This window comes from Primulina eburnea, chromosome 13 (genome assembly GCF_022965805.1).
Source record: "Primulina eburnea isolate SZY01 chromosome 13, ASM2296580v1, whole genome shotgun sequence".
In the NCBI taxonomy this organism is placed as follows: Eukaryota; Viridiplantae; Streptophyta; class Magnoliopsida; order Lamiales; family Gesneriaceae; genus Primulina; species Primulina eburnea.
In genome coordinates this window covers 8,179,142-8,285,907 of record NC_133113.1, presented here as the reverse complement: position 1 = coordinate 8,285,907, position 106,766 = coordinate 8,179,142, and the positions used below count along the sequence as shown (strand labels likewise).

At 37.4% G+C, this 106,766-nt stretch overlaps 5 protein-coding genes and 1 long non-coding RNA gene across 7 annotated transcripts; 4 read left to right on the top strand and 2 right to left on the bottom strand.

Moving 5' to 3' along the window:
• The first annotated feature begins 9,348 nt into the window (after positions 1-9,348).
• Positions 9,349-11,074, top strand: LOC140809571 (uncharacterized). Its single transcript, XR_012113131.1, has 3 exons — positions 9,349-10,333; positions 10,436-10,468; positions 10,950-11,074. It is a non-coding gene; the product is annotated as an uncharacterized lncRNA (long non-coding RNA).
• An 11,927-nt stretch (positions 11,075-23,001) lies between these two features.
• On the bottom strand, positions 23,002-25,376 carry LOC140810268 (uncharacterized). Its single transcript, XM_073168143.1, has 5 exons — positions 25,175-25,376; positions 24,535-24,606; positions 23,870-24,335; positions 23,473-23,698; positions 23,002-23,418 (listed from the first exon to the last, which is right to left on the bottom strand). The coding sequence occupies exons 1-5, from the start codon at positions 25,374-25,376 to the stop codon at positions 23,002-23,004; spliced, it is 1,383 nt and encodes a 460-aa protein (XP_073024244.1).
• Positions 25,377-42,131: 16,755 nt separating this feature from the next.
• On the top strand, positions 42,132-42,761 carry LOC140810267 (uncharacterized). The gene has a single exon (XM_073168141.1). The coding sequence runs from the start codon at positions 42,132-42,134 to the stop codon at positions 42,759-42,761; it is 630 nt and encodes a 209-aa protein (XP_073024242.1).
• A 26,248-nt stretch (positions 42,762-69,009) lies between these two features.
• Positions 69,010-71,740, top strand: LOC140810557 (uncharacterized). 2 transcript variants are annotated; one of them, XM_073168395.1, is made up of 2 exons: positions 69,010-69,257; positions 70,063-71,740. In XM_073168395.1, exons 1-2 carry the CDS (start codon positions 69,234-69,236, stop codon positions 71,497-71,499), a joined length of 1,461 nt encoding a protein of 486 aa, XP_073024496.1. In that variant the 5' UTR covers positions 69,010-69,233; the 3' UTR covers positions 71,500-71,740. The 2 variants fall into 2 exon arrangements, with proteins under 2 accessions (XP_073024496.1, XP_073024497.1); XM_073168396.1 differs by having other exon boundaries at positions 69,011-69,257; positions 70,066-71,740.
• Positions 71,741-72,921: 1,181 nt separating this feature from the next.
• LOC140810556 (transcription factor PIF3-like) lies at positions 72,922-78,228 on the bottom strand. The gene is made up of 9 exons (XM_073168393.1): positions 77,844-78,228; positions 77,224-77,343; positions 75,918-77,073; positions 75,739-75,840; positions 75,586-75,651; positions 75,138-75,203; positions 74,418-74,936; positions 73,406-73,526; positions 72,922-73,304 (listed from the first exon to the last, which is right to left on the bottom strand). Exons 2-9 carry the CDS (start codon positions 77,307-77,309, stop codon positions 73,294-73,296), a joined length of 2,127 nt encoding a protein of 708 aa, XP_073024494.1. The 5' UTR covers positions 77,310-77,343; positions 77,844-78,228; the 3' UTR covers positions 72,922-73,293.
• A 3,762-nt stretch (positions 78,229-81,990) lies between these two features.
• LOC140810266 (uncharacterized) lies at positions 81,991-82,551 on the top strand. The gene has a single exon (XM_073168140.1). The coding sequence runs from the start codon at positions 81,991-81,993 to the stop codon at positions 82,549-82,551; it is 561 nt and encodes a 186-aa protein (XP_073024241.1).
• The last annotated feature ends 24,215 nt before the right edge of the window (positions 82,552-106,766 follow it).

Below are 106,766 nucleotides of genomic sequence, written 5' to 3'. Positions count from 1 at the left end.
ACACTCACACTCAAATGTTTCCACTCGAATTTGATAGTACTCTCAAAAGTGTGCTCAAGCTTCGTATTTGGGATATCAAACAATCAAGGTTCAAACTTGTGAACAAATGCGACCAACTCACTTGGACTGTGTAGACAAGCAATTCGAATATAAATATATATATATATATATATATATTTTTTGACTGTGTGAGACAATTGAATATGACTCTATGAAGACAATAGAACAATATATCAAAAAGAAATAATGGTGAATTTTCGGAATTTTTGTACTCTTTTTTTTTTTTTTTTTTTTGCTCTTTGAATTCCGAAAATTCAACAGAAAAAAAGGACTCAAAATTTCGTGTATCACAGATTCACGAAAAAAATACGAAGAACGATAGAACAAACAGATCTGAAAGCGGAATTAAATAATAATTAGATCTGCATAAAGAACAATTGATAAACTCACTTGAATTCAATTAACCTAAAGCTCTGATACCAAATGATATGAATCTTGACACGAATAAATAGCAAACACGATTAAAAATAAATCGCACCCTCTATTCAATTACGATATTAAGATTCGTGTGTTTTTCCCGATCTTTTGAATCAAGTGTTGTGTGATATTCACCTCTAAACTAGCAAGAGTTTAGCAACAAATAAACACGAAGATAAACAATCGAAAACTATACGAACCTTCGAAGAACTTGGCCTACGACAATCCGCACAAGCAACGATCGACAAACTCCACAAAGTTTAAAACTTTGATAAGTTTTATTTGATTTGACAAAGCTTGGCTTTGAAAAGTTGAGGGAAAATTCTCAAAAGTTTTGATAACTCAAAATATTATGTGTATTGTGTTCCCAAAAATTCGTCCAAGATATGTCTTATATCAAAAGATAACAAAAATCTAGTTTCCTAGCAAAGTAAAACTCTAAAGAAGGAAACAAAATCGCGCAGAAAACACTGGACACGGACCCCGTGCAGACCTCCGTGTCTGGGTCCGTGTACATACTGTACTAATCTTCATCCGGAATCAAGGGACACGGACCCCGTGCTCACCTCCGTGTACGGGTCCGTGTAGGCACTGTATTCGCCAACTTCAAAGGGCACGGACCCCGTGCCTGGGTCCGTCTCCAGGTCCGTCGAGCCACTGTAAAACCTCTTCCCAGCTTGTGAAGGACACGGACCCCGTGTGCAGGTCCGTGTACACGTCCGTGTAGCCTCGGGTTTCTCCAACAATGCTTGAATGACATTCCGTTGGCCTCCAAACGTACTCCCATGCATCACGACCTCTTCCGACTTGCTCATGACTCCTTGTAGCGCCTCCTTGAATCTCTTTAGTCGACCCCTCGTGATTGGTCCCTCCGGCAGCTGCAAAGGATCCCATGCTTTCCTTGGGACGTCCACGTTCGCATCACGATCCCACGAGGAGTGTTTATAAAAACGTATATCCGTGCTTGTAATTAAAATAGTCTTGACTTTTTTTTAGAAAAATCCAAAAGAGAATTGGTTTACTTAAACGAATTCATTGAAAACTGTTGGAAACAAGATTCTGGAGTTTGACAAAACGTAAATCAATCAATTAACAAAATATGAATCAACTGATGTGCACAAGCATATTCGGCAACTGAAGACAGTTGACACAATGATACGAAGTAAAATGATCAGTTGAAAGTGATCAGTTAAAAACAGAATGTCTTAAAAGCTTCTCAACTGAAGACATCTCGGGAAATACCAAAGGAGACAAACGAATTACAAGAGTGTCGCACCTCGATCACTACAGCATAGAACAATGTGTTTCGGCTATTGCATTTAAGACGCCATATCACAATCAATGAAGAGAACATTGCCCAAGGAATGATGAAGAAGCAATCAACAGATACTAGAATTCAAATGCATATCAAAGTTACCGTTGAAAAAGAAGTATAAATATAACTGAAGAACAGCAGATGAACATGTCATAATCATTCAATCTTAAGCTTGCTGTTACTCTGTCAAAATCTCAGCTCACTCTCATTTGAATTACTCGTAGCAATCAAGGCTACAATCTGAGCTTATTAGCACTCTCTAAAAAGTTGTTAGACTCAATTGTGCAAATATCAGTTACGTACTGAAAACATTGTGTATAACTAAGAGTTTCAGTTTTGTATTTGATCAAAGTCTTTTAGTAAATATCCTATCCTTGTGATAAAAGGGGTGACGTAGGAGTAATTAAATTCTCCGAACATCCAGAAACAACTCTTGCATTTTTATTTCAGTTTTGTATTCTATCTTTCAGTCAGTTACTTTCCGCAACTACTCCAGTTTAACTGATTGTTATTGACCAACAAGATTCCGAGTTTCAGTTTGTCACTAAACTGAACTCAAATATTCTTAAAGAACAATTTTAAGTGTGAGTGTTTATTCAACCCCCTCTTCTAAACACTCTTAGGGTGATAACCGATCCTATCAAGTGGTATCAGAGCTGTTGAATCTTGTTTTTTGAATACTTCTGATCTATAAATCTGTTAGAATGACTTCTTTCAATAAAATTCCTATGTTCTCAAGAGAAGATTTTGATGACTGGAAAATAAAAATGCAGGCTCACTTAGCTGCACAAGACGATGATATGTGGTTTTTCATAACAGACAGACCCATGAAGATTCTGAAAGCAAACACATCAATAGCTATAACTGAAGGGGCACCACAGAGAATTCAGAAGCCCAGAGAAGAGTGGACAACTGAGGATAAGAGAAAAGCCAATCTTGACAACGTGGCCATAGATACTCTATACAAAACATTGGATAAAGCAACCTTCAACAAAATAAAGATGTGCAAAACAGCAAAAGAAATTTGGGAGAAGTTGATCCAGTTGTATGAAGGAAACGACCAAACAAAAGAAAATAAACTATCTGTTGCTGTCCAGAAATTCGACAATATCAAAATGAAGGTTGGAGAGTCAATGAATGAGTATGATGAAAGAGTGAGCAGTATTGTAAATGAATTAACTGCACTCGGAAAAGTGCATACTAACAAAGAAGTTGCATTGAAAGTAATGAGAGGTCTTCCAAAGGAATGGGACGTCAAAACAATGGCTATGAGAGAATCAAAAGACTTGAATCAGATCGAAATTAATGAACTGTTCGCTGACTTAAAAGCTTATGAATTTGAATTGCAGAACAGAGAAGGAGAACCATCTACTCCCACAACTACAACTGCCTTAGCAGCTGTCAGAACTGAATCAAACAGTTCAACTGAGAAATCTGCTGATCAATTAAGCAGTGATGCAATGTCATTATTCATCAAAAAGTTCGGGAGGTTCATGAGAAAGAACCATGGAAACTTTCAGAAGAAATACCAGAAAAACAATCCAAAAGAAGAAACAAATGCTTGCTACAATTGTGGCAAAACATGTCATTACATTGCAGACTGTCCTAAACCTAAAAAGGACAGTCAAGGATCAACTGACAGAAGAAAGAAACCATATGATCATAAAAGAAGGCCCAGAGAAGATAAGAAAACCTACAGAAAGAAACACGAAGTTCTACTAGCTGAAGAAAGCAAATCCAGATGGGCAGAAACTGATAGTGATGAATCAAAACCAGAAAGTTCATATAGCTCAAGTGATGAAGAGGAAGTCAAATACCTAATGGCAAATCATACTGAAGCAGAATCGACAAGTCACCAGGTATTTGATGTTAGTTCAATTGACTTTACAAGAGAAGAACTCATCTTGACATTGCATGATATGGTAAATGAGTACCAAAAACTTGCATCATCATTTGAGGAAATGAAATCAAAGCAAAATGATCCCATAGACAACAAAACCAAAACTGATGAGTCAGTTGATGTGTTGAGTCTAAGAAGGGAAATTGCTGAAATGAAAGAAGAAATAAAGAAAGATCAGTCATTGATCCAGAAATTGATCCTTGAAAATTCAAACCAGACTGAACTCATTCAATCCTGGAATAAGTCTTCTACTGCATTAAATGAAATGCATAACTCACAAAAATCAGTTTGTGACAAAACTGGTTTAGGATTCAGTAATCAAGGAGAAACGTTTTCAAATGATACACAACCATTGTTGACAGCAAACAAAGGAAAGTACATTCAATTTGTCAGATCAACAGTAGATCAAGAAAAATTTGAGCCTAGCAAAATGAATAAACAATCCATTGAGAATATGTATAAGGGCAAAAGACATGGAGTTGGTTACAGTCCAAAAATCTCTACTGACTCAGTAGGTCAGTCATTAAAAATGTTTGGAAGGAATCGTTCAAATAACTACTCGAATTATCACAACTGCAAACCAGTTCAGAAAAGATACAGACTAAACAATCAGTCGAACCAAATCAAAATGCATAATGTGTCATCTATACAACACACATCTAACACGCAGAAGCCAAGAAAAACAATGTGGAACACAGCTACTGGAAAGACAGTTAGACTAATCCAAGTATGGATTCCAAAGGGACTAATAAATCGTGGACCCAAATAGATATGGGTACCAAATCATATTATGTATGTGCTTGCAGGTAACAGGAGCAGATAGAAATTCAATATGGTATTTGGACAGCGGTTGCTCACGACATATGACAGGAGATGCAAATGTGCTATCTCAACTGACCAAATATAGTGGTCCAAACATCAGCTTCGGAGATAATTCCAAAGGTAAAACCGTGGGTAAGGGTAAGATTATCCATGGTAACTTTACTATTAAAGATGTTTTATTGGTAGAAAATCTAAAGTATAACTTGATTAGTATAAGTCAATTATGCGACAATGGATTTCTAGTACAGTTTGATAAAAACTCATGCTCAGTTAAAACATCAACTTATGAAATCATACTAACTGGCAAACGATGTGGAAACACATATAAAGTCAGTTGGAATGAACAGCCTCATGCACCAGTCTGCTTCATTGCTTCAAATTCATCTCAAAACTGGTTGTGGCATAAAAGGTTAAATCATTTGAACTTTAAATCCATTGCTTATCTGAGTAAACATGAACTTGTAACTGGTCTGCCCAAAATAAATTTTTCAAAAGAAAAACTTTGCTCTGCATGTCAATATGGAAAACAAGTACGATCTTCTTTAAAAAACAAGGGCTGTAGATCTTCATCCCGATGCTTAGAACTATTGCACATGGATCTCTTCGGTCCAATTCCAGTCATGAGCTTAGGGGGAATGAAATACACCCTGGTGGTCGTAGATGACTTTTCAAGATTTACTTGGGTTATCTTTCTCAAATCCAAAGACCATACGGCTGCACAACTGATTAAACTTTTCAAAAGACTTTTAAATGAAAAATCAGTTGGGATTGATCGAATCAGATCTGATCGAGGAACTGAATTCATCAATCAAACACTTTCAAATTTTCTAGAAAATGCTGGAATCAATCATGAGCTCTCAGCAGCAAGAACTCCTCAGCAAAACGGTGTAGCTGAGAGAAGAAATCGGACCCTAAAGGAAGCTGCTAGAACAATGCTTGCTGATTCTGGGATTTCTCAAAGATTTTGGGCAGAGGTAGTAAACACTGCGTGCTATACTCAGAACAGATCGATGATTAAAAAGAATCATATAAAAACATCATATGAGATCTGGCATGGAAGAAAAAGTATAATCACCTATTTTAAAATATTTGGCTGTAGATGCTTCATTCATGATAATGGTAAAAATTATTTAAAGACATTTGATGCAAAATCTGCAGAAGGAATTTTCCTTGGATATTCATCAGTTAGTATAGCTTATAGAGTCTTTAATAAGAAAACTTTAAATGTTGAAGAATCTACGCATGTTAATTTTGATGAACATGAACTAACTGACAAGCCAACTGATCAAGTTGAGCTAGCTGATCGATTGACATATATTAGCTTGGATGATGATGATAGAGATGAAAGTCATAACAATCAAGACATCTTCCAAACACCAGAACCAGAGATTTTAGACCAATTAAATGAGCATGAAGTCAATGACAACAATCAGTTATTAAAGGAAACTGATAGCATTCAAATACCAGTTGGTGAGACATCAACTGAAGCTGAAAATCACACTCAAATGCCAACTGAAGAAGTTGCAGATGCAACAAATACAGAATACAGATGGAGAAAATCACATCCACAGAAATATTTAAGTGCTTTCGCACCTCTTTCAGCTGGGCCATCCGCTTGAAAGTGGTAACCCTCCCAGAATTGTACAGAGGCTCCAGCTCCTGTAACTCTTCCCAATATGGAAGACTGGCATAAAAAACCTTGTCTTCTATGGCAACTTTTTCAGCTTCAAGCGAAAATGGAGAAACGTTTGAACTGCCTACTCCTTCCATTTTTTCCTTCTGATACTTGTAACTAACTCCTCTACTTTTATTTATAGGTCAAGACGAGGAAAATGAAAAGACACTTCCTTAAATGATGATTACACTACTAAGTCTCAAGATTGTCTTAATTAATCAGCATTATTTTATTTTAACGCATATGTTTAGGGGGAATGGTGGTTTAAGAGGTTAACTGAGAAGACAGTTGTTAGTGTATTCTCAACTGAAAAGACTCAGCTTCACTAACTGATCGATCAGTTGACAATTTCACTAATCTTCTCATATAAGTTATGTAGTGACCCGTTCCAGAATCACCTACTAATCAAGAGCTAAGCATGCAATTAACTTAATTAACAACAATCAGAGATAACAGCGGAAAAAGTCAACAACTACAAATATACAACCTAACTGAAGTCCAGAATAACTCAGAATAAAATATATTCAGTACAACCATATCGAATCTAAAATAGTACTGAAAAACTAAACCAACCAGTTCTCACTGTCCTCCTCCTGCTCCTCTCGAGCCGTCCACCCTGAAGCCTGCCCCGTGGGAATGGGGTGTCCAAGAATAAACAAAACCGAGGACGTGAGCGATAAGAACGCCCAGTACAAAAGTATGAGTATACAGACCTATATGAAATGCACATGCTATGATCATGATACCGGGGTAGTCAAGAAACAGGAGTCACAAAGGATCTCAATCAATGCTCAGTCTAGAGGCGCCAAGTGGATAGTGCCGCGCGGTCCAACCTCTGGGTCACTGCATCCACTAAAAGACAGACGTGGACCTAAAATGTCCTGGACCACCGAAGCCCTCCCGACCCGTCGGCCACTGTGTACTCTCGGTGTCCAATGCGTCCACAAGACAGGGCTGAGCGGCCCCAAGATATAGCTTATCTCGAAAGAGATACAGCTCAACAGTAAAGGCTATCTCGAAGGAGATATGGCTCAACGTGCAATGCAACATGCATCATAAAACGTGACATAATAACATGCATCATATGACATATAACAATGCAGCAAGTAATCATGCAACACATATATGAATGTATACTCAACCAGGATATCTCGGATAGTACTTCCGTACCTCTATCACTGCAATCCTAATCCACTGGAACAACCAGACAACAGGTCTAATCCAAGCCTATTCATCAAGTGAAAACCATCACTAAAACTTAACTACCAGACTTAACTAGAGAATCCTGAGATAAATACTGATATAATTCCAAACCTTCGTCCGTCGCTAGCCTGCTGATGTCGCTAGCTCCCAACTAGAGCACAGCTCCGCTACAAGACCAGCAGCTCCCCGCTAGTGCCCGAACCTCGGAAAAAGACTAGAACCTATCAGAAACGACTGAAATGCTAAGAAACTCTCTGAATTGGCGAGTCACAAATGAGAAATCCGAGCACTATTTATAGGCCATGTTCGGATCGTCCGAACCCTCTTCGGAACGTCCGAACTCTTACGTGTCCATCGGCTCTTGACAGCTCATGATCGGATCCTCCGATCATACACTTCGGACCGTCCGAACGTCTACGTGTCGATCAACTCTTGACACCTCATATTCGGATCCACCGAACTTACTTCGGATCGTCCGAACGCTTCGGTGCTTCCGAACCATCTTCGGTCCGTCCGATCAAGATTAATCACCATTAGTCCGTTAATTACCCAATTTGGAATTCGGGCTACTACATTCTCCCCCCCTTAAAAAGATTTCGTCCTCGAAATCAGGCTTAGAGAATGAACAAAACAAAATAACAACATACATACATCCATAGAATCAACTCAAAAGAGTTCTGGATACTCTGAACGCATACAATTCTCTAACTCCCAAGTGGCTTCTTCAGTGCCTCGACGCTGCCACTGCACTAAGACAAGAGAAATGATCTTATTTCTCAATACTTTGTCTTTCCGGCTTAAAATCCGAACCGGTCTTTCCACATAAGACAAGTTAGTATCAAGCTGAACTTCTGAAGGATGCAATACATGCGATCAAAACTATATTCCCGACTATACGGAATGAAATGTGCTGACTTAGTCAGTCGGTCCACAACAACCCAAATTGCATCACAATTCTTAGAAGACATCGGCAAGTGGGTGACAAAATCCATCGTTACATGCTCCCACTTCCACTCAGGGATAGGAAGATTCTGAAGTAATCCTCCTGGTCGTCGATGTTCAGCTTTCACTTGCTGACAAACTAAACACTTGGCTACAAACTGGTAAACACTTCGCTTCATACCTTTCCATCAAAACTTGGTTTTCAAATTCTTATACATTTTCATGCTTCCAGGGTGGATACTCAACTTACTCCTTGAGATAAAATCTCGTCTCTCAATTTAGAATCTTCTGGAACTACGATTCTTCCTGACAGACACAAGGTTCCATCTGTTGGGAATGCAAAACCAGATGTGTTGTCTCCGTTAGCTAACCTTGCTAACTGTTGTTTCAACTCTTTCATCTCTGTTGGTGCCAAACTTCATTAAATCCATAATGTTGACACGGTTCCTACGTCTCCTTTCATCATGATCTCGGTGACGTCTTCCGTCACTATCTCTACAACGATGTTCTCGGCCAGCCTCATCGTTGCCATAACGGCCACGTCCCACACTACCGTGACTGCTTCCATCTCCTGATATCTGAAAGGAAACTAAAATCAACTCCTAAATCCTCAAAACAGAATTACTAATGTCCCAAAAATCTTTGCATGCTCTGATACCATAAATGTAGTGACCCGTTCCAGAATCACCTACTAATCAAGAGCTAAGCATGCAATTAACTTAATTAACAACAATCAGAGATAACAGCGGAAAAAGTCAACAACTACAAATATACAACCTAACTGAAGTCCAGAATAACTCAGAATAAAATATATTCAGTACAACCATATCGAATCTAAAATAGTACTGAAAAACTAAACCAACCAGTTCTCACTGTCCTCCTCCTGCTCCTCTCGAGCCGTCCACCCTGAAGCCTGCCCCGTGGGAATGGGGTGTCCAAGAATAAACAAAACCGAGGACGTGAGCGATAAGAACGCCCAGTACAAAAGTATGAGTATACAGACCTATATGAATTAGTGCAGCAAGCGATTGATGTAGTGGAATTGATCAAGAAGAGGATTAAGACTGCACAAGATCGTCAATCGAGTTATGCGAATACCAAGCGTAGACCTCTACAGTTTCAGTCAGGGGAAAAAGTTTTCCTTAAAGTTTCACCGTTCCGCAGGGTGATGAGATTTGGACTCAAGGGAAAATTAGCCCCAAGATTCATCGGACCTTTTGAGATCTTGGAATGTGTTGGAAATTTGGCGTATCGATTGGCTTTTCCGCCGTATCTGTCCAGCATTCATAATGTTTTTCATGTATCGTTGCTACGACGGTATGTAGCAGATGAATCGCACGTTATTAGTCCGACAGATGTTCAACTTGAAGAAGACTTGACTTATGTTGAGCAGCCGCTTTTAATCCTGGGCAGGAAAGAGAAAAAGCTCAGAAACAAGACCATTCCACTTGTTCTAGTGCAATGGCAACGCCGAGGTACTGCAGAAGCGACTTGGGAGTTAGAGAGTCGTATGCGCTCAGAGTATCCTCATTTGTTTTGAGTTGTATTTATTCAGTTGTATTGTACTTCAGTTTCGATTTCGAGGACGAAATCTTTGTAAGGAGGGGAGGATGTAATGACCCGAATTCTTATTTTGAATGAAAGATTAATTAAGAGATAATTAATGAGTTGTTAATTAAGTTTTATTAAAGAATGGATAATCCGATCTACCTCAGATTTCATTATCTCGAGAAATCTAATTAGACCAATGAGATTCTGACACGTGGCGGATAAGATTGGTTCGGATTTCTGAAATAGTGCGGATGCAGCCTTTAAATAGAAGCCGATTCTTTTGTTTCCTTCACCGCATTTCTTCAGAGAGAGTTCTAGTTATCCTTTAGGTTTTCTAGCCAGTTTCTTGGGCACTTTGGTGTCGGGAAGTTTCGGAGCTAGTATCGACTCGAGGAGGGGTCGGTGAACTGAGATCGAGACATCATCAGCGGGCTGACGACGGACGCAGGTATAACCCTAAATCCTTAGATAGTGGTTTAAGGATCGTTAGGGAGCTTGTAGCATGTTTGATCTGGTTTGTTAGTGATTTTATCATGTTGGTTTTGTCTAGGTTCAGAGATTTCTGTCAGATTGTTTTAGTGAGGTACGTGATGTACTGACTGAGATATCCAAGCGTAGTATACACACTTATATGCTGCATATTTATCTGTTGCATGATACATGTTTTACTGCTTTGGCATATTATGCATGACATATCATGTTGAGCCTGATATCGTTTGAGATATACCTCGTTTGTTGGGGCCGCTCAGCCCTATTCTGTATTGTGGACGATGGGGCATCGAGAGCTACAGTGTCCGACGGGACCCGCGGGCTCTGATGACCTGGACATTGCAGGTCCACGTCTTGATGATGAGTGTGGGAGCCAAAACATGCCTAGGGCAGATCAGAGACTACACACTCAGGCGCCTCTAGACTGAGCATGAGATTCTTGACTTGATCCCTGATATCCGAGCATATTGCATTTTGCATGCATCATATCAGTTTGTATACTCGTACATTCTCGTATTGGGCGATTGTCGCTCACGTCCTTGTTTTCATCTTGGGCACCCCATTCCACGGGGCAGGTCTTAGGTTGGACGGTTCGGACGACCAGGGCAGTGGCTAGAGCAGTTGGGTTTCAGTGGTGATCCAGTGGAGGTTTCCTGTGGTTTACCGTATTTTCGTTCAGGGTTATTTTTTGTTATGGTTGTATTATGTTTAAGATTGCTGTTATCGTTTTGTTTTGGTTTGGGTTGTAAGATGATTAAGTATTTGGTTTCCGCTGTGTTTATTGTTGTTATTAAGTTTAATGTTGTATGTTATTAGTCTGTTTAGTAGTGGCTCGGGTAAGGGCGCTACATTTGGTAAATGTAGTGACCCGTTCCAGAATCACCTACTAATCAAGAGCTAAGCATGCAATTAACTTAATTAACAACAATCAGAGATAACAGCGGAAAAAGTCAACAACTACAAATATACAACCTAACTGAAGTCCAGAATAACTCAGAATAAAATATATTCAGTACAACCATATCGAATCTAAAATAGTACTGAAAAACTAAACCAACCAGTTCTCACTGTCCTCCTCCTGCTCCTCTCGAGCCGTCCACCCTGAAGCCTGCCCCGTGGGAATGGGGTGTCCAAGAATAAACAAAACCGAGGACGTGAGCGATAAGAACGCCCAGTACAAAAGTATGAGTATACAGACCTATATGAAATGCACATGCTATGATCATGATACCGGGGTAGTCAAGAAACAGGAGTCACAAAGGATCTCAATCAATGCTCAGTCTAGAGGCGCCAAGTGGATAGTGCCGCGCGGTCCAACCTCTGGGTCACTGCATCCACTAAAAGACAGACGTGGACCTAAAATGTCCTGGACCACCGAAGCCCTCCCGACCCGTCGGCCACTGTGTACTCTCGGTGTCCAATGCGTCCACAAGACAGGGCTGAGCGGCCCCAAGATATAGCTTATCTCGAAAGAGATACAGCTCAACAGTAAAGGCTATCTCGAAGGAGATATGGCTCAACGTGCAATGCAACATGCATCATAAAACGTGACATAATAACATGCATCATATGACATATAACAATGCAGCAAGTAATCATGCAACACATATATGAATGTATACTCAACCAGGATATCTCGGATAGTACTTCCGTACCTCTATCACTGCAATCCTAATCCACTGGAACAACCAGACAACAGGTCTAATCCAAGCCTATTCATCAAGTGAAAACCATCACTAAAACTTAACTACCAGACTTAACTAGAGAATCCTGAGATAAATACTGATATAATTCCAAACCTTCGTCCGTCGCTAGCCTGCTGATGTCGCTAGCTCCCAACTAGAGCACAGCTCCGCTACAAGACCAGCAGCTCCCCGCTAGTGCCCGAACCTCGGAAAAAGACTAGAACCTATCAGAAACGACTGAAATGCTAAGAAACTCTCTGAATTGGCGAGTCACAAATGAGAAATCCGAGCACTATTTATAGGCCATGTTCGGATCGTCCGAACCCTCTTCGGAACGTCCGAACTCTTACGTGTCCATCGGCTCTTGACAGCTCATGATCGGATCCTCCGATCATACACTTCGGACCGTCCGAACGTCTACGTGTCGATCAACTCTTGACACCTCATATTCGGATCCACCGAACTTACTTCGGATCGTCCGAACGCTTCGGTGCTTCCGAACCATCTTCGGTCCGTCCGATCAAGATTAATCACCATTAGTCCGTTAATTACCCAATTTGGAATTCGGGCTACTACAAGTTAATTAATTAAATCTATTATATTCCAAATCAAAAGACGTGACTGTCTGCCAAATAATGATGAATTTCAGATTATAACGTGGACACATTTTTAACCGTTCAAAATTGTACACACGCTTACAGCACACGTACACACATTTCTTATTCAAAATTTTTCCTGGACTGACACGTGTCTAATAATTCAAACAGTCACAAACAAAAGTATTTTACCCGCTTTGATTCAGTTCGTCTTCCTTACATTCACGATTATTCTCTATTCTCAAAGCAAATCTATAATTTTTATCTCTAACAGGAAATCACTCAGCTATCAATGGCAACTCAAATTCCTGCTCATATATTGAATGCACTGGTCATTGATTTTGACTCCGTTCTATCGATTCAAGAAATAGATATTAAGGATGTATTTCTAAAGCTTGAATCAGCAGGTCTCAGGAAGTTCTTAGGACAATCTTCCCAGAAGATATATCTCAAAGAAGTCAACGAATTCTACAGAAAAGGATTTATCACTAATAATGACACTATATCTGTAACTATCAACGATCAGTTGTTACGTCTTTCTGAGGAATCTTTCGGAGAAATCTTTTCTCTACCAACTGATGGTTATGTGAATTTTTCTGAAGTGAAAACTCAGGACATTGAATAAATGAAATCCCGACTATCTGCTGATGGACAAAAAATCAAGGTTTCCGATCCAAAGAAGGAACTGAAACCAGAAATTCAGTTGCTAGCTGATATCGTAGCAAAGGGAATATTAGCAAAAGCCGGTTCTTACGCTGCTCTTACACTCGAAAAATTCCAGGTACTCTCACCTGATGAACCAGTTACCAAAGCCGTGACAACAGCTAAAGTTAAAGCCCCATTAACCCTTGTGAATCACCCTACCATCTTGCCAAGGGCCAGATCTAAAGGCATAATATTAAGAGAACCAGTGCAATCAACACACTCAGGGATGGATCTTCCTCACATTCTTTCAACTGATAAAGGAAAAGGACAGCTAGTTGAAGAATCCCGGCCATCCAATGTGATTCAAACACACATTGACCTTGTTTGGGAACAAGTCAATGTCTTTGCCACATCACAATTAAAATCTTTTGACCGTTGGAAAAGCTTCAGAACAGAAATCTTTTCTAAAGAACTAAAGCATAGATCTCAACTGAAAAAGTTCATCAAATTAGAAGCAATTGTGATGAAAGTAGTCAAAGCTGCTACCATTTCACAGGCATTAGAAAGGCAGAAATACTTCTTTGATCAAATTCGCGCCAAAAAGTTAGCAAAAATGGTAGCACAGCTGAAGTCCAACTACCATCCAACAAGTCCAACCGCATACAATGATAGAGTTGTGTTCACTCAACTGGACGCAGATCTTAGTAGCCTCCAAAGGGAAATAAGATTTTGGGAAGAAGATCAGGAACTGGTTATTCATGAAAAACTTTTCAACTCAAATCCTGGAAAAGATTCATCATTCTCTACACAGAAAGAACTATTTCCACCACAGTCAACTGAAAACACAGTTCAGGAAATTCCTCAATCTTCTCAGCAAGAACAACAGTTATACTCTGAAGAAGAACTATATTTGGCAAACATCGATGAAATCATTCAAGCCGTTGCATTAGAAGCTCAGTATGACCCAGTTGCTCAGTCAGCTGAACAATTAGAGCAAGATATTAAAATATCATCTGAAGCTCCAACTGAGTCACTCATTGATGAAAAAGTTATATCTGCTCAAACTGAAGACCCAACTGAAGAACCAATCCAAAATTCAGAAAAAGAGATAACTGCATCAGAAAAAGCTCAAACTGAAGTACCTGTTCAGTCATAAATTTCTGCTGAACAAGATACTCAAACTGACGAACAAGAAAAACCATCAGACCCAGAAACTGCTGAACATAAAGAAAGTCAGTTGCTCACTCAATCAAAAGAGAAAGAACAAAGTCCAGTTAATCTTCCACAGGAAGCCTCTATGCATGAACCATCCATCTCCATCATTCAGGCAAACTGACCATTCTTTGATCAAATTCAAGAAAAAATTCCAACTCTATCTACGATTGGAACAATGGAAACTAATCAAGAATTAGTTCTTTTTGGCCAACCATCAAAGCATTCAGATACACCCAACCAGCAACCATCAATTCAATCTACAGAAATGGATAATGTTCTTGAAGAAATTCAGAATATACAGTACATCATGCAGCAGATGATAACTGACATCAAGAAAATTCAACACGAACAGCTGACGCATACTGTCAAATTAGATTCTTCGATTGAATTTGACTCAGCAAAATTAAAAAGTCTTCAAGCCAACATGGACTCTCTTAGCAAGACTGTTCAAGGAATGAAGCAAGGGCTAATTGGATCATTCTTTACAACTCAGAATATAATCAGTCAGAGAGTTGAGCGATTGGAAACCTCTGTTTCTAATCAAATCACATCGCTACAAACCTCCTTCACAACTGTCGCCTCAAGTATCTCAGCAGACGTAAAACTATTATCCATTGACGTTCGAAAGTTATCAGACCAAATGGAAATGTTTGACAAAAAGGGGGAAGGACAAAGCAACTGAAGAAGATCTAATCGAATTACTCTCAGATTTTATGTTATCTACAAGGAATCCAGACATTATATTTTCAGTTTCTATGTTATCTACAAGGAATCCAGATATTATATTTTCAGTTTTTATGTTATCTACAAGAAACCCAGTTATTTTATAATTCATCTGCATAGTCTACAAAGAGCTCAGCTATCCGATCTTAAATCACTTGGTTTTGTCAAACACCATAAAGGGGGAAATTGTTGGAAACAAGATTCTGGAGTTTGATAAAACGTAAATCAATCAATTAACAAAATATGAATCAACTGATGTGCACAAGCATATTCGGCAACTGAAGACAGTTGACACAATGATACGAAGTAAAATGATCAGTTGAAAGTGATCAGTTAAAAACAGAATGTCTTAAAAGCTTCTCAATTGAAGACATCTCGGGAAAGACCAAAGGAGACAAACGAATTACAAGAGTGTCGCACCTCGATCACTACAGCATAGAACAATGTGTTTCGGCTATTGCATTTAAGACGCCGTATCACAATCAATGAAGAGAACACTGCCCAAGGAATGATGAAGAAGCAATCAACGAATACTAGAATTCAAATGCATATCAAAGTTACCGTTGAAAAAGAAGTATAAATATAACTGAAGAACAGCAGATGAACATGTCATAATCATTCAATCATAAGCTTGTTGTTACTCTATCAAAATCTCAGCTCACTCTCATTTGAATTACTCGTAGCAATCAAGGCTACAATCTGAGCTTATTAGCACTCTCTAAAAAGTTGTTAGACTCAATTGTGCAAATATCAGTTACGTACTGAAAACATTGTGTATAACTAAGAGTTTCAGTTTTGGCAGTTGTAAGTCCAAACTGAAGTGGGTCTGTACAAGTGTTGTATTTGATCAAAGTCTTTTAGTGAATATCATATCCTTGTGATAGAAGGGGTGATGTAGGAGTAATTAAATTCTCCGAACATCCAGAAACAACTCTTGCATTTTTATTTCAGTTTTGTATTCTATCTTTCAGTCAGTTACTTTCTGCAACTACTCCAGTTTAACTGATTGTTATTGACCAACAAGATTCCGAGTTTCAGTTTGTCACTAAACTGAACTCAAATATTCTTAAAGAACAATTTTAAGTGTGAGTGTTTATTCAACCCCCCCTTCTAAACACACTTAGTGTGATAACCGATCCTATCAAAAACAAATAATTAATCTAATCACCGGATTAAGGAAAATATCAAGGAGAGAAAATATCTATAGAAATGATTTCACTAAGTTTCCATGATAATTATTCCCAGTTAAATTTATATTCATGAATTCCATTTATTTAATGGCCAAGAACACTTAATTGTTTTATTCTCCTTTTCCCAAGTGACGAATAAACTGTATCAATCAAACTTCGATTTTAATATTCCTAATTAAAATCTAAGTTTCATGGATAAATGCAAACAATGTTCTTACCTAAGCCTCGCTAAAGTTATACGCCTTTCGAACGCTATAAACATTCACTGATGTGTCCCTAATGATCTATAATCCTAGTCTCCCTCCCGAGTTATAGAATTAATCAAACAACAAACAATTTATAGCCAGTAAATTGCAGTGAAATAAACAAAGAGAACACAATTAAACAAGAGCGGAATTCAATCAAATAAACCAATGCGTCAAATCATCGTATCCACAAAGTTACGTCATTCTCTAGACTAGAAAATTAGTTCATGACGAAATCTAAATTAAAACAATGCAAGTTCAAAGTTTAAGACATCGAAATGCGAGAAAATGTAAACACGAAAGAACGGATAACAAATCCGAAATGTCGTCTCTGTCCCCAGATTTGTCGTTCTTTGTATTTGTAATCGATCTTCTCGCGCCTGGTCTTCGTCTCGTGTTATATCCGACTCTCCTCCTTCTCTTTTCTCCAAAAAACAGCCTTTTTTCTGAACCATTGTCTTTCTTTTATTCTCCCGTCCGGGCCGTAAGTCGAAGCCCATTTAGTCTTGTTTCGCCGCCATTAGCGCCGCGGCGCCTAGGCGCCCGTCGTTCGTGAGCATTAGTGCCGCGGCGCTTGTCCTTAGCGCCTAAGCGCTTATCTCTCGGAATTGAGGCGCCGCGGCGCTGCTTGGGCAGCGCCTAGGCGCTCTTCTCTCGGCATGCTAGCGTTGCGGCGCTCATCTTGTAGCGCTGCGGCGCTCATCTTTCGCACATTGTGGCGCTGCAGCGCATTTTGTGGCACTGCGGCTCTGAGTCTTTCCTTGTTTTACGTTTAAAAACGTCCCATAGTTGTATATCCCCTTCACTACACAAAAACAACAAAAACCAAGCATAAATCTGTTTAAAACCAGCATAGATCAGATGGATTAACATATAAATTAAGTGCAATTTTTTCACTTATCAAACCCCCCAAACTTGAACTTTTGCTAGTCCCGAGCAAAATAAAAACTTAAGCAAGAAAGTAATGCTGACAACTATAGTCATGGATATGCAAAAAGTGACGGTGGCCTCAGATTTATTTATTTTCATGTGATTCGTATTTACTCGAGAGTCACGTGCGTGTGTGATGTGTCAATGTTTATTTACCTTATCGAATGCACAAAGAGATTCACAATGCCAAATCGCCTTATAAACTTAAGAAGTCCTCAGTTCGGTGCAACTTACACTTCATTAAAATACACATCTACTTACACAGATCAAAAAAGACTTTATTGGTGATTGTTTGGCTCAAAAGATAATCATCACAAGTATACCAAAGCTGAAGTCACACAATGAGATGCTTGCATGCAAATGATTAAAGTCTATACTCGTTAACCATGTTTATCAAGAATCCATAAGCTTGACTTGAACAAATTTTCTCCACTAGTATATTGGATAAATGTGACAAGGTTAATAGGTCTTGTAAGCTTGTAACGTTAGGCTACGGCTCATGGGTACAATAAAGGTATGGAGATCAAAATTTGAGAGAAATATTTGACTTAATCAATTTCACTCATTTTCATTTTCTTTTCACTCACCATCTACTTATTGTTTTCCTCTCATTCATATCATTCATTTCCCATGTAGGTTCTTTTTTCATTCTTTTCATTGTTTGCCTCTTTTTTTTTTTTTTGAACTCCTTTCTGAACATTCAATTTTCTCTTTTTCTTTTCAAGGAGTATTTGAATCATTCCAACGTCGCCAATGAACTTATTTCTCTCAAAATTTAGGTAAGACAATAAGTGTATAAGTTTCATTAGGTAGTTATTGTGGGTGTAGAATAGATACAAGTGGGGGCTAATTGTGTGTCAATTACACACACCACTTGATTTTTAGTAGGCTAAAAATGGACACTAGGGATATTTTATTTTCGTTTGGTAGGCTTGAAGGCTCAAAACGGCTCGAAAGATCGCCTAAATCATTCATATGTCACATATTATTCGTATTTCGCCTTGAAAAGTGTTCAAAAAAGTTCTAGACTTCCGTCAATCCATTAGTCAACTCATATTAACCAGTCACATGTAATTTTCAATCAAAATGATATATGCGATAGGCACACAAAGAAAAGTCAAGCATCTCAATCTACTCGAGGCTCAATGGACAAACAATTGATAATGAAGAAAGAAGACAGGCCCAAAGATATTGGGAAAAATTGCCTAGATCATTGTTGTGTTCGCAAAAGTGTCCGTCAATGTCATGCGAGAATTACTAAAAATCAGATTTCTCTCGTTTAATTAGCATCACAGGCACGCAAGTTGTCTCTTAGCACCGATAATATCAACAAACATGACAGTGCATTAAAATGTGACTCCCAAGTAATCACGAATACATTCATGCTGCAGACTCACGATTTTATATTCATCATCGGCCTCACGATAGCTAATCCATGACTAGTCCTAACAATTCTAACATGCAATGAAATAGATAAACGAGTTTTTTTTAAATGAAAGACCAGACTCTACTGTGCAGGTGATATGCAATTCATAGAATAAAAGGTAAAACAGAGTGAACGATTGTGAACGACCCCCCCCCACCACCAAACTTAAGTATGTGCAGTAATAAGGCAAGAAAAATATGGGAAAACGTACTTCATACAACATGTTTCAGGAATCGCTGTCCTTTCCTGATAGCTTAGGCTCCTCCTCATCATCGTCAGGTCCATGTCCAAATGTAGGTGGTGGTGGGAATGACTCACCAGATGGAGTAGTAGCAGGGTAATGCTGCGCAAGCACTCGATGATAATCATACACGTACTCCTGGTGCTCGCGCGTCATCCTTAATAATCTATCCAGCTTACGATCTACTTCATCAAGACGAGGGCTGTCGGTCTGTGCACGTGAATGCTGTGGGGCGGGCTGTGTTGGTGCACCACTGCCTGAAGCTTCTCCTGAACCACGAATAACCATTTGTCTTCTCCTATCCCTCGGGAGAGGTCCAGTCTGTGATATATCGCCTTTTGTGTGCAGTAATGTCTCATTAGCATCCCAAATGGCCCCCGCTGCATGACAAAGGTCGGTGATAATCGATGCATGGGGCATGCTAACAGTGGATGTACCCCTAGCCGCCTGCAGAATAGATGTCATAATCACTCGGCCCGTGTCCATTGTCCTGTATGTGAGGATACAAAAGACCAATGATGCTTTCGTCTTCGTCACGTCAGACACATGCCCAGATGGCATCAACCGTGAGGCCACAAAGTGATACCAGTTGTAGGCCTCCCTTCTCATCGACGTCGCTGGGAATGTGATCGGGGCTCGTTGATTGTTTAGTTTCCAAACTGTACCAGGTTCACAAAGTATGTTTATGACCATCTCGTAGAGGTATGGTTCTCTCATGAACAGTGTGTACCCGTCTGTCTCATAATCTGGCATCGAATACAGCGAATTGATCGTTGTGCTGTCGAAGGCAACCATCCGCCCTCGAATCCTCAAGTGAAAATTCTTATGCTTAACTTTCAGATTCGCATAAAATTCCCTCACAGGGGACATCACAGCATTAGCCGGGGGCTTAAAAAATTTGCCTCAATTCATTGCTCGAGCACGAGTCAATGTAGCACAATTTGGGTGGCTCTGATCCATGTCACGCTCTCTCTGCATGTTTTTCTCTAATAGCTTCATATAATTCTCGGCGGAAACTGCATCCCAGAACCTTCGTCTATCAACACGGACAGTAGACGACTCACCCTCGCCAGATGGGCCCTGTTTACTCTTCTTTTTCTTCGGAGGCATGATTCAATTCAAATAATACCTATAATTTAGATCACTTGTCCCCAATAACAATCAATCCAGAAATGAAAGTTCCAAAAATATGGCGCCCACAATATTAGCACACTAATCAAACAATGCTCCTTTCTAACATGCAATATTCCCAATCCAACAACACATAACCAAAATCTCACTTAGAACATTTATCGAACACGTTGTTTGCACCAACTCTAGAATTCTATTACTTCAAATTTAAACACAATATTGAAGATTCACAATACCAAGAGCGATTACCTTGTGATATGGCGCCCAATATATGACTTCAATTCGTCCGGTGTCGACTCGGTGAAGAACTCCCTTTGAAATTTTCGAGCAAATTAAATTGCTAGGAGTGAGAAATTTTCGGTGGATTTAGTTTTGAGGATGATTTGGGTGGTGTATTGTGGTGTTTAGAAGGAGAATTTGGGGGGTTTGATGGTGGGAGGAGATTTTGGTAGAGGAGGAGAGGAGAGCCGCGGCGCTGCTTAGGTTTTGAAGAAATCTGAAGTGTGGGCTTCCCTCTTTTTTTTTTATAAAACATGAACTAGAGCCGCGACGCTTACCTCTCGGCCTCTTTAGTGCCGCGGCGCTACGTTTCTAGCGATGCGGCGCTAACTCTTCGCATAATATGGCGTTGCGGCGCTGCCTAGGCGCTATTCTTTCGCATAAGTGGCGCTGCAGTGCTAAGTGCTGGCTCTTAGGCGCTTGAACTTGCGAGATTAAGAATATTTTGAGCCCTTTTTGCACTCTTTGTTTCAACGTGTACCTACATAATAACACCTGAATCAGTGTCACATGCCAAATTAAATACAAAGAAAACGTAAAAAAACTAAAATACTACTGAAAAAGAATAACATAAAGAAAACGAAAGCGATAGCGAGATACTGGTTAGGTTGCCTCCCAACAAACGCTTGGTTTAACGTCGTCAGCCCGACTGTCATCAGTCTGTTTAGTTTGGTTCGCTTAACTTAACACTGTCGATATTCCTTACTTCGGTCCCATAATAAGGCTTAACCCGTTGTCCATTCACCTTGAAGGTTCTTCCATCACTGCACTTTAGTTCGATAGCCCCATAAGGATACACTGTTTCCACAACAAATGGCCCTGACCAACGCGACTTCAGCTTACCAGGAAACAACTTCAGACGAGAATTGAATAATAGTACTTGTTGTCCCGGTTTGAGCTCCCTTCGGACAATGATTTTGTCATGCCACTTCTTAGTCTGCTCTTTGTAGATTTTGGCATTTTCATAAGCGTCATTTTGGAATTCATCCATCTCACTTAACTGCAATTTTCTAACATCTCCCGAAGCTTGCAAATCAAAATTTAATTTCTTCACCGCCCAAAATGCTCGATGGTCCAACTCCAACGGCAAATGACATGCTTTACCAAAGACCAGCCTATAAGGAAACATCCCAATAAGTGTCTTGAACGCAGTCCGATAGGCCCACAATGCATCATCTAACTTAATGGCCCAATTCTTCCGGTTTGTGTTGACAGTCTTCTCCAGTTTTTGTTTAATCTCCCGGTTTGATGCTTCAGCTTGTCCATTTGACTGAGGATGATATGCTAATGCCACCGTGTGATTCACGCTGTATTTAGCCAAAAGTGAGTTGAAAATTCTATTGCAAAAATGCGTACCTTCGTCACTTATGATGGTTCTCGGTGTTCCAAACCTGGTGAAGATGTTCTTATGCACGAATTTAGCTACAATACGAGCGTCGTTAGTACTGGTGGCGATTGCTTCCACCCACTTCGAGACATAATCAGCAGCTAATAAAATATAGGAATTACCAAAAGAAGAGGGAAAAGGTCCCATGAAATCTATGCCCCAAACGTCAAAAAGAAAATATTTGTCAGTGGTAGTTCGTGACGCCTAGAGATGTTTCCTAACCTTTGGTATCTATCACATGATTTTACTAAGGTATAACTATCTTTAAACAAACTAGGCCAATAAAAACCAAATAGCAATACCTTCGCTGTTGTTCGTGACGTTCCAAAATGTCCACCATATGGTGAAGAATGACATTTCTCCAGAATTTGATGTGCTTCGACACCCTCTACACATCTCCTAATCACTTGGTCAGCACATCTCTTATACACAAATGGATCATCCCAATTAAAGAACTTTGTATCATGGACGAACTTCTTTTTCTGATGATAGCTCAGATCTGGAGGAAGGGTGCCACAAGACAAAAATTAGCAATGTCAGCAAACCAAGGAAGTACAGAGTTTACCTCGAAAAGCTGTTCATCAGGAAACGTTTCCTGGATAACTCCCTCTTCTTTCTTCTCTTCCATCTCCAGTCTTGACAAGTGGTCAGCCATTTGATTTTCAGTTCCTTTCTTATCCTTGACCTCGAAATCAAATTCTTGTAGTAGCAAAATCCACCTTATCAAGCGTGGTTTTGTATCCTTCTTGGCGAATAGGTTGCGAATAGCTGCATGGTCAGTAAAAACAACTACCTTTGTGCCCATCCAATAGGGCCAGAATTTGTCAAAAGAAAAAACTACTGCAAGCATCTCCTTCTCAGTCGTAGTGTAATTTTGCTGTGCTGCATCCATTGTGCGGCTTGCGTAGTAAATTGCCCTAAATATCTTTTCCCGTCATTGGCCTAAGACCGGGCCCACTGCATAGTCACTAGCATCACACATTAGCTCAAAGGGCTCCTTCCAGTCCGGTACTATCATAATTGGTGCAGTCACTAATGCCTTCTTGATTTTCTCAAACGCCTGCAAACAATCATCATCAAATATAAAATCTGAATCTTTTTCTAGCAAATTACAGAGGGGTTTAGTGATCTTAGAGAAATCCTTAATAAATCTACGATAAAACCTCGCATGTCCTAGAAAGCTCTTTATTTCCTTGATGTTCCTTGGTGGAGGAAGTTTTTCGATTGCAACAACTTTAGCTCGGTCCACCTCTAATCCCTTAGAAGACACTTTATGTCCAAGAACAATACCCTCTTGGACCATAAAGTGACACTTCTCCCAATTAAGAACTAAGTTCTTATCCTGGCATCTCTGCAAAACAAGGGATATGTTATGTAAACAATGATCAAACGAAGAACCAAATACCGAAAATTCATCCTTGAAGACTTCCATTATTTCATCCACCATATCTGAAAATATGGCCATCATGCACCTCTGAAAAGTGGCAGGTGAATTGCATAGCCCAAACGGCATTCTCCTAAAAACAAACGTGTCATAGGGACACGTGAAAGTAGTCTTCTCCTGATCTTCTGGTGCTATAACGATTTGGTTATAACCCAAATAGCCATTTAAAAAGCAATAACCAGCAAGTCTATCAAGCATTTGATTAATAAAAGGCAGTGGAAAATGATCTTTACGTGTGGCATTGTTTAATTATCTATAATAAATACATACTCGTCATCCAGTTACGGTACGAGTGGATATCAGTTCATTATTCTCATTTCTAACCACAGTTATTCCACCCTTTTTTGGTACTACTTACACAGGAGACACCCAACTACTGTCTGAAATAGCATAAATTACTCCAGCATTTAACAATTTCAATACCTCATTTTTCACAAGTTCCTTCATCTCTAGATTCAGCCTCCTCTGATGATCCACAGACAGAGTATATGAATCCTTCATCAAAATCCTATGCATGCATATGATAGGGCTAATTCCCCTAATATCAGAAATCGACCATCCTAACGCATTTTTATATTTCCTCAACACTCTCAATAGTTTCTCTTTTTGATCACACGTAAGAGAGGAGGAGATGATTACCGGATATGTCGACTTCTCACCTAAAAATGCATAGCAGAGGTGGCTTGGCAATTCCTTCAAGTCAAGGGAAGATGGTTTTACTTCAATTTTCTCATTTACATTCAACTCCTCATTCGGTGCATCTTTTCTCCTTTCTTTCTGCGGTGCTTCAAGAGCCACCAGTTGCTCTTTCACTTCCCAATTATCTTCATCAACAGTTCATGTAGCACCTATCAAACAGCTCTCCAAAGGATCCCTAGTTCATGCACATTCAAGAGACATACATGAGTTTATAACATCAATGCTTTTACAAGTTCTTACCTCATTTGATCCCTTCATGGCGTGATAGATATTAAAAATGACTGCTTCTACGCCAACTCTCAGGGTGAGTTCACCCTTATGCACATCTATCAATGTCCTTCCAGTCGCCAAGAATTCTCCCAAAGATTAATGGAGCATCATGTTCCTCTTCCATATCTAAAATCACAAAGTCAGCAGGAAAAATAAATTTATCCACTTTTACCAGTACATCCTCAACGATCCCACGTGGATACGCGAGACTTCTGTCTGCAAGCTGTAAGGTGATAGTGGTTGGTTTGACCTCTCCTAGCTCCAGTTCCCTGTAAATAGACAATGGCATCAAATTAATACTTGCTCCCAAATCACATAAAGCTTTACTACATTAAGAACCACCAATAAAGCAAAGAATAGTAAAAAAATTCCCTGGATTTTTTAATTTTTGTGGTAGCTTCTTCTGCAGTATGGCACTGCATTCTTCAGTCAATTTCACAGTGCAGCTTCCTTTTCTTAGACATCACATCTTTAATAAACTTTGCATAATTTGGCATTTGCTCCAAAGCATCAGCAAATTGTATGTTGATGTGTATCTTCTTAAAAATCTTTAACAATTTTGCAAACTGATTATCCAAATTATTTCTTTTGAATCTCTGAGGGTATGGAAGAGTCGGCTTAAATACTGGAGGTTGTTCAACTTCAACTTCAGCTTTGGATCTCTCAGTTTCACCTTTTTAAACTGTCTTCTCACTTTCCACTCCCTCTTTAGGACTTTGTGCCTCTAATTTCTTTCCACACCTTAAAGTGACTGCCTTGCACTGCTCTTTTGGATTAACTTCTGTGTTACTAGGAAATTGACCCCTGTTCTGATCTCTCAAAGCGTTGGCCAACTGCCCAATTTGCGTCTCCAAAGATTTCATTGTGGCACTCATATTTCTCATGTGAGTCTCCATATTATCAAGACAAGACTCAGTCCTTGACATTCTTTTTCCAGAATCCGTAACAAACGTTCCTACCAAATCCTCAAATGAAGGCTTTCCTTCCCCCTTTGATGTATTCAACCCCGGTCGAGGATTCAACACATTTTTATTATTTGCATAAGAAAAATTTTCATGATTTCTCAATCTTGGATGATAAGTATTAGGGAGAGGGTTACCTCGATATCCTCTGAATCCACCAAAATTTTGGTTGTTGATATACTGAGCTTCTTCAGGTAGAGATAGTTCTTCAACAATAGTCGATGGATCCTCAGTTTCTGAAGTGCTCACCTTATTCACGCTGCTATTTGTGTTGTTAATGCAGATACCTGTGCAGTGAGTGATGTAATATGGTCCATAGCATACACTCCTGCTGCCCTCTTTACTCCGGATCTCTCAGACGGCACTGGTAACTGATTATAGTCATCTAGTCAAGCAAGTCATAATCTTGCTCAGGAGATTTGGCAAAGATCGTGCAACTAGCTGCTGCATCCACTGTTCCTCTTGATTTCCCATTCAGACCGTTGAAGAATAATTCGATGTGCACCAAGTCTTCAAAACCATGGTTTGGGCACTTTCTCAACAGCTCCTTGTATCTTTCCCATGCCTCGTACAATTGCTCAAAATCAGTCTGCCTGAAAGTGCTAATTTCAATCTTCAACTGTGCCGACTTAGCAGGGGGAAATTATTTTGCTAGAAATTTCATCTCCAGCTCCTGCCATGTCGTGGCACTTCCCAATGGAAGCGATTGGAGCCATCCTCTTGCTTGATCCCTGAGAGAAAACGGAAACAAACGCAGTCTAATAATATCATCAGGAACATTATTAATTTTTACCGTGTCCGTGATCTCCAGGAATGTTCTCCGGTGAACGTGAGGATCTGATTAGCAGTTCCAGCGAACTAGTTTTGTTGAACCATATTTATCAGGGCAGGCTTTAGCTCGAAGTTATTGGCATTTATGGTCCCACGAGCAATGCCAGAATAATGTGCATTGATCACTGGTCTGAAGTGATCCCTGATCGGTATAGCTTCTGGCGGCATATGTCTGCCATTCTCTCTGTTCTCCGCCATGGCTAGGATTTCTTCCCTTCTAGCTTTTCTTATCCTCCGTGCAGTTCTTTCAAATTTTGGATCAAAGATAAGCAAGTCAGGGCTTTGAAATCTTCGCATGCAATGTCACACAGAGAAAAATGAATGAATCAGTAGATAAAAATAGAATAAAAAAAACTCTAAATTAAAATCTTCACTAATTGGTATCAATACTGATACGAATTCAAATTTGACACTCCCCGACAACGGCGCCAAAAACTTGTTGCGTGTTTTCTTGATTGCTCGCAAGCGCACGCCGTCAAGTTATAGTAAAATATATTTTTGAGTACGAGTGTCGATCCCACGAGGTGTGTTTATAAAAACGTATATCCGTGCTTGTAATTAAAATAGTCTTGACTTTATTAGAAAAACCGAAAAGTCAATTGGTTTACTTAAACGAATTAATTGAAAACAAATAATTAATCTAATCACCGGATTGAGGAAAATATCAAGGAGAAAAAATATCTAGAGAAATGATTTCACTAAGTTTCCACGACAATTATTCCCAGTTAAATTTATATTCATGAATTCCAATTATTTAATGGCTAAGAACACTTAATTGTTTTATTCTCCTTTTCCCAAGTGACGAATAATCTGTATCAATCAAACTTCGATTCTAATATTTCTAACTAAAATCTAAGTTTCATGGATAAATGCAAACAATGTTCTTAACTAAGCCTCGCTAAAGTTATACGCCTTCCGAACTCTATAAACATTCACCGATGTGTCCCTAATGATCTATATTCCTAGTCCTTCTCCCGAGTTATAGAATTAATCAAACAACAAATAATTTATGGCCATTAAATTGCAGTGAAATAAACACGGAGAACACAATTAAACAAGAGCGGAATTCAATCAAATAAACCAATGCGTCAAATCATCGTATCCACAAAGTTACGTCATTCTCTAGACTAGAAAATTAGTTCATGGCGAAATATAAATTAAAACAATGCATGTTCAAAGTTTTAGACATCGAAATGCGAGAAAATGTAAACACGAAAGAACAGATAACAAATCTGAATTGTCTTCTATGTCTCCAGATTCGTCGTTCTTTGTATTTGTAATCGATCTTTGCGCGCCTGGTCTTCGTCTCGTGTTAGATCCAACTCTCCTCCTTCTCTTTTCTCCAAAAAACGGCCTTTTTTTTGAACCCTTGTCTTTCTTTTATTCTCCCGTCCGGGCCGTAATTCAAAGCCCATTTAGTCTTGTTTCGCCGCCATTAGCGCTGTGGCGCTAAGTAAGTGGCGCCTAGGCGCCCGTCGTTTGTGAGCATTAGTGTCGCGGCGCTTGTCCCTTAGTGCCTAAGCGCTTATCTCTCGGCATTGAGGCGCTGCGGCGCTGCTTGGGCAGCGCCTAGGCGCTCTTCTCTCGGCATGCTGGCGCTGCGGCGCTCATCTTGTAGCGTTGCGGCGCTCATCTCTCGCACATTGTGGCGCTGCAGCGCTTGTTGTGGTGTTGCGGCTCTGAATCTTTCGCTGTTTTACGCTAAAAATCGTCTCTGATTGCGCTAAACCATCCCATAGTTGTACATCCCCTGCACTACACGAAAACAACAAAAACCAAGCATAAATCTGTTCGAAACCAGCATATATCAAATGGATTAACATATAAATTAAGTGCAATTTTTGCACTTATCAGGTTTCTCTTGTGAGATCCTACTGTCCACAAGCTTGTCATCAGCAGAGATGCTATCTTCGAGAAATATAAAGTAAAAGGAGACAAAGGTACACTGAATTCAAAAACATATTTCAAGTGGAAAATATGACATATGAATATTAAATTTCTTGTGAAGAAGCACCGGACTCGAGAAAGAATATCATCGGGTTGGATTTCAGACTAGGTCACTGAAAATAATATTGCATATTGTCTATTAACAGAGGATGGTCAGCCAAGTTTCCATGATGCTACTCAAAGATTGGATGTATCCATGTGGATGACAACAATGCAGGAAGAATTGGAGGCATTAAACAAGAGTAAAACTTGTGATCTTGTTACATTACCTCCAGGGAGAAAATTCATTAGTAAAAAATGGGTCTATAAGATCAAGCGTGGTGGCAATAACCAAGTGGAGCGGTATCATGCTAGATTGGTGATAAAAATATTTGCTCGGAAAGAAGCCATTTACTTCAATGAGATATTTTATTTTGTGGTTCAACTTCCAACACTCAGAGTAGTGTTGGAATTGTGTACGATGTTAATCTACATCTAGAAAAACTAGATATGAAAACGAAATTTCTTCTTGGAGATCTTGAACAAGAAATCTATATGTTCCAGCCAGAAGGTTTTGCGGAAGAAGGCAAAGAGAACTTAGTTTGTAGCTTGAAAAAATCTCTGTACGGTCTAAAACAGATGCGGAGTTGTTGGTACAAGAGATTTTATTCCTATATCATGATTGTAACATCCAAAAATTTGAAAGTCTACGTAAACCACACGCATGCAAGTTATCAATTTTTTTTGTATTTTAATTAAATTATTTTAATGCATTAATGCATGATTGAGACATAAATATGTGTTTTAAATTCATGGTTTATTAAAGTTTCATGCCTTAGGATTTTAAATTTCATTTCGCGCTCGTACGAGGAACGGAGACCGAGGATGCTCAGGAAAAATATTTTTATTGGATAATTATTTTTTAATTATTTAATATGCGATGTTTTTAAGCATGATTTTTGAAAATGGGCCTTGGTTGGGTATTTTTACTCGCCGTGTCATATTTTTATTCGGTACGCAAATTTTAACGATTCAGAGACATTTTCGAGGGTTCGGGCAATATTTTCAAAAACGTACGAAAAACAAAATATTTTTTGGGAGTGTGTTTGAGCTTAATGGGTTTATTTTAGTTCTTAATGGGCTCCAAAACCCTTTTAATCCAATTAATTCTAATTAGAGGCCTATTAATGTATTATATTTTGACTTAAACCTAATTAATTAAACCCTAAACCTAATACTTCCCCTTGTGTCTGCCCTCCCACTTTCTCCAGCAGCCTCCCCACGTTTTTTCTCTCCGCCTCTCGGATTCACGTCCCGCGCGTAGTTCTTCGAGTTTTCAAGTGTATAAACGTTAAGGCATGCCATGTATCTTCTTTTTCTCATCGTTCATGTTGTATATATGCTGATATGTTTGCCATGTATGAGTATTTCTTGGTCCTTGCATGTTAAAACATTTATGCATTTGGCTTGTCATGAAATCCTCATTTTTTTAATTACAACGCACATTTTCTTGTTTATGGTGTAATGGGATGCTGTACCTATGTCCTATGGGGCTGGATACATCAATTTTCAGGATGTATAAGGGTCGAGTGCATGTCTAGTCATGGCTAAGAAGAGAACCGGTAGAACCTTTCTTGTGGAGGGAAACTAGGGCTAGATCAGCTAAGGGGTTGAAGCGGCCATGCAAGGGGATATTCGGGACTGTGGTGCAGACCCTGGAGGATCCAAGTCATGGTTAATAATGGCTGGAGCATGGCTGTCGGATAGGATCGAAATGCGTGGAGGCTAGTAGGCGCGTAGGGAGAGCACCTCGGATCATGCACGTGAAGTCAAGTGTATGGGCCTGTAGGCTCGAGTGAGTGGTCCAGAGAAGGGGTCCTAGGCTTGGTCTGGGTCCTAGGGTATGCTGGTTTGAAGCTGATCTGGCTTCGTGTGGGCTAGGGTCGACGGTTTACGGTTTGATGCGCTAGGGTTTTGTAGTTGGCACGTGCAGTAAAATTCCAGCAACTTTCCAGGGCTGTTTGAGGGTCTTAGGTTGTCTTGTATAGGTGTTTTAGGGGCTGAGAGTGAACAGTTGGGTCATGGTTTAAGTTGGGAAATATTTGGTTAAGTTTCGGGTTGATTCGGGTTAAAACCGGGACCTCGGCTTAAGTTTTAAAATGAATCGTGTAAGTTTTGAAACGGGCTCGATTTTACATCTAAGAAATGTTTATAAATATGTTTTGGGGTGTTTTAAGGAGTTTGGTAAGCTTTGGGTCGAAATATTTTGAAGTCCAGGGGTAAAGTGGTAATTTAGGGTTTCCATGGGCAAAATGACCGGGCAAAATGGTCATTTTGCACATGGGTCGATTTTTAGTCCTGGCAGCACCCTGAGTGCAAATTTTTCATGTTTTTAATGTTTATGTATCATGTATATGATTTTTACATAATTATGAAAATACGATGCATGCTTGACTTAAGAAAAATTTACGTATATGCATGATGATATTAAGTGATGAATATGATATCATGTTTTGAAGGTTGGAATTTGGTTGTGACTAACACGATGACATGATGACACGATGACAGGAAAGGTCAGGGGTCAGTGGACGGGTAATGATGTCGCTGATGTCCTCGCTGACGGGTACCTCGGTTACACGTAGATGGATCAATCGACTGACATTATGATACGAAAGTCACAAATAATGAACTGAATTCAACTAAAGTAAATGTATAAGTATATGATGATATGATGAGCTGTTTTGACATGCTATGATTTTATACGACATGTTTACGTTATTCTTTTTAGTTCATGAAATGTATGTTGCTTACAGCATTTTTCACTGTTTCATGTTATGCATATGTATTCGTTATAACATTAAAGGTGTGTTGAGTGTTTAAACTCACTAGGTGTGAATGATGCATGTAAGCACATTGATGAGGAGACTGGAGGTGCCGAGGACTGAGTAGGCAGAGTTGGATGTACGCACGTGAACCTGAGGACCTTGTATTTTCCTCAAATATATGATTTTTATGGGAACACGTTTAAGAAACTTTTTAAAGGGTTGATAATTTTATTTTGTTGATGTTTTGACAGATTTTAATATGCCTGACGTCTTATATTTTTAAACGGTAATTGTTTAAGTTGGTTGCTCTTTTCATAATTTTAATTGTAGTTATTTTATTCAGCATTGGGTTGATTTTAAGAAATTCATGTTTCGAATTTTATGTATTTATGCAGGCATGGTTTCGGCCATTGCATTAGTTTTTTTTAAAAAAAATGTTCAGTAGAATTTTAAAATGAGCAGACGTTTCAGTGATCCTTACATATAATAGACTGAGTGCAGAATCTTGTACATATTTCAAGAGGTCCAGTAATGGTTATATCATTTTATTTTTGTATGAGGGCAACATGTGTGAGGCCCGGGGCCGAAGAGGGCGGGGGGTGATCGCCGGTGCCATGAGGTTGCACGGACAATGAGCGGATCCTGGCAGGCTTCTAGGTGGAAGGAACATGAATGAATTGATCTTACACCGGAAGGAGAGTGATTCTGAAACTGTTCAGGTATGAGACTGTACAGTTGAGGAGGGCTTAATAGATTTGATATGTACTACTCATATCAAGAAGGTGCATCTTCTTTTTGGCAGATCATCATATAAGAACTCCAAAGTTATGCGTGCTTTACTTGGGGCAATCTTGAGATGGGTGACCTCTTGGGAAGCTTCCTACGGTGCGTATGAGTGAGGACATAAGAACGCTGGAAAGACTCGTCTTGATACAGTGAGGACAATCGTCGAATCTGGGGCGTTACAAGTGGTATCAGAGCCGACCTCTCTGAGTACGGTGTGGTTCGGGGACAAACCAAGCGGAAGCTGGTGGGCATGTGAGGCTCGGGGCCGAAGAGGGCGGGGGTGATCACCAGTGCTATGAGGTTGCACGGACAATGAGCGGCTCCTGGCAGGCTTCTAGGTGGAGGGAACATGAATGAACTGATCTTACACCGGAAGGAGAGTGATTCTGAAACTGTTCAGGTATGGGACTGTGCAGTTGAGGAGGGCTTAATAGATTTGAAATGTACTACCCATATCAAGAAGGTGAATCTTCTTTTCGGTACCTCATCACATAAGAACTCCAAAGTTAAGCGTGCTTGACTTGGGGCAATCTTGGGATGGGTGACCTCCTGGAAGTTTCCCAAGGTGCGTGTGAGTGAGGACATAAGCACGCTGGAAAGACTCGTCTTGATACAGTAAGGACTGTCGTCGAATCTGGGGCACTACAAGATGTTGGTAGTAGGCCCCAACAAAGATCAGATCCAAAGACTGAAGGCAAATTTGGCTAGAGAATTTGATATGAAGAACTTGGGACCTGTAAACAAGATTTTAGGTATGCAAGTTAACTGAGACAGAAGCAACAAAAAGATTTGGGTTTTCTACAAAAATTATTTGAATAAAGCCTTGCAACGCTTCAACATACAAGATAGTAAGCTAATTTCGAACTTTCTTCCTGTTAACTGCAAGTTATTATTTGTTAAGTGTCCTAACAGTGAAGCAAAGAGGATAGAGATTCTAGAGTACCATATGCACCAGCAGTGAGAAGTTTGAGGTTCGTCATGATTTGTATAAGATCGAACATTGCACAAGCAGTGGGACCAGTTATTCGGTCTATGACAAATCCTGGACAAGAGCATTGAAGCACTGTTAAAATGATCCTTAGATACATTAAGGATACCTCAAATGCTGCATTATATTATGGAGGATCAGATTTTACACTCAGGGGATATGTTGATTCAGATTATGCAGGTGATCCTAATAAGATGAAATCTACTACTGGTTATGTGTTTACACTTGCAAGGGGATCAGTACGCTGAGTTTCAAAATTGCAAACAGTTGTGGCGTTATCTACAATGAAGGCAAAATACATGGCAGCTACTCAACCTTGCAAGAATGTAATATGAATTAAAAGGTTATTGAAGGATATCAGACACACACAAAAATGTTTATTTGTTTTGTGACCGTCAGAGTGGGTTGCACATCGCAAAGATTCTAATCTTTCATTCCAGGACTAAACACATTGGAGTTCAATTTCATTTTGTGCAAGAAGTAGTAGAAGAATGAAGTGTGCATATGCAGAAAATCGACACAAAGGATAAAATAGTTGATGTTCGGACCAAATCTGTGAACACTGATGATATGAATCCTCGTACGAACGAAAATCAAACATGAGTAATCGAACTACGCCCTCAATTCAATAACTTTAAAAAGATTCGTGTTGTGTTGTCTCGACCTTTTGAATCAAGCATTGCGTGATATTCACCTCTAAACTATGAAAATCTTAGCAACAAATAATCACAAGAAAACAATTGACACTTGAAGAAGCTTCAAAGAACTCGCCTCTGACAATCCTCATAAGAACGATCGACAAACGCCACAAAGCATGAACTTTGATAAGTTTGATTTTTTATACAAAGCGAAAAGCTTTTTTGTTGTTTGAGAGAAAACTCAAGAACAATCAAATTTTATTCAATCAATAATGTCAAATAAGAAAAGATTTGAATCTAGTTACCTAAATAAGTTGGACTATAAACTAGGAAACTAAGATCTTTTCCTGCAGGTCTTCGCGCTCGGGTGGTAAGATGTTACCGCTCGAGCGCCGAGTGTTCTGTAGCTTTGGCGCTCAGGCAGTAAGATTTGGCCGCTCGAGCGCGGGGTGCTCTGGAAATTTTTTTCTTTGATGGTAAGTGTGACGCTCGGGCGATAAGATATGCCCGCTAGAGCGTCGTGGCTTCTGGAATCCTCTTCATTTAGCACTTGAGTAACGTTTCAATGACTCACAAACTTAATACCATACATCACGAACCCTTCGGCACTTTTCACCTCACTTGTACGCCTTTATTGATTGCTCATGAATCCATGCAATGCATCCTTAAATTTTTTTAATCATCCTCTCGTGATGGGTCCCTCCGGCAACTCTAAAGGATCTCATGACCTCCTTGGAGTTTGGCCTAACCATGATCGCATTATCATCCCCTACTTGAAAAAGATTTGTCCTCAAATCTTGTTCATCGCCTATATCTAACAACGAAGATCACTAACATTAAAAGTAGAACTCACGTTATACTCACCTGGTAGATCGACGCAACATCTGAGATGTATGAGTTGCTTCTTTACTTTAAGTCATTGTTGTTTTGTTTTCAAGGGTTGGGAAAATTGATTGAACATGTGATATTAAGAGATATGACTTTGATTTAACCTTATTGCCTAAGTGTCATAGAATTGAGAATGGTGATATATTGCATGTATTAAATTAAAATGTTATTAATTTTGAGTGTTCAAAGATTGTGAAATTAATGAGACTTTGTCATGGCAATGACATGTGTGCATTAGAATTAAATTCATGTGATGGGTTGAATGATTTCATATGTCGTACATGTAGCATGTCCTACTTGCATGACATATATTTGATTGATGATGGTTCTTAAGATTACATGGTTAGTTATAATGATTTCTATGATCATGATCAATATTAGGTTAAAGAGAATAAATTATTTGGTCTATATTCATTCATGATCGACATGTTCTTGAGACACATATGGTGGCTTGATCATTGATAAAATGCATGATTATATGTGTTTGTTGCATATGAAACAACATATTGAGTGTGATTGTGATACATGCATTGAATATGGGATAATGACATGTCGACTGTATTCCTATTTCATGCATCAGTTATATCTTATTTCTAGTGAGCTATGGTCGTACACATGTATTCATTTGTGTGTTAACTAGGTCTAAGAAGGGGAGAAATCTGATTTTTGTGACACTTAGTGATATCTTGTTATTATTATTTGGTGTCATTTGTTATTTGGTATGTGGTGAAGTTGATGAGTTTATAGTAAAGGCAATGGTGATGTTGGGATTTCCAGTGCTGATGGAGCGAGCAAACGATAACACCTACAAACTTGAGTTCAAAGGTAAGCATGTTGATAATTTAATTCTTTTTATTACTGAAATGCTTCATTTTTGCGTAGGTAGACAAGATTTGAGGACAAATCTTTTTGAAGAAGGGGAGTAAGATATGAATCTGGCTGGGCATGGCGTTCAAAGGATTGGAAGGATCGTTGTGCGAGTGTTAAACGAAGTGGGAGACAGAAGCCTTCACGCCCGAGCGGTAAAATCCTACCGCCCGAGCGCCAACGTCACTGTCCAAGAGAAGAATTCCATAACACTTGGCGGCCAAGCGGTAACATCTTCCCGTCCGAGCTACCGCCCGAGCGCGACCTGTCCAGAAGACCTCGTGCTCGAGCGGTAGAATATCGTGTCCGATCACGCCACCGTGCAGATTTTATATATGGAAAACCTAGTTACGGATTTTGATGTATTTTTTTATATAAGAACATATTTCATACCTTGTAAAGGGAGATTATTGAGTTTTATGATATTTTTGAGTTTTCTCTCAAATTTTCAAAGCATGGCTTTGTATACACCTATGTATGTTTCTTAAATCAAACTTATCAAAGTTTAAAACTTTGTGGCGTTTGTCGATTTTTCTTCACCCGGATTGTCAAAGACCAGTTCTTTGAAGGTTCGTTTGAATTTCGATTGTTATCTAGTTAATATTTGTTGCTAAACTCTTCGTGATTTAGAGGTGGATATTACAACCTTACTTGTTCAAAAAGATCGGGACAACACAACTGTTTCTTTGTTTCATCGAATCAAGGGCGTGACTCCGTTTTGAGCGCGTTTGATTTTCGTGGTCGAAGAATCGCATCAACTGATAAGTTTGATTAATGTAGATTTTCAAGTGACATAGCGGAAACATAAGAAGTGATGAATGACAAGATTGAAAAGATGTGTGGAGATGTATTTGATTCTCAATCAAATCTCCAAGTAGGAGAAATGTAGGCAAATGATAGGTTGGTGGCAGACAACAAATAAATGGTGGTGGTTGAATGATAGGCTCACATGTTAAAGGTTTGTCAAAATGTAGAAAAAGTTGAAACGGAAATATGCATTCAGACGAGGAAAAAGCATGTGTTCAGACGAGGAATTGCATCTAAAAATATATGCATTCCTTTCAAGTATCCCTTCATCGAGTTCTTTATCTTATCTTATAGCATTTGAATGCTTAGTTCTATAATATTTGTGAGGTGTTTGTTCTACTATATTAAGAAAGTATATGTTCTATTTGAAAACATAGTGAGTGCTTGTATACCATAAAATATTATAGCGAAATTCTTTTCACCTTATCCGTGGTTTTTACCCTAAAATTTTTTAGGGGTTTTCCATTTAAATCTCGGTGTCCAATTTATTCTTTATTTTCATATTTATTATATAAAATTGTCGTACGTGAGACCAACAACATTGATTCTTAATCACTGCTTATACTTATTATTCATGGAATTTTTGGATTTGGACTAACTAATAGACTTAAATAATCTGTCACTTAGGCTTCATCTGTAAGGTTCAAAATGCGATAACGTAATCCAACTGCATTCAAAACTAGGAAAAAATGAAAAATACCTAATTAAATTATTTTAATTTCATTTATTAAATGTTGTAGGTATGTTTACATGTTTAAAGTATGATTTTCTACTGGAATTCATAAAACGGTGATTTAAAAGGTTATTCGAGATGTGATCGAGGAACGGAGACTGGAGACCGGAGACCGTAAAGAAAAAATATTTTTATTAAATGATTATTTTTAATTATTTAATATATGGTATATTATATATGGTATTTTCGAAAATGGTGCTTTTTGAGATATTTTACGCTCTGAGTCGTATTTTGAACCAATGATAGATTTTCGACGAAAATATGGACTTACTGGGAATTCGGATAATATTTTCCAAAACTTTCAAAACATAATATTGTACCTACACACTATTGGGCCTATTATATTATGATTATTGGGCCTAAACTTGTACATGTATTTTACATATCAAACAAGTCCCAAAACCCTATTCTACACACACTAAATCACACGCCACTCACCTAGAAAAAAAGAAAATATGACTCTCCATCAGCAACACACACACGTTTTTTTTTTGGGGCAAAATCACGTGAACCTTGAGGGAATTTCAGCAAGATTTCTCTCTCGTCTCTCCATCAACGTTCCTCGCATCGCAAATTATTTTCGTGTGTAAAATCTTCCTTCACTTATCTTTCATTCTATATTAAATGTGTTTATACATGTTTTCATGAAAAATATGATACACTAGCTTATAATTTCGTTTTTATGACAAAACTAGAGTTTGCATCTTTTAAAATTCATGTTTATGATGCACGAAGGGGCTGTCATGGTAGGGCTACGGGAAGGGACATTTTTCAACACGTTTAAGGGTCCACAGATGCCTATGTAAGGGCTAGACAATAAGGTAACAAAGTTGAGCGAAAATTGGGAAGCACGTGGAAGCTACGATTTCCTAGAGGGGCACGGTACTTAGCTGCTGTAGGGTCACGTCCAGGGTTCCCAAGAAGGATGAGTCAGGGTTATAGATAGGCTAAGAGTCAGCTGGTGCAAGGGCTAGGGCTCAAATCGAAAGGGGTGGTCGCGCAAGGCATGTAACGAACGAGTTTGGGTGCTATGGCTTCTAGGCTCGTTAAGTTTGGTCCAGCATGGTCTCTAGGGGTCAGTCATGGTCTTAGGATAGTTGGTTAGGATCTGGACATGATGGTTAGGGTCTAGACTTGAAAGAACCCATGGTAAGTAAGCTAGAGTTTTCGAATTATGTGCAAAATGATTCTAGTAGATTTTAAAGAAAAACGAGTAGTGGACGACATTTCATCATCAGTTATCCTTGAATCGGTTAATTATTAGTATCACTCTTATGCTTTATTATTTTGGGTCTGTAACCAATTAAGCTCCTTAGAAAACTTCTTCATGTGAATATTCATTTTTACTTCTTGAATTTAGTTAAGTTTTGCTATGTAATTATACATTTGATCAACAACATTATTAAATCATCAAAACTTAAAATATTCCAACATAATAATGTTTTATTATTATTAAAAATATATTATAACAGATAAGAGATCTAAAGTAACCATTTCGGTATGATTGTGTACTTACAAGTTGGAAATATAATATCTATCGTTAAATTTTTTTTTAAAAGACATATATAATATATATGTATATATAACCGAAGTTTAATGGGTTGATTTGTTATAAAGAAGTTTATATTTACACTATATTTTGACATCTTTAATTTTAAATTAATAAAATTATAACAAAAAATAAACAAATAAGTTCATAAAATTAGAATTAAAAGTATATTTAGTACCCTTTGCATCTTTGTGAGCTTTGCAAATATAAAAGCACATAGAAATATCGCCAAAAATATATTATACATATATATTGGTATTAAAATCCTAACGGTCCGATACAAGTTATAGGATCCATCACTGACTCATACTCGTCATAACCCAAAATTTAATATTTGCATCCCACTCAAATACTCGTTCTATCCCCGACCGTGTTGGGTCGCAAGATCCGAACTCTCGTCATCCTTACATAATGTTTATAAATTAAATACACACACAATGCGTGTGCATGTACGCTATTAACATAAAAATATTACCCAAATAATATATTTTGACTAGATATGTCAAAACCGACTAGCTCAACCCGTTTTAGCCCTCAATTAAACAGGGTGGTGCGGGTTAACTAGTCAATATGATGGGTTGAAGTTCAACTCACGATAACCTACGGGTTAGGTTGGTCAATCCGTCAATTTTTTTTAAAAAAAATTGGAATAAAACCGACAACATCCATATTTTATAGCTGTCAAATTTTATTTTTTTTTAATTGAGGCATAAAACCAACATCCATACTTTATAATACATATATATATTATTCACAAAATTTAGTCAAATAGTTCAACCTAGGCGGCGCCGCCGATATAGATGAAAAATTGAAAACTTAAAAAATAGACATTTAAATTAAACAATTAAATAGCCGATGGGCTGTGTTTTAAAAATTAATAGACGATCAACTTTTTTAAAAGTTTTAATTTAATGGATAATTAATATTTAAATAATGAATATATTTGTAGAGTTTCTAATAGATGGCGGCTTAATTTGACTCAACCCATAACTCAAACGGATTATCTTATTTTGACCCACTTTCAAATGGGTTATTAAAACATTCTTAACCCACCTTTATTATCATGACCGGTTAGGTTAGCCCCACGATTCAAATCCAAATGACAAAAACTTATGTGAGGCGGTCTCACGGGTCGTATTTGTTACACCAATATCTTATTTAGGTCATTAATGAAAAAGTATTACTTTTTATGCTAAAAGTATTACTTTTCATTGTGAATATCGGTAGGGTTGACCCGTCTGACAGATTAGAATCCGTGAGACGGTCTCACATGAGACCCACTCAATCTAAATTTACGTGTGCTTATGAAATCATTGTTTTCTGCAAAAAAAAAAATATATTGGCGGAAATTGAAATTTGAAATTATTTTTTTGTATATTTTTATTATTCCTTATTTTATACGGTACTCGACTTTTTTTTTTAATATAAGTTCTTTAGGGGGATAGTTATCTATAGATATTTATTTAATTAATTTGAAAATGTATTGCTTACTTTTGTGAGCAAATTTCAATTTTGTTACATAAGTTATCAAATAAATAATTAGTAGATTAATTAAAAATAAGGGTGGTAATTATAATTTTAAATGGTCACAGCAAGATATATTTATTCTTAGGTGCTCTCTTTTATTTATGATAAAATAATATCAATTATAGTAATAAAAAAATATTACCGAGATAATAATTTGGATCACAGTTGAGGAGTTGGTCACTCAAAAGTAAATTTCAAAGAGCTGGAGAGTGTCAATAAATAGACATGGATTGATTTTCTGGTTATTTTAGATATATAATTCATATTCAGTTTTATTGCTATTATGTATATATAAATCCGATTATATAAATAAATTGTTCCTCGTTAATTTAATATAATAATCTGATTTCCAACTTATACTTCAACACATAGCGGTACATTAATTAAGATATAAAAATTATTGATCTACCTTGAAGTCTTGGAACTAGTGATTTTCTTATGAATTGATCTTTTTTTAAATAAAAAAACAACTTAAAGGTGGTTGTTAAAAAAGTAGAATATAATAGATGGACCGTGTGTTTCAGATTTGAGTGTTGTGTGTACTATTATAACACATAAAACAAAATGCATCGTAATAATTCAACACAAAACTTTATGTAAATAAATCAAGAAACGTAATTATGTACAAGTGAACACACTTGTGCAGTGTTTCGGAGCAAAAGATTCACCAGAACCAAAAACTAACTTATTTAACACAAAAAAGGATCAAAGTACATCCAAAATATCTATCACCAAAGTAATCAAACAACTATCAATGCAAATTTTATGAAATCGAAATATTGTTCAACGAACAACTCTCAAACAACATTTCAACAAAGTGGAGTGTTCTGGTTAAACTTCTTCAATGGTCCACAACAGCGTAGAAAAACCATCGATGAGCTACACACATTCTTCACTTTTCTTTGCTCTCTCTTTCTCTCGCGCCACCTTCGTCTTCTACTCATGTGGCTTCTTCTCCCTCTTTTTTTTCAGAATACACCGCCACATCCAAAAGTAAGCGATATTCAGTTATCTAAGCTTCATAGTTTGCTATGAGCTCTTTAGCATTGGCAATTTGCTTCAGGCCAAAGACAATCTGGACCTGTAGAAACAAGGGAGACAACGTGATATACCCAGGAGTGTGCACAATATATATTGAAGCCATGTTGCCAACATCAGGGGCAAATAGATTCAGACCAAGGGAGATCTAGTTTCCTATTTTCCTTGAAGTATGTTGGTGAGCTTCAAGAGTTCACTCACATCCGAGAGTTCCTCGTCTAAATTGCGTATAAAGCCATGAGATTCGAGAAGCCCATAAATTAAATATGCGAAAGGCAACTTCGTGGATTTCAATCCACCATATGCAAACTGTAGAACTGTCTCGAACACAAATGAAGGGAAATAATATTGTCGAGTTTGTTAGAACTATAGAATTAAATTATTTTCCTAATTATATCCTTTCGAATCAATTTAAATTAAGTGTGATAATATTATGAGATTTTGTCTTTCTTGACATTATGAGATAATTGTGCAAATATATTGTTGACTATTGAGATATTATATTTATGAGTTGATAAGATATGATATCAATGGTTAAATAGAGTTTATTTCTATTTAAACTCTTTCTTTCCTTGCTTAATAGGTTTTCTTATGAGATAAGACTCTCATCTATAAAAAGGAAAACCTAGTACTTTGATGGTGGCCGCGTTTTTCTACTCGAAGTAATACGCACACTTTGCACATTCTGAGTCTTAGAGAAAATTGTTGTCAACGTTGCTGCTTTGAAGACGGCCGATAACAAGTGTTGCCTTGAATGTTGGAAACATCTGAAGACAATATCTGTGCAGAAGTTGGCTGAAGACTGTTTTCGTGGATTCCCTTTTTGGCTCACGTTTTTAGCTTTCTTGTTTTAGTTTTATTCTGGTTGTTTGTTTTTTGAAAGCATTTGTTTCCTCAACGTGTTGAGGAAATTGATTTTAGTTTAATCACTAGTGATAGGCTTTTTTGTGTAAATGGTTACGTTTTTCTAGTGATTAATTTTTGCACTAAGGCACCGCACAAGTATTTATCCTTGTGCATATTTAATCTCGTCCATCTATTTCTTTCAAGTCAATTTGTGTTATTAATTTTCCGCTGCATGTAGATGTTGTCCGAGATGTTGTAACATCTAGCACAACATTTAATTCTGATAAAACACAAATTCTCTTTTTTACATCATATTCTGATATTTTCATTATTTTCGATATTTGTCGGACAAAATAATCCTTACAAGTGGTATCAGAGCCAACTCTTGATATACTAAGTGCTAATTCTTGTTTTTGTTTTGTTTGACAGAAAAATAACTAATGGACATCTCGTTTGCAAGCGCTGCACTTCGACCACCAGTACTCGATGGTACTAATTACAGCCTATGGAAGGTTAAGATAAGATACTACATAAAATCTTTCGATGAACGGGCATGGCAGCGTGTCATCAATGGATGGACCCCACCAGTCGTGATGGATCAAGAAGGTGACAAACGGCCAAAGCCTGAAATTGACTGGGCTGCTGACGAAGTGCAAAATTCAAACCATAACTCAAGGGCTTTGAATGCTATATTCACATCGGTTGATATGAACATGTTCAGTTTAATCACAAACTCTACTTCGGCTAAAAGTGCATGGGATATCCTTCAATGTCATTGTGAAGGGTCTGAGAGTGTGAGACGAACCAGACTAAGGCTGCTTACCTCCAAATTCGAGATGATGAGGATGGAAAAATCTGAAAGCATACTCGAGTACGATCGTCGCCTACGGGAGATTGCTAATGAGGCATTCAGTGCTGGAGAAGCTATCTCAAGTGAGCGTCTAGTAAGCAAAATCCTCCGTTCTCTGCCTGAAAGGTTCAACATAAAAATCTGCGCAATAGATGAAGCTAAGGACACGTCTAAGATGTCAGTGAAGATCTTATCAGCTCACTACGCACGTTTGAGATGAACCTGGACATGCAAAAGAAGGATAAATGGAATACAATTGCACTTCAAACTTCAAATGACTCCTACAATGAACTCCTTCAAATATCCCAAGAAGTCAATGATTCTGATCTCTGCGAGGACTATATCTCCTTCATCACAAAGAAATTTGGTGATTACTTGAAGAGAATCCGAGATAAGAAGGATGCACAGTCATCCAAGTCTCCAAGCCTCCCTGTACCTGAAAAGCCACAAAGATTTCCTGCGAAGCTACAAATTCAAACAAGGAACGAAGGCAAGGGACAATTTAAACCAAGGAAGTATGATTCAGTGCAGTGTAGAGAATGCCAAGGTTTCGGTCACTACGCAAATGAGTGTGCAAACAGATTACGCAAGAACAAAGGCTACAATGCATCTCTAAGCGATGAAGAATCAGATCTTGAGGAGAAGACCACTGATGAAGACAATCAAACATCCCTGACTGCACTACTGACAGAAACCCGCTTGCTACAAGTGAATCCTTTAGGTGTTGCTCTAGGTGTTGCTACACCTGGCCGCAACATTTGTGAAAAATCAGTCTGCTTCAACTCTACAGTTTCTGGTAACTTGAGTGAAGAAGATCTGGAGTTTGATGGTGAAGAACTTACTCTTGAAAGTGTCCAGGAGCTTTATGAAGAATTGTTCGAAGATTGGACCAAATGAAACAAGCTTCATGCAAATCTCACGAAAGAAAATGCTGAACTGAAATCGGTGGCGAAAGAAAATGCTGATCTAAAAGCTGTGGTTGCTAAACTTGAAGTAATCTTGAGCAAAAAGGACTTAGAACTTGGTAAGACCAAAGAAGAGCTTCAAAAGACAACTGAAACCCTGTCCAAGTTTAATTCGAGCACATCAAAGCTTGAAACCATTCTTTCAATGGGAAGAGATGACAAGAAGGGTATGGGATTCAAAGGCAGTGTGTTTGAAATAGGTGAATCGTCTAAGTCTATTGTTTTTGTGAAAGAAAAAACTGATACATCTCCATCTCCACAATCACAAATCAACTCTCCAAGCAAAGATCTTCACCAAAAAGACAACCAGCTGCTCCAATTGCTAAGAAACGAAAACGCAGGTATGTTTGTCATTACTGCTTTAAGCCTGGTCATATCAGGCCCTATTGTTTTAAGCTCAGGAATGTCAGCATGAACCAAAGGTCGAGTCGGATGTTGCCCCGAATGTTGCACAACATTTCCCGCAACACCTCCCACCATCGACCTACAGTAAGACAAATTTGGGTCCCAAAGGTAAAAACTCACTGTAAAGTTGTTTACACTTCATTGAAAACTAATACTGCAGGTCATTGGTACTTTGATAGTGGAAGCTCACGCCACATGACCGGTTCGAAAGAACATCTAATCGATTATGTTGAACAAAAGTGTGGTAGAGTGACCTATGGAGGGGGAGCAAAAGGAAGAATTGTATGAAAGGGTACACTGAATGTTGAAGGACTGCCAAGGCTTCACAATGTGCTCCATGTTGAATGATTGAATTCAAATTTGATAAGCATAAGCCAATTATGTGATGATAACTTGTTTGTTAAATTTGATAAACATAACTGTGAAGTCTTTGATGAATCGAATGTGTGTATTATGACAGGTACAAGGTCCTCAGACAATTGCTACCAAATAGGAGAAGACCTTTCATGCAAACATGTGCAAATCACTGAACTTGATCTTTGGCATCAAAAACTCGGACATGCAAATTTCAAAACCCTGAAAAACTTGAGTAAGTACGATGCAGTAAGAGGTATGCTTAATCTCTCTTCTGGTGTACCATATGTGTGCGGTGACTGTCAAAAGGGTAAACAGACTCACGTGTAGCATCTAGTGTTGCCAACACATGGGACAACACGGTGTCTGGAATTACTACACATGGATCTTATGGGACCTATGGAAGTTGAGAGCTTCGGAGGTAAGAAATACTATTTCGTGTGTGTTGATGACTTCTCCCGTTTTTCATGGGTTAATTTTATTAAAGAGAAGTCAGATACGTTCGATGTATTCAAAAATTTGATCACAAGAATCACTAACCCCCACAGTCTGAAGATAAGAAGGATTAGAACTGATCACGGTAAAGAATTTGAAAATCGCTCATTCTCATCCTTTTGTGACAGGAAAGGTATTTCTCATGAATTTTCAGCACCAAAAACACCACAACAAAATGGCATTGCCGAACGTAAGAACAGGACTTTGCAAGAAATGGCAAGAGTAATGCTAACTTCAAAGAACCTTGCAAAGCGTTTTTGGGCAGAAGCCCTTAACACAGCATGTCATATTTCAAACAGGGTGTATCTAAGAAGTGGACAACCATGACCTCTTATGAAATAATTATGGGAAAGAAGCCTAATCTTAGATATTTTCATGTTTTTGGCTGTGTATGTTACACTTTGAATGACAGGGATCAACTAGCTAAGTTTGATTCCAAGAGTGATAAGTGCATGTTTCTCGGTTATGCCACTAATAGTCGTGCTTATCATATGTTTAATCTTAGAACAAGAACTATTGTGGAATCAATTAATGTTGTTTTTTATGACTGTGCAGATCTTAAGAAGAAAACTGCAGAAGATGATGTTGAAGATCTTTTGGAGACTCAAATACCGCTGGAAAAGACAGATGTTGCTCCAGATGTTGCAACATCCAGCACAACATGTGACACTGATGTCAACGGTTCACAGGAAAATGCTCACAGCGATAATGAGGTAGTCGATGATGGACCGTGTATTCCAAGCAAAATCCAAAAGAACCACCCGTCTTCTCAAATCATCGGAGGAATAAGGAAAGATATCCAGACCAGGAAGAAGGATAAAGTTGACTATCGAAAAATGGTTGGACCTGTGTGCATGAGTACCATGTACTCACAGGTTAGATTTTCATGCTTTGTGTCTCAAATTGAGCCTAAAAATGTTATGGAAGCATTAAAAGATGAATTTTGGACTAATGCTATGCACGATGAGCTTGAAGAGTTTGTTCAAAATGATGTGCGGACTCTAGTTCCATCTCCTGACCATGGCAACGTGATTGGCACAAAGTGGGTTTTTAAAAATAAAACTGATGAGTCAGGAAACATCATTCGAAATAAAGCAAGGTTGGTTGCTCAAGGATACACACAGGTTGAGGGGGTTGATTTCTATGAGACCTTTGCTCATGTTGCCCGCATTGAGTCAATTCGGCTTTTGCTTGCCATTGCTTGTTACATGAAAATAAAACTGTTTCAAATGGACGTCAAAAGTGCCTTCTTGAACGGGTTCTTGAGTGAAGAAGTACATGTGAGACAACCTAAAGGATTCGAGGATCCACATAATCCGAATCATGTGTACAAGTTGAAAAAGGCTCTCTATGGCTTGAAACAAGCATCCCGTGCATGGTATGGGAGATTGACCGACTATCTTCTAGACATTGGATTTACACGAGGTGAGGTAGATAAAACACTTTTCATTCAAAAGGCCCAAGGTGAGATTCTTATCTGTCAGATCTATGTCGATGATATGATCTTTGGTTCTTCATCACAAAAGCATGCCAATGACTTTGTTGAGTGCATGTCATCTACGTTTGAAATGAGCATGGTTGGTGAGCTAAATTTCTTTCTGGGTTTGCAAATAAAACAAATGCATGACGGCATCTTTTTGTGCCAAAGCAATTACGCTAAAAATTTGATTAAGAAATTTGCAAATGAAAACACTAAGCACATGAAAACTCCTATGGGATCAAATGAGAAATTATCCAAAGATGTTGCGGGCGAAGATGTTGACAACACCCTTTACCGTAGTATCATAGGAAGCCTCCTATACTTGACGGCTAGCCGCCCTGACATCATGTTTAGTGTGTGCTTATGTGATAGGTATCAATCCAATCCTAAAACTTCTCATTTGAAAGCTGTTAAACGTATTTTACGTTACATAGCAAGAACAATTGAATTAGGATTATGGTATACACACGAAACCAACTCAAACCTGGTAGGATTTTCAGATGCTGATTGGGCTGGGGATCTAGATGATAGAAAAAGTACTTCTGGGGGTGTTTCTATCTTGGCAATAACTTGATCTCCTGGCATAGTCGAAAACAGAATTGTGTATCTTTATCCACCGCTGAATCCGAATATGTGGCAGTTGGAAATGCTTGTACCCAACTTTTGTGGATGAATCAAATGATAGAAGATTATGGACTTAAAAGTGAATCTTTAGTGGTGTACTGTGATAATTCTAGTGCAATTAACATTTCATAAAATCCAGTACAACACTCTCGAACAAATTACATTGACAAAAGACATCATTTTATTCGAGATTTAGTAGAAAAAGGATTGATTAGAATTGATTTTGTTGATACAAATAACCAATTGGCTGACATATTCACAAAAGCGTTGGACTTTGAGAGATTCTCCAATCTTAGGAAATCTCTCAGCATGTGTTCTGTTTGATCATTGATAGATTTTGTCCCAGATGTTACAACATCTCGGACAACACCTAACTTGCATATGCATTTTTAGGACTTAGGCATACTGCATTGCACTCATACTGTGATATGTTGTGTTGAAACCATGTAGCATAGTTTTCTGATGCTCTTACAATTCCCATTTATCTTTTAAATCTTCACACATATACATTTGAACTTAGTCACAAAGAACTTGACGATTGGTCACTTGACTCTAACCAATGTGAGAAGTCACCTTAGAAAAATTGAAAAGTAAAAAGATGGGTATGTGGTTAGAAGGAAAGATGGAAAAGGCTACCTAAAAGAGCCCAATGAAGGTTGTGCTTTTAGTGTGGGAGCTACCCCTTCTAAAATTATCACAGAAATAGGAGAAAATGGAAAAGGCTACCTAAGGGAGTCCAATGAAGACCGTTCTCCTAGTGTGGGAGCTACCACTCCTATGTTCAGAAAATTGTTAAGTCACCAAGTGTGAAGATAATCAAATCTTTTTTGGGGAATTGTGCGTGTTGTCAGAAGATGTCGCCAACATTTGTGACAACACTCCATCTGTAAACATATTTCATATCTGCTTTCATGCTTCTATTTCTGTTACATTCTGTTTTAGGCATAATTAGTTCATGCATAAACATATTTTCGTGAATATTGGTGTGCCACAAGGATATTGATAATTCGACAAAAGAAAATTCGATGAAAATCCAAATTGTGCGAAAATATCAAATTTACGTAATGCTCGATGTCTAGTGGAGCGAAAATTGATGTGGGTTACTGGTAATTTTGAATTAGTTTTGTGCGAAAATTTAGCTGAGCAATCGATCGGGTTAACGGCTAATTTTTGTTGGGTTTAATTTTTGTTACCGTTAGACTTAAGGGGAGTTACACTACACTTATGTGTGATGATAACCTTCTTCACTTCCCACTTATTTTACACTCATCATAACTGTTCTAGAAACCCTAAACAAATACACAAGCATTTTCTCATTTCTCTCTGCAATTTTTCCCCTTTCTCGACCTAACTTACAATTCCCCTCAATGGCAAGCAAAGGTTTTGATCCACATGATATTCGGAGTGAAATGGAGCACACAGAAAATGTTGCCACTAATGAGACAACATCTGCTACGACATCCGCTGTCGAATCGTCTCTACCATTGGTACTTGCGGCCGAAGATCCTGTCCCTCTGGAGGTAATCACACCAGGGGAACTCGGAAATGCTTTCGATGTTGAGAATCCACCAATTATTCAAGTATTCAATCCTCCGCGTCAACCTGTTCGTCGATCCAAGAGACAGGCTGGGTATAATCCTGACCTCACATCAGGGAAACGGTTTCGGTACAAGGGGCAATCATCCACTCGCCCATCGTTGATTGACCCTGCAGAGACTTCGGGAGATGATTCTGCTGATGGGGACTACGAATTGGTTGCTCGCAAGAAGCCTGCCCCTCGGGTTACTGTTGTCTCCTCATCGTCTTCCTCCGGCCAGGATGATAATGATGATCTTTCTAGGCCTGCACCTTCTCCAACACGACCCTTTCAGAATCCTGTTGACGAAAGTGAGGATGAAGTTTCGTTGGCCCAATTTATGGCCAACTTGAAAAATCAGAAGGGTAAGGCTCCATATACCTCTACTGCTCCTCAAATCTCCACAAGTTCAACTCCATCAAGTCAGTCTAATGGTGAATCTGCTGATGACGCGGTTGCTGGTGGTGCCAGACAAGCAAATAACCATGCACCTATGGATGTCGCCCCAGATGTTGAGGACACTGAAGACAACACTGATCTATCTGCATATGATCTGGCCAATAGCTACAACAACATGTTTTACTCTGAGACGGCTTTCTCCAACTGGCACCTCTATGAAAATCGAGAGTTTGTTGCGGAACGCAATGTGGATTTGGCAGCATTTTCTAGGTACAATTTACTCGAGTTCCTAAAGTCTCGAGGTATGCTTTCCACATGCACATCTGCTCTGCCTTATTGTCATAAGGCTGTCCTTGAATTTTATGCAAATCTATCTTTGAGTGTTGGCGATTCGAGATCGGAAAAATTTGGACAAATGTTTGTCCGCAACAGGGTGTACAAATTCACAGCCGATATAATCAATGCACACTATGGTACACCTGTTGTTGCCGACGGGCCTCCTCCGGATTTAAGCGAAGTAATTTATGTCTTAACTGGTGGTATGGTCAGCAAGTTTCCTCTTCATCCCCACAAGGTCTCAGCTGCTACACTTACATCACTCTATTCGGTACTGCACAAGATTGCCATCCACAATTGGACTCCGACTACTAATACCACGGTTGTCACCAAGGCTCGGGCACTAACTCTCTTTGCGGTTGGGAACTCAACCTTAAATTTTGGACGCCTGGTGTTCAACACAGTTTTGCAGTATGTCAACGGCGGTTTGAAGTCATCCAAGCTCCCATTTCCATCTCTCATTTATGGAATCTTGGAGTCACAAGGGTTTATTAAGGACATCGTCGAACCCTTCTCCTTGGTCAGTGACTCCCTCAAGATTGCTCCTGCTCTTTTGCAAGGCCAGAGGAAGGTTGATCTTCCTTGGAATGCCTCTGCCTCAGTACCCCCTGCTACTGGTTCTCCTCGGCCTACTGCCTCTACCACGTCACCTCCTGCTACTGGTCCTTCTCCACATACCACCTTTTCTACATCCACCTCTGGGTACTTGAAGATTCCAGTCGGCGCTGCTCATGCTCATCTTGATCACGCCCGTAAAAAGATTGCTAAGGCCAAGCTGATTTGGCTTACTATGAAATTCTGGCCTCTACTATCGAGGCTTTGTTGCTCATAGGTGTCTTTCATGGAAAAAAAAAGGGGAGATGATGTTGCTGGTCCTTCGGGCACTAAGGATGATAGTGATATAGATGATGACGATGATATTGATGATGATGAGGATGATGAATGATTGTTTTTTATCTTCTGGTTTAGATTTTGATCTTCTGTTTTTATAGTGCTAGTACTAGTGTTTATGCGTTTACTATGTCTGTGAGTTTGTTTCTCATGCATTACTAAAAAATCAAAGAGTTTGTGCAGGTGTTGATCTGAATGTTGCCATCAATATTAACAACACCTCTGCTAACAGTATCGTATTCAGGGGGAGACAAATGTTCTTGAATTCAGGGGGAGTTGATTTTATCTAACAAGGATAAATGGGATGATCTCATTTTGTCCAAAAAAGACAAAAAATGGGAGATTGAAGGGAAATAATATTGTCAAGTTTGTTAGAACTATAGAATTAAATTATTTTCCTAATTATATCCTTTCGAATCAATTTAAATTAAGTGTGATAATATTATGAGATTTTGCCTTTCTTGAGATTATGAGATAATTGTGCAAATATATTGTTGACTATTGAGATATTATATTTATGAGTTGATAAGATATGATATCAATGGTTAAATAGAGTTTATTTCTAATTAAACTCTTTCTTTCTTTGCTTAATAGGTTTCCTTATGAGATAAGACTCTCATCTATAAAAAGGAAAACCTAGGACTTTGATGGTGGCCGTTTTTCTACTCGAAGTAATACGCACACTTTGCACGTTCTGAGTCTCAGAGAAAATTGCTGTCAACGTTGATGCTTTGAAGACTGCCGATAACAAGTGTTGCCTTGAATGTTGGAAACATCTGAAGACAACATCTGTGCAGAAGTTGGCTGAAGACTGTTTTCGTGGATTCCCTTTTTGGCATCACGTTTTTAGCTTTCTTGTTTTAGTTTTATTCTGGTTGTTTGTTTTTTGAAAGCATTTGTTTCCTCAACGTGTTGAGGAAATTGATTTTAGTTGTAATCACTAGTGATAGGTTTTTTTGTGTAAACGGTTACGCTTTTCTAGTGATTAATTTTTGCCCTAAAGCACCGCACAAGTATTTATACTTGTGCATATTTAATCTCGTCCGTCTATTTGTTTCAAGTCAATTTGTGTTATTAATTTTCCGCTGCATGTAAATGTTGTCCGAAATGTTGTAACATCTGGCACAACATTTAATTCCGATAAAACACAAATTCTCTTTTTTACATCATATTCTGATATTTTCATTATTTTCGATATCTGTCAGACAAAATAATCCCTACAACAAACTTCACAAAATTAAAGGTACTCCCAGTACCAATGGCAAACATAACATGTGCTTGTGGTCTAGTAACCACTGTTGTATTTTTTGAGGGAGTCCAATCTCGAATGTCAGTCTTGTGAAGCACATAATAAAAGAAGGTCGTTTGTTGCAGATAGTCTCTTGGGATGGTTGGGAAAGCTTCGAATCAATCATCCCATGAGAAAAACACTTATTTCATGAATTTCTGGGAGAAAACCTTCTTCTTCACCAGTCGGAGTGTTATTGAACTCAAAAATCATAGTGGTATTAAACCGGTACACATGATTGCGAACATACACTCGGTCTTTTAGCACCCACACCGGATGAGAGGTTTGTAAAGAAGTCCAAGTATGTTTCTGGCAATACAGAGCCACGACAGCAACTGTTGATAGAAGACACCAATTCTTGAGAAACAAAATCAAGTTCTACCATCCATAGGCGTCAACATCTTCTCGTCAATCACCCTAAGATTGACATAGATAGGCCATAGGGAATCTGAAAATTCAGACTAAAATTTCTGAGGTGATTTATTCAAGTCATAATCTTCAAGGTCTATGTTGTTTGGGATGATGCCATCATAATCCTCAAGACCATTGCTATATCCTCATCAACACTGTCATCATTAGCATCCTCCAATTCTCCACTTACCTCAACATCATCACTTTCTACAATATGCTCCGAAGAGTCAAAGTAGGAGCCAGAGGTATCATACTTTCCTTACCTATTGTCATCAAATTCATTTTGCATCTCTACATCAGGTCCATCATTTTAGTATGGACTTTCTTCAGAGATTTCTTCTCTCTTAATTTGAGAATAAATTGGGCAAGTGATTCTTCTTCATTAGCAGCATTGCTCGGTCCCTCAGTAGCCACAATATTTTCCCCAGAGTTAGAATTGTCTATGTTCTCATTCAGACCACCATATATCGTGTAGTGCTCTTTGGTAGTACGACAAGCTCAAAATATTTATCATCTGAATCATCACCAGAGGTGAAGTCTGGATCAAGCAGATAGGAAGTAGATGAAGATTCCCATTTGTGTCTGAATCTCTTTGATGGAACCAAATCAGGGTCGTACCTTGCATGTTACTTTGATCTATGCATTTGAGGTGAAGCAGGAAAAAAACTATTGAGTACTTCAAAAACAAGCAAGTATTCGACATCAATTCCATTTCCCGAGTAGCTAGGAGCAATTGATTCCAAAGGTACCAGTTCTTCAGTGACTGCAACCATCGATAGGGAATTGAACTGTTCTCCCGATTGAGGATCATCAGACGGTTTGTCACACGTGGTGGAACACCAGTGCCTGCATCCCTCTCAAACTTTATGTCTTGCTTATCATATTGCCAGTCTGTCATTTATGGGAAAAAATTACGATGTTGATGGTGAGAGCGAAGACAGATTTCAGAGACGAAGTTAGGTTAATGATCACACATAGAAAATGAATAGAAAAATGATCAAATAAATAAACGTTTGTCCAACGGTAATAATTTCGATATTAGAGAAGCCGTTTAGCAAAAATTTCATATCATATCTAACTGTAACAAAACTTAACCCACCAAAAAAACGCTCATTTCCTAACAAAATTTCATCTTGCATCTCAACAGTAATAAGGTTAAACAATGAAATATTTTAAATTAACCGCATTTAAACTCTTCTTAAACTCAATACCAATAATCCACTAAAAATCACAAATATTTAAAATTAAGAAGATGGTGTTTTCTCCATATGTCTCAAACTGAATACTGACAGCTCACTGAAAAGAGAAAATCACATAATCATCAAAATACATGTCTTAATTATGCATAAAATATGATGTAAAAAATGTCAGCAAAGTGATAAAATTGTTAGGTTTTTGTACTTGGTGTTGACAACATCTCCTAAAAACACTCTCAATCTTGAAAATGATTTTAAGGTCTTTTTTCCTGCACACTCTTAGGCCACTTAAATCACATTTTTTATTAAGAATTGGTAGCTCCCAAACTAGAATAACAGTCTTTATTGAACTTCTCTAAGTAGCTTTGGACTCATAAGTGGTAGCTCACACGTTAGGAGAATTGGGTTCCTCTAGTTAGTTTTTCCATCTTTCTTGGCCTTTTTTATTTTTCTCTAATTTTTCCAAGTCACTTTTCACATGGGAAATGATCATGGAATATATGAACATCCATCAATTATTTTGTGAATTATTCATAGCACATACCATGGCCATGAGCGTTGATTGAAAATTTTTAAGAGAGAAACTGGAAGTACACCATAAAATGATCATCGTAGTACAAACAATACACAACACAGGATGAATGATTAAATGCAATATTTCTAATGACCTACAAATGCATACACATGTTGGATGTTGCCATAGATGTTCCAACATCCACGACAACACTCGTGAGTGATTATTGTGCACACATAATGAGAGACTAGCTTCCTAAAATTGGAAAATCTTTTGAAATCTAATGGTTTCGTGTAAAAATCCACCAATTGGTTATCAGTTCCAACAAATTCCAAACGGATGATTCTTTTTTCAACAAAATTTTGAATAAAATGATGTCTAATGTCAATGTTTTTTTTGTACGAGAGAGTTGTATTAGATTTTTTGAAATATTAATTGCACTCGAATTGTCACATTATACAATGAGAGTCTCGCTATGGAAATCGTAGTCTTATACTATTTGGTTCATCCATAGGAGTTGTGAACAATAGCTTCCAGCTGTCACATATTCAGATTCAGCAGTTGAAAGTGATACACAATTTTTTTTTCTACTATACCATGACACCAAGTTATTTCCTGAGTAACAACATCCTTCAGTGGTCCTTTTCCTATAATCTTAATCTCCATTCCAATCAGCATCACTAAACCCAGTTAAATTGATGTTAGTTTCCTTTGTATACTACAATCCTAGATCCAAAGTTCCTGCTACGTATCTCAAGATTCATTTCAAAGTCTTCAAGTGAGTGATATTAGGAATTGCTTGATATCTTGCACATAAACAGATACTAAACACTATGTCAAGGAGACTAGTTGTTAAGTAAAAGAGACTGTCAAAAATGTTGCGGTACAAGGTGTTGTCAACACCTTCAGCAACATAGTCCTTATACAATTTTTCTCTAGACCCCATGAGAGTTTTCATGTTCTTAGTATGTTCATTACATAATTTATTCATCAAATTCTTTGCAAACTTGCTTTGTTATATAAAATTTCCATCATGAAATTTTTTTATTTGTAGTCCAAGAAATAAACTTAATTCTCTTATCATACTCATTTCAAATGTGGAAGACATGCATTCAACAAAATCAACAATATGTTTCTGAGAAAAAGCATCAAAGATTATATCATTCACATTAATTTTACGTATGATTATTTCATCCTTCAACCATTGAATAAAAAGAGTTTTATCGACATCACCTCGTTTGAAGCCTATGTTAAGTAGATATTCAGTCAGCCTATCATACCATGCATGTGGAGCCTGCTTCAATCTGTAAAATGTCTTCTTTAGCTTGTAAAGATGATCCAAGTTATGTGGTTCCTCAAATCCTTTTGGTTGGTTCACATATGTTTTCTCATTTAAAATTCCGTTTAAAAATGTACTTTCACATCCATTTGATAAAACTTATTTCTCATGTGACATGCAATGCAAGAAACAGTCGGACTGACTTTATGCGAGCTACAAGAGTGAATGTTTTATTGCAATCAACCCCCTCAACATGTATATATCCTTGAGAAACCAACCGAGCTTTATTTTAACAACACTCCCTGATTCATCAGTTTTATTCTTAAAAATTCATTTAGTTCCAATAATATTTCCATGTTTGGATCTTGGGACTAAATCTCACGCATCATTTCGGGCCAATTGTTCTAGTTCATCATGCATAGCATTAACCCACCTAGAATTCATTTTTTAAAGATTCATTAACATTTTTTGGCTCAATGTTGGAAACAAAACATGAATATCTTACCTAATAGTATACGGAAGTCATGCATACTAACTCAATCATCTTCCGGTAGTCAACTTTCTCCTTCCGTCAAGTTTGCAATTCTCTGTGCGCATCTTCTATGATTTGGGACGAGTGGTGATTTTTCTAGTTTTTTATGGGAATGTCCTTCCCATTAATGTTCATACCTTCATCATCGTCATCATCATCCAACATTTCATTACATTGATGATCATCCTCAGATTCAGTTAATCTCAATAGAAGTGTTGTCTTGGGGTTGATAATATCTGACACAACATATGTATTTAATAGTAGCACAGATACTTCCAAAAGCTCATCTAGTTCATCCTCAATATTCTTTCATGTCAGATCTGCAAGATCATCAAACACAACAATAATCGATTCCATAGTCTTCCTAGTTCTTAGATTAAACATTTGATATGCAAGACTATTAGTTGAATATCTAAAGAAAAAATACTTGTCGCTCTCGGTCATTTAACACATAACATACACATCAAAAACATTAAAATATTTTAGGTTTGACATCTTTCCCATGATGATCTCATAGGATGCATAGTTAAACCACTTTTTAAGTACACACGATTAGAAATATGGCATGATGTGTTTAAGGCCTAAGCCCAAAGGCGTTTCGAAATATTTTTTGAACTTAATATGACCAAATCATCTCTTGCAAAGTTCGGTTCTTTTGTTCAGCAATTCCATTTTGTTGAGGAGTCTTTCGAGCGGAGAACTCATGAGTTCTACATTTTTAAATCATACAAATATGAAAAGTGAGAGTTCTCGAACTCTTTACCATGATCGGTTCTGATTTTTCCAACCCTAAAATTGTGCATATTGGTAATCCTTGTAAGTAATTTCTTAAAGTGATCAAAAGTATCCGACTTTTATCTAAGAAATCTTGCCTATGTAAAAGGTGAAAAGTCATTTACACATACGAGTGAATAATATTTACCTTCTAAGCATTCCACAATCATCGGACCCATAAAATCCATATGTAACAATTTTAAGGCAGCGTGTTGTGCAAAAATGTTGCCACATTTGATGTGGCACCTATGTTTCTTGCCTTCTTTACATGCTTCACAAACATACAATATTCCAAATGTCAGATTATGCATACCTCACACAACATCATATTTTATGAAATCCTTAAATGTATTGAAGTTGGAATGTCCCAACTTTTGACACCGAAAATTGTTATATGAATCCACGTACGTAATAAAAGCAAAAACGATTAAATATGAATCGTGCCCTCAATTCAATAACGTTTAAGGAATTTGTTGTTGTTGTCCCGATCTTTTGAAACAAGTATGACGTGATTTTCACCTCTAAACTATGAAAAGTTTAGCAACAAATAATCACAAAAATAAACAATCGAAACTCAATCGAACCTTCAAAGAACTTGTCTTTGACAATCCGCGTAAGAACGATCGAAAAATGCCACAAAGTATGAACTTTGATAAGTTTGTTTATTAACAATACAAAAGCTTTAATTGTTTGAGAGAAAAACTCAATAACAGTGTATTCTAATCAATCAAATCTCAATTGTATCTGAATTTTCGTCCCTAATATCTTTATATATCAAAAAGATATCAATATCTAGTTACCAAACAAATTAAAACTCTAAAGAAGGAAAAAATTCTCGCCAAATCGTAAAGGACACAGACCCCGTGTAGAGGTCGGGAAGGGGGTCCGTGTAGTCATGGTAATTTTCACGTCTCAAAAGTAGTGGACACAGACCCCGTGTACAGGTCCGTGTACAGGTCTGTGTAGGCACTGGATTTTCTCATGCTCGAGTAATGGACACGGACCCCGTGTACAGGTCCGTGTAGCCTCGGTCGTTCAAAAAGATGCTTTAATAATGTTCCTTTGGCCCCCAAACGTACTCCCATGCATCACGAGCCATTCTTCCTTGATCATCACTCCTTGTAGTGCCTCTTTGAATTTCTTTAGCGTCCTCTCGTGATTGGTCCCTCCGGCAACTCTAAAGGATCCCATGCTTTCCTTGGAGCTTGACCACCCGTGTTCGCATCATCCTCCCCTTCTTGAAAAGGATTTGTCCTCAAATCTTGTTCATCACCTACATCAAACAACGACAAATCACTAACATTAAAAGTGGAACTCACGTTGTACTCACCTGGTAGATCGAGTTTGTAGGCGTTGTCATTGATTCTTTCTAGAACTTGAAATGGTCCATCACCCCTAGGTGCTTCGAACGTCGCTTCTCAAGAAACATTTCCTTCCTCAAGTGTAGCCACACCCAATCACCCTTCTCAAAGACCACCTTCTTCTTCTCCTTGTTGGCTTGCTTTGTGTATTGTGCATTTTTTTTTTTCAATATTAGTCTTGACCTTTTCCTGCAAACTCCTAACAAATTCAGTCTTCTTCTTGCCATCCATATTTAACCTTTCACTCATAGGTAAACACATCAAATCCAACGGAGTTAAAGGATTAAAACCATACACAATCTCGAATGGTGAATAACTAGTGGTAGAATGCATGCAACGATTATAAGCAAACTCAACAAATGGCAAACAATCTTCCCAATTCTTTAAGTTCTTTTTAACTATAGCACGCAAAATTGTTCCTAAAGTTCTATTAACAACCTCAGTTTGTCCATCCGTTTGAGGGTGACAATTAGTAGAGAACAACAATTTTGTGCCAAGTTTATCCCACAATGTCTTCAAAAAATAACTCAAAAAATTAACATCACGATCAGGCACGATAGTTTTAGGCATACCATGCAACATAACGACCTGTCTAAAGAACAAATCCGCAACGTTAGATGCACCATCGATCTTATGACAACCAATATATTGTGTCATCTTAGAAAATCTATTCACAACAACAAATATATAATCCCTCCCCTTCTTTGTCCTAGGCAATCCCAAAACAAAGTTCATAGAAATATCAAACCAAGGTTCACAGGGACAGGAAGTGGTGTATACAATCCATGTAATTGTGTCCTAGGCTTAGCTTGTCTACAAGTTATGCACTTATCACACACACGCTCAACATCACGTTTCATATGTGGCCAATAAAATGTTCATGCAAAGCACTCAACGTTTTTGCCACACCAAAGTGTCCAATCAAACCACCTCATGTGCCTCCCTAACAAGTAATTCACGAATCGAAGATTTAGGAATGCACAACTTATATTCTCTAAATAAGAACCCATGATGAAAATAAAATTTGTCATGTGGACTATGCATACATGTTTCAAATATACTCTTAAAATCCTCATCTAGCACATACAACTCTTTGACATGCTCAAACCTTAAAATTTTAGACTCCAAGGTAGAGAAAATTATGTACCTTCGTGATAGTTGTGTTGGCCACTACATTCTCCTTACCTTGTTTGTACTTGATGATGTAGGGAAATATCTCTATGAATGCCACCCACTTGGCATGCCGCTTGTTCAGCTTCTGTTGTCCCTTAATGAGCTTTAAGGATTCATGATCCGTATGAATCAAACTCCCTAGTCCTCAAGTAGTGCTGCCACGTCTCTATCGTCCTCACAAGTGCATACAACTCCTTGTCGAACATATGATAGTTCAGCGCTGCTCCATTGAGCTTCTCACTAAAGTACGCCACTGGTCGTCCTCCTTGCATCAACACTCCATCAATACCTACACCTGAAGCATCACATTCAATTTCAAAATTGTTAGAAAAATCAGGGAAAACAAGTAAAGGAGTATTAATAAATTTTGCTTAATAAGATTAAAAAACTTCTCTTGCTCCTCGTCCCAATGGAATGGAATGTTCTTCTTAATTAATGTCGTCATTGGCGCTGCCAATGTGCAAAAATCAATTACAAACCTCCTATAGAAGCTTGCAAGACCATGAAATCTTCGGACTTGACCAACAGTAGTAGGCGTTGGCCAATCTCGAATAGCACTTACCGTGTCCTCATCAACTTGTATCCCCTGTGAACTTACAACGAAACCAAGAAAGACAAGTTTTTTTGTACAAAAATCACATTTCTTAAGATTAGCGTATAAATTTTCAGCTCGCAGTGTGATTAGCACAAGTTTCAAATGTTCAACGTGCTCTTCCAGGTTTTGGCTATACACAAGGATATCATCAAAATAAACCACAGCAAATTTCCCTATGTAAGCAGGCAAGACATGATTCATCTACCTCATAAAGGTACTAGGAGCGTTAATTAAGCCAAAAGGCATGATCATCCACTCATATAACCCATATTTAGTTTTAAAATCAGTTTTTCACTCATCACCTTCCCTCATCCTAATTTGGTGATAACCACTCTTCAAATCAATTTTTCTAAAGACACAAGAACCATGCAATTCATCCAACATATCATCTAGTCTAGGTATGGGATGGCTATACTTAATTTTTATGTTATTGGTTGCTCTAAAATCTAAACACATATGCCATGTGCCATCTTTCTTAGGAACTAATAAAACAGGCACAGCACAAGGAGACATGGACTCACGCACAAAACCTCTATCTAACAACTCACTTATCTGTCGTTGAAGCTCCTTAGTCTCCTCCAGATTGCTCATATAGGCTGGACGATTTGGCAATGCACTCCCAGGCACGAAATTGATTTGGTGATTGATTCCCCTCAATGGTGATAAGCCTTGAGGTAACTCCTCTGGAAATACATATTCAAATTCCTGCAAAGGTGAAACAACAATGCTTGGAAGGGACCCGGCTATATCACTTGTGTTAAGAATGATCTCCTTATAAAAAAATCAACACAATTGGTTCATGTGTGTGCATCAATTGCTTAAACTCACTCTTTTAGGCCATATATGTTTTTTTCTTAGTCTATTTCCTCTCATTTTATTTCCCCTCATTTTCTTTCCTCTCTTTTTTCTTTTGTATGGACGTCTCACTCTTTTGATCACTCTTTTTTTTCAGCCATCTCATCTTTTCTTTCAAAGGCCATCTCGATTTTTAGTTCACTCTTTTTTTGGCCTCATATCTCTTCTTTTTTTTCAATTGGTCCTCCAACACTTGCTTTAGGGACAAAGGAAGTAATATAATGGATTCCTTCTTCAATATAAATGAATACATATTCTTGTACCCATCATGTGTCACTCGTCTATCATATTGCCACGGCCTACCCAACAAGATATGACAAGCATGCATTGGCACTACATCACATAAGACCTCATCAATGTACTCCCAATAGCAAACGACACCAACACTTGTTTGTTCACCTTCACCTCCGCACAATCATTCAACCATTGAAACCTATATAGTTGAGGATGCTTTAACGTAGGTAAACCCAACTTTTCTACCATTTCACTACTAGCCACATTGGTGCAACTTCCCCCATCTATCATAAGATCGCAAACCTTGCCACTCACAAAACATCTAGTATGGAACAATTTTTCCCTTTGATTAGTCTCCTCTTCATTGACTTGGGCACTCATGATCCGCCTAGTCACTAGTGCTTCACCTACAACCGCCCCATATCCCTCATCGGGATCCTCTAATGCAGGCATCTCATCACCATCACCCTCGTCATCACCCTCACTTTGAAACTCATATTCACCATAGTCATTCAAGATCATCACCCTCTTATCAGGACATTGGCTAACAATATGACCCAACCTTTGACACCTAAAACATTTAGTATCTCTAGAACGATTAAGAGGAGTTTCAGATTTACCTTGCCTCCTTGCTTAGGTGTCTCCTACTTAATGTCTACTTTGGGCTTGGCCACCACTTTACCTTCTTCACGTTTCACCACATTTGGTCGCCAAGAAGATGACGCTCCCCCAGTTTGATTGGTGCGGCCAACTCCTTGCTCTTGAGTTGTTGCTCCACCTTTATGGTCATTTGCACCATCTCGTCTAGATCTAAGTAGTGCCTAGCTCCACTTGATCTTGAATCTCCCTGTTCAAACCACAAAGAAAACGTGACATCGTTGCCTTACTATCCTCCTCGATATTTGCCTTAATCATGAATATCTTCATCTCCTTATAGTAGTCCTCAACACTCTTTACTCCTTGTCTCAAAGTTTGTAGCCTCTTAAACATCTCCCTATAGTAGTGATTGGGCACAAACCTCTTCCTCATGACCCTCTTCATCTCATCCCAAGTTTCAAAGGGTCTCTCATTATACCTCCTCCTAGTGGTCACTAGTTGATCCCACTAAATGAGATCATAGTCTAGAAATTCAACCACCGCCAACCCAACCTTCTTTTGTTTGGAGTAGTGGTGACATTCAAACACAAACTCTACCCTCTTTTCCCATTCTAAGTATGCCTCCATGTCAGATTTCCCATAGAATGAAGGAATTTTCATCTTAATACTACCCATATTACCATCCTCCTTGTTCCCATCATTGTACCTATCTCGTTCGGCTTCTCTTTTTCCTCTCCCAAATCCTCTACCTCTTCCATTCTTACCACAATTCTTATTTTGGCTCTCCTCGTCTACTCCCAAATCAAATTCCTCGTCTTCTCCTCTACCCAATCTTTAGGCTTAGATTTACTCCCACTAGCAGTAACTTCAAGCTTATCCAACCTCTCATGTAAGGGCTCCAATTAGTTCCTCGTCATCCTACTAAAATGACCGAATAATGCATCCATTTGAACCTTAGACAACCCTTGGTTCGAATTATCTCCTACCTTCCTCTCCATTTTAATTTCAGATTTGTACCTGCAAGAAAACGTTAGTAGAAAACAAAATATTCCTCACCCAAAGTATCACGATCACTCCAAAGAAAATACGCTTGTCTCTCCTCTTTTTTTTTTGCTCACAACAAATACCACTAGTCACTCCAAAGAAATAACGCTCGCGCTCAAAGTGTTTTCACTCTAATTTGATAGTTCTCTTGAATGTGTGCTCAAGCTTTATATTTGTATATATCAAACAATCAAGTTCAACAAGCCAACAATTGCGACCGACTCACTTAAACTACGTAGACAAGCAATTTGAAAATATAATTTTCTTTTTTGACTGTGAGAGGCAATTGAATATGACTCTCCAAAAGAAATAGAACAAAATACCACAAAGAAATAATGGTGAATTTTCAGATTTTTGTACTTTTTTTTGGCTGATTGCTTCTCGAAAATCAGAAAGAAAAAAAATAAAAATAAATTTTTTTTTCGAGAATCTGACGAAGAATGATAAACCAAAACAGATATGGAAACGTACAAAGAAATAAACAGATCTGAAAATTGAAGAACAAGATACTTACTTGAATTCAATAAGCCAAAGCTCTGATACCAAATGATATGAATCCACGGACGTAAGAAAAGCAAACACGATTATATATGAATCGTGCCCTCAATTCAATAACGTTTAAGGAATTCATTGTTGTTATCCCGATTTTTTGAAACAAGTATAACGTGATTTTCACCTCTAAACTATGAAAAGTTTAGCAACAAACAATCACAAAAATAAACAACCGAAACTCAATCGAACCTTCAAAGAACTCGTCTTTGACAATCCGCGTAAGAACGATCGATAAACGCCACAAAGTATGAACTTTGATAAGTTTGATTTTTAACAAAGCAAAAGCTTTAATTGTTTGAGAGAAAAACTCAAGAATAGTGTATTCTAATCAATGAAATCTCAATTGTATCTGAATTTTCGTCCATAATATCTTTACATATCAAAAGGATATCAATATCTAGTTACCAAACAAATTAAAACTCTAAAGAAGGAAAAATTTCTCACAACCGTAAAGGACACGGACCCCGTTTAGAGGTCGGGAAGGGGGTCCATGTAGTCACGGTAATTTTCACGTCTCGAAAGTAGTGGACACATATCCCGTGTACAGGTCCGTGTAGGCACTTGATTTTCTCATGCTCGAGTGTAATGGACACAGATCCCGTGTACAGGTCCGGTACAGGTCCGTGTAGCCTCGGTCGTTCAAAAATATGCTTGAATAATGTTCCTTTGGCCCCCAAATATACTCCCATGCATCACGAGCCCTTCTTCCTTGATCATCACTCCTCGTAGTGCCACTTTTGAATTTCTTTAGTCGTCTTCTCGTGATTGGTCCCTCCGGAAACTCTAAAGGATCTCATGCTTTCATTGGAGCTTCGCATCAAATTGAGTTCATTAACTTTTGTATGTCTGCAAGCGTGTTCCTCTCCTAGTTGATAGCAGTAGTTGGCAGATCTTGTTCTTATCATAACACATGCATTAGCTTTATCACAAAATTTCACAAGTATATTTTTCAAACTTAACACGTGAATCATCATAATATAATGGACTAATGTTTATTAAATATAAATTAAGTCCCTCGACATGAAGGACGTTGTGAGGCTTAAAGAGTCCATCCACATTCAGCGTACTTTTGCCAGAAATCCTTCTTTTTGCATTACCTTCATAGGTTACTCGGCCACTCTTTAGTTCAACATAATCAGTAAAGTGATCTTTCGAACATATCATATGGAGGGCACGATCGAAATACCAAATCCCTGTAATGTTAGCTTTAAAAGAAATGTAGATAACAGTGCAGCGAATTTCCTCCTTATGTACAAAAATCTTCTTCACGGAAGTTCTTTTGTTGGTGGTTGAAGGATCGTGTGTTGGGCGAATCAGAATGAATCCCGGGTCCAACCTTGAGATGCTTCAAACACAATATTGTCCAAGAGCTGCAATAGCTCGTGTTCTAAGAATGTTTACACCGATGAATTAGATCGAGTTTGATATTAAATCAAGCGAAAAAAATCAAAGTAATCCTTCGTTAAGAAACACTGGTATATTTTATATCATGTGTAACTGAATAACTAAAAATAAAGGGAATCGGTTGTGATATATATCGGTTCAGTTATGGTGAAAACTGAACTGACGGATACTCTAACTGATAAATTTAGTTTGAAAACAATTGTTAAACAATTAAAATACAAGATATGTTTATAGATGTTCGGAGACTTCAACTGCTCCTACGTCACCCCTTCTACCACCTCGAGTAGGATCCACTAGAAGACTTTGATCTATACAATTGATTTATACAAATCCACTTTAGGACTTACACAACTGCCTAACTGAACTCCTATACTAGACTGAAGGCAACACCATCCAGCCAACACTTTTTAACGTATATGTGTCAAAGACTACATACACAAGTTTATTGTCTTTGTGCAAGGCTATATTTGAGTGGTGGGATGTGCGTGTGTGTGAGAGAGAACTGATCTCTGAGTACAACACGAAAGTGTTCTCACACACTGAGTGAATTTTGTTTCTAACCTAAGTTGATAACACGATGGAGTGTTCCCTCTGGGCCGATTGCTCATTGTAAGCTGATATGCAATAAGCGTGCCTTTTCTATTGTTTTTCCACACTCATGTATTTTTCATTCTTTCTTCGTCTTCATTGATCTTCTATTTATAGGTGGGAAAATGATTGTACAATGAGACTCAAATATTGTATCTGTTGCAGCTTGAATGTGTTCCTTGAGATTCGTGTTTCGACTTCCGACATCTATGCTGGAAAATTTTGTCTTTAAGCTTTGCTGCAACGTCTATTATTGTACCTTTGATCGTACAATAACTTTTTCTTAGTGTGCACATCTGGATTCCATTGAATAATCTTTTCGTGTTCTTCAAACTGATTGATTCCTAACTGATGTTCTGAACTGGTCAGTTGAACTGATCTTGAACTGGTTCGGTGAAATCAGTTGGCTCGTCAGCTGAACTGATTTCGTTGCTTTAGTTGAACTTGTCAGTTGAGCTCTTCGTCAGTTAGCTGGAATTCTGAAAGTCTGCTGCTGGACAATCACTTGAACTGATTCAGCTTGGGCGATCAGTTGACGCTTTCAGTTTGTGTCTCGATAGCTTTAGTTTTAACTCGATAACTGATCAGCTCGAATCCTGATCAGTTTCAGCTTCCTGTGCACTTAGGTAGAATAATTAGTAACAAAATAACAAGTTTTGTTTAACTTCAAAATCAAGATTGCGAACATGAAATGTTTCAACAGTGGTGTTGTGGTTGGTGTTCTGGGACACTTTTGCTGTCATTTCTAATCATCTTTATGGAATCAAGCCTGGTTGAGCTTTAATTAAACTTAGCAAGGGTCTGTGAGGCATTTTCAAGTTTAGCCTTGATCTTGTCCATCTCCAAGTCTTTCTTACTTAAGATCACGTCAATTCTGGCCACAGAACTTTTCAACTCAATGTTTTTCTTTGAGAGTTCAGCATGTTGGGTTAAGCGTGCATGAGTGAGAGTAGTACTGGAATAAGTGACCTCCTGGAAAGTTTTCATGCGTCAAGCTGCTGAAGTTCTGCCGCTTGATCTGGTTGGCTAAGTGGGTTGTAAAATAGTGACACTAGATCTTAACGGGTAATATTGTTTCTGTTTGGGACAAGACCAATGGTAGTGAAAGGGTAAGACCGATCTCTAAGGGATATGAGACAGCACCAGCAGATAGACAAGTACCTCCTCGAACTCATGGGTATAACATCCCGACCCATAACACCAAAGTAGGTGCACTCTACGCTGTCACAAGTATAAGGAAATAAATTTGTGTCTTTGCTAACAGCTACAGCTTTTGGCCTGGTGGTAAACGCTTGATCCTTGTATAGTTTCTAAATATTCTCCAGAGTAAAATCTTCTTCATCAACTTCCTGGGTTTCCAGATTTCTTGAATCAGTTGAGGTTGTCACATTAAAGCAGGTCGAGCTTGACGAGTTTGGAGAGATGTTCCTACCAGGTGTTCTGATACCCAATGCAACACCTGGTAGATTAACTTGCATCCAATGTTTCTCCTCCAATAGGTTATACAAGATGTATGATTTTACCCCTCATTGAATTCTTGTTCTTCATTAGACTCTTCGTCACTTAAGGAGACATTCAATCTTTTGTTTTTCTGAGTCTATTTGCACACTCATTTGCATAGTTTCCAAAACCAATGCATTCTTTGCATTGTACCGAGTATAACCTTTTGACATCTGATTGAATCTTTCCTTTATTCCTCGATCAAAACTGTCCTTAAGTGTATGACATCCTTTGAGTTTTCTCAGGAACAACTATGCTTGGAAATTTTGGTTGCTGACCAGATTTCTTATTGTATCTTATCTTCTTCAGGTAGTCTCTAAACTTCTTTGTGATTAATGAGATGTAGTCTTGACACAGATCGGACTCGTGGACTTCTGAGTTTTCTCGCAACTATGCTTGGAAAATTTTGATTGTTGACCAGTTTTCTTATTGTCTTTTATCTTCTTCAGGTAGTCTCCAAGCATATTTGTGATTAATGAGATGTAGTTTTGACACATATCAGACTCGTTGACTTCCTCATAAAGTTGAAATAGATGATTGTAGGAGTCATTAGAGACTTGAAATGCAATAGTCTTCCCTTTGTCTTTCTTCTATAAGTCTATGTTCATCTCAAAATTTCAAAGAGAGCTTATCAGTTCATCTTGTCCAAACTTACCGGTGTCTGGGGATTCATCGATTGCACATATCTTGATGTTAAAGCATTTTGTAGGACCGAGCGCTTGCCGCTTTACCAAAAGCTATAGTTAGTGGTAATGGTGCAACTCAATTCTTTTAAACTGCACAGCAGCTCAAGCACAACAGTTCGATCGCTCTACCAAACAGGACAATTATTGCACCCAACAATCTCCCTCCCAATAATTGCACTCCTTGCAATCAATGAGAATCGAACATGTGACCTTGGCTCTGATACCAATTGTAGGACCGAGCGCTTGCCGCTTTACCAAAAGCTATAGCTGGTGGTAATGGTGCAACTCAAATCTTTTAAACTGCACAGCAGCTCAAGCACCACGGTTCGATCGCTCTACCAACCAGGACAATTATTGCACCCAACTCATTCTGAAAATGATCTTAGAATTTTGCTAACTAATATCTCATCTGAAATTAGATCATCAAAACTAAAAGCTTATTTGGCAATATCATGAAGACAACGATCATAGATAGTAATTTTCTCAGCTTCTTCCATTTTCAGATTTTCAAACTTGGTAGTTAGCATCCTTAGCTTGGTTCTTCGCATGCTTTCAGAACCTTCACAATGTTTTTGAAGGATTTCTCATGCATCATTGATAGAGATACAATTGATGAACAAATTGAACATATATGTGTCACCATAACTAAAGATGACATTAAGTGTCTTTGAATTGAATTTCGAGATTTGAACTTCATCAGTCGTCCATGTACTTTCTTGTTTAATCAATCTACCACCATTTTCATCAACAGTCTTTGGTGGAGTCTAACCATCGACACATGTTGCTATGTACTTTCTTCAATAGATTTTATGTATAGCCTCATTTTGACTTTCTAAATAGCGTAGTTGAATCCATCCAGAACTAGTGGTCAGAGTGTCATGCTGGCAAGTGGGATGTTTATAGTACTTTTTCTCTTAAGCAAAAAATAATCATAATCTCACCTAGTAACGTCAAGTATCCGCTCTGATACTACTTGAAATATGGTGGTTTAACATAAAAATACTGTGTAATAGAGGGACTCTGTGTTCCACAGTAAATGTTGTGCGTGATATTGTAACACCTAACACAACATACAGTGGAATAATTCAACGTACAAAATTTTACCTAAATAAATCAAGACACAAAGAATTATCCAGAAGTGAACACATGTGTGCAGTGTCTCATGGCAAAAGATTCACCAAAAAATACTTGCAGTTTATATACACAATACTAGTGAATAACCAAAAACTAACTCCCTTAACACATCTAAGGATCAAAGTGAATCAAAAATATCTATCACCAAAGTAATCAAACAATTATGGATGCATGAAGCCGAAATCTTGTTCAACGAACAACTCTCAAACAACACTTCGTTTAACGGATTGTTGAAGAAGCTAGTGTTGAAGAATGGTTGTGGATTACACTCCATAACAACACAACAAAAACAGTGATGTGCTACACACAGATTCTTCGTTCTTTTTTTGCTCTTTCTTTTTCTATCATCGTCAAAAATCTCTTTTATACGGCCTCTGTTCTTCAATATATATATGTTCCTTAACCTAAAATTATTCATTGAATAGATGCTTACAAGATATAGAAACAAAAGTTTCATTATGAAATAAACTCTTTTAAACATAAAGATCATGTTACGAGATAATATAAATCTTATCATAAATAACATTAGTCTAGAAAGACAAAAAAATCTATATTTTTATGCACGATATTATTAAAAAAAAAAGGTAATCAAAGAATAAATTATGTCCGGTATGCCAAGACATTTTTCCTTTTGCAACGTAAATTGAACTTCAAAGCGAAGTAGTGAAAATAATCTAGTATATGCTTGTAATGTGCTGATTCAGATTTTATCAACTTAAGAAATGAGAAGAAAAAAAAAATATGTTTTTGGCACTAAGCAACGTGTATCTCAATTAATTAATTAAAACGAAGGAATCTGCAATCAATTAAATCTGGGTTCTTCATGAACCAACAAAATCAGACAATTAACACCTCTGGTCCCCATAATAAAGCTTGTCACTTTTCCATTGACAGCACCATCCAAAAATTCCTACATTTTCATGACTTCAAATTAAAATAATGGGCTCTCGTAAATTTAGATCACAAGACTTTAAATTATTATGCCGTATACTTGTATGTATCGCCTTTAAATGTTTCTGTTTGACAGATTGTTATATATATATATATATATATATATATATATATATATATAGCACAGAGTTGGAGGATTTCGTTGTTTCCGTATTTTCTACGTATCTTATGTGAAATATTTAGGAAAATTTAAAAAAATGGGACCCCATCTCTCTTCGGGTGGTGACAGATCATCGATCATTTGCATATTATCTATATTTCCCACAATGCGTGTCTCCTTTATTCAGGGGTGTGGCTCTACTTTCTTTAACCAGTGTGTTGTACACTTTGCTGCTTTTAATTATTTAATCTTTTTCTGTGGTTGTTGCCAACCATATCATTCTCTTCTTTTCTTGTTCTGTACTTCGATTTCTCATTTATTCAATACATATTTAGTTGTAACAGTTTCACTTGTAAAGAACTTTGTTATAATTCAGGCTAAAAGTGAGTCATTTCACCTATGGCTGCTGCTGCTTCTGATCAGGTATGCTTTTTCTTGATTTTGTATATCTTCATGAAATTTGGAGGAGGATTTGGTGGCCGATTTCTTGTTTCTTATCATCAAGAATGTATAAATGGTTACCTGTTATGATAGTATTCCATGGCTAAATTCTTGTAAAACTTTTATCATTGGACTCACTTTTACTAGGTGATACTTGGAGTTCTGGTACAGGTGATGTGTTTTTTATGTACTCGTCTTAATTAGAGAACTGAGGAATCCCAAGAAAATTCATATAAAGTCGAGTCGGGATCATCCAAAATCCAGTTATTTTTGTCAGTTCTCAAAATATGATATCAAGGTTTCCTAATAGAAACTTCGGAAGTAGATTAAATTTTCTCACATTCAACTGGAGAGTTGTATACAGATTAATGAAAAACACTTCTTGTTTGGTACAGTGAGTAAATATCATGATACAAATGACTGGACAGCATGCATATGGTTGTCACATACCATCTTGAATAAACAATTTAAAAGGCAGCTGGAAATAAGCCTGATTAATCACCTTTTTTTGCTTTTAGATTTTTACTTTAGAACTTTCAACCTGCTTACTTTAGAAATTAAAAGGCAACTGGAAATAACCCTGATCCACCACCTTTTTTTGCTTTTAAATTTTTACTTAAGAATTTTCAACCTGTTTATTACTGTACATTATTCAAATCACTTTTTCTTTAATCCTGCTTTATTTTGCATATGCTGATGATTTTTTTCCACTATAAAACAGATGACTTCTTGTTGTTTACCCATCTTGTTGTTAGATTCTTATACAATCACATATAAATTTGTAAAGCAGGAAAGTGGGAAGGAACTGAAAAGAATTGAACCCGAAAAAGTAGAAATCATGGAACCTAAGGAACCAGAGTGTGTAGCGGCCGAATCAGGAGAGAAGACCGAGGAGAAGAAAATTGAACCTCGTGTGGCCGAAGAAGTCAAGGAGATCAAAACAGATGAAGAGCCAAATGCTGCGGAACCAGAGGCCGTAGCAGCCGCATCAACTGAATCAAGAGCGAAGATTCAAGAGAAGAGTGCTGAACCTCCTGCAGTAGCTGACGAAGCTAAGGAGATTAGAACATATGAAAAGCCAAAAGCTGAGGATGCAGCTGAACCAACAGCACAGAAGGTCGATGATAAGCAAGTCAAATCTCCTGCGATCCAAGAGGAAACTAAAACTGTGGATAGCCCAATTACAGAAGGGACAAAAGAAACTGTTCTTGAATCAGGAAAAACTAACAATTCAGAACCCAGTACTGAATGGAAATCAGAAGATAAAACAGGAACTGGGAATGCTGCAGAAAAGCAGGAATCAAGATCGGAATCGCTTGAAGAAAAGAGAGAGGAACTGCCAAGTAAAGCTGAAGAATTACCTGCCGCAGAGGTGGAAACAATCGAGCCAGATGATGTGAAAGTTTCAAAAATTTCCGAATCTACTCCTTTAGTGGAGGAGAAGCCAATCGAGCAACCTGAAGTTACTGAACTGACAGTAAAGGAACCTATAGTAGTTGACCCTGTCAAAGATGTGGAGGTTGAAACAGGGATCGATAAAGTTGAGGATTCCAAGTTGCCTATTGAAGTGGAAGGTGCAAAAGAGGAAACCATTGTGGTTGAAATTTCAGATCAAGTCGACTCAGATACTCCTGAAATCAAAGTTCTAGTAAAAGATGTTGAATACTCTCCCTCAGGTGAAGTTTTAGAGAAGACTGTTGAAACAGGAGCAGAGAAAATTGAGCCCAGAAAGAATAAAGTGGAAACCGAAGAAAAAAGTGTCGTAGCTGATAAATCATCGGCTGAGTGTGAAGGGGATACAGAAAGGACAGCTCTTTCGGAAGCTATTTCCAGGGACATAGAATTGGGCCCCCCAGAAAATGAAAAGAAAGAAGAGACAGTAGCTTCAGGTGAAACCAACACAGCTGCAGAAGTGGATGATAAGGCAGAAAAGGAAGCAACAATTACTGATAGAGAAGCGAAGCAAACCAAGTTAGAGGAAGAGAAAAAAGATGATGAAGCTGTAAAAGCTGATGCACAAGATTCAGAATGCACCAATGATTCCGAGGAAACAAAAACATCCCGAGATGTTCCTAAAGAAGATGTTCCAGTCAAAAAGCAATCAAACAATATCATCAAAATGGTGAAGCATTCACTCGGGAAGGCCAAGAAAGCAATAACTGGGAAATCCCAGAACTCAAAAGCACCTGCAGCCTCGGAAACAAAGGACGAGCTTAGCAAATAATGCATCAAAGTGAAAAGGGTTGGTTATATTATTTATTTTCCATGTGTGACTTGTGTTGATTTTGCTGTTTTGGATTGTCTGCATAAATTGTTTGTGTTACTCAGTGTCTCGCGTAATGTTGTTCAAACTAGGAAGATTTCTTTTCTCGTATATTTTACTTTATTTGGTGGTTTGTGTATTGATTCAAGAAGAAATTTTATTTATTGGCCGAGTATAAATATATTTCTGTTAGATAAGTTCATCTTAGTGTTCCTTTCATAGTTTCAGGCATGCCGCTGCATTTTTTTTTTTTTTTTTGCCGTATTACCCCAAGCAACAACTTGAATCTTTCCTTAAATCTCTAATATTAAATTTATCGTCACATTAGTCCCAATGCATATCGATATATCATGTATAGAAGGAGCAAATATGATTCTCTTCACTCCTCTCTATTACACTTTATCTTTGAATTAACTCGAAATTTTCGACAAAAACTAATCATAAACAAACTAGAAAATTTTAATTTCTATAGGACAGTAATGCTTATCCAAGATCTATCAATTAGTAACAGAATCAATAATCACCTGCCTAGAGACAATGACATTATATTATATTATGGGATGGAATATGCAAGCTGACAAATTAGGAATGTCAATGTAAACCGAAAACATGACGAAAAACAGAGAATGCCACCTTTTAAGCACGAGAACTCGCAGCAAAATTATTAGCACATACATGCTTCTGGACATAAAACAATGGCTTCTCCAGATCAAGGCAGCAATAATTGAATGGTGGGGGATAACATGCGCTATAAATTCACCAACTTTGACATCATCTAGATCTATAGAACAAAATTTAACGGTGAATAGAAGCACAACATGACAGTGAACAACAATCAGTTAGTTAGCTCAGTTAAAACCATTGGCTTTTCAGGACTTGAGTCTCTTAGGCTGAGCATATGAGCGTTCAAGATAAGAACAAGATATCATAATGATAGAGGAAACGATAAACAAGCAGCTGGTGAAGCATCTACAAGGAAGATTCACTTCACCCCCTTGACACTGGGATGCTGTGTAACAGTCGTTTAGGATCAAACCGTGAATTCCAGGAACCAAAGTTCCGGCCATGGACAAATCGACTTTATATCTCTACTACCCCCAGAGCCCAGGGGAATGCCTATCCAAAGTGCTTCCATGAAGAAGCAAAATTTTCTGTCCATTTTTCATCTTTTTGGTTTCCCCTTGACATACAATATAAGAAGTGGAAAATATTCAATGTAATTGATTAAGAAACATTATTTACATTGCCATGATTTTTATTTTTATTTTTAATAGCATACGGTTTTGTACAACATTATAAACGTGTCTAACTTCACATATCAATGTAAAAGATCTTATTAAAATACACGGGACATGTCCATACACATATTTCGGCACCTTCAAATTGAAAAAAACCTTTCACTGAAAAAATGTAAGTTACAGATTGCTTTCCAAACCAAAATTTGTGCTGCTAACCTGGCTAACTTATATTCCAACCCGTTTGCTAAATCCTACTTTCCTGAAACTTTTTGACCCACTAGTCATGTTGTTGAAAATACAATACTAAAAAGGAAAAGATTGTGAATCTCTATTACAAACAACAAAAGCCGTATACTTTGTAGCTCAGGCCCTCAACAAATTCGGAAAACAATGATCACTATCATACCTTCCACCTCGTGTGTGTTCAACAAAACTGAGACTTCAACATACATAAATAGATCCCGAGGTAAAATGCTTCTAATCTCTTCCATTCCACCAAAAGTAGTTAATTCAAACATTAATCACAGCCTGATTCAATAACAAACCATTAGTTATTATAAAGTACGCTGTAATGCGTGAACTAAGATGTACGTGCAAGCAACCAAGTAGATGCATATATTATGGCTCACCAGCTTCTTTGGTAAAGTCAATTGCTGCAACAGAGGCAGATGCCGTGAAACCAACATCAGTAGCGTGTTCATTATCTTGCCCCACTGAGGGCTTATCTAAAACTTTGGTTGTGGTTTGCAGCTGCACCAAAAAATTACAATGGTAGATGAAATAAATAAAATAAAACAAACATTGGCCAATATCAACTGAGCCCGAAGTTGAGCTTGTTAGCTATCATGGAAATGCTTTGTTCTGAGGGGCGGGGATAGGATGTATGAGAAGATGAATATGAATTATTTTATATCACAAGATGCTCTGTGATTTTTCGGTTATTCCCTTACCTTCCCCTCCAATCCACATTGAGAAAAAATAAAATTGGAAGTCTCACTGACCTTCCTATTCCCTTTCAGTCCATATAAATCTCAATGCAGATGAAAATCAACATTTTCATCTTTTTCCTATTTTTTAGTCAATCTTAAAATATCAACTACAACTCCTCTTTTAGATAACAGTTAACTCACACAAACAGAATGATCGACTGAGAGAATATGTAGGAAGAACCTAGAAATCAATTTCGCCATTTCAACTGGGAAATCGACCAAATAAGTAATTTTCTTTCAAAAAAACATCATCACATATACATGTAATTAACTTTCATAGTTCATTTGATGAGATTTTCCATCAGTTCACGTTTTGGCACTCTACAATCAATCTTAGTAAGCACTGTCGTAATTTTCTTTTGATCCCCCTCCCTAGCTCAAACAAGATTAAGAGCTCATACTTGATCTATACTGCTATTGCCCACAGTAGTACTCAAAATCCACCAGTTCTTCTTTCCAAAATGCATGGCTGAAGATGAGTTCGTCATTTTCTTTTGGTCATCAGTAGCTCAAACAAGTTTAAGTTCGCATACTTGGATCTTCACTACTATTGCCTACATTATTTCTAAGATTCCACCAGTTTTTCTTTTCGATATATATGGCTGATCGTGACATTTCTAGCCAAAACAGAGTAGAATGAAAGAACACAAACCTGATTAGATTCATGATTTCTTGAGCTGCTAGATTCAGCATTGCCGATGATTAGAGAATTACTGAGAGTCGATGGATCCCCAGAATTCAAGTTTGGAGACAGACTCTGAACTTCATTGTGCTTCGCTATCCTAGAGTTACTTAAACCCATTGCTGAATCTATTGGAGGCCGATTTAATGGAACCAGGGGTACTCTTGGGGAAGAATTGTGAAGTCCTTGACTTGGAAAACCATATACAGGAAAATTATGACCTGAAATTCTTGGGAAATTAATGGGACCTGACATAGGATGTGAAAATTGTGCTGCTTGCATGGGAGGTACAGGAAAAATAGGACATCTCGGTGATGCACCAACATTCATGTCTAGCATACTTGTTCCAAAACCCAAACCCATTCCCATTCCCATTCCCATTCCCATACCCATGGGTGAAAAGTGAGGTACATGGGCAGGATGCATGTGTTGAATTCCCGGAGGAAACATTACCGGTGGCATACACAACCCAGCTCCCATGGACATAATCTGCATTCAAAAAGAAATACACCAAAAATGTAGGCCATTTGATCAGCTTCAAATAGAAACACAACACCCTCAAATCATATCGATGAAGCTAAATTATTGTTGAGGTGATTCATTGTAGAGAAAAAGAAAGCAAGAAGGCTAAAACAAGTTTATAATTTGAAATAAACGACTACATAGGGAAGTGTAAAAACTTCACCTAACCTGTACTTGAAGTTGAAGCGTCCTTAAATATTCAATGGCTTCATCAAGCATTGAAGCTTTATCGGCCTGACAAAATTGAAAGAAACAAAGCTGAAGGAAGGCAGAAACCTTTGGCCACGGTCAGGTTGAGTTCATATGGTTTTAGAAGCACAGGACACAAAATTTGTACTGGGTTTAGATAATGATATCCATATAAAGTAAAGGGCAAATTAAACTCAATTTCAAACTCAGCCATACAGTACCCTCCTCCAACAAAACCAGTCGAGAAAACAAAGAAAAACAGATTTTGACTGGCAATAGAACTTAGAATCCAATTGGAGGGAAAATGCAAGAACATACAAAACGAGGATTCAATTTACAACTTTTATGTTTCTTAACTGATCAACTCGGTCTACAGCCTGAGAGCTACTTACAAAAAAATATTAAAGCAATCACTCGAATACATTACCTTATTGCAATTGGGTATAAGTTCTTGTAAAGCACGCATTTTTTCATTGATCCTGTCCCTTCGCCTCTGTTTTCACATCATAAATGGGTTTCACTTTACAAGCAGAAATAAAAGCAAGTCGATTCAATTAACATTTGGATTATGCTTGCTCACCCGTTCGGAAAGATTATGCACTTCTGCTGCTCGGCTTCTCTTTGACCCTGTACCTCCAGGAGAAGTTGCCTTTTTAACACCAACACATTCAGTTTGAATACCCTGTGAACATAACAGCTAGAAATGGATAAACACTAAAAAAACAGTTAAGTTGTAGCTTCTTTCACATTATCACTTACATCACTGCGGCACTCAAACTCCTCTATATCAAGAAATTTTCTCTTATAATTAGGCCTTTTTTCAGAAGAAACTGTATCAGTGCAATTGTCGGAGCCTACAGAGGACGAACCAACCACAGGCTCAACATTTTTCTCACTATCTCGGACTCCTTTCAAACTGGAATGATTATTTGGAATAATGGGATTGTCATTCTTGATGGAAGAAACTTGGCAAAATTCTTCAGTCTTTTCAGCAGGAAGGGACTCCTTAGGTGCCTCTTGCATATATGGTCTTGAATTGCCCATCACACATACAGCTGGCTGAACACGAAAGCTGATGCCCTTTTGTGAATTACTTAGAGGTTCATCAAGTGCGGATTTGACAAGATTAGGCCCACTAGAAACAGAAACATTATCCTTACTTCCCACTCTTTCCATTCCCAATGAAACCGCAGAAGGAATTCCATCATGGATTGGAGCTTTAGCTTTGACAAGGGATGCTGGTTTTGAGAAATGGGAGAAATTCAACAGATTATTATTTGGAATCTTAATATTCGGCCACTCAATCTTCGTACTTGCAGACTCATTTGCCAAATCCCTACCCTGAGCTGATTGCCCAAAGACAGCATCTGGATAGATACTACTGTTATTACTAATAACATCTGAAAATTGAGATCCTAAGGAGGAATCGGATGTCTGGCCCTGCAGAGGCGGCCATGGACTTAATGTGTGAGCTTTACAAGACAAACCCTTCGAACCAACCCCATCTCTGCGCAGATTGCTCACTGTATGATCATAACTATAACTCTTGTCCACTGATACAGCGCTATGGTGCATGGAAGACGTAACACCAGATGTTTCAGGTAAGACTTCAGGACGGTAATCATGTGGCAGGGCATCATCGAAGGGAAAATTTAACCATGGATCAATTTCATCATCCTGACTTAAATCTAGTTCCCCTGGAGGCACAATGGGTGAAATATCAATCAAGCTTGTCTCAACTTCACCAAATTTTCCAATCCTTGAAACAGTTGGATGTCCTACACCGGCATCCCGAATTCTAAGAGAATTAGACTGTAAACAATGACTTGTAAAGGTTCTTGCAGCCCTACTGGACTGACCTTGCATCATAGGCTGCCCATTCTCCCATACTAGCTCAACTAAATCACCATCGACTCTGCATAAAATTCCAACAATATCTCTTAACATTATAATAATATACTTGAAAATCCACGAACTTCACATGAAACCTACCTAAATGAATCAAGAGAAAATGGATTTAATAAACAAAAGGTCAGAAATAGAGTGAAACTAAACCTGAGCTTACCTAGAAGAGTTATCAGTAGGACTTGTTTTCAGCTGGCCAGATTCAAGCTTTCCTCTAGCCATTCTTAAAAACTCTGACAGAGGCATGGTGGACAAATAATGCAACTGGAACTCAAAACAGCTGAAAATTTAATCACATGAATGTTGTTAAATAGGAATTTTTGTTCTCAAGATCCAATGGAACCAACTCCCTTTAGTGTGAGGTAAATTACATCAATAAGTGACTTAATTTCCAAACTTACACAAGATTTCGGCTAAATTAGGATGCGTGCAAATATAGTATATAAATAGAAAATACTCACCAACAAGCACCGCTAATTTCACGTACTTATGTCATAATCAGTTCAAAAAGCTTAAAAACAAAAATCCATAGTAAGGGTTAAAAAGAACAATTTCAAGAGAAGTGAAAATAAAAAGGAAGTATAGTAGTGAGATTATAAATGCTTAAAAACTACCAAATCTTGTTTAAGATAAAAATATATATTTTTAAGCAAATCCAATCATTAGAAGAGAAACCCACTTGAGATCTCATTATTTAATCAACTCCTCAAATAATTTTATCACTTCCATCTCAACACTAAGTAAAAATAAACGAACTTCAAGAAGAAAAAAAAAATCCACCTTTTTAATCAGTTCATCACCATTAAGTTCCCAACTCCCAAAAGATATAACCCTTTGGCGGAGAAATTATCGCAAACTCGAATGATTTTTTTCTTTCTTTGATCTTTCACCGGGAGCCATGACGATATTTCTTGAATCGACCAAAGGATTTTGCTAACCCAAATGCATCCATCACTCACGTTTTCCCGGTCTGAAGCTTTAATCTTCAGCTGACCTCCACGCTTTTAGCTCCTATTTCTTGAAAATACACACAAAAATATATTAATTTAGAGACTAGTAGAAGGCGGCGAACGGCTTGCCAATTGGGAGAAGCGGAGCGAAAAGCAAAGCGTGCGCATGCAGTTTATTATATATAGCAAGATTTTGTATATAGCAAGTTTTTGAGCATAGCCCAATTGATAGAACTCATATTTCAAACAAGCTTGTGATATTTTGTGAATATATATTTCTTGAAAAAATTAAATTAAGGTGATAGTTTGGCTTTGAGCAAATCACAAACATCGGGAAAAAAATAATAATAAAGCCCCTTATATTAAATTAAAAGATATTTACAATAATGTGTTTTTAAAAATTAAGCATATCTACTTCATTTGTTAGAGGTTTCCCTGATTCTTAAACACACGAAATTTAAATTTTCATTTTTTTCATTTGTGGACGAACATCTCGAAGAACTCAAACTCCTACGTCATCCCTTTTTCTTTTTTAGAAAGCTCACACTAGAAGACTTTGATATTTACAAATAATTTGCGAACACCTAATACAGTTTGGACTTTGACAGGAACGATTAGGAGGATCATCGTTGAGCTACAATACCTCGGTTCTTGAAATATTGAACACCGATGAATTAAATAGGTTTTAGTTTTTACACCAAACGAAAAATACTAGAAATAATCCTTCGTTAAGAAACCTATTAAAAATTTTGTAAAGTATTTAAAAATATATGCAAGTTGAATGATTAAAAATATTTTGGTTGAAGCATTTTATCAAAAACTTGGTATGCAATATTTTGGTATTTGAAGAAAATATAAAATGCTTCAACAATGTATCTTTAAAACTATGAAATGATAAGTTAATACAATAAAAAATAGACACGAATTTGTTTATGGATATTCAGAAACTTCAAATGTTCTTATGTCACCTTTTCTTCCACCTTAGGAATGATTCACTAGAAAATTTTAATTTATACAACTCTTTGTAGAAACTCACTCAGCTTAGGACTTACATTACTGCCTAACTGAGCTCATAGCACTCAAGATTGCAGACAACACCTCACAATCAGCATATTTTTTAATGTCTCATATGCAAAGATAACATAAAGAAGTTTATTGTCTTTGTGCAGGACTCGCTCAACTAATCTTTGAAGAACTTTCTTGTATACGTATGAGTGATTGTGTGTGAGGAATTTATCATTTATAGTGTACATCTCAAATGTATCCTCACACAAAGAATTGTGCTCTCAACTAGCAAATTTCTTCATGCTAACTACACATGCTTTAAATCATCTTCAAAAGCTCTTGTTTGATCTTCAAGATGTTGTATTTATATGCACCAATAATGATATATACGTTAGACACAAAAATATGATCGTTTGGAAATATTATGCACTGTTTCTGAAATTGCAACGATCAAATTCACATTGCTGGACTTTTTCAGAGCTTAAATTGGTCAACCAGTCAACTCTGGTCAACTCAACTGGTCGTTCAGTTTAATTGGTCAGCAGCTGGTTCAGTTCAGTTCAGTTAGTCAGCAGCTGGTTCAGTTCAGTTGGTCAGCTGCTGGTTTATCTCAGTTCGGTTGGTCAATAGCTGGTTCAGTTCAATTTCAGCTGGTGTGCTGAAATCAGCTGGTTGTACAGAACCAGTAGTTCATCGTCATTATCAGCATCTTAAGCTTCGATTCAGACTTTGACTTATGAAAATTATTTGTACATCATCATATTTTATTTCCAACTCATATCGAATCGCTTTATTCCAATAACTGAACTGAGAGATATGACCAAAATACCGCAACTGATCATATCCAACTGATTGTTGTTTTCGTGTAGTCAGTTCGGTAATTCAGCAATCAGTTAGACCTTGATAACATCCAATTTTACCCAACTGATGTGAAATGCGACTTGTTCCAAATTGAGTTTTCTGATCATTCATATTGGCGGATTGTCATTTGAATCTTCCAGCTGAGATATATCATCAAAACACCGAAGCTCTCCAGAAATTCAGTTTGGCTAAATTCAGTTTCAGTTTGTTTCTTGTGTTTGCAACTTCACACATGAGTAAATATGTTAGAAATACAATAACAAGTTTTGTTAACATCAAAATCAAGATTGTGAACATGAAATATTCCAACAGACTTAACATTACCAAAACTGAAACTACTAGTATACTCAATTGAACGAATAAACAGTATATGTATTGTCCTCGAATACAATGAATTACAAAGAATTCCTAGCACTTAATTATCATCAATGATCAGACACAATACTTTGTAAAGTGTACCTTAGTGTATGAACGGTTTTGATTGAACTTGAAAGCATGAAACTTGGTTGTTGTAAGTGTATAACTTTTGTTCTTGTAACTTGGTAACACCTGCTCAACTGATCTGTATGTCTATTTATAGATTACGAACTGCAGTGATCATAAACTTAAAAAAATATATGTTCCAAATAATGTAATAGTTGTTGTGTCTTTTTTCCAGGTCATCATTCCTGACATCCATATAAAATGTAATGAGGTTGATTATGGTTGTGTTAGCAATGTACAAAAAAATTTATCCAAAAATCAGTTTAACCTTTAGTGTAAATTGATGTCATTGAGACTGAATGATGATAACTAATAAACTGATAAAATATTAAGATATATTTCAGTTTAGGTCTGAGGCAGTTCTGTTTAACTAGTCCAGTTCATGTAAACCAGTTTAGCTTATGGACATAATCAGTTCTATATTGTTTGGAGTTCGGTTTAGCTTATATCAGTTTTACATTAATTATTTATTAACACCAAAACATAAATTCACGATTAGGAATGTTGTCGGTAGATGTTGCCAACATCAATAAAAATATCTCACAAGTACACATCGCGTGCACTTTATTATATTTTATTATGCTACATTTTATTATTAGACATAATTAGGTCATGCATATATATAGGCTTGTGAATATATTCCGCTCAGGAGATTATAAGAGTTCAACAGGCAACATATGGTGAAAATTTCTATTTGCTAAAAAATAAAATATATATGATCTCTGATGGTTTAGTGGAGTTAAGCCGACGTAGAGTTTAAGTGTGAAAATTATTTTGGAAATCAATTACGCTGAATTATTTCTTTAATTCTGCAAGTATTTTTCCTAAAAATTCTAAAGGAATATACGCATTAAATTTGTTACTATTGGTAAGTTCTACGCTATTATTTATGAGATTCATTGTTGTCACGACTTGATATGTATGTTCCTTCGACGCATATTAATACGTACAAGTGCCAACTTATTGAGTTTTATAAACTCACGTAGCTCATGTATTACAGGATCAGGTAGTGAAGAGACGTAGGATGCTGGTTCGCCAATGGATGCTTGTGACGTGCCTTACCTCGACAAGAACCGGGACATCTTATTGTATAGCTTCCGCATATGTATTGTAGTAAATTTTATGTCAGGGTTTGAAACAAGTTCCATGTGATGGATGATGATACAAAGTATTTTTGTATATGAGAATATGTTTATAAGTGTGTATGAATAGTATTGCTTGAGTTTTTGGTGTATACAAAATATAGGGACATCATCCAAAAATTTTTATAAACCGTCAAAGTGATGCCTCTTCGACAGGGAAGACACTGCACTTCATCCACACATGGGGAACTCGGCAAGTAAGTATCTTTGTATCTCATAGTTTATGCTAAATTATGTGTCTATGTATCCTACATGTAGGTTAAGATAAGCGACGATGCCACCGAAACGTAAAGTACATGAAGGAGAGTCATCTAAGGGCAAGGCCCCAACAGTCGAAGGTGAGGGTAGTGCGCCACGACCTGTAGATGACTTCGCTCAATTACTCCAACAACAAGCAAAAGTCCATGGTGAACAAATACAGCAGCTACTGGAGATGCAACGGACTACTCATGAACATGCACAAGCACAGCCATAGTACACAGACATATGCCTGTTCAGATAGACGTATATGATCGTTTTCGACGTTTGAATCCTCCGGAATTCATGGAAAGCACCGATCCAGCAGTAGCAGGAGAATGGATTAAGTCGTTGGAGTCCATCTTCTCCTACCTTCATATGGAAGATGCAGACAAAGTAACTTGTGTCATCTTTCTTTTAACAAAACATGCAAGAATATGGTGGGAAAGTGAAAAAGTAGCATTACCGGTTGGACCATTGACATGGGGAACTTTCAAAACTGTGTTTTACAACAAATATTTCAGTAAAGACGTACGAGCCAAGAAAGCCAGTGATTTTCTGAATTTAAAGCAAGGAACCATGTCAATGACTGAATATATACAACAATTCGAAGCTGGAGTCCAATACGTACCATATATTGCACATGATGATACAAGTAAGGGCGAACACTTCATGCGGGGACTTCGCTCTGAAATTAAAAGAGATGTACGGATGTCGAAAGTTGTTACCTATGGAGAGATAGTGGAAAGGGCACTTATGGCAGAACAGGATGAGCAAGACATTGACAGAGACAGAGACAGACAACAGTGAAGGCAGCAGTACTTTCAAAGGAGCCAAGGAACAGGACAAGGCAAAAAGACCGATAGCAAAGGTACCCGACCAAAGGAACCTCGTGGCAAGGGTCCCCCTCCACGTAAAGAACAAGATACACCACCTTGTCCTAAATGTGGTAAACTTCATGTCGGGGAATGTATGCAAAGTTCCAATGTTTGTTATCGTTGAAAAAAGCCAGGGAATCTCGCCAGGAATTGTCCAGGGAGTTCTGAGAAAGTACAGGGACGCCTTTTCTCCATGACCAAAAAAGAAGTAGATGCAGATACATCGATGATCACTGGTATGTTCTTGATTTCTGGTATTACTACTATTGTTTTACTAGACTCAGGAGTCACGCATTCCTTTATTTCGGAATCGTTTGTAAGAAGACTGGGCATTACAGCAAGTACAACAGAGACACAACTCGCCATAGCCTTACCTTCCGGGCAAGAATTACAGACAGATCAGATTGTGCGAGGGTGTCCAATATATGTCCAAGGCCATCAGATGTATGCTGAATTGATAGTTTTGAAAATGACCGATTTTGATGTGATATTGGGAATGGATTGGATCTCGAAGTACAGAGTTACTATCGATTGTGGCATAAAAATGATCAAGTTTGCACCAGTAGGAGCTGAACCATTCACAGTAGCAAGTGCAGGTATATCCTTACCTCTTCGGATAATCTCTTGTATGAAGGATTGTAAATTATTACAGAAGGGGTGTCAAGGATATTTAGCGTCTGTTTTAGTTATTGATCCACCGGTTCATGAACTAAAAGATACAGATGTTGTTTGTGAATTTCCAAGAGGTATTTCATGATGATGTTACATGCTTACCCCCAGATAAAGAGGTCGAATTTGTAGTTGATGTTGTGGCAGGAACTCACCCGGTCTCAAAAGCCCCTTATCGATTAGCCCCTACAGAAATGAAAGAATTGAAAGAATAGTTATAAGAGTTACTTGATGAGGGTTTATTAGACCGAGCTTTTCACCGTGGGGTGCACCTGTTTTATTTGTGAAGAAAAAAGACATTACCCTTCGTTTTGTATTGACTATCGGGAGTTGAACAAAGTGACAATCAAAAATAAGTATTTACTCCCAAGAATTGATGATTTGTTTGATCAATTACAAGGAGCTGTCATCTTTTCGAAAATTGATTTACGGTCAGGCTATCATCAACTAAAAGTGAAATCAGATGATATCTCAAAGACTGCCTTCCGAACCAGGTACTGGCATTATGAATTTCTCGTAATGCCATTTGAAGTAACGAATGCACCAGCTGCTTTCATGGATTTAATGAATAGAAATTTCAAGCCATTTCTAGACAAGTTTATGATTGTGTTTATAGATGATATTCTCATCTACTCACGAACTGTAGAGGAGCATCGAGAACATTTGCAATTAGTTTTGCAAACTTTGAAGGATAAACATTTATATGCCAAATGGAAGAAATGTGAATTTGGCTTGAACAAGTAGCATTCTTGGGTCATATCATTTCAAAAGAAGTCATATCAGTGGATCCAAGCAAGATTGAAGCCGTTAATAACTGGCTACGACCTACCACTGTTACCGAGGCGTAGTTTTCTTGGGTTAGCTGGTTATTACCGTCGATTTATAGTGGGATTTTCTAAGATAGCATTGCCTTTGACTGCTTTAACTCGAAAGAATGTGAGATTTGTATGGAACGTAGCATGTGATCACATTTTCCAAGATTTAAAGGCAAAATTGACATCAACACCGGTCCTTGCGATAACAGAAGGACCAGGAGATTTTGTGGTATACAGTGATGCTTCGAAACAAGGTTTAGGAGCAGTTTTAATGCAGCACGGGAAGGTGATCGCTTATGCCTCAAGACAATTAAAGGAATATGAAAAGAATTATCCCACACATGATTTAGAACTGGCAGCTGTGGTATTTGCGTTGAAAATATGGCGCCATTATATGTATGGTGAACGGTGTGAAATATATACGGACCACAAGAGTTTGAAATATTTATTCACACAAAAAAATTGAATATGCGTCAACGACGTTGGTTGGAATTAGTGAAAGATTATGATTGTTATTAATTATCATCCAGGTAAAGCCAATGTTGTTGCAGATGCGTTAAGTCGAAAGTCCAGATCTATTGCTGCAATGCAAGTACAAGTACAAATCCTATGGGATTTACAAAATTTGAAGATTGATGTTATGCCAAAGGGAAATGCAATCCAATTATTATCTCTCATGGTTCGACCAACGCTTGCAGACCGAATCAAGGCCGAACAAAATACAGATATTGAATTACAACAACTAAGGCAGCGAAATGAAGAAAAAGGAAATTTGAACTTTGAATTGAATGGGGAAGGAATATGGACATATCGAGGGAGATTGTGTGTGCCAAAGTAAGGAACGATCGGAAATGACATTCTTATTGATGCTCATGCTACTCCATATTCGATCCATACAGGAGGCACCAAAATGTACAAAGATTTGAAACCATTATTTTGGTGGTCGGGTATGAAAAAGGACATTGCTCAATTTGTTGCACAATGTCTAACTTGTCAACAGGTTAAGACTGAACATCAAAGACCAGCAGGACTTCTGAAACCATTGCCTATTCCTGAATAGAAATGGGAACACATCACGATGGATTTCATTCTTGGTTTGCCAAGAACACAAAGAGGGTTCAATGTTATATGGGTTATTGTGGATCGACTTATGAAATCAGCTCACTTTCTTCCTATGAAGACCACATACACGATGAATCAATATGCTGAAGAACACATCAAAGAGATAGTGAGACTTCATGGCATCCCAATGTCCATTGTATCTGATAGAGATCCAAAATTTACGTCTGCATTTTGGAAGAGTTTACATCATGCTATGGAAACTCGATTGTCATTTAGTACGGCGTTCCATCCTCAAACTGATGGACAATCAGAACGAGTGAATCTAATATTGGAAGATATGTTGAGAGCATGTACTATTGATTTTCCAGGTAGTTGGGACAGTAAACTACCGTTGGCTGAATTTACATATAACAATAGCTATCAGTCAAGTATCGGAATGGCACCATATACTGCATTATATGGTAGGAAATGTCGCTCTCCGGTACATTGGGATGAAGTAGGAGAAAGAAAATTATTAGGCCCTGAGTTGGTACAACAGACAGCTGAATTGGTAACTAAAATCAGAGAAAGAATGCACACTGCCCAGAGTCGACAGAAAAGCTATGCTGATGTGCGACGTCGTCGATTGGAATTCCAAGTCGGTGACCATGTATTTGTAAAAATATCACCATTAAAAGGCATTTTACGTTTTGGTAAGAAATGAAAATTGAGTCCAAGATATATCGGTCCATTTGAAGTCTTGGAAAGAATAGGAGACAGGGTTTACCGAGTTGCTTTACCACCGAACTTATCAAACGTTCATAACGTTTTTCATGTTTCCTTGCTACGGAAATATTTGGCCAATCCTTCTCACGTTCTTCATTACGAACCATTAGAGCTTGCATCGAATCTCTCGTATGAAGAACGGCCAGTCCAAATCCTTGATAGGAAATCAAAAGTGTTATGAGGCAAGCAAATACCCTTGGTAAAATTGTTATGGCACAATCATGCAATTGAAGAAGCAACATGAGAGCGAGAAGACGAGATTCAACAGAGATATCCTGAACTATATGGTACGTCAAATTTCAAGGACGAAATTCTTTGAAGGAGGGGAGAATTGTAATGCCCGATTACTCGTACAGATGATAATAATGTGTTTATGTCGTTTATTATGTAGTTATTTAGCTCATTAGATTTCACGTGATGATTGAGGTATCAATATTGAGATTGAACATGATATTTATATTGTCCATGGTGTATTGAGAATGAATATGTGTTTAAATAGTGATGGTAAGATGTGTAGGTAGAAGTAGTGCAATGAAGTTGGTAGGAAATGAGATGAAAATATGGTAGTTCTTACGAGTTTTAACATAATCATTGGAATATTGATCCAAATTGTGTGAGGCCATAACCATTAGAAAGCTAAGATATAAGGTTACAACTTTCATGTTTTGAGTTTTGTCCAAATCATTGTGGAAGACAAGCCAAAAGCGCCCCGAAGTGGGTCGTTTGTATCGTCACTCTTACAATGACATATTTTGGGAGAATAGACATAACTTTTTACTCAGACCTCCAAATGACATGAAACCAGTTGGAATTCAAGCCAAGACATAGAGCTACAACTTTCTTGTTTACCACTTTTTCAGATTATGAACGGAAGAGTCGTTTCTGAAGCGATCTTTGAGGTGGCTGTGCGCAGAGCGGCACCCGAGCGGTAAGAAATGACCGCCCGAGCGCCAATGGTTCTGGATTTTTGGTTTCGGACAGAAAGTGCCGCGCTCGAGCGATAATTTATGACCGCACAAGCGCCGCCCTGTATTTAAGAAGATAAGTTTCGAATTTTCTAAGCATTCCAACCATTCCACAGCTTCTTCTTCACCTTAAGCTCGAGAGAAACTCCAATAAATCTCCCTCCAGAGCTTCTTTCTTCAATTCTTTCTCAATTTTGAGGTTAGAAGTTCATTCTCCATCACAAGAACATCATAGAGGTGTAAGTTTTCTTCTCTTTTAGGTGTTCTACATGTAGAGGAATGATTTTCACATAGTCTAAACAATAGTAACTGAATTATTGATACATTTGACAGTATAGGAGCGAGAAACATCGTCTCAAACAAGTATTCGTACGCTTGGACAGTAAGTTGGCATGTCCTTGAAGTAATACATGAGTAATATTATGAATTTCAGATGCTTCTCATTTTCTATTGTTATATGTACATTGTTAATATGTTTATTGATGAAAACATAGCACCATATTCCATTGTTATGTATTAAATATGAAAGGAACTCATGAATATTGAAGATGGATGCTATGTCATGAACATAAACATGGATATGAAAGGAAAATGACTGATTTTACATGATATAGATCTTGTAGACATCATGGGTGGTTTTAAGTCCACCAAACCTATTGGCCAATATATGTTCATGGGGCGTGGGGTTGCCAAAGGTTGCTCCCTGACATCCAACACAGTAGTAGCTATATAATAAAGCAAGCACAGTAGTACAGGTCAACTAATGAGGCTCAAGTACAAAAATGAACATGAATATATGATATGATATGACATAGTTTAAAGATTTATTGTTGTAACGACTTGATATGTATGTTCATTCGACGCATATTGATACGTACAAATGCCAACTTATTGAGTTTTATAAACTCACGTAGCTCATGTATTACAGGATCAGGTAGTGAAGAGACATAGGATGCATGTTCGTCAATGGATGCTTGTGACGTGCCTTACATCGACAAGAACCGGGACATCGTATTGTATAGCTTCCGCATATGTATTGTAGTAAATTTTATGTCAGGGTTTGAAACAAGTTTCATGTGATGGATGATGATACAAAGTATTTTGTATATGAGAATATGTTTATAAGTGTGTATGAATAGTATTGCTTGAGTTTTAGGTGTATACAAAATATAGGGACATCATGCCAAAATTTTTATAAACCGTCAAAGTGATGCCTCTTGTTTGGTTTGCTTCATACTATAGTTATATCATTCAAACCTTATTTTGATTATGGTAATTATGCTACGTATAGAGTAATGTTGTGACAACAAACGTACCAGATATTCAGTCTTTTACTGTCTTTTGGGTTAATTAATTCTAACATCAAAATAAAACATAACCCATTCTTATTTGGGAGTGCATATACATAATTCTCAAATCTATTTTTGAATCGCAATATTTAAAAAATAATAATAACAAATCAGTCAATCAGTAAACCGTTAATCTAACTCATCGAGTTTGTTTTCTAACTTTACTTTAAACTTTCATGAATTATTTTGCATTGTCAGAGAGGTGCTTGTTTTCTTCAGTCGTAATCGGATCTCGACTTTGGGCTGATGTATGGTTTTCGAAACTCGATTATAACTTTAAAAAAACAGTTTTAATCTAATTTGTCAATCAGAAATGGCTGAATTTCGTAATTTTTCGAATATTAATTAAGTTGCAAACGAGAAAGCTTAATTTACCATTTTATGGAGATTGTGTATGCACGCGCAGTCTGGGATGGAAGTTTCGTCAAAAAAGGTACGGTGCATTTTGTCCGTGTCGTCTGCATTTTCCTGAAATATGTCATTTAAAAATGTTATCATCTGAATTATTTATTTTATTATTATTTCATATAATACAATATTATATTTATTCATCATTCCCCACTTTTAATATATTATCCTCCGATATTCGATCCCACGGAAACACAGTATTAGATTCTATTTATATTTTTTTAAAAGAAATTAAATCATATAAACTTGGGTAAATTTGAAAAAAATACATCTGCACATCTTTCATTTATGATTCAGTACCTAGAAGATTTTTTTTACAAATCAATACCTGACAACACTGAAAATTAGTTTTACTACCTACAAAGATGGTTTTACATTTTTGCCCTTTTATTATTTAAATAAATATATAATTTTATCCACCAAATTAATTGTATGTTTTCTATCTACCAAAATATTAGTACTTATTATATGATTTCAGATACTTGATTTTTTTATTTGAATACTTCAAATGTGTAAAAAAAATACTATATTTTCGAACAATCACCATAAATTCAGTCGTTGTTGGTTTTTCATTAAAAATACATTATGATGACTTATTCATGTCATTTTATTTTTTAAAAAAATATAATTCATCAATCATCATTAAAATAAGATTAAGTACTTATTTTGACATAAAAAATATCTATTTTTAAGTTTCAGATACTTGATTTGGCTCTTTAAATACTCCAAATATCTAAGAAAATACTGGATCTTGAACGATCACCATAAATTCAGTCATTTTTTGTCTTTTCATGAAATGTGTATTTGGATGACATATTCATCTCATTTAATATTTCTTTGTAAAAAAATTCAAATTTCCAACTAGGCATGTAAATTTTAAAGTACTTATTTTTACTTGAGAAATACTTATTTTCAGTTTGCAAATAAGTATTTCGTAAATGAGATACTCACAATATGTATTAAAATACTGGATATTCGAATAGACAACGTAAATTCATCAAGTATTGGTATTTCAATGAAAAATGCATTTGGATGACATATTAATCTCATTTAATATTTTTTTGTTAAAAAATCAAAATCTCAAATAAGTATGCAAATTTTAAAGTACTTAGTTTTACTTGAGAAGTACCTAATTTGAGTTTGCAAATACTTGATAAAAAATATTCCCCAATAACTATGAAAATTTTAAAGTACTTACTTTTACCTGAGAAATATCTAATTTGAGCTTGCAAATACTTGATTTCGTAAATGAGATACTCATAATATTTATTAAAATACTGGATATTCGAATATGCAATGTTTCCACGGATCTCATCATCAAAAGCCACTCAATATTGACTTCAAATTATATATTTTGACATCATCAAATAATTGAATTTGAGTATTTAAATAGTAAAATCAAGTATTTGTAGATTCGTATTTGGTATTATTTGTATTAATTTAGGTATCATATTTTTACTTCACTAATGTCATCATCAAAGACCACTCAATATTAACTTCAAACTATATAATTTGACATCCTCAAATAGTTGGATATAAGAATTTAGGGAGTAAAATCAAGTATTTACGAACTTTTACTCCCTCGCATTAGATACTCTTTGTACCAATTTAGCTATCATATTTTCACTTCACCAAATTAGATACTCTTCGTATCAATGCATTTTGATACAACGGAATTCAAAACCGCTAACATCCGCCGCAGGGTAAACCACCGCCTCTCATGCCCCCCGACTGATTAGAATATTATTCTATTCGATAGTAAATCTTAAATATTTTAAGATAATCAAATTTTATGTCATCCTAAGGTGCTGCTAAATGGATGGATCTGTCTTGTATCCTCGATTAATGCAACCTCAGATGCTATGTTTCAATTTTCGATTCAAATACAGATTAAACTAATGATATTAAGCATAACAGATACCGGATCACCAGCTAAGGCCCCTAAATGATCGCTCAGTGATAATGGTGTTTTTCGTAGCAGTCCAAGGGGGTGGTTTACTTTTGGGCATGCTTCGTTTGCTTTGCTCTTCTTCCATAGAAAGATCAATACTTGGTGATCTTACGTTGTCTATTCGAATATCCAGTATTTTAATATATATTGTGAGTATCTTATTCAAGATATAAAGTAATTGCAAACTCAAATTAGACACTTATAAAATAAAATTAAGTATTTTAAAATTTCAATACTTAGTTGAAAATTTGTTTTTTTTTTGTTTTTACAAAAAAAAAATTTAAATGAGATGAATATGTCATCCAAATGCATCTTCTAATAAACGATAAACACTTTGTGAACTTACGTTCCATATTGGAATATCCAGTATTCTATTACATATTATGAGTATATCATATACTAAATCAAATATTTTTAATCTCAAATTAGGCACTTCTCAAATAAAAATATGTACTTTAGAATTTCCATGCTTAGTTGAGAATTTGTTTTTTCTTTTACAATTTTTTTTAAATGAGATGAATATGTCATCCAAATACTTATTATATGGAAATATCAATACTTGGTGAACTTACGTTACCTATTCGAATATCCAGTATTTTAATACATATTGTGAGTATCTCATTTACGAAATCAAGTATCTGCAAACTCAAATTAGGTACTTCTCAAGTAAAAATAAGTACTTTAAAATTTTCATATTTAGTTGAAAATTTGTTTTTTTATAAAAAAAAATATTAAATGAGATGAATATGTCATCCAAATGTATATTTCATAAAAATACCAACACTTGGTGATATTACGTTGGTTGTTCGAATATCCAGTATTTTAGTACATATTTTGAGTATCTCATTTACGAAATCAAGTATTTGCTCAAACTTCTCATTTAGGGAGTAAAATTAAGTATTGGTAGACTCAAATAGATACTTTTTGTACTAATTTAGGCATCACATTTTAATTTCAAAAATGATACATCAAAAGTCACTCAATATTACTTGAAACTATATTCTTTTATATCCCAAAATAATCAAATTTGAGTATTAAAAAGATAAAATCAAGTATATGTGAAATCAAATTAGGTACTATTTGTACCAATTTAGGTAGCACGTTTTTTATTCACAAATATTATAATCAAAGAACATTCAATGTTATCTTCAAACTATATATTTTACATACTCAATCGAATTTGAGTATTTAAAAGGTAAAATCAAGTATTTTTGGACTTGAATTATGTATTATTTGTATTAATTTAAGTATCACATTTTTATTTCACGAATATCATCATCGGTGTCAATTAATATTAACTTCAAATTATATTTAGGCATCCTCAAATTATTGTAAATGAGTATTTACGGGGTAAAATCATGTATTTATATACTCTAATTAGATACTCTTTGTACCAATTTAAGTATCACATTTTAACTTCACAAATGACACCATCAAAAGTCACTTAATATTATTTGAAACTTAAGTATTTTATTACACATTTGAAGTATTCAAATAGTCAAATCAAATATTTGGAACCCCAAAATAAGTATTTTATCGATCAAATAAGTACTTTAATTTTCTAATTCAACAATGAGTGAGAAACTATGTTTTTTAAAAAATTAGATGACATGAATAAGTAATCTTAATGCATTTTCAATGAAAAGACCAACAATTATTGAATTTATTGTGATAGCTCGAAAATTCAGTATTTTCTTACACATTTGGATTATTCAAATAGTCAAATCAAGCATTTGAAATTCCAAAATAGGTATTTTGTAGCTCAAAATAAATACTTAATATTATTTCAAGATGAGTGATGACCTATGTTTTTTCTAAAAAAAATAAAATGACATGAATAAGTCATCCTAATGTATTTTTCATGAAAGACTAACAATGACATAATTTATGGTGAATTCTCGAAAATATTGTATTTTCTTATATATTTAGAGTATTCAAATAGCGAAATCAAGTATCTGAAACCCCATAATAGGTACTTTATATATTAAAATAAGTATTTAATTTTATTCCATGATAATTGAGAAACAAATTTTTTATAAAATTATATTTTAAATGGAGAAGATACATGTAATTTTTGTGACTAAAATAATATATTTATTTAAATAATAAAGGGTAAAAATGTAATTTTTGCTTTGTGAGGAGTTAAAACTAAAAGCATAGATTTGTCAGGTACTGATTTCTAAAAAATTATGATTAGGTACTGATTCTTAATTGAAAGATGGGCAGATGTATTTTTTTGGAATTTACCGTATAAACTTCACATATATGAGAAATGATTTCATTATACTTAACTTACAGCTAATTTATTTTAAAAGAATTAAATCCCTAAACATTTAATTTCATGAGAACATATAGAAATATATGTACATAGAGGTGGGCAAACAAATCAGTTTACTTGGTTCGAGCCTGACTCGAACCCGAGCATGCTGTGTTAGTACGGTATTTGTATAATTACTTAGGGTGTACGTTCAAAATATTGTTTGGATATAAGTTATTTTTTAAAAAAAGAAATGATGATTCGATTATTTTAAAATACTAGTGCTATTTGCCAAATGTGTATGCATAGGGAAGTCAATGGGTTCGGGTAAAATGAAATAGTTCCGTGTGGGCAGGTTTGAGCATATCAAATGGATCATTGGACAAGTCTCGGGTCCAATTTTTCAGATCCGTTTCATTCAAGATCTTATAATACCTGCTCCATATCCGACTCATATATGTGTGTATAAATATTTTAGGATTTTAGTTTTTATTAATGTCCATTTGGGGATGTCAATAATTTTTTTTGGAGAGCTAATAACTCTTTTTTATGTGATTCATTATGTTGTGAAGATTCTTTGTTTTTCATTATTAAGTGTGGTCGAAGACATGAATTAGTTTTCTATTGTGTTGTATTTAGATACTTGTTTGTTTTATATTCAGTTATATGATAAGAAAATTAATATTTTTATTTTTTTAAAAATCGAGTCTCACGAGTCTTACGGGTCTAACCGACCTCGTTTTGTATTAGGTGTGGGGTGAGTTCGAAAATATTTAACCTAGATAGGACGGGTAATTGATCAAAGTTTTTTTTATGGGATGAGTCTTGGTTTTGAGCTAGATCCAAGACCCTATATATGCCCTGTGACATCTCTATGTATGCATTCACCGAAGTAATTTTTTGTATTAAATAGTTTTTGTGTGAAAATTTAGATCTCATAACAATTTAAAATCTTTTTTTAAATTATTATTTTTAATTTAATGTTTCATGTCATGATGGCATATTTTAAAATCTAAAAATATAAATAAAGATTAAAAATATTTTTTATTATATGATAGTTATAGATAAGATACAACTTTACTAAAATAGATTTTTATGATTTTTTTATTAAATAAATGAATATTTTTTATTTGATATTAGATATATTTTTGGTTTATAAAAAAATATCATGATGCCAAATTTAATTATTATAATCAATATCACATTATAGAAATGCGTAATTTGTTTGTTGGACATGACTACTTTAAAAATTAATTTATTTAGATGGATAAAGTAAATTTTGTCATTTAAAAAATATGGTTTGAGAAAAAATTATTTATAATATAGTATAAGTGTAAGTTTAAATTATTATTATTTTCTAAAATATAAGCTAAAAATATTTTTTATTTCGATTTTCTAACTAAGAATTACTAGCTCCATTTGCAGTCATGTCCCGCTCAAAGTCTAATTGGTCCACACCACTAGTCAATTGTGACATAATTATATTTTATCTTTTTATATTTAACCATTCCGATGTCGACGAACATGAAAAATTACAAAAAAAAAAATTGATAAAAAAGGTACAAAAATCATTATCCTTTAACTAAATATGTTTATTTTCGATTCCGATCTTTTAAATTTATAATGTAACAAATAGGTTTTTTTTTTGGTGTCTCGATCTTTTTTTTCGACATGACGTTAAACATGTCAACAATACTTGGTTTTATTGCATATTTCAGAATAAGTACAAATAAAAAATGTAAAAATTTGTGTGAGACTGTTTCACGGGTCGTATTTTGTAAGACATATATCTTATTTGTGTCATCCATGAAAAAATATTACTTTTTATGCTAATAGTATTATTTTTTATTGTGAATATCGGTAGAGTTGACCCGTTTCACAGATAAAAGATTCATGAGACCGTCTCACAAGAGACCTACTCAATAAAAAAACTCTGTAAAATATCAATTTTGATCAATTAAATGACCAATAATAAAATAAGCCAAATCACATTATGATTTTGATAGTTTTCCCTCAATATGTAATTACAATGATACATCGAGAGAAAAATGGATAAGAGATATTCAGAAAAATTGTAATTTTAATTATGTATGTTGATCTGTTTAGTATTTTATTCCTGTAACTTGTCAAAATTTTATTTTCATCAAATAACTTAGATTTATTTTTGGTTTTAGTTTTTTTTTTCTATCTGAAACCACTTGTTGAGGATCGAAGTTGAGTTTAGAGGGGGGTGAATAAACTCTACTCGTTTTTCGTGAGGATGAAGTACTAGAATCCTGTTAAGGATAGTAGTCGATCTTGTGAGAATACTTTCACCTGATTACAGTAGAATGTGCGGAAATAATCTGATGAAGTAGTTGAAAAACAATAAAGCAGTAGACAACAGTTGTTTATGGAAGTTCGAAGATAAACTCTTCTACGTCTCCCCTTCTTCTGTTTCCAGAAGGTATGACTAAAAGACTTTGGATATTACAGTACAACACTTGTACACACCCACTTCAGAAGGACTTACACCTCAGCCTACTGAAACTCTTAGTTTCTCAACTTACAAAAATGTGGAACACAAAGTTCTGAAAAGACTCTTTTCAGATTACAGACTCTTCTGATAAAATATTGATATAGTAAAGATTGTGAAGAGTGTAAGAATTAGTAGCACAAGATGATCTTTAACAAGATCAGATATAAGCTGTGAAGCGTGTGCTACTTTTCTTTGTGTTGAACTTGACAACGCTCAAGGATGAATGATATTTTTCTGATAAGAGAGTAGCTTTGTTCCTTGAAAAATGATATTATGCGAAGTGTCGTATCGAACAAGGATTTGATCCAAGTATATATAATCGACTGAGTTCAACGTTCATAAACAGAGAAGTCTTCAGATAACTGATACAATCAGCTTTATTACCGAAATAGGTTCCTGCAGAAAAGCTATAAAACAATCAGTCTTGTTTTATACTCAATTTGGTAATATGCATTAAATGACTCCGTATAGTATTTAATGCTGCCATTAATGCTGGTACTAGGAACACTTTAACGGTAACAATTAAGGTAGCAACGTTAGAAAGTGTTCTCTACTGGTTCGTATAGTTATCCCTCTTTCTACTGGTTTAGTTTTACTAGAGCAGCAGCTACTGATAAACTATCTAGTTGTTCTGATCTGCTGGTCTACTGGTTTTAGTTACCATCGCCACAATAAAATTCATATCTAACAATTTCCCCCTTTGTGGTGATGCCAAAACCTAAACAGTAGAAAGATATAAAATAAACAGATAATCATTTAAATAAACAGATAATGATAATAATGTATCAAGGTAAGCAAATTAATCGGTTCCAATGTCCCTGTAAATGATTTCTTCATTTTGAGGTTCTTGATCTCTTCTGTTGGAAGGTTCAGCCTCATCTTCTGTTTGCCTAACTCCTTCTTGATCTCTTCTATCTTCCCCCTTTTTGGCATCAGCGGTTACCACATGGGTAAAGAGATCATTCAATCTTCCGGAAATATTTTGAATGCCATCAGTTAGCATCTCTAGATAAGGAGTCTGAGAGGAGATGTGATTATCTAAGGCGGTAATAGATTGATTTTGAGAATCAATCTTGGCATCCAAAAGTTCCACAGAAGTAGAGAGCGATCGAAAAAGATCGTCATGCTCAGTGATTCGAGTAAGTATATCAGTTTGAGCAAGTAGGAGGGCGTTGTGAGTTCTTGATACAGCTTGTCTGAAGATGGAGGCTTCAACATACATCTTGTCCGTTGTCTCCTTAGTGAGATAGATGTGTTTACCCATGCGCTCTCGGAAGTCTTTAGCACCACTGATGTAATGCCCGAGATTTAATCATTTTAATCAGACGTTGATTAATTGACGTAATGGAAGTCATAGGAACTCAAATGACGAAGCCGGGCATTGGTTTATTTTAAGCCCAGATGTTCAACCTAACATCTCAAGATGTTCGACCGAACATGTAGTAGCCCGAATTCCAAATTGAGTAATTAACGGACTAATGGTGATTAATCATGATCGGAAGGTCTGAAGATGGTTCGGAAGCACCGAAGAGTTCGGACGATCCGAAGTGAGTTCGGTGGATCCGAACATGAGGTGTCAAGAGTGGATCGACACGTCAGTTTTCATGCACGATCGGACGGTCCGAAGTGTATGATCGGAGGATCCGATCATGAGCTGTCAAGAGCCAATGGACACGTAGAGTTCGGACGTTCCGAAGTGTTGTTCAGAGGATCCGAACATGGCCTATAAATAGTGCTCGGATTTCTCATTTGTGACTCGCCAATTCAGAGAGTTCCAGAGCATTTCAGTCGTTTCTGATAGGTTCTAGTCTTTTTCCGAGGTTCGGGCACTAGCGGGGAGCTGCTGGTCTTGTAGCGGAGCTGTGCTCTAGTTGGGAGCTAGCGGCATCAGCGGGCTAGCGACGGACGAAGGTTTGGAATTGTATCAGTATTTATCTCAGGATTATCTAGTTAAGTCTGGTAGATAAGTTTTAGTGATGGTTTTCACTTGTTGAATAGGCTTGGATTAGCCCTGTTGTCTGGTTGTTCCAGTGGATTAGGATTGCAGTGATAGAGGTACGGAAGTACTATCCGAGATATCCTGGTTGAGTATACATTCATATATGTGTTGCATGATTATTTGTTGCATTGATATATGTCATATGATGCATGCTATTATGTCACGAGTTATGATGCATATTGCATATCATGTTGAGCCGTATCTCCTTCGAGATAGCCTATACTGTTGAGCTGTATCTCTTTCGAGATAAGCTATATCTTGGGGCCGCTCAGCCCTGTCTTGTGGACGCATGGACACCGAGAGTACACAGTGGCCGACGGGTCGGGAGGGCTTCGGTGGTCCGGGACATTTTAGGTCCACGTCCGTCTTGTAGTGGATGCAGTGACCCAGAGGTGTACCGCGCGGCACTATCCACTTGGCGCCTCTAGACTGAGCATTGTTGAGATCCTTTTGTGACTCCTGTTTCTTGACTACCCTGGTATCATGTCATAGCATGTGCATTTCATATAGGTTTGTATACTCATACTTTTGTACTGGGCGTTCTTATCGCTCGCGTCCTCGGTTTTGTTTATCTTGGACACCCCATTTCCCACGGGGCAGGCTTCAGGTTGGACGGCTCGAGAGGAGCAGGAGGAGGACAGTGAGTAGCTGGTTGGTTTAGTTTTCAGTACTATTCTTTTCGATATGGTTGTACCGTTTATTTCTTTTAGTTTGAGTTATCCTGGATATTCGATTGGGTTGTATAATTAGAGTTTGTTGGTTGACTTTTTCCGCTGTTATCTCTGATTGTTGTTTATTAAGTTAATTGCATGCTTAGTTCTTGATTAGTAGGTGATTCTGGAACGGGTCACTACATTTATGGTATCAGAGCATGCTTACGATTTTGGGATATAGATGCATATGATTTTGGGATATAGATTTCTGTTTGGGATTTGCGTTGACCATTTTACCATTTTTTCCCCACTCTATCTTGTAGCGATGGCTGACCACTTTGGTAATGAGAGTAGTCAGGGGAGTGTAGGTCGTTGGGGTGATCAGGATGATCGTAGGTGTCACCGTGAGCATCGTCATCGTCGGGATGGTCCTAGGCGTTTCGACATGCATCGTTTTATTCAGATGGGGCCTAAGCCTTTAGTCGGTGGTGAGACTCCCGATGATGCGGAGGATTGGTTAGAGCGCATGGAGAGTTGTTTCCGTGCATTCCAGTGCACCGACGAGCAGAAGATAGAGACCCTTAGTTTTCTTCTCGAGGGCCGTGCTCGCAAGTGGTGGCGATCGACTTCTGCGTCGATAGTCCAGTCCCAGGGTAGGGTGACTTGGGCTGATTTCCGTGCAGCTTTCATGCAGCTGTATTTTCCTCCAGCCCTTCGCCAGGCGAAGACGATTGAGCTCCTGAACCTTAAGCAGGGGAGTATGTCTGTTGATGAGTATCAGCAGAAATTCTTCGAGTTGTTACCCTTTGCGCCTCATATCAGTGGCAGTTCTGAGGCCAAGTATGACCATTTCCTCCAGGGGCTTAACCAGGAGATCTTTGATCGAGTCACTGTCTGTGATAATCCTACTTCGTACGATGGGTTGGTGAACCGGTGTCGTCAAGCAGAGATCAGTCTCCAGCGTGGTAGGGCTATTCTTTCTTCTAGACCTTCGCATACTTTGAGCCCTCAACCTCAGTCGTTCAAGAGGTCAGGTTCTTCTTCTTCTGGATCTGGATCACGGTCTAGCGGTGTTGTTCGCTTTGGTGAGAAGAAGGATGCTTGTGTGCATTGTGGGAAGAACCATCCATCGGAGCAATGCCGATTAGCAGCAGGAGCTTGTTTTCAGTGCGGAGAGATGGGTCATCTCAAGAAGAATTGTCCTCAGTTGCGAGGTGGAGCAGGATCCGGTTCTGGATCCCAGACGACTGTTCAGCAGAGGAGACAGGGTCAGGCAGTGGGTAGTTCGAATCTTCGACCTCGTGCCCAAGGTCAGGTTTTTGCGCTGAACCAGGATCAGCCTGGGATGTAATTGTTATACAGTTGTAATGAAGAATATTTGCAGTGTATTACAATGGTGTTTTATTCTCTTGCCTAGATTTCGAGGACGAAATCCTTTAAGGGGGGGAGAATGTAGTAGCCCGAATTCCAAATTGAGTAATTAACGGACTAATGGTGATTAATCATGATCGGAAGGTCTGAAGATGGTTCGGAAGCACCGAAGAGTTCGGACGATCCGAAGTGAGTTAGGTGGATCCGAACATGAGGTGTCAAGAGTGGATCGACACGTCAGTTTTCATGCACGATCGGACGGTCCGAAGTGTATGATCGGAGGATCCGATCATGAGCTGTCAAGAGCCAATGGACACGTAGAGTTCGGACGTTCCGAAGTGTTGTTCAGAGGATCCGAACATGGCCTATAAATAGTGCTCGGATTTCTCATTTGTGACTCGCCAATTCAGAGAGTTCCAGAGCATTTCAGTCGTTTCTGATAGGTTCTAGTCTTTTTCCGAGGTTCGGGCACTAGCGGGGAGCTGCTGGTCTTGTAGCGGAGCTGTGCTCTAGTTGGGAGCTAGCGGCATCAGCGGGCTAGCGACGGACGAAGGTTTGGAATTGTATCAGTATTTATCTCAGGATTATCTAGTTAAGTCTGGTAGATAAGTTTTAGTGATGGTTTTCACTTGTTGAATAGGCTTGGATTAGCCCTGTTGTCTGGTTGTTCCAGTGGATTAGGATTGCAGTGATAGAGGTACGGAAGTACTATCCGAGATATCCTGGTTGAGTATACATTCATATATGTGTTGCATGATTATTTGTTGCATTGATATATGTCATATGATGCATGCTATTATGTCACGAGTTATGATGCATATTGCATATCATGTTGAGCCGTATCTCCTTCGAGATAGCCTATACTGTTGAGCTGTATCTCTTTCGAGATAAGCTATATCTTGGGGCCGCTCAGCCCTGTCTTGTGGACGCATGGACACCGAGAGTACACAGTGGCCGACGGGTCGGGAGGGCTTCGGTGGTCCGGGACATTTTAGGTCCACGTCCGTCTTGTAGTGGATGCAGTGACCCAGAGGTGTACCGCGCGGCACTATCCACTTGGCGCCTCTAGACTGAGCATTGTTGAGATCCTTTTGTGACTCCTGTTTCTTGACTACCCTGGTATCATGTCATAGCATGTGCATTTCATATAGGTTTGTATACTCATACTTTTGTACTGGGCGTTCTTATCGCTCACGTCCTCGGTTTTGTTTATCTTGGACACCCCATTTCCCACGGGGCAGGCTTCAGGTTGGACGGCTCGAGAGGAGCAGGAGGAGGACAGTGAGTAGCTGGTTGGTTTAGTTTTCAGTACTATTCTTTTCGATATGGTTGTACCGTTTATTTCTTTTAGTTTGAGTTATCCTGGATATTCGATTGGGTTGTATAATTAGAGTTTGTTGGTTGACTTTTTCCGCTGTTATCTCTGATTGTTGTTTATTAAGTTAATTGCATGCTTAGTTCTTGATTAGTAGGTGATTCTGGAACGGGTCACTACAGAACATCTCGCGCCCGAGCGGTAAATTTTATCCGCCCGAGCGAGATGTTTAATTTGTGAGGGCCGAGAGTTCTTCGCCCTAGCGAGCAATTTTGACCGCCCGAGCGACTGGAGATGTTCAGCCGAGGATCTCGACCGAAACCAACTCGCCCTAGCGAGCACCTTTCGTCCGCCCTAGCGAGCGTCATGCATTTTGTCGAATCGCCACTTGGCCTATTGGGAATGCAACGAGTATATATATATATATATATATATATATATACGTACATGCAAACTTTCCTTCAGAATCAAGGGGGAAGAAAGAAATAAGAAGGAGAAATTCCAAGTTCTTCCGAAGGGAAATTCGTGAGTTACGTAAAATTCGCCCGTCTGATTTTAAATCCAACTACAGTACTGTGTTCCTATCAACGCAGGCTACAACGGGACGTAAGTTTTATTACGTTTAGACAAGATTTGATTTTATGATATTGTCAGAATTGCATATGATTCAGATATAGCGTTTCTACTACCGTAGATATTGTAGAATCGAAGTCAGATTTAGAAACAGATTGTTTAGAGAATTGTTATGAATTTTAGAGTTGATTTGATTGAGATTGCTATCAGAATTATGCTGTTATTCATTTTAACGTGTACAGATACTGAAGTTATAGATTGTACTGAGATTTATTAGGAATTCTGGTAGTGTAATTGTGATGTTAAGACTGACGGGGTTACAAGACTGTAGTGTTATGCCGTCTAAACATCAATTGGTACAGATTGATCAGATTCAGTATTGGTTTCTGTTATCTCGTGATATTGTTGATGTGATCAGATTTATTACTGAATTGGGTATTGATCAGAACAGATTGTGTTTTGAGCTACACATTGATACAGTGTATTATTCTTGTCATTTCAGATCAGATATGGACAAATTCGACTTCGAGACTTCGTCTTCCTCAGACGGGGAAGACAAAGGTATAATTCATGTGATATTCGGGAAGAACAACTCAATTGAGATCGCGTTGAGTTGCCCAATAAATCACATATTATACTCTTATTATGTTTTTATATGATTATGCTATGATTATAGATTGTTATTCATGCATTAAGATAGGACAGTCTGGAGATCAGGCAGACTCTATACGTTCGGCGATATCACAGCTCTGGGGAAGATCACCGCCCCTTTGTAGATGCGGATACAGATCAGGCCGAAGTCTAGGAATAAGACGTACAGCACCTCGAGTGGTGGGTAGGTGACAGCCAGTGACGTCTTATTCACCCCGGGATCCCTAGAGTTGTAGATCGAGTCGAGTCTAGACATGATTTGATTAGGATTGCATACGCATGTGGATGTGGCTCCTAGACCATGGGACCCATCATTATTGCTTTCAGTGTGCTAGCATGTATTATGATTAAGATTGTTTAGAGGCATGTTTATCTGATCTGAGTTGCATGCTTGTCCTGATTAGATTTCATAGCTTATGAAATCTAAGGTTTGCTTTGACATGTTTTATGAATTAGTTGGTTTATATACATGCTTACCATGTTTTATACTGGGATTTGTTCTCACCGGAGTTATCCGGCTGTCGTCTTGTTTTGTATGTGTGCATGACGGCAGGTGGGGCAGGATCAGGGTCAAGATGATGAGGAGAGAAGAACGAAATAGCGTGGTGATTCCGGACTTGGAGTAGAGTTGATTTTAATACTTGAAATTAGTATTTGAACCCTAGACTTAGTTGTACAGTTTTGTATTTTAATACTGAAATGTATTTTATATATAGACATGTATATTATGTTAGATTCCATTACCTTCCGCAGTTACATTTTAAAACGAAAAATTTTTAGACCCTGTTTTATCTTAATTGATAATTAAATCCCAACGATGATTAAGAAGATGATTAGCGTCCGGGTCCCCACAACAGGTGGTATCAGAGCGAAGATCCTTTAGAGATAGCTCTTTAGACTGAGATAGTTAGAATTGATATATCTTTTAGATTAACTTAGATGGAGTTAGAAGAGAATGAGCGGGGTAGATGAATTTTCTTTCCTTGCATGTCTGTGCTAGCATGAGATTGATTTTCATATTGATTGACATTGTGATGCTAGCATGAGACTATGTGTTATTGCTTAAAGATACATGTTTACCTGATTATATGATTTGAATTGGTATTATGTATTTTTAAAGATGAATTGGATCGGATTCATGATCAGCAGTAAGATGATCATGATCAGAAAAGATTGGCACAGATTTGTATTATTGGGTTACTAATGTGTGTGGTAATCAGAGGTACCTCCCCGAAGGATTGTGGAAACAGGCAGTACTTCGTATGATCCGCCATATATACCAGAACCGCAGATAGATGTGTTAGCGACTCCGATGGAAACTAAGTTGGCAGAATTTCAGTTATTTCAGCCGCCGATTCTGAGTGGTACAGAGACGCCTGAAACGTGTCAGCATTGGGTTGAGGACATAGAGATATTGTTTGATCTACTGGATTGTACGGATGACCAAAGAGTTAAATTGGTATTTCACCAATTACAAGAGGCTGCCAGAAGTTGGTGGATTACAATCAAAAGAGTATTGGCACCGCGTGGTACTGTGATCACATGGGAAGTCTTCAAGACTGAATTCTATCAAAGGTTTTTCTCCGCCTCGTACCGAGAAGACAAGAAAGCAGAATTTGAGAATTTAAGTCAAGGTCAATTGAAGATTGATGATTATGCTGCTAAATTTTCTACTCTGTTGCGTTTTGCTCCTCATATGGCTAGGGATGATGAAGCTATAGTGACTCAATTCATTAGAGGATTGAATTCGGAGATAGTTGCATTCATGAATCTACAGCGACCCTATCATTTTGCTGATGTTTTGAGTAAAGCAAAGAGAGCAGAAGAGAGTCTGATTCGACAATTAGCGAGGTTGTGTGTGAAGCAACCCCAGACACCACGATCCCCTTCGAGATGTGAACGTGGCAGCACGAGTGGAAAGCAAGATTTACTGAAAGCTCGGAAGAAACAGTTCAAGAAGTTAGGCAGTGGTTCCTCCAGTTCCAGTGGTTCCAGTCCGAGTTATACTGGAGTTTATTGCGCTAGGTGTGGAGGGAGACATCCCACCGAGCAATGCCAGGGAGTGACTGGTAGATGCAATATCTGCGGACAACACGGGCATTTTGCTAGAGTGTGTCCTCAGAAGGGTTCCCAAAGATTCTGGGGAGCAGGACCATCGGGGGGCAATGCGTGAGCAACAAACCCAGAAACTACAACAGGTACTATTCTTTATGATTATATTGTAGATGTATACTAATGCATTCTTCATGAGTATCTGTGAGTGAGTAGCATGGTGATATGCTAAATTTATGGGGTCTGTGTATACTGTAGTATTGATTCCTTGGTTGTTAAGGAATATGGTGATATCAGAGATCTCTGTGACCTGTTATATACTACAGTGAGATGAACCCGGGCTTGGGTTAGGTTCTGATGTACTTGTGTTATATGATGTTGATTGCATTATTGACATATATATGCTAAACAAGTACAGAAAATTAAGATCAGATCTAGTTGAAAAATGAGGATTCTAGATCCAGAATTCCTTAGATCATTGTACTGTTTATGACTTGATTAATACAGAAAGGAATAGATAGCATCATTATGTATTCAGTAGATCCACTGAAATCGAGTCTAGCAGTAACAGATGTGCTAGTAATCTAATAGTTGACTGGTGTTGGCCTAGATAGGATGTCAGATGTGTTTTATATCAGAATAAACTGAAAGAATTGACAGATTAAGTTATGGGCTGAAGAATCCAGTTGATTACATATTTCTCTTGAAGACATTTCAGTTCTGTTTCTAGATTGACAGATTATGTGTTCAAGGGTAGTCTGAAGAATAATGCTTGTTATCTCTATGATTTATTGATATATTGGCAGCATTCGATTGATTATAGTGAATATTTGAAGACCTGTGTTAAATATTTCAAGAATTGTGATTATTGTATACAGCAATGAGTCAGGTATGAATCCGGTATGCAGTTACTGATACAGGTTTTCATTCAGACTATACGGTATCAGAAATGTCAGCATTAGCAGAATGTCAGATATGTCAGAACCAGATTATCTTCTTCTGATTTTCTTTTTCTTGTATTGCTTTATGTCTGCTGAGTATTGTTATGATTCTAAATCAGTATTTGAGACATCTTATATTGGTTGGGAGTATATTCTATTTGCAGATGAGATATAGCAGTTGATCTGGGCAGTATGAAGATTAGTCAGCCAGCCAGAATCTATTATGTTATGAGTTTTCTTAAACTCACTAGATATGTATAGGTTCTTTCTATTCAGAATTTGATGTTATTGGGAGTCAGTGTGTGATGCAGACTAGTGTAAACAGTTTAGAGATGTAATCAGAATGTTCAGAACTGTATTTTGTTGATCTGATCAGTATAACAGCTATGTAATTTGTGTTTTGTATAAGACCGGTTATCGTGTTATATCAGAATGTTTCAAATTGTTACAGCTTTTGGTAGTGATAGTCAGAGCCGAATACCAGGTAGGTATTTCTTATTTATGTTTATGTTATTAACTGGTTGTTTATACCGGATAGTTCGAAGCTGAAGCCACAGGTAGTGTCAGACATGCACAGTAAGGGATTCAGTTTTTATTCAGATGATTCAAAAGGTATGATATTCGAATAGATAGTGGTGATATAGACAGATTTGATCAGTGGTAACAGAATTTGTACAGAAATATGGGCAGAAAGTGTACTGATAGGTCTGAATAGCTAACAGAAGAAGCCAGGAAGATGGGAATCAGAAGATTTATTACAGAATTTGTATAATTCTGAATAGAAATGGGAGTACATTTCTATGGCTTTCGTAATGAAAGTACCGCCATTTTCTCCAAAGTAGGATATGATATGATTATGATTGACAGAGTACTCAATCCATATCTATCAGTTTGTACCAGATGACGTACAAACAGTACCAGATGACATAGATCGATGTCAAAGAAGTAATCAGATGGATTAGAAAAGTGAATTAGATGGTATCAGATTGTGATTGTGCTGAAGTTTGCACTTGTGATATATTATATCATAAGCGTTTTCTCTCAGACTTGTTACAGATTGACAGGTAGTCAGCGTTAGTAGTCAGATATTGAAAGATATTGATAGAACTCTAGTGCGGGATGTTAGCACTAGTTATCAAGATAGTGCAGAAGGAATAGAGATATCAGAAACCCATGTCAGATGATGACAATTGGTATTGGAAACCAATGATGAAATATGTCCTTGATTTATGTCCTTGATTTGAAATAAACAGATGGGATAACAACTACAGGTGATATTGTTTTGTTACACCCTACAGGTTGGTATATACGGATGTTGTATAGCCAGTAATATGGGATTGATTCGGCTAGTGAAATGAGTTTGGATGTTAAACTCTGTTCTACATTTCTTCTGATAGAGTTGGAGTGATTGTTTGTGAGTTCGAGGACGAACTCAGATCTAAGAGGGGGAGAAATGTAATGCCCGAGATTTAATCATTTTAATCAGACGTTGATTAATTGACGTAATGGAAGTCATAGGAACTCAAATGACGAAGCCGGGCGTTGGTTTATTTTAAGCCAAGATGTTCAACCTAACATATCAAGATGTTCGACCGAACATCTCGCGCCCGAGCGGTAAATTTTATCCGCCCGAGCGAGATGTTTAATTTGTGAGGGCCGAGAGTTCTTCGCCCTAGCGAGCAATTTTGACCGCCCGAGCGACTGGAGATGTTCAGCCGAGGATCTCGACCGAAACCAACTCGCCCTAGCGAGCACCTTTCGTACGCCCTAGCGAGCGGCATGCATTTTGTCGAATCGCCACTTGGCCTATTGGGAATGCAACGAGTATATATA

Bases quoted from the DNA above. Each gene is read 5' to 3' on its own strand.
- LOC140810268 (XM_073168143.1), bottom strand. From the start codon at position 25,376: ATGGAGACTCACATGAGAAATATGAGTGCCACAATGAAATCTTTGGAG. The intron at 24,336-24,534 runs GTGCATAAGGGT...CTGTTGATGAAG, and splicing joins CTGGAAGGACATTGATAGAT to ATAATTGGGAAGTGAAAGAG. The intron at 23,699-23,869 runs GTAAGTAGTACC...AATGCTTGATAG, and splicing joins AGTAGTTGGGTGTCTCCTGT to ACTTGCTGGTTATTGCTTTT.
- LOC140810267 (XM_073168141.1), top strand. From the start codon at position 42,132: ATGGACATCTCGTTTGCAAGCGCTGCACTTCGACCACCAGTACTCGAT.
- LOC140810557 (XM_073168395.1), top strand. From the start codon at position 69,234: ATGGCTGCTGCTGCTTCTGATCAG. The intron at 69,258-70,062 runs GTATGCTTTTTC...AAATTTGTAAAG, and splicing joins CTGCTGCTGCTTCTGATCAG to CAGGAAAGTGGGAAGGAACT.
- LOC140810556 (XM_073168393.1), bottom strand. From the start codon at position 77,309: ATGCCTCTGTCAGAGTTTTTAAGAATGGCTAGAGGAAAGCTTGAATCT. The intron at 77,074-77,223 runs GTAAGCTCAGGT...AATTTTATGCAG, and splicing joins CCTACTGATAACTCTTCTAG to AGTCGATGGTGATTTAGTTG. The intron at 73,527-74,417 runs GTTTGTGTTCTT...TTTTTGGTGCAG, and splicing joins GAAATCATGAATCTAATCAG to CTGCAAACCACAACCAAAGT.
- LOC140810266 (XM_073168140.1), top strand. From the start codon at position 81,991: ATGCCTGTTCAGATAGACGTATATGATCGTTTTCGACGTTTGAATCCT.